The sequence below is a fragment of the Aquarana catesbeiana genome, linkage group LG02 (genome assembly GCF_042186555.1).
Source record: "Aquarana catesbeiana isolate 2022-GZ linkage group LG02, ASM4218655v1, whole genome shotgun sequence".
Classification (NCBI taxonomy): Eukaryota; Metazoa; Chordata; class Amphibia; order Anura; family Ranidae; genus Aquarana; species Aquarana catesbeiana.
In genome coordinates, this window is record NC_133325.1 from 706,456,869 (window position 1) to 706,601,047 (window position 144,179).

The 144,179-nt window shown below is 43.3% G+C and overlaps 1 protein-coding gene across 1 annotated transcript; it reads right to left on the minus strand.

Annotated features, from left to right (window-relative positions):
• Positions 1–17,658: 17,658 nt before the first annotated feature.
• On the minus strand, positions 17,659–104,723 carry LNP1 (leukemia NUP98 fusion partner 1). Its single transcript, XM_073616957.1, has 5 exons — positions 104,426–104,723; positions 60,684–60,944; positions 50,454–50,498; positions 24,921–25,013; positions 17,659–17,960 (listed from the first exon to the last, which is right to left on the minus strand). Exons 1-5 carry the CDS (start codon positions 104,582–104,584, stop codon positions 17,853–17,855), a joined length of 666 nt encoding a protein of 221 aa, XP_073473058.1. The 5' UTR covers positions 104,585–104,723; the 3' UTR covers positions 17,659–17,852.
• Between the last annotated feature and the right edge of the window lie 39,456 nt (positions 104,724–144,179).

Consider the following 144,179-nt stretch of genomic DNA (forward strand, 5'->3'; position numbering starts at 1 on the left):
GTGCAGTGCGTCCTGCTCACAGTGTTCAGCTAGATCCGTTCCTGTTATTTACATTTAGTGCAGTGCGTCCTGCTCACAGTGTTCAGCTAGATCCGTTCCTGCTATTTACATTTAGTGCAGTGCGTCCTGCTCACAGTGTTCAGCTAGATCCGTTCCTGCTATTTACATTTAGTGCAGTGCGTCCTGCTCACAGTGTTCAGCTAGATCCGTTCCTGTTATCTTCCTACTGACAGGCAGGCTTGTCTGGTTACAGTATATAAAGCTACCTGAAGAAAATTACAGGTGTTCTATTTGATCCTATTAGTACCACGGTCAGGCAGCTAGACTATTTACATTTAGTACAGTGCGTCCTGCTCACAGTGTTCAGCTAGATCCGTTCCTGTTATCTTCCTACTGACAGGCAGGCTTGTCTGGTTACAGTATATAAAGCTACCTGAAGAAAATTACAGGTGTTCTATTTGATCCTATTAGTACCACGGTCAGGCAGCTAGACTATTTACATTTAGTACAGTGCGTCCTGCTCACAGTGTACAGCTAGATCCGTTCCTGTTATCTTCCTACTGACAGGCAGGCTTGTCTGGTTACAGTATATAAAGCTACCTGAAGAAAATTACAGGTGTTCTATTTGATCCTATTAGTACCACGGTCAGGCAGCTAGACTATTTACATTTAGTACAGTGCGTCCTGCTCACAGTGTTCAGCTAGATCCGTTCCTGTTATCTTCCTACTGACAGGCAGGCTTGTCTGGTTACAGTATATAAAGCTACTTGAAGAAAATTACAGGTGTTCTATCCCAGCTTAGTGCAGCTACAGGCCATTAGTATGTCTGGAAGGCCAAGAAGGAGAGGCAGACAGTCACAAGCCAATAAGAGAGGGCAAGCAGGCTCTGTGTCTAGTGCTGGTCGTGGAGACGGTGCATCCTCATCAGCACGTGGCCATGGGACACGCTTGGCCTTTTTTTCGGCAGCTGGCCGTGTTGAGCCGCAACATGCGGAAGACTTGGTCGAGTGGATGACCAAGCCGTCCTCATCCTCCTCATCCTCTCTCACCCATGCCCAGGGTGCTTTGTCTGGCAAAGCAGCGGCCTCTTCCCTCAGCTCAATGTCATCAGTGACTCCTTCCCTAGCTCCACCATGTCCTCATGAGGATTCCCTCGAACTGTTTGACCACAGTGTTGGGTACATGCTCCAGGAGGATGCCCAGCGTTTGGAAGGCTCTGATGACGATACTGAGCTCGATGAAGGCAGTAACATGAGCACGGACAGAGGGGGTGCCCAAGAAGGACAGCAATCTGGCAGTCATGCTCCCCCTGCTGCAGCATACTGCCAGGTTTGCTCCAGTGATGAGGAGGGAGGGGATGATGAGGTCACTGACTCAACGTGGCTGCCTGATAGGAGAGAGGAGGAGGAGGAGGAGGAGGAGGAGGAGGAGGAGGAGGCGGCGGCACATCACCAACGAGGCAGGATGCCCTCCAGGGGCCAGCCTAAGGGCAGCACATTGACTGCATCACACCCCAAAGCTCCACATGTGCAGGGCGCTGCAGTCTCTGCGCGTTATTCAAAAAGTTCTTTGGTGTGGGCCTTTTTTGAGACGAGTGCATCAGATCGCACCGCTGCTATTTGCAACATATGTCTCAAGCGTATCTCGCGTGGCCAAAACATCTCCCGCTTGGGTACCACATGCTTGACCAGACATATGTTGACCTGCCATGCAGTTCGTTGGCAAGCGTATCTAAAAGACCCACACCAAAGAACAAAGAGGATCTCTCCTTGCTCCTCATCAGCTGAGATTTCCAACCCCACTAGACCTTCAGTCCTCTCTGAGACCTGCAGTGAGAGGAATGAAGGTGTAGAATTAGGTGTGTCACAGCCAAGTACTTGTGGGCAATCTGCTTTTGGTACACCGACGTCAGATTGTACCAGGCAAATTTCCCTGCCCCAGCTGCTGCACCGCCGAAAGAAGTTTGCTCCCAGCCATCCACATGCCCAGCGGTCGAATGCTAGCTTGGCAAAATTGCTAGCACTTCAACTGCTGCCTTTTCAGTTGGTAGACTCTGCCCCCTTCCGTGAGTTTGTGGAATGTGCGGTTCCTCAGTGGCAGGTACCCAAACGCCACTTTTTCTCACGGAAGGCGATTCCGGCTCTCTACCGGCATGTGGAAGGCAATGTCCATGCCTCGCTGGACAGGGCGGTCAGCGGTAAGGTGCATATTACCGCTGACTCATGGTCCAGCAGGCATGGACAGGGACGTTACCTAAGTTTCACGGCGCATTGGGTGACTCTGCTGGCAGCTGGGAAGGATGCAGGACAAGGTGCAGTAGTGTTGGAGGTTGTTCCGCCACCACGCCTCCAAAATGCTGATTGTGACACACCTCTCTCCTCCACCCCCTCCTCTTCTTCTTCCTCTATGGCCTCTTCCTCGGAACCAGCGGTGCTCCGTAGGCGTTCAAGGGGCTACGCAAGTACGCAGGCCAAAAGATGCCATGCGGTGCTTGAGCTGGTGTGCTTGGGGGACAGGAGCCACACTGGGGCAGAGGTTTTGTCAGCTCTGCAGGGGCAGGTTCAGAGGTGGTTGACGCCACGCCAACTTAAGGCAGGAATGGTGGTTTGCGACAATGGCACCAACCTCCTCTCTGCCCTCCGACAGGGACAAATGACCCATGTGCCCTGTTTGGCTCACGTCCTTAACTTGGTGGTGCAGCGGTTCTTGGGCAGGTACCCGGGCTTACAGGATGTCCTGAGGCAGGCCAGGAAAGTCTGTGTGCATTTCCGCCGGTCATATAATGCCAGTGCTCGGCTGACGGACCTCCAAAAGGAGTTTAACCTGCCCAAGAACCGCCTAATCTGTGACATGCCCACCAGGTGGAACTCAACGTTGGCCATGCTGCAGCGGCTGCACACGCAGCAGAGGGCCATCAATGAGTACCTGTGCGACTATGGCACCAGGACAGGGTCAGGGGAGCTTGGTTTTTTTTCCCCACGCCAGTGGGCCATGATCAGGGATGCATGCACTGTCCTGTCACCATTCGAGGAGGCCACGAGGATGGTGAGCAGTGACAGTGCATGCATCAGTGACACTGTCCCCCTTGTCCACCTGTTGGAGCACACGCTGCGTGGAATAATGGACAGGGCACTTGAGGCAGAACAGAGGCAGGAAGAGGAGGACTTCCTTAGCTCTCAAGGCCCCCTTTATCCAGACAGTGTTCCTGCGTGCCCGCCGATCACACAGGAAGAGGACGAGGAGGAAGAGGAGGAGGAGGAAGATTGTGTCAGTATGGAGGTGGAGCCTGGCACTCAGCATCAGCAGCAGTCTTTAAGGGATCAGTCCCAAGAAACACATGGACTTGTACGTGGCTGGGAGGAGGTGGCTGCGGACCATGTCGTTCTTAGTGACCCAGAGGACTCCGGACCGAATGCCTCAGCAAACCTACGCTGCATGGCCTCCCTGATCCTGCAAAGCCTGCGTAAGGATCCTCGTATTCGTGGTATCAAGGAGAAGGACCAATACTGGCTGGCAACCCTCCTTGATCCACGTTACAAGGGTAAGGTTGCGGACCTTATCTTGCCATCGCAGAGGGAGCAGAGGATGAAACATCTTCGGGAGGCCTTGCAGAAAGGTCTGTGCAACGCGTTCCCAGAGACTGGGAGGTTACAAACTCCTGTTTCTGGACAACGTGTTGCTGAGGCTTCGGTCAGTCAAAGAAGGAGCGGTGGAGAAGGTGGCCATCTGACCGATGCGTTCAGACAATTTTTTGGTCCGCAGCCCCAAGGTATGATCGGTTCCAGCAACCATCGCCAGCGTCTGTTTTATATGGTGCAGGAATACCTAGGGGCAAGATCAGACTTGGACACCTTTCCCACCGAAAATCCTCTGGGTTACTGGGTCTTGAGGATGGATCACTGGCCAGAGCTTGCACAGTATGCAATTGAGCTACTGGCCTGTCCTGCATCCAGCGTTCTTTCGGAACGCACATTCAGTGCTGCTGGAGGCGTGGTAACCGATCACAGGGTGCGTCTGTCCACCGACTCGGTCGATCGGCTGACCTTCATAAAAATGAATGAGTCTTGGATCACCACCAGCTACCAAGCACCTGATGCTGATGTAACCGAATAATTTTTTTTGAAATCTCAGATCCCTTCAAAGACTGCCTATGCTGATGCTGAGTGACTATCCCTGAGTAATTATCCTCTTCCTCCTCAATCATCACGCTGATAGCTTGTAAGAACATTTTTGGTTCTGGGCGCCACCACCAGTGCCTAAGGCCCAATTTTTCAGCCCCTGTTTAACAGGGGCGTGTAATTACAATTTTTGATGTAATACTTTGCAGCAGGGCTCGTTCCTGCATTCCAACTAGAGTGTCTGTGAGGGGTTGCAGTGTTGTGGCACCAGCACCAGTGCCTAAGGCCCAATTTTTCTGCCCCTGTCTAACAGGGGCGTGTAATTACAATTTTTGATGCAATACTTTGCAGCAGGGCTCGTTCCTGCGTTCCAACTAGAGTGTCTGTGAGGGGTTGCAGTGTTGTGGCACCAGCACCAGTGCCTAAGGCCCAATTTTTCTGCCCCTGTCTAACAGGGGCGTGTAATTACAATTTTTGAAGCAATACTTTGCAGCAGGGCTCGTTCCTGCGTTCCAACTAGAGTGTCTGTGAGGGGTTGCAGTGTTGTGGCACCAGCACCAGTGCCTAAGGCCCAATTTTTCTGCCCCTGTCTAACAGGGGCGTGTAATTACAATTTTTGAAGCAATACTTTGCAGCAGGGCTCATTCCTGCGTTCCAACTAGAGTGTCTGTGAGGGGTTGCAGTGTTGTGGCACCAGCACCAGTGCCTAAGGCCTAATTTTTCAGCTCCTGTTCAACAGGGGCATGTAATTACAATTCTTGATCTAATATTTCACAGCAGGGCCCTGTGAGGGCTTACAGTGTTGTGGCCACAGCAATACCTAAGGCCCAAATTTCTGCTGAGTATATAGGGCAGGACCCTACTTTCAAACATCTAACTTACAAATGACTCCTACTTGCAAACGGAAGGAGACAACAGGAAGTGAGATGAAATCTACCCCTAGGAAGGGAAATTCTCTCCTGTAAGAGTTAATATGGGAAAACAATTTCTCCTTTCCACTGATGCTTTCCAATCCTTGTTCCACAAAAAAACCCAAATTTTCAAAAAACATTTTTCATTGGGACAAAAAAGTGAGGTGAAATCTTCTGAAGAGGAGGAAAGACAGCAAAACAAATGTCACAGGGGTGATAACCCTTCCCTATGTTTTCCAAAAAGCTTAGAAAAGATTTTTTGGCTGGAGCTAAACACGTTAAAAATGTTCAAAATTACAAACAGATTCTACTTAACAACAAACCTACAGTCCCTGTCTTGTTTGCACTGCTGTTCAGAGTATATAGGGCCTGGTGGCCCCACACCTTTCCTTATTTTAATTTGGGTGCGGGGTTCCCCTTAATATCCATACAAGACCCAAAGGGCCTGGTAATGGACTGGGGGGTACCCATGCCGTTTGTCTCACTGATTTTCATCCATATTGCCATGACCCGACATGACATTAAACCCGCAAGCAGTTTTAAATGAGATTTTTTCCTTTAAAAATGACATTTGGTGCAGGGACTGTTCTAAACATGGGAAACACGCGTCACTTTACAGGCATACTATAGACACCCCCCAGGTACGATATTTAAAGGAATATTTCACTTTTTTTTTTTACTTTAAGCATCATTAAAATCACTGCTCCCGAAAAAACGGCCGTTTTTAAAAGTTTTTTTTGCATTGATACATGTCCCCTGGGGTAGGACCCGGGTCCCCAAACCCTTTTTAGGACAATACCATGCAAATTAGCCTTTAAAATGAGCACTTTTGATTTCGAACGTTCGAGTCCCATAGACGTCAATGGGGTTCTAACGTTCGTGCGAACTTTCGGTCCGTTCGCGGGTTCTGGTGCGAACCGAACCGGGGGGTGTTCGGCTCATCCCTACTAACAATTACAAATACATTAGCCAGTGGGATGGGTTTGGAGAAACCTTTAGTTTCCAGCATGGCTTCATAGTTAGGTCCTCCCTAGTTTCAGGTTACAGGTGTAGAGACATTTGGTCCTTCCATTGTTTGTGGTGTCATACAAAATTGGTATCTGTTTGCTGTTATTGCCATTTTGTTTATTATTTTGTTGGGTGTGTTGCGCAAATATATATTCACTCTAAAGAGAAAGGTTTTCCAACTTGTCTGTTCAGCAGAAGTCGATCTAACAATCAACTTCTGTTGAACAGGGACAGCCAAACTGAACTGGCAGAATTTTGCTCCATCTATGGCCAGCTTTCGCATGTCAGTCTGTTAATGGTTAACAGTAGTTCTGTTTGCTTTTATAGGTTAGCGTTTATTCATCATTAAAATTTCTGTAAGCATGTTACATGATAATGTGTGAATGTTTGTGAAAATATTTACATGCATAAATGCACTCTAATGGAGCTGCCTGCATCCTAGCAACAGGATCATACTAGCAACAGATCATTTATGCTTAAACACTGTCTACATGTAAATGTTGTTCAAGCATTACATGTGCACAATGTACAGGCACTTTTGCACACAGAATCTTGCTGCCGGTTCTTACCAGCAAGATCTTGCATGATAGTTGATGTATTTTCATGCAGCCATGTGCCAGTACGATAAACTATCTGCCTCTAAAAATATTTTAGCACATAAAAGTCAATTAGTTGAGTGGAATTACAGTGGAGATCAGTGCTTAGTATCCTTATTAAGAACATTTAGGATGAAAATTGTCCTGCTCCAGTGCCTGAATCTCCCATCTATGCCTTTACTGTATATGTTGTCTATGTCTGTATTTTGTCTTGTTAAACATTAGATTTTCCCAGCATACACATCTTAAAACACTCTACTGGTTTCTATCAGTTAAATAATATAAGTAAAAGTATTCTCCAAGATGGAAAATGATAAAAGAAGAATTCCAATAAAAAAGATCATGCAGTGCTTATAAAACCTACCTGTTAAATCTGTTCATTTCCTGTGAAGCCGCTTCTTCATTCTGTAGTTGTTTAACCCTGAATAGTAACACCCAGGGCTTTTTTCTCAAACAATAGGTGCTGGAACTCAACCACAATCCCCCAAAACCCCTCCCCCCACACACACCCTCCAAATCACATCAAATAGTGGGTTCCCCCTGAAAAAAAGCCCTGGTAACACCGTGTTTTATAAATCTATAGTATTTTTTCTGGTTCCTATCTTATCCCTAACACAGAATCTATTGCAGGCACTCCCACCCAATACTGATGTAGCAAGGTCTCTGGCCTTGTCCAGTCTAATGAGGACCTCCAAGGCCAAAGATAGCTGACATCCTTCAATATGTAGTGGGTTGTAAGGCATAGTGGGTGCAAAGATGGTGAAAGTCATTGGGTGCCAGACACTTCTTGGATGTAAAAGAGGTTTTATTTCTTTTGACAGTCCTTTTTGTATTTTAGGGGGAAAGAGGGTTATGGCCAGGACACTCTTAAGTAGTTATAGATTCAATTGGCAGACTCCGAGACTTTAATAGGAGGACAGCCGTGCAGGAATGTTGTCTTCTATGGCAACAGTCCTTTAACAGTTCCTAACTCAAACGTAACAGTTCTTTCAGCTCCACTACAACTGCCTATTGTAGTTCTTCAACACTGAGCTCCCGGTCTCTCACTAGACCCACTGATTAACTGACTCTGAATCCCTTGAGCTCCTCCAAGGTTGGCGGTGGTATCTCCCTTAAGCGTCACCCACGCTTCCCTGCTAGGTCCATAGCTTGGCACTCCAGATACTTCTCAAGCTTCACCCCTGCTAACCGGCGAGGTCCTTGGCTTGACTCACAAGGCAGCCCTGCAAGCGTCTCCTCTGCGTGTTGGGTCCCTGACTTGATCACACCAAGTTTCCCGACTCACCGAACGTGTAGGGTGGAGAAAATATGGTTCCAGTACTTTCTTCAGTTACTCACTCTGGTCCCTGGTAAAGGTGGTTGGTCCCTTCCTGGCCAAAGCTTCCCTTCTACCTCTGACCCCTGACAGGTTCTCCGACCGACAGAACCGTCACTTTTGGTTGGACTGCAAGCTGCAGTCCCAACCTTGTGCTGCCCTCTTACTTCTGGATAGGCCCTCACACAGCCTGGCAGCCAGATGCCCCCCGGGATAGGTCCAATCTCTGGCCTAGCAGCCCGGGGGGTACAACACACATCCACCCAGACAGTAAGTGGCACAGAACATAGATCACCTGACCTCACCCGAATATATAGGTTCTCCCAGCAGGCCAAGGGATTCAAGAAAACCCCTGCCCATTGGCTGAGATACCCATATACCCAGAACCTGACCTTGGGTTGCCCTTCTCATCTCTAGTACCACCAAGCACACGGCCACCTAGTGTTAGAAGAGAAAAGTGCAGCAAGGCCAAACTTAGGGAGAAATTAATAGATAGCTATAAATCGACCAAGATGACTACTCTTGGCAAGTAAATTTGTGAGGAGCTCCCTAATTAAACCCCAGGGTGCTACATCGATATTGCAGTCCAAGATGAAGATTGATGGGCAAAATAAACTGATGACATCTTGAATTTGTTGTGGACCGCATAGGAGAGCTCCTCTGGAAATAAATCCAAGTTCTGTTCCCAAACACAGTGTATTAGACCATTGGGGCCCCTTTACAGGTGTGGATATGTAGTATTTTTTACTAAAATTCAATTTGTATTTTTGAGAATCATGTAGCAAGCAGTGCGCTATAATTCTGCCAGATTGTACCTCAACGGGAGTGTTTGTTTATACTGTGACATACCCAACCGGGACAGGGGTTTTTGGAGGGGACTGTAGGGTAGCTTGCCTACTATGGGCCCTGGCTTTTGAGGGGGCCCTATTCTTTGGGAGGTGTGTGCCTGGGGGACCTTTTGGAGTGGTTTTGCTTCAGATTTGGGTCCATGTTTCCCTGAAAACACGCACACTCTGGAAACTTAAGACCTCGATACAGATTTGGGCTTCTCTGTGCCCACCCCCCCCCCCCCCCAACTCAGCTTTTAACAACCTGATGCTTATGTCTCATGCTGTTATGTGTAATCTGTTAATTAAGATGCCTTTCTCTCATTTTATAATGAGAGAAAGGCATCTCTCATTAACAATTAAAATATAATTCCCTATTGTGTGTCCCCTAGGTGTGAATCCCCAGAGTTAATTGAGTCACCTCTGTCTGCTAGTATTGTGTCCACTGCACCTCGTTACCTAACTATTGTGGGATGTTTATGTGTTTTTGTATGGTATATATTCTGTGTGAGTTTTCAATAAAGAGTTCCAGTTTGCACCTAAGTTAGTGTTGTCTAGTTCTTGGGTGCAATATTGAGCTATAATACCTGGTTCCTGGGTGCATAGTGGAGGAAGCTGTATCTTGATGGAGGCACCCAAGCTGGGTGCCAGGTGGTCCATCACATATACATACAGTGTATTTTTTCTGCCACATGTTTTTTAATCTTGCTCCAGCTGGGTGTGCTAGAGAGAGATGATTCTATGTTATGGATGTTGGATATCTTGGCCAATAGGTAGACCTGGGGAACCTGCTGAGACATGCTGTGAAAAATATTAAATATCTAAGCCACTTTTTGTTCTGTTTCTACTCTTCTGCCCTGTGAGCATGCCAGCCTAAAGTGAGTAGACCTTTACTCTCCCCACCACTTTTAGTCATTCCATGCCTCTCCACCCTCCTCTCTAACAATTGGATATTTTTTAAGTACTTTTTTTTGGACCTTTTCCTGCACATCCTGGATCCTCACCTAGGCCAGAATAACATGTCCATTGCCTAAAGTTTCCTGTGATGCTCATATCAGGCATTCCAGGAGACCTCAGAGTACTCATATGTGCATCATCAAGGTGATAGCTGTCTCTTCCTGGCTCTTGTCAGAGAAGAAAATGGCAGCATAGAACTGGGTGTGCTGTGGTAGATCCCTACAGAACACTGCTGAATTGCTGGGTGTGAGAGTATGTTATTGTACATAACCCAGTAAAAAGGGGGGGGGAGCTGAAATTCTTCTTTAAGACATCAGCCTCTCTTAGGCCTTTAACATGGAAATATGCAGGGAGGCATATAGGCACATGGAAGTGCGTATGCTAAAGGTGTTGGCTGCTGAAAAAAAAAGAGCATATGGTCTTGAGTAAACAAGCTGCTTCTGTCCCCCACATATGGAACTATGCTAAGTGAAAAGTTATACACAGGAACTGTCAGGGCCTGAATCTGAACCCAGGACCTCTGCTGTGTCTGGCAGTAACTCTTTGTACTAAGCTACCTGAGATGCTGGGCAGCTTCCTCTCTGATCCCTTAGACAATTTTGCCTTGTACTTTGTTTCTTGTGAACCTTAAACTCTTTGCTCCTCCCATGAACTTCCTATTTACGCCATGCTTTTGCAATTCCTGTTTGCCAGATAATTTTGCTCTCTCCGGCCGATATCTTACTTCTTTGTGTATCTGCAGCTGTCCCTATCTTCACTACCATATGTTACCAACCTTTGGCTTGTTCCTTGACTATACTTCCGCTTGAACCCAGCCTGCAACCAGGTTACCAACCTTTGACTTGTTTGACTTGTGGACTTATCCTGCTGGCCATTGGGAGCCCCTCTACTACTACAGCTACTGCTCTCAAAGCTTGACCCCTGACCATGACAAGAACCTTGTTATGTTTTCCTGCAGAACTGAATTACCAGTTGATCCTCAATTACCAAGGAGCCCGAGCTCTGAATGGGGACCTCCCCTCACAGTCTTTTTTTTTTTTTTTTTTTTTAATCATATCCTTTTTATTGATTTTTCAAGTTATACATTGTTCATCGTAACCGGTGTAACGAACAAAAAACACATATTACAATATATGTTTCCCCATATCACCATCAATCACAAAAATATCTTACCCTTCCTTTTTTCCATTAGTCCCTCCCCCCTCCCCTGTTCCCCTATTCACCCTCCCTCCTCCCCACCAGTTGCTTATATTAAAATAGTCGTATCCTAAGCTTGGCAAGACTTAATACCCCAATAAGAATACTGTGCACACTACTTATTCCCTAATATCTGTTCCCTCGTGCAAATCTTCCTTTCCTCATTATATATCATTTTATATTTCCCTATTCTCTCCCTGACACCACATACCCCAGATCCCTATGAACTTCCCATAGCTTCCCCTTCTAGTATAAATTGTGCTTTCTGTTCCCACTAGTGCGTTCATTGTACTAACCCATTCTTCCGGGGTAGGGGGCGTTGTTGATAACCATGCTTTTGCGATCAGTTTCCTGGCCTGGTATAAGCATCGTACGATTGCTATTCCTGTGTGGCCTTCCCCCATATCCTCTTTAATTAGCCCCAGGACACAAACCTTAGCCTCGAGCTCCAGCCTTATCCCAAGCCTAGCCTCTATGATGTTTATGATCTCGGTCCAGTACCTAACTAGCTTCGGGCATCTCCACATAATGTGTATAAGATCGCCCGTATCTAAGCATCTGGGGCATTTGTCGTCTGGTCTACGACCAATTCTATGCAGCCTCTTGGGGGTGTAATAGGCTCTGTGCACAAGCAAAAGGTGTGACGCCCACTGTGACGGAGAGAGGGACACCAGTGGACCAAGCTCCAATATTCTCCTCCACTGATCATCGCTCAACTCCCCCACATCGGCCTCCCATCCCTCTCTTGCGCGCGAGAGTGGGGCTAGACTAGTTGCCCTGGTCGTTAGTTGGTCATAAATTCCCGATATTAGCCCCTTAAAGCTATGTACCCTTACCACCTTTTAAGAAGTGATGCACTACACCATTCCAGTGCGTTAGTCTTAAATTGCTTGTCTAATGCGTGCCTGATCTGGAGATAAAAGTAAAATGATTCCTTGGGGATTCCAAACTCCCGTCTCAGGTCCGCAAAGGATTTTAGTATATTGCCAACGTATATTTGTGCCAGCCTAGTTATTCCCGCCCTTTCCCATATCCTGTTTACTCCTATCACCTGCATTTCTTGTAGCTGCCTATTCTGCCATATAGGTGCGAACTCCGTAACCCCCTTATATCCCATTTCGATCTTTACTGACCGCCAGACTTTTATAACCAGTTTGTTTGTTGGAGATGAGCATCCTAATGATCCAGCTTCCAATGCCCCTACCAAGGATTTATGCGGGTTCCCCGACAACATGATTTTTACACTGGAATCCACCTCCCCCCCACGTTCGCACCCACCCAGGTGTTGCAGCTGGGCCGCCAAGAAGTACCTGTATGGGTGGGGCACCGCCAATCCCCCCTCCCTGTTGGGGCGTTGCAAGGTCTGGAGACTAATCCTGGCCTGGCCCTTTCTCCATATTAACTCACGAAAGATAGAGTTTATTTTTAAAAACCAGTCCCTCCCTATCCATATCGGTGAGTTATGTAATATGTACATTAGTTGAGGCATCCAAATCATCTTAATCAGATTTATGCGCCCCGCCATAGATAGGGGAAGCCGAGACCAGATGTCTTTCTTCCTTCTAAACTTTTCTAACAGCGGAGCTAGATTATCTTTAATATACTGCGTTGGGTTATTGGTCACCACTATACCCAAATATTTAAACTTCTCCACCACCCTGAGACAAGGTACCACCTGAGGGAGAGAGCCGTTGGTCGAGTCAAGCGGGAGGAGTGAAGATTTCTCCCAATTGACTATTAGCTCCGATACTCTCCCAAACCCTTCCACCAGCTGCATTGCCTTTACTAACGATGGCCCCATGTCCCCCAGGAATAACAGTACGTCGTCGGTATATAACGCTATTCTATCCTCACCCCCTTTCCTTTTATAACCCTGTAAACCTGGTGATTTTCTGATTACCTCCGCGAAAGGCTCTATTGCCAGGGCGAATAGCAGGGGCGACAAGGGGCACCCCTGCCTAGTCCCCCTCTCAAGAGAGATCCCTTCCGAGTATGTATTGTTTATTTTCAATCTAGCACTGGGGTGTCGATATAAAATCTTAAGCCACTTAATAAATAGGGGACCAAACCCAAATTTTCCCAGTACCCACCATAAATATTCCCATTCCAGGGTGTCAAATGCCTTGGCAATGTCCAAGGACAAAACCACCCTGGAGCCTGCATTCTCTACCGGGGTCTGGAGGTTCAAGTAAGTCCTTCTTATATTTTTACTGGTAGACCTGTTCTGCATAAACCCTGACTGGTCCGGGTGAACCAAAGTAGATATACATCTATTCAGCCTGGCAGCCAGGATCTTTGCCAGAATCTTGACGTCTGTGCCCAGCAATGAAATTGGTCTGTATGACGAGGTATCTAGTTGACTATTCTCCTCTTTCTGAATCAATACGATAATAGCTTCAGACATTGATAAAGGCAAGCTATCAACTGCAGCTGACCAGTTCAGTGTCTTCCAAAGTTCCGGAGCCAGCACCTCCCCATATTGTTTGTAAACCTCAGATGGCAATCCATCAGGGCCTGGGGACTTTTGGTTCGGCATGTTCTTTATTGCTTGCCCGATCTCTTCCAGTGTTATCGGTGCTTCCAGACTATTCTTATCTACGTCTGACAACACCGGTAAATCAATACCTTCCAAAAATTTCTCCATCTCTGCTTGTTCAGGGCTATGACGCGTCTTATATAGATCCCTATAGAATTCTACAAATGTTTTATTAATTACCCTAGGATCTGAAGAAATATCCCCTTCCTTTGTTTTGATCATGGGAATTGTTGAAGACGGCGAATTAGTTTTGGCCAACAGGGCCAACGTCCGACCTACTCTTTCCCCCTCTTCAAAATTCCTCTGCCTCTGAAAAACCTTCCTGTTCTCTGCTCTTCTAATTTCTTCCTTTTTGTATTTTTGTTGTTTCAGTACCCAATTTTCCCGATTTTCGTTTGTTGGGTCTAATACATACTTTCTTTCTGACTCCCGAACCTCTTCCCTAATAAGCTCTCCCCTTGCCCTTGTTTGTTTCTTTATTTTGGATATCTGTTGGATCAAGAGCCCTCTGAGGTATGCTTTCAAGGAGTCCCAAATCACACCCTCCGAGGCAGTACCGGTGTTAAATTCAATAAATTCTCTCAATCTTAAATTAATTTCATCTCTATTCCCCACTAGGTCCAACCATATTGGGTTTACTGACCACAATCTCCGACCACCATCATCCTGCATGGTTATTGTCACTATCAATGGCGAGTGATCGGACACCCCCCTTGGGCGATATTCAATACTACTTATTAAAGGTTGGGCTTCCTGGTTACCAATGGCCATATCAATACGGGATAAAGTATGGTGGGTCCCTGAAAAGCAAGAATATTCCTGACTATTGGGGTTACGCGCCCTCCACATATCACACCACCCAACCTCCTCTGCTCCTCCCATGAACTTCCTATTTACGCCATGCTTTTGCAATTCCTGTTTGCCAGATAATTTTGCTCTCTCCGGCCGATATCTTACTTCTTTGTGTATCTGCAGCTGTCCCTATCTTCACTACCATATGTTACCAACCTTTGGCTTGTTCCTTGACTATACTTCCGCTTGAACCCAGCCTGCAACCAGGTTACCAACCTTTGACTTGTTTGACTTGTGGACTTATCCTGCTGGTCATTGGGAGCCCCTCTACTACTACAGCTACTGCTCTCAAAGCTTGACCCCTGACCATGACAAGAACCTTGTTATGTTTTCCTGCAGAACTGAATTACCAGTTAATCCTCAATTACCAAGGAGCCCGAGCTCTGAATGGGGACCTCCCCTCACAGTCTTTGATTAGGAAGAAAATCAGAAAATGAGAGACCTTGAGAAGGATCTAGAATACATTAGAGCAGAACTCCAGGAATGATCTTTTCTGCAAGCTTATCCTGGTTCAGCTTGGCTTGATGTACAGTTCCTTGAAAAAGTATTGATACCCCTTGAAATTTTCCACATTTTGTCATGTTACAACCAAACCTGTTTGTTCACTACGGTTCTCTAACAAACCTCTCAGGACTTCACAGAACAGCTGTATTTATACTGAGATTAAAGTACAGTGGATCCTTGGATTGCGAGTAATGCGGTTAACGAGCGCTTCGCAATACGAGCACTGTATTTTTAAAAATCGTAACTCGGTTTGCAAGTGTTGTCTCACAAAACGAGCACAATTCAGGCCAAAGCGGTGTGCAGTACTGCTTTTGGCCTGAGGTGGGGGGGGGCACCGGAGCCGAGCAGAGCGAACAGCGCCATTCAGAAATGCATGGAAAGGCCCAAGGACAGCACGGCTGACCTTGGCAAATCTCGGGTAGGAGGTTTTTCTGAGGTTTGCCAGGGTCAAGCCGAAGTGTCCTCGGGCCTTTTTGTCCGTTTCCGAGGCTCTCCGGCGCCCCCCGCCTCTGGCCGCATGCGGTATTTCATCCCATTCAAGTCAATGCAGAACAAATTATTTTTGTTTCCATTGACTTCAATGGGAAAACTCGCTTTTGATATGCGAATACTTTGGATTACGAGCATACTCCTGGAACGGACTATGCTCGTAATCCGAGGTTCCACTGTACACACAGGTGGACTCTGTTTACTAATTAGGTGACTTCTGAAGGCAATTGGTTGCACTAGATTTTAGTTAAGGGTATCAGAATAAAGGCGGCTGAATACAAATGCACGCCACACTTTTCAGATATTTAGTTGTAAAACATTTTGAAAACCATTTATAATTTTCCTTCCACTTCACAATTATGTGCCACTTTGTGTTGGTCTATCACAAAAAATCCGAATAAAATATATTTATGTTTTTGGTTGTCACATGACAAAATGTGGAACATTTCAAGGAGTATAAATACTTTTTCAAGGCACTGTAAGTATCCATAACTGAATTCCAGAGGGCCGCTGGGGATGCTGAAAATGACTGTAGTACCGTGTTTCCCAGAAAATAAGACCTACCCCGAAAATAAGACCTAGCGTTATTTTCCAGGAGGGCTGCAATATAAGCGCTACCTGAAAATAAGCCCTAGTTTAAAATGCTAGTACAATCCTATAATCCTCTCTATTACAGTAGTATATATTGTACAATGTGTGTGTTTCTGTAATATAATTGCGGGGAAGAGAGCTCCGGTGGGTCACGGAAGCGCAGAGCGGCACTATAACGAAGGTATTTGGCACAATTCTATTACAGAAACACACACATTGTACATTATTTACTACTGTAAGAGAGTGGATTATAGGATTTTACAAGCATTTTAACTCAGTTTACACTGGGGATTCCTGACAGGCAGGGAGAAAGAGGAGAGAAGACAGTGCATTACATGGTAAGACCTACCCCGAAAATAAGCCCTACTGTGTCTTTTATTGCCAAAATTAATATAAGATCCGGGCTTATATTCGGGGAAACATGGTAGTACGTGCTACATATAGTGAAAACCACAATCTTCCAGCTGCTGCTCCAGTGGCTTCCCCTTTGACACTGAACACATGCGATTACTCGCTCAGCACTGCCACTATTCAAAAGACACCTTGTTCTGACATGGAGAGGAGAATGGATAACGTCACAATTTCCACATTGTACAGTCATAGGACATCTTGTATTAATTGAAAAAGATACACTGCATTCTCTGAATGGGCAAACAAGTGACCCCCAATATTCAGTGTACAGGGGGGAAGCCTATGAAGCTATCAGAAAATCACAGTTATCAATATATGAAGCGTAGACTACTACAGTGATTTTCAACTTCCCCAGTGGCCCTCTGGATATTGGATATGGATACTTACATCAAGTCAATGTAATTTGGCCCAATGTAATTTAGCAAAAGAGATACTTGAGATAAAAGTGATGGGCAACATATTTGCACACATATCTGGTTTTCTGTCAGTCTACACAAATTTTTACTTTTGTAAGTAAGGTCCTACCTAAGAGCAGGCACAACAGGGCTCTGTCAATACCTTTGTTAAAGTGTTTGTTAACCCAACATTTCAAATTCCTAATATGTGCCTGCTGTACCATGTGCCTGTATGAGAAAGTATCCTGTTCTCTTTGTATTGCTTCCTTTATGTGAAATCCCTGGTGTTCCTGCCAGTCCCTCTGCTTTCCTATTAAAACTGACCACACTAAGCAGGAGAACACACTGTGGCCAGTTCTCCAGCTGTGCTGGGAACTCAGCCTGCTCTCCTCCAATGATCACACTTGTCCTGACATGCCTCCCCTGCACAGCCTTTCACTGAGAAGCTCAGTGTGCTGTTGCTTCTCCTCCCCCTAGCTCTTATGCAGCTGAGTACTGTACAGAGGGAACCAAGATAATATGATCACTTAAAAAGGGGGGGGGGAGTTATTTAGAATGTTTTATTATATGTATACACAAATGTTTGGCCTTTCATTTCTATTTTAAACGTAATGGATTGTTTTATTTGGTGATCGTTTACAATCACTTGGGGAACTGCTGAATTTCGATCCATGTTTGAGCAGGCTGGTTGTACACAAGTCTGTTGACTGACTTGTGTACACCCAGCCTTTCGGGTTTTTGCCAAACAATCAGTGCCACCAGCTATAGCCAGCAACACTAAATCATTGTATTATGATGGCGAGGAAGTGTCCATGCTGTTATAAAAAAAATAGCTCCACGGGAAGCATTCCTCCATCCACTTCGAACGTGTGGATGGGGGAATCAGATCTTAACTGTCAAGTGTTTTCACTCAGAACAACGAATGACAAGACCCAATGTGTATCAAATAAGTGACTTTATTTACAGTGAAATTGCTTAATAAAAACCCAAATTGCTCATTCTAGGACATTAAGTACCACAAAATATTATTTTGCTGAAAAAACAAGATTGTGTCTTACATAAAAAAGAGACAAATGTGCAGCCTAGCTGGCTGGTAACAAAGAGTGCTGGCCTTGTAAGCTTTGCGTCTGAACAGATGTCTTGCTTCATGGTACTTTCATTCGAGCAGAAGACAAGAAGAAGGACTTGGATGTGATGACCTGGACACGGCACGTTGGACACGTCAACTTCTTGCACAGCCACTTCTCTATGCACTGCAGAGCAAGACAGAAGAAATAATGGTTTCCATTACATAACTAATGAGCCCATTTATAAAATAGTATTATAGCCTTACCGAGGATATAAAAAACTGCACATTTATAAGACACGCAGTGGTTTGCTTTACAAATGTGTTTAGCCCTTTGTTTGCTTCAGGACTCCACAGCAAGCAAGATTTATCCATTTCAATAAATGTTTCAAAATGTAGGACATAAGGAGGACAGTCCAGTCACAAGCCCTGTCAAAGTCATGTAACCAGTCTTTCCTTTCACATCGTTATGCGGAGAACATTCTGTAGGACACTACAGGCTCCACACTGCTCCCAGCATTTTATAAATGACTCATAAAACACAGGCACAGTGTGGAATGAACAATGGGGTGTTCTACAAAAAAGTGGATATTTGCTCTCCAATGTAAATAGGCTATATAAAAAAATATGAATGAAATCTATACTAAGGCCCCTTTCACACTGGGGCAGGGGTGGCGTCGGCGGTAAAGTGCCGCTATTTTTAGCTGCGCTTTACCGTTGTATTTGCGGAGGTATTCGGCCGCTAGTGGGGGCACTTTTAACCCCCGCTAGCAGCCGAAAAAGGGTTAAAACCACCCGCAAAGCGCTGCTGCAGTAGCACATTGCCGGCGGTATAGCCGCGCTGCCCATTGATTTCAATGGGCAGGAGCGGTGGAGGAGTGGTATACACACCGCTCCTTCACCGCTCCAAAGATGCTGCTAGCAGGACTTTTTTTACCGCCAGCGCACCACTCCAGTGTGAAAGCCCTTGGGGCTTTCACACTGAAGAGAAAAGAGCGGCTCTTTCAGGGTGCTTTGCAGGCACTATTTTTAGCGCTGTAGCGTCTGCAAAGCGCCCCAGTGTGAAAGGGGTCTAAGAGAAATTCTGGGACTGTCATTGTTGACCTCCTAAGAATAGCAGGTACCTTAAACTGTGGATGATTGACCTCCCATTTGATGGTGCCAGCATAATTCTGGGGCCAAAGCCACTTGGCAGAGCCAGTGGAATTGCACCAATAATCTTTTTAGTTGTCTGTAAGGGTGGTATTCTCACCACCCTGTAAAGGCAATCCTTCCCACTAACCCCTGATGGATTCATTTTAGCAGGGGTTGCCTGAGACCTGGAAATTATTTTTAAGGGGTTCCTCTGCAGTAAAAAGATTGAGAGATTCCAAATGAAGTCACAATCCTAATCTGTACACTTGGCCCAGGCCAATGTACAAAGAACTGAAGCCACTGGGTCAACATGACAGCCAGGCAACTAGCATTGTCAGAAAGAGTGGCCAGCCACTAAATCTAAAATATAAATGAGCAGATAACAGTGGCTAAGTGGTTAAAACTTCTGCCTGGCAGCACTTGGGTTGTCAGTTTGAATCCCAACCACGACACTACCTGCCTAGAGTTTGCATGTTCTCTGCGTGGGTTTCCTCCCACACTCCAAAGACATGCTGGTAGGTTATTTGGCTCCTGACTAAATTGCTCTCAGTATTTGTATGTGAGTTAGGGACCTTAGATTGTAAGCTGATGTGAATGTATAATATATACTGCATGTAAAGTGATGTGTAAATTGACAGCGCTATATAAGTACCTTTAGTAAATATATAAACCCTTCCAGTGCAAGGGCAACTCCTATACTACAGCAGTATATATACACAGTAATATACACTCTGTAGAATGGCCCCTGCTGTAAATGTTATGCCGGTGTTCTGCCGAGAAAGTTCCGCTCGGCGTATAAGTTCCCCCCTCTACTGCGCCTGCGCAGTAGGTATCGGCGGAAATAGCCGAAGCAGAACAGCTGAAAATCAGCTGTACACGGCGCCTGTAAGAGGGCCGCTCACCACGCTTCGGGCATGGCCTCGCTGCGCTTGGCACTTTTAGATTCCCCCTCTAGGTCCACTTGGATGGTGGGGAAGGAACCTGGACCCAGAGCGCAGGCGCCGTGTACAGCTGATTGAAGCATTTGAGCTTCGGCTATCTCCGGCGGCTGAGAGTAGTATGTACTGCGCAGGCGCTGCGCCTGCGCAGTACAGGGGGGAACTTATCCGCCGAGGGAACGTTCTCGGCAAGACACCGGCAGAAATTAAAGCGTTAAAAGAAATTATGGGAGAAATAGAGAGCCTGGCATTTTTGACATAATAGCTAGTTTCCTCTCTGTCCCTGGCTTCAATACTTTGAGGCAGAACACATCTGCAGCAAGTCAAAGTAAATTTAGAAATCTATATCTGAACAATTGCTCCAGACTAGTGACTCAAAATATTGATTAGACCAGGCAACTAATATTTACAGAAGGAAAGGTCAGCAATGGATGCCTACAAGTGAGCATGAGCTAATACATATTAATATTTTGTGTTTTTTTCAGCCAGCAGGAGGAGCCTTTCACATATTTTCTTCCATTTTTTGTTAAAAGTCTGTTTACAGAGCTCAATGGCTCAAGCTGAAGTTTACATATACAAGATAATGAGTCAGAGCACTGCCAGCTGTGTAAGAAAAAATAATTCCAAAATTATTATAGTATCCCTTTTAAGTGGTTTTAAACCCACTACAAAAAAAAAAAAACCTGCATGACAAAGGCATAATGAGCTAGTATGCATAGCATGCTAGCTCATTATGAAATACTCACCTTAGATCAAAGCCTCCACTGCGGTCCCCGCATACTGCTCTGGCTGGCGACATTGCTCCTGTAGTTATTTCTGGGTATCGCAGGCTCCGGCACTGTGATTGGCCCGGAGCTACGATGACGTGCGGGAGCTACCGGTAACAGCACGTCAGCTGAAGCAATGACACGAACGAGCCGTTTCTTCAGTGTGCATGTGCCGATGACCTCGGCAGATGCTGATACAGGGGATATCTCCCAAACCGTGCAGGTTTAGGAGATATCCAGGGTAGATACAGGTAAGTCTTATAGGCTTAAGTGTAGTAAAAAGTGGATTGTAAGGGTTTACAACAACTCTCAGTGTTGAGATTAAATACAGCTGCACTTTACTCAGCCTTCATGCACTATTCCACATGAAAACCCCCACTCCATCTGCTTACCTACCTCCATAGCACTGCTAAGGCCTGCTCCAATAAGTCTAACGCCCTGTACACACGGTCGGATTTTCCGACGGAAAACGTGTGATAGGACCTTGTTGTCAGAAATTCTGACCGTGTGTGGGCTCCATCTGACATTTTCCATCGGATTTTCCAACACACAAAGTTTGAGAGCTTGCTATAAAATTTTCCGGCAACAAAATCCGTTGTCGGAAATTCCGATCGTGTGTACACAAATCCGACGCACAAAGTGCCACGCATGCTCAGAATAAATTAAGAGATGAAAGCTATTGGCTATTGCCCCGTTTATAGTCCCAACGTATGTGTTTTACGTCACCGCGTTCAGAACGATCGGATTTTCCGACAACTTTGTGTGACCGTGTGTATGCAAGACAAGTTTGAGCCAACATCCGTCGGAAAAAATCCATGGATTTTGTTGTCGGAATGTCCGATCAATGTCCGATCGTGTGTACAGGGCATAAGGGTCAAGTTAACTCATTAAAGAGGAAGGTTTTGTTCTTCCCCATATGATCCTGTCATTTAGCATGCTGGCCAAATGACTAGATCTTAGATCTCAGATTTGACCAAATATATACATGGCCAAAAAATCTCTTAAAGAATAGGTTGCCCGAGATAAAACCGTCTTTATGTGTATGGCCAGTGCCCACCACTCCTTCTAAATAGTCTATAAGAACTTGTGGAAAAATCTCCTGAAAATATAGAAAAACAAGAGAGAGCGCACACCAGCCCTAGTGTGTTATCGTTTAATAGATGAAAATGAGTGTATAAAAAACGAGGGTTGCACTCACAAATATCCAGCGTTAAATGGCATAAACAGCTCCATAATAGCCTCCTCTCCTGGTCTGTAGGGATCAGTTAGCTCACAGCAACTAGCAGCGTGGTAAAGTATTCCAGTAAGCACAGACCGCCTACTTGCTTGTAACACACACCGCCCAAAGCACTCGCACGGACCAGCCGGCGCTGCCTGACGTCACTCATGGCCAGGGAGGGGATGCACAGTGATGCAGCTGACTCCTCTCGTAAGCTTCATGCAATTGCTAGGACAACATGTTTTGGAGGCGTGGCCTCATTTAACGCTGGATGTTTGTGAGTGCACCCCTCGTTTTTTATACACTTATCTTCATCTATTAAACGATAAGACACTAGGGCTGGCGTGCGCTTTCTCTTGTTTTTATATATTTTCAGGAGATTTTTCCACAAGTTCTTATAGACTATTTAGCAGGAGAGGTGGGCACTGGCCATACACACGCCACGACTCCGAAACATGTTGTCCTAGCAATTGCATGAAGCTTACGAGAGGAGTCAGCTGCATTTTTATTTTTTCACTTTAATTAATTTAATTGACAAATATCTAAAAAATGATTTAATAGAAAAAAAAGAGAAGAATCCTATTCGATCTACCAAGGAAACAACTATCAAGGAACAACGTGCACCTGTATTAGGCCCCTTTCACACATGCGGACCGTATGTCCGTATTTCATCCATCCGTTTTCGGATGAAATACGGACATACATGCATCCCTATGGGATAGCGGGTGTCAGCGGATGTACATCCGCTAACACCCGATGTTGTCCGGCTCCGCTCTCGTCCGATTCTGCGGACGTAAGAAAATCCTATTTTTCTATCCGTCTGCAGAGCGGATCGGATGAACACGGACAGACGGTCCGTGTTCCTCCGATCCCCCATAGGGGAGAGCGGAGATCTGACAGGGCGGTCCCTGCACAGTGTGCGGGTCCCGCCCTGTCATCTGCCTGCTCAGCTGGGGAAAATGGAGCGATCCCCGCTGAGCAGCGGATAAACACGGGGCGGATCAACACGGATCCGTCCCGTGTGAAAGGGGCCTAAAGATGCAATTTACCCAAAAGCAAGAAATGTGGGCAAAAAGGTACGTCAACCCTTTCTTTCTTCCCTCTAGACCTGCTTCATCTGAAAAAAAAAATGCCGTAATATCTGCTATTTATATATTATCTATGACTTTGGAGGCAGCTATTGTGGGCTCATACTCCATGCATAGCAACTTGGTTTTTAGGGGTCCTAAAGCTCATCCAGAGATCACCACATTGATGAGAACAACTGTCTTCATTTGGAATAGGGCCCGATCTAAATACCATACCCCGGAGTCCTTCTCTCCCCATCTTCCCCTGTGCGGTAATCCCTCTCTCCCCCACCTGCATAGCATTCCTGATCCTAGTGTATGGGCTACAAGAGGAGTGGTGGGTCTGAAACATATAGTGGTAGAGGGTCACCTGCGTCTGTTCCCTGAGCTTAAAGCTGCTTTTTATTACCTAATTGGATGCTCTTTAGGTATCTCCAAGTTTGACATGCATTCAATCAACAGTTCCCATCACGGCTTACCTTAGAATCGGACCCAGTTGAGAGGTTGTTGACCTCCAGAGTATTAAATAAACCCCTCTCCTCTCTCTATTTTTATCTCTCGCAGGCCATCACCACTAAGACAGATATAACAGAAATGGTTGGTTGACATCCCCGGCTTGGAGGTGGGTGAGTGGGAAGACTGCTTAGGCTCATATGTAACTACTATGATTTCATCCAGGGACAGTTTTTTTTTTCAACTTAAAGCGTATCTTACCCTAAAAAAAAAAATGAATTCTGTTCCTTTAAAGCATGAATAACAGCACAGTGCTTGTGCTGTGTAATTTGGCCCCCTGTATCAACCTGAAATTTCTAGCTGATCCTACCTGGTTCTGCCATCCCCCTGTAAACTGACCACGGTTTATCATGGCTGCTGATCCCTGACACCATGGTCGGTTTACGTGCCTCCATCATCTGCAGCTCTCTTGTCCTCCTCTGTGCTCCTTTCCCCCCTCCCTCTCTTCCTGTCAGCTCGTGACAGTGCCCGCCCCTCCGCTCCTTCTGCTGAAATAACTTTTAATTTTTTATACAAACCGAGTGCAGCTTGGTGCTCACGGGACCGGCCGCCTCTCTCCTCCCCTCCTCCCTACTGATATCAGCAGGGGATTCTTGGCCCCTCCCCCTGCAGCTGTCAGATCAAGAGAGGGAAGAGGCGGCCAGTAATGTGAGCATCGAGCGGCGCTCTGAAATCAGAAGAGTGGCTTAACAACCACTTTAAAGAGTAACTCCACTTTTTTTGAGAAAAAAACATTCCTCTCTGGGTGATCTATGTACATTGCAAGGATTATAACAAACTTTGTTGCAGATTCCTACATTTTGTTATTCTGAAGAAATCCCTCTGTGCCTCTGTGCTGAGTAGGTCTAATGGGAGTGGTTTCATAATTATCAGTTAGCTGTGGCAGCTGCAGGGCACTAATGAGGAAATCTGCTGGGCCTGCATCCCTTTAGACGTATTGCTATTGGAAGTATCTCGCCAAAAATTACATTTTTGTTGCAGGGGATGCCTGAAATCTGACTTGTATCTTAGGCAGAAATTATGTTTCTGGGATGTGTCCACTACACATTCTGTGTACAGAACAACTCCATGTAGCCATATTGCAATGAATTTTCAGAAAATTACAGTGGCTGCAGATAGAAAGGTAACTTTTAATAACATTCAATGACAATATGATTTGTGTCGCAATTATATGCGCTATATTATTTTTTTCTTTATTTGCTATTTTTTTCCCCAAGAAAGTGGAGTTACCCTTCAAGTTTTTGCATAGGGTGTACTATACCTCTCATCTCCTTGCAACCATCTACCCTTCTGCCTCTTCAGCTTGCTCCCGTAGTCAGGCTCCCGAGGCATCCTTTTTTCATATGGTCTTGATATGCCCCCAAATTCAATTGGTTTGGAACCAGGTTCTCCCTGACATCAATTCTGCTAGCGGTTTGACTCTCGGGTTGGACACTGCAGTTGTTGAACTATTTATAGTACAGTATTTATTGTGTTTACAAGTGTTGTATGTGTACATACATACTGTACCTCTTTATGGAATCTGTGCATACAATGCAATTCCCAGATACTACCAGTGTGGAGGTCGTCATGACAAATGACACATGGGTCCTCATCTTCATCCTTCAAAAGAAAAAAATCATTATCAGTATAATTACAATACATATCCAAATGCTTAACAAGGTCACGGACAAATGAAACATGAAACAGAGATGACAATGAATGGCCTAAGGTGACAATGAGCTTGATTGGGCCCTGGATAGGTGCCAGGATGTAAATTGCAGTTGTTGGCATTGAAATCATTAACCATTAAAAACAAGACACAATATCCATTTGAATTGGACAAACATAAACATGCAAAGAATACAATGTTTGTTTTTTACATACGATACTCACAAGAAAAAGAATTAGTAGATTCCAGAAAGCTCTATAAAATGAATTAGATTTGTGATGCCCCACACAATTGTGACACCAATGTAAGTAATTTGAGTTTTATTAGTAATAGACAGATAGGGTTGAACATGGGGTTAGATGCAAAAATTAACTGCCAAGCAAAATAAGCTACACTATTCCATCACTTTCCTTTTTATTGGAAAAGAATAAATGCGCTAGTCTTGCTGCACAATTGCCATACATAAAGTCATACAAGCTTGAAACAGTAGCGATGTAGGGCAGTACTCAGTTATACACATATCTATGTTTGAAAGAACCCCCAAAGCATCCCATCCCACAAAATCCCATGGACCTCAATACTTTATAACCTCTGCCTCTGTAAAATCCAACCAAAACTCCTTTTTTTAAGTTTTGGCTAGAGTGCGGAAGTTTTAGTGTCCTGGTACCCAACCTGTGGCCTTTAGAGCCCCTCCAGACAACAATCTGTGTTTTCTTTACTAGAAGCTTACATACGCCAGTGAAGGAAAATATTCTAGCTTCCAGTAGTTAAATGGTTTGGTTTATTTTTTCACACTATCCTATTTTGTGTGCTGCCCATCCCTTTTCTCTTTTTATGTTTTTTTTCCAAGGATCTTGCAGCTTGGTAAAAGAAATATCAAGTGCATCACTGGTATCTTTTAAAGGTGGCTGTAGGGAGTACAAATGTGGAAATATTGATTTATAAAGGGGCTGTGAACACAGCAATCTCTAGCAGTCAAATGTAACATGTCTTCAGTCTATGACTTTCTCCTAAAGCATGACACCAGTCTCTAACAACTCTTGTGCCACGTACACACGAGTGGAATTTCCGTCAAAAAAATCTTGGATGGTTTTTCCGACGGAATTCCGCTCAAGCTTGGCTTGCATACACACGGTCACACAAAAGTTCGCTGAACTACAGCATGTTTGCGGCCATAGTGCATCTCCTATGGCCAGGGTCTCCAAACTGAAAAAAGGGGCAGTTTACTGTTCTTCACTTCAGACTTTAGTGGGGCCAGACTGTGTCCAGTAGGAGTAAATCATGCACGATCTTTGATATTAGGGGGAGAAGCAGTTGGTGCCACTGGGAGGAATAGTGCCCCATTTTTGTTGTCAGTGGAAGGAATTATGCCCCATTGTTGGTGTCAGTGGCAAGAATAATGCCTCAAGAGCTGGATGAAGGCAAGCAGAGGGCTGCATCTGGTCCCAGGACTGCAGTTCGGAGACCACTGTTCTATAGCATACCCATAGTCTCTGACCATCTCCTGTTTCATGTCTGCAGTCTCATACCATCTCCTGTTGCATGTCTGTAGTCCCTATCTCTTTTTGGATGTCTGCAGTCTCTGACCGTCTCCTGTAGTATGTCTGCAGTCTCTGACCATCCCATGTAGTAAATTGGCAGTCTCTGACCATCTCCTGTAGCATGTCTGCGGTCTCTGGTCATCTCGTTTTGCGTGTCTCCAGTCTCTGACCGTCATTATTCCCATCACATATGTTCCTGGAATAGGCTCTAAGATGTTGGGTGCTGCAGCAACCCCCAGCTGGAAACTGGATCATACATGACACAGTGAAGATATTTGGCAGCACACCACGGATCTTCAGGTTGAGTCCAAATGTTTTTTTTTTGAAGAATGATCACATCACAAGCAAGAGAGTCCAATGTTTCGGAGTCACGCAGAACCCCTTTCGCCAGGCATCACATGACCTGAAGGTCCGTGGTGTGCTGCCAAATATGTTCACTGTGTCCACTCCAGTCTCTCGTGTTGCATGTCTATAGTCTCTGAAAGCTTTCTGTAGCATTGCATTCACGGAATATTATAAGTATAGTTATACCATTGTACAGTAGATGTTGTCTTGGACTGAAAAGCAGCCCTGGCACATAATTCTTGGCCACACTTTGGACCAAATCAATATTTTGCAATTGTCCCATCAACTGGGAAAATGCAAACCCCAGGCAATTCAGACAAGTAGTATTTTTATATGAGGGTAAAGAATGGGAGACCCATATTTTTCTCAGTACAGATTTCCTTATTATGTATTAGATGATTGCACATTTTACAAAAGGGCTTATATCTGCATAGCAGATCCATCAGGAAATTGTAGCCCTTGTTTGTGGAAGGAAATGTACTTTTGTGTTACTAAGAAGCTGTATGCAGAGGTCATATGTGCTCAGACTTATGAAGCAGTGGTGTGAGAACTCCTAACAAGCCTACATAGTCAATCACTGTTGTGTGAACACCTGGGAAACCCAACCATGTCTGCAGCAGCCTATGGATAATAAGGAGCTGTGTGTGTGATCAGGAGACGTGATCCCAGACAATTTTGTCACCTTCTCCTTCTCAAGTCATCAGCTCTGTTTATCATCACTGGTGTGAATAAACACTCGCTGAATAGACTATAGACACAGTTATAAGTTAGGGTGAACAAACAGTTGTTCATTTCTTTTCTGTCTCATTCCACTCCCCCTACTACCATAAAATGCAACTACAGTAAAACCTTGGTTTGAGAGTAACTTGGTTTGAGAGAGTTTTGCAAGACAAGCAACATTTTGTTACAAAACTTGACTTGATATATAAGCGATGTCTTGATATACAAGTAGCGTCATGTCACAACTGAGTATAAACGAAAAGAAAGGCGCCTCTAAGTGTAGCAATGCGGTTACATTTAATGAAGGTACAACATTTATAAACTCACATGGTTATGATTACAACTGGCACATCTAAGTATGCAGGCATCCAGGGTAAAGCTGTCCACATAGACCATCCTCCGCACCACCATCGTCGTCATCCCTTCCACACTGCGCCCCGCGAGCCATTCAAGCCTCGCTTTCAGATTGCTCTACTTCAGGGTAGTCTTCTCGGTCACAATTATAGACTGACAGCGGTGAGAGCTGGCGGTGCAGAGGACCGTCTATGTGGACAGCTTTACCCCGGATGCTTTCATACTTAGATGTGTCTGTTTTTATCATCAACCATGTGAATTGCTAAATGTTGTACCTTCATTAAATGTAACCATATTGCTACACTTAGAGGCGCCTCTCTTCTCTTATACTATGTAGCTCCTGCTGGATTTTTCTTCTAATCCCCGTGTGGATGGACATTTTATGGTTACACAACCCATCACATTGCTATAATCTTTTTATATGGACTTTTGACTGAAAGACCTATGAATAAATGGTTGTGGAATGAATCATCTGATTTTCCATTATTTCTTATGGGGAAATTCGCTTTGATATTCAAGTGCTTTGGATTATAGGCATGTTTCCGGAACGAATTATGCTCGCAATCCAAGGTTTTACTGTACTTTTTTCTGAGCATGCAATTATTTCTCTGGCCATCTTACTTAGAAAGAGACTGCAAAAAGCAAAAGGGATGTACAATAACACATAATACGTTTTTTTAGTCTGATCAATAAATAATGATTTTCGGTTAGCTGATAAGGGTTACTGCACATATTTATAAAAACACTGCATACTGAAACATGGTTGAAGAGTGTCTCTCTGGGACTCATATAGAATGTCATAGACACTCATTACAAATCTGCCTCTAGTCTGCACGAAACATCTGACAGATTCATAGAACGTGCTATACAATTTACCCAGCATGGAGGTCTTATTTGTCTCTACTTTTCTTAACACCAAGGGGAAGAAAAAGAGGCACTACTGGAGGTACTACCAAAAGTTGGACTTTATAGGCCAGGAAACAATGGAGAAGGAAACAAGCCTGAAATCACTTATCGACGAGCAAGATCTGTCAGTGATTGTTTAGTGCGGAGCCATTATTGCAAAACTAATAACATAACACATGGTCCACCAGGCTTATTTCAATGTGGTATGTGTGATTTTTGCGATCTATTATTGGTGGGACCTTCTTTTCCTCTCCCAAATGGCCGTATTCATGCTTTACGACATCACATCACTTTTCAAACTCAAGGAGTCATTTATATTATTCTTTGCCAATGTGGAGCCTTCTACGTTGGCAAAACTATCAGGTCATTGTGGAGAAGGATCAAAGATCATGTATACTATGCCACTAGTGGTCTTATGGGCTATCATATAGCCTTTAAACACAAATATAATCCCATGGTTCTTAAATTTGCTGCTCTTGATGTCATTCACGTAGACCCGTGGAGGTAATTTTGATAAAAGAGTACTCCAACGAGAAACTCAATGGAGACATAAATTACGGGCCACCGTGTATCCAGGCTTGAACGACATAATGAGCTTTAGACCCTTTCTGTAAAATGACCATTTAGGTTAACTTGGTACTTTGCATTTGCATATATCCTGCTTCCCCCCTCCCTTTTGTCTTCCCTCGGTTCTGCTCCATGATATTATTTGTCTCCTGATATAGCTTTTTTGTCTATAATTATTTTACATATTTGTATTTAAAATCTATGTCATTCGCAGTGCATATTTAGTCAATGGAATATGGGCCCCATAAATGGGTCAATGGGACACCACAGGGTATACAGTTGGTATGATTATCTAGGAATTTGTATTTTTCTTTATATTCGAACGTTACTCATTGGTGACCACACAAAATATTGACACTTTGGGCCCAATTTGGATATTTTCACTTAGGGGTGTACTTACTTTTGTGTCCAGCAGTTTAGACATTAATGGCTGTGTGTTGAGTTATTTTGAGGGGACAGCAAATTTACACTGTCATACAAGCTGTACACTCACTACTTTACATTGTAGCAAAGTGTCATTTCTTCAATGTTGTCACATGAAAAGATATAATATATAATAAAATAATAAAATATTTACAAAAATGTGAGGGGTGTACTAACTTTTGTGAGATACTGTAGATATATATATATATATATATATATATATATATATATATATATATATATAAACATGTGGCAGACTCAGTGGATCACTTGGTCTTTTTCTACCATATACATTATGTAGTTAATTGCAACTGTAACTATCATTTTTGATAGACAGCTTGGTCTGTTGCAAGAAGTGGCAAAAACAATGGATCTACTAGTGGCATCAACAGCTAACAACAAAAACTACTGTGTTGATGCTTAAACACTGCATCATATATGTGATTTTTTCATTTTGGATGGCGTAGGATGCTAGATAAACTTAGTTGTTGGCTCCTTCTGTAATCAAGGGAGCAGTGATTGTTCGCCCTGGTCTGTTCAGGGTTTCACAGACATGGAGTTTGATTGCTGCCCCCTGCCTTTGTAAGAAGCTTCCAGAGCTTGGGGGGGAGATGCAGATGACCAGCCAGGGTGTCCAGAAGGGAGATGGAAAGATGATAAATAGTCTGAAGCACTGGAGAGCTGGGCTCTCTCTCTATCTCCGGGAGGGTTCCAAGCCCAGGGGGCTGCTGCCATTAGGCAGCCCATGGACTGTGAAGTTGTTCTTGAGACTTCAGGGGAATCAGGGCTGAGGACCTGGAGGGATCCTGCTAAAGCTAATTACAGGACCTCACCACAGGGGATATGGTCTGAGGACTGTTTCACTCACTTGACCTTGTCCGGAGGAAGCTGGAAGGTGGCAGCTGTTCTGGGGACTTGTGAGTACAGACCCTAAACTGATTGCTGTGACTGTGTAGTGCTCTGGAGATTGCACTGGGTACGAGCAGTTGTACATTGGTGCAAGGTAACCAGATGCCAAGGTGACTTGCCTCTTAAGGAGAAGATTGTCCTCTAATTGCAAAGTACTAATTATTTAGGAGTATCCCATGCCCTAACATCTCTCCTGTTTAAAGTTTCTACAAGCAATACATCTTAAAAAGACATTCCCTGGAGAGTGTTTTTGAAGTCAGTGTGAAAGGACTTGTGCTTGTGATTGTGGGGCAGCCTCTGTAATTTCAGGGAAGAATAAGTTAATACCAGAGGCCCCTTCTAGGGATAGCGGTATATGTCTTAGTTACACTAACATCTGGATTTCTTCTTTAAGAACTGACTATGGTTTTTAAAGTGAAGTTTTTCCTTGTGCTTACAAAGCAACGTCAGGCTTAAACCTTTGTTCTAGATTTAAATGCATCATGAGAATTTATTGTTTCTGTATTGCCAGTCCTTTAAACTGCATATAACAAGCTGACGTTGATATGCTAATCTCTGAGGGATTTATGGTTATGGATTACACAGTCTTATATCATGTTAAGATGATGTTGTCCTAGCATTTGCTCATGTTATATAAATAAGCTCTTCATTGGATGTCCCCCGAAACTGTAAGATCCCATAACTGTGTCATTACATCTTCTCCTGAGATATAGGATCATTAAACAAAAAAGGGAAAAAGATTTCACTTTTCCTTTTGCTAATTTTTAGGGTCACCTTAACTTATAAGATTGGCCAAGGAATATTGAGTTGACACCAGGGCTGGACTGGGACAAAAATTTGGCCCTGGACTTCACCCAGACTGGCCCACTTTGACAGGTCTCTCCCATGCCGGCTTGCCACCCAAGCCCCCCCCCCCCCCACTAGCTATTAGCCGTTCTACATTATTTTTCTTATAGGCAGTACCAGTGGGGAAGCTAGACATTATTTCACCTGGGGCAAAGAATCAGTTTGGCGCCCACCCCCCCAATGGAACAAGATTAGGCAGGAAAGTGAGGCCGCCCTCCTTCCAGATCGTATGATGAGCTTCTAAGTGTTGACTCCTGAGCATCATGTCTGTATTCAGGCGCGCTGCATAACTAGCCAGGGAGAGGAGGTGAGCACTGCGGGGGGGACAGAGGACTGGAGGGAGGCAGCGGTCCACTGTCACTGAAATCGGCCCACTGAGCCATCGGCCCACCGGGAAACTCCCTGTAGTCCTAATGGCCAGTACATGCCTGGTTGACACTTCTAAGTGTCAGTTACAAAATTTGAATGATTGCCTTATCTACAAAGCATCACAAAAGCCTGGGCACTGTAGTATGCAAATACACTATATATTATAACTTCTGTGGTCAATCTTCCACCCTCTTCTTTTCTACTGCCTCACAACTTGTGAATTCCAATGGACAGCCTCATTGTCCAAAGGATGGCATTGGAGAGATAGAGTACTGAAGTTGTAGTTGATATTTAAATAATATAGCACTCAGCACTATAGCAAGTTTTGGGGTAATAAGGTGCTGGCAAGCAGCAGGAACCTGGAGATACCTACTCTATTTTCACGGTGCCACGATACTAGGTAAGATGGTCCCAGTAGCACATACTTAGCTTTCCTTTACTCTACCACCAGTCTGTTCAACAGCTGATTGCAGGAGATGCCACTCACAGTGAGCTACAGGTCACTCAAGTTGAAGTATAGACAGGACAATAGACTCTCCCCAAGTCTAAGCCTTAGGGGTTGGTGTGAGTCACACACAGCTTTATTTAAAAAGCTTTGTGATGCATTGTGTTAATGCTGCACATTCATTTGGAATGGACTGATAGTATACCTTAAAGGTGAAGTTTGGGGTCTTAAAAAAATATATACATACATATTCTGCAGGAGGGTGGCTCGTTCAGTATGGGCTTCCAATGCATGATTCCCCCACGCCAGCTCTAAGACTGGATCTAAGCTGACTGATCATGTGATTACTAATCAGACAGTTTTCAATGACACCTCCACTAGGATTTCCCCTACCCTTTTCGATGGCTCCAGTGCTGACTGAAGTGACAGGGTAGGACAGTGATGGCGAACCTTGGCACCCCAGATGTTTTGGAACTACATTTCCCATGATGCTCATGCACTCTGCAGTGTAGTGGAGCATCATGGGAAATGTAGTTCTAAATCATCTGGAGTGCCAAGGTTCGCCATCCCTGGAGTAGGAGGTGGGTACTGCTGTCCCAGCCACACGCTGAGAGGCAGAGCCAGCTTTTAATCAGACAGCCGGGTGGATGCTGACAATATTATCAGGATCCTTTCTGACTGAGGCTCAGCTCTACCCATCAGCCGCTATCAGGCAATAACCCACTATCAACTGACTTTAGGACACATATATAAAATACAAAATACACATATTATAAAATGTACTCCTGTGATCAAAAAAAGAAGGAAAAATGTGGCTTTACTTCTCTTTTAGCACACTAAAAATCAGACACCTTTTTTTTAACACAACGTACAACAACGTATGCCATATGCATTGTGGTGCACTTTGGTGCATGGACCATAGTGTATAGTGCATCAGGGTGCAATTTAAAATGAATGGCACCGTGTGGTCCTGTCCCCGCCTCATAGGGATGTGTTCAAGGGTGTTTGGTATCCTACATTTTTTATTCCAACTTCCACTGTTGAAGTCCATACCCTATTCGGATTATATGTATTACCCTAGTCCTATTCGGATTATATGTGCCTGCATACCTTATTTATATAATGTTATTTGGTATGTTAATGTACATTGCTGTTTACATGTGATTCTGCATGTTGTTACAGTGCCATTCCCCAATGCACAAGTACAGTATCCTGAAATGCACCCACGTTTTAATTTTGTACATTTGTTTTTGCTTGATCCAGGCCTTTTCTTTGATCTGTCTGTAACACATAAACGGTTTAGAACGTTATTTTGTATATGGAATAAAGATAAGTAATTGGACTGTGTTGAATGTTAAACTGCGTCTACAGTCTAAACTTTTTTTTGACCTTAATGCATTTCCTGCATTAAGGTAAAAAACATTCCATTAGTTCTTATGTCTCCCCCATCCCTAAAAACTTACCTGACTCTTCCACTAATTCAGCGATGTCCCGTTTGATGCAGCACTGCTCTCTCTTCCTGGTCTAATAGGTGACTCTTATGCCCCGTATACACGGTCGGACTTTGTTCCAACAATTCAGACAACAAAATCCAAGGATTTTTTCCGACGGATGTTGGCTCAAACTTGTCTTGTATACACACGGTCACACAAAGTTGTCGGAAAATCTGATCGTTCTGAACGCGGTGACGTAAAACACGTACGTCGGGACTATAAACGGGGCAGTGGCCAATAGCTTTCATCTCTTTATTTATTCTGAGCATGCATGGCACTTTGGCCGTCGGATTTGTGTACACACGATCGGAATTTCCGACAACGGATTTTGTTCTCGGAAAATTCTATAACCTGCTCTCAAACTTTGTGTGTCGAAAAATCCGATGGAAAATGTCTGATGGAGCCCACACACGGTTGAAATTTCCGACAACACGCTCCGATCGGACATTTTCCATTGGAAAATCCGGCCGTGTGTATGGGGCATAAGAGCATTGGTAGCCATAGGCTCCTGCTGCTGTCAGTCTAAACCTGTGAGGAGGGAGCTGGTGTGTGTCTATGGATGCACACAGCCTGGCTCAGTAGCGCGCCTGGATGGCTGCCCCTTTAGCACACAGCTTGCTGAGAGGGCACTCAGCAGAAGGAGTGGACAGCACAGAGCAAGTAAGCATAACATCTTTTTTGTATTTTATTCACTAGGCGTCCACGCTATAGCCGAAAGACGGCTACAGTGCGGCGCCCAATTGCCGGGAGGGCGTCCCTGGACGTCATCCTGTTTACTTCCCCGATGTACGCCGCCGCGGGCGTGCATCAGGGAAATTCTGTGTTGGCCGTGTCCCTTGGACACAGCCAATCACTAATCGTGCTAAATGGCCAAACACAGCGGCCATTTAGCACACAATCTGAGTGTCCAATGAGAGATGATCTACAATACCTATCAGTGCCATCTGTCCCCAGTGCCACCTGTCCCCAGTGCCACCTGTAAGTGCCATCTGTCCCCAGTGCCAACTGTCAGTGCCATCTGTCCCCAGTGCCACATATAAGTGCCATCTGTCATCAGTGCCACATCAGTGTCACGTGTCATCAGTGCCACATATTAGTGCCATCTGTCATCAGTGTCACGTGTCATCAGTGCCACGTATTAGTGCCATCTGTCATCAGTGCCACGTATTAGTGCCATCTGTCATCAGTGCCACGTATTAGTGTCACCTGTCATTAGTGCCACATGTCATAAGTGCCACATATTAGTGTCATCTATCATCAGTGTCACGTGTCATCAGTGCCACGTTTTAGTGCCACCTGTCATCAGTGCCACAGCAGTGTCACGTGCCATCAGTGCCACGTATCAGTGCCATCTGTCATCAGTGCCACATCAGTGTCACGTGTCATTGTCCTGGTGCTCCAGGGCCTTCAAAAGTGTAATAGGTAGTCAACAAGTTAGATGTGTAATATATGCTCCTAGAACATGTGATGGTGCTCCCTGCATGTTGGGCCTCTCTAAGTGACCAGGCTGTGAAAAAGTCACACACATGTGGTATCGTAATACTCAGGAGGAGTAGCAGAATGTATTTTGGGGTGTCATTTGTGGTATACACATGCCATGTGAGAGAAATAACAATGACAATTTTGTGGAAAAAAAATCTTCATTTTGCAAAGAATTGTGGGAAAAAAACAACAACATCAAAAACCTCACCATGCATCTTACTAAATACCTTGGAATGTCTACTTTCAAAAAGGGGGTCATTTGGGGGGTATTTGTACTGTCCTGGCTTGTTACGGTCGCAAGAAATGAGATAGGCCACCAGTACTTCAGGTGTGATCAATTTTTTATGATTTGCACCACAGCTTATAGACTGTCTAAAGCCTCATACACACGATAGGACTTTGTACAAACTTTCCTGTGGATTTTTGTACAAAGGGCGTTGGCCGTAAACTAATTAAGCATACACACGGCAGGACCTTTTCATTCAACTTTCACCAAATCACGTGGTTTTTCAGCTCTTTACCGCCACCCTTTGGTCAACTTCTGTATTGTTGTCTGATCTTTTGCATTGGTTCTGAGCATGCATGTTTATACAGTAGGTGACCGCGATATTGTGTCAATCTCGCCACTGTTATCAACGAGATTTGACACCTGCGAGCCCCGTCATGGGAGCCAGCTCGCTCATCGTGAAAGGAAAAATGTGTTTTTTCCTTTTGCGATGAGCGACAAGCATTGCCAACAAGTGTTTGGTATGAATCATGAGGGGGAACTCCACGCCAAATTAAAATAAAAAAACGGCATGGGTTCCCCTCCAAGAGCATAACAGGCCCTCAGGTCTAGTATGGACTTTAAGGGGAACCCCCTACGCCAAAAAAACGGCGTGGGGGTCCCCCCAAAATCCATACCAGACCCTTATCCGAGCATGCAGCCTGGCCGGTCAGGAAAGGGGGTGGGGATGAGCGAGCGCCTTCCCCTCATGAACCGTACCAGGCCGCATGCCCTCAACATGGAGTGTGGGCGCTTTGGGGCAGGGGGGCGCCCTGCGGCCCCCCCAACCCCAAAGCACCTTGTCCCCATGTTGATGAGGACAAGGGCCTCTTCACGACAACCCTGGCTGTTGGTTGTCTGGGTCTACGGGCGAAGGGCTTATCGGAATCCGGGAGCACTGTTTAATAAGGGGCCCCCCAGATCCCGGCCCCCCGCCCTATGTGAATGAGTATGGGGTACATTGTAGCCCTACTCATTCACCTGGGGAAAAAAAGTGTCAATAAAAAAACACTAGACAGGTTTTTAAAGTAATTTATTAGGCAGCTCCGGGGGTCTTCTTCCAACTTTGGGGGTCTCTTCTGACTTCTCCACTCTCTCCGGCCTCTTCTCCAGGTCTCCGATTCTTCTCCCACTCTCCGGTTCTTCTGCTGGGTTCCTCCGCTATCTTCTGCTCTTTTGCTGCTCTTATGCTAGAGGTGGCACGGTCTTCTCTGTCATCTTGTTCCCTCTTCTCTTCGTCCGTTGTTGACACGAAGCTCTCTCACGCTGTAATGCGCGAGGTGCGCAACGACTTATATAGGCATGGGGCGTTGTCATCGGGTGATGTCGCCCAGTGACCCCGCCCCTTTTGATGTGACAGCCCCGGGGCATGATGGGACTGTGACCTCATAAGGGGCGGAGCCCCGGGTGACATCACCCGGTGACCACGCCCCATGCCTATATAAGTCGTTGCGCACCTCGCACACGGCATTACAGCGGGAGAGAGCATCGTGTCAACATCAGACAAAGAAAAGAGGGAACAAGACGACGGAGAAGACCGGGCCACCTGGAGGTCGGAGAGCGGGAGAAGAGGCCGGAGAGCGGGAGAAGAACCGGACACCTGGAGAAGAGGCCGGAGAGAGCGGAGAAGTCAGAAGAGACCCCCAAAGTCAGAAGAAGACCCTCGGAGCTGCCTAATAAATTACTTTAAAAACCTGTCTAGTGTTTTTTTATTGACACATTTTCCCCAGGTGAATGAGTAGGGGTATGATGTACCCCATACTCATTCACATAGGGTGAGGAGCCAGGATCTGGGGGCCCCCTTATTAAAGGGGCTCCCGGATTCCGATAAGCCCTCCGCCTGCAAACCCCAACAACCAACGGCCAGGGTTGTCGGGAAGAGGCCCTTGTCCTCATCAACATGGGGACAAGGTGCTTTGGGGTGGGGGGGCCGCAGGGGAATTCACTCTCGTGCTCTCTGCAATAGGAAAATGGGATCACACTGGAAACATTCTCACGGGCAGGTACTGTAGTTTGTACAAAAGTCCGATGGTTTTGTGTACACACGATCGGACTTTGCTCCATCGGACTTTTGTTGCAGGAAAGTCTGTCCGTTCACACAGCCAACAAAAGTCCGATGAAAACTGAAAAAGTTTGTCCGATGGAGCGTACACACGGTCGGATGTTGCCTTAAAACAGCTAATTTGCATGTTTGTTGTCAAAAAATCCGATCATGTGTACGGGCCTTAACTTTCGCACAGACCAAATAATATTCACTAATTTGGGTTATTTTTACCAAAGATATGTAGCAGTATAAATTGTGGCCAAAATTTATGAAAAAAAAATAATTTGCAAAATTTTATCACAGAAATTAAGAAAAATTAGTTTTTTTCAACATTTACGGTCTTTTTTCATTTATAGCACAAAATATAAAAAACCCACAGGTGATCAAATACCACCAAAAGAAAGCTCTATTTGTATGAAAAAAGGACAAAAAATTCATTTGGGTACAGTATTACATGACTGAGTAATAGTCATTCACAGTGTGAGAGCGCTGAAAGCTGAAAATTGGTCGGGGCAAGAGGGAGGTTTAAGTGCCCAGTAGGCAAGTGGTTAATTAAAAATGCCTTTACAGCCACTTTAAGGCTGATTTAAATCAATACTTTGTGGGAACACGCATGTTATCGCAACGTTTGTTACAAGTGTTGACATGTTGCGGTGCCATTCATTTTGAATAGAACCCCAATGCACGAGGGCAATGCGCTTGCATTGAAACTCACTGCAATGCATTGCAAAGCACCATAGTGTGTTGCAGCAATAATTTTGTGACATGTCAGATTTTTAGTACGTTGGAAGCCTATTGATTTCAATGGCCTGCCCTAATGCCACCCACATTAAGACATGATAAAACACGCATTAACACACCACACAAATGTAATTGGACCCTTAACATTTCCTGAGCACTGCTTGTTGCCTTCTATCAGTGGTTCATGCAGTACTTGTACTTTCTCTAGACTATGCATCGTACCAGCTCACTTCTGTTCACATGTAGGGCACTGACATTTTAAAAAGCATGAAAATACATTCAAATCCATGTTTTTTTCATGTGTATGTATTTTCTATGCATTTAACATGCAAATTATGTGTTTCAAATTACAAAACACAGTTTGGCAATTGAACTGTCTGCAATGATCTTGTCAACAGTCTCATGAATACATTTGTAAGTTCTCTCCGATCCTGGTACTTGGTGGGACATTGTATTAAGCACAACTTCCCCCACCGAATGTGCATTCATCATTGTCATGTGTGCACAGAATCAGAGCTGTTTACCGCTATTAAAAACAATGTAATCTTAGATATTAGTTTGACAAGGCATGCAAATATTGGTACTGCATGCTGAAATGTTACATAGGACTAAGGCAGCATGCAAATCATATGAAACAGTGATTCATGCAGACATTACAGTGGGTAATACAGTCAGATAAAGATCATCCTGTCCACAGAGGCTTACAATCTGGATAAGTACATGCAAGGAGAACAAAAGGTGCACACTGATTCATAGCAACTAAGAGCTTCTACCGGAGCCCTGGGGGCTGAATGTGTAACAGTTGTGACAGGTGTGCCATAGCGATTCTCAAGAGAGCAGTGAACACAACAGGATGCTCATATCCATTTTATAATTGATATTCTTACTAATTAACCTTTGTGTTTGGTGATAGTGATGGAAATAAAGATAACTGAAACTTCTATTTACTGTAACAATATCTTTTTACCATACCATTATTTGAGAAAGGCAGGCTGTGCCCCACCAAAACACTGACACTGATTAAACTATGTTGGAAAATTCCTGCTGTTGTAAGTCCTGTTGAGTGCACCTGCTACCTGCTTCATATTCTACATACTTTTTTCATGGATTCCACCTGGGCTGCTGAGTGCATCTACTGCCTACTATATAGTCTATGTACTTGTTTTATGGATTCCACCTAAGCCAATATCCCTACAAGCGTGTGCAGTAGCCCACCTCTACACTACCTATAACATTATTTAACAGTATTTCATCTAAGGTTAAAGGTATTTGAACCTTTACAGTGACAATTCCTAGGCAGGGAAAAGCAACAAGTTTGCTTTTATGCCCCTGCCCAGTAGCATATAGTTACCCTTTAATGACTCCCTTGCAAGCCCATTTAGCCATTGGGAATAAGGCTAGCCATCCATGCCTCGGTTTCTATTGTTTAGCCTATGGGCCAAACAAGAGAAAACCACTTGATTCCCCAACCATGCTAAAAAAAAACATTGATGGTGGAATGTCTACTGCCAGCTATTATATCTAGGTAGACATTCACACCTATGACTGCATTAACCCCCAAAAAGTGACTGCATCTGATAGGATCTGATCAGATGTTGACAATTTTCCACCTAGCTTTTTTAAATTTTTACATTTTTTTTTGAAGGATGTAAATTGTCAAAGCCACCAATGACTTGAAATTTGATCAGTTTAGCAGGAACTGGCTGAAATGTGAGCCATGCATGACTAGCATTAGGAAAGAAATGCCTGGACAAGCCATATATCACTCTACTTAGAGCCCACACAGGGCTAAGGACTGTCCCTGCTCCTACATGACAACCCTGGCCAAATAACAAGCACCAAGGCTGTCACATTGAGTGAATAAAATGCTCACCCATACCTAGAAGTACTGGGAATATCCTTCACGTGCAACAGCTGAATGAAGAATTGAGGGAGTGATGGAAGGTAAGCGCTGCTGCGAAGGGAGTATTAATGCAAACCTCATGGGCTGCATGGCCAATGAATAGGTCTTCATTAAAGCGTTTGTATACCTGCACATGGAAAAAAAAAAACACACAAAAAAACAAACCCTGTAAGGCAAAGGCATAATGAGCTAGTATGCATTGCATACTAGCTCATTATGAAATACTCACCTTAGAACGAGGTCCCCGTATTGCATCCCGGTCTGCGCCGAGGGAGCTGACATTTTGTCCTCTGCGGTTCTTCCCGGTTCGCAGTTCTGGCGCTGTGAGTGACCGGAGCCACAATGATGTCACTCCCACACTTGCGGGCGGGAGTATTCTTTCCGGCAAGCTGGGCCTTCACAGCGTGGGACTATTCTTTCCTCTTCAGCCGGGCCTTCACAGCGCATGTGCCGCTGACGTCAGTGGCTGCATGCAAAGTGAATATCTCCTAAACCATACAGGTTTAGGAGATATTCATTTTACCTACAGGTAAGGCTTATTAGAGGCGGCTTACCTGTAGGTAAAAAAAAAGGGTATACAACCGCTTTAAGAAAGATCTGTACAAAGAAATATCTGGTGGCTACTTTGGCTGGCCCTATTCTGAACGTGCTACTTGCACTAGCTTTGTTTAGCCTAGCTTTGTACTTCAAGAGCCTGTGTCGATGGGCTTTGAACTTTTGTCATTAGAATCAGTTTTAGACACTTCTACGATCACTCAGAATTAATTGATAGGCACATTTAAACTGCAGTTAACCTCCTTCAGACCTGCATTAGACCTGCTTCAAGCTTGTATTGCATTCCTATTGACTTGTATGGTAATGCAATACCAGTTTGAAGCAAACAGGCTTTATGTCATTGACCAAAAAAAGAACCCAGCAGGTAAAAACTGAGTGAAGTGAGAATTAATCATTTGTGTATTTGTCAATAATTCAGAATAATTCTGGGTCAATAAACAGCCAGAAATTTAGACTTCAGGAGATGAGGTTAGTAATTGACAATGGCAGCCAACATACTTTCCCCAGTACAGGTGACAGTTTCCATGCAGATTCATGAAGAACTTGCCATGGAACAGTGAAAAGACACAAGCCGGAACCTTAAACTGGCTTTACAGGTGGCAATTTGATAGAGCAATTTAATTTTTAATAATTTATTTTTTCTTGAAATCATAAAGTTATCAAGGACATAATTGACCTAATTATTTGTTACAAAAAATCCAACTTCTTTAAAAAAAATGAATTTCATTTTTTTTTCAACAAACTTGCCATTTTTCCTGTTTTGATTCCATGAAATTTTGATCTTTCAAAAGACTGTATCGATGGAGTCAATGTATTGCCCCGTTTTGAATATCGACTGTATTCTGGTGGTCAATCGAACTTGTGGATGTTAAATTGCTTAGTTCCTGCTGATTACCGTACTTACTATTGTGTATGTGATTCTCGTTGCTTTGAATGTGGTTGAAATTGAATGAAAATTGCCAATTGTTAGCCTTATTGTACAATCTTTTTTAGATCACTTTCAACTATTAGTTTAAGACTGGCCATAGATTATGTAATATTCTTTTCTTTCCACCATGGGTGGAAGGAAAGAAAATCGCTTGATTCCCCATTCAGCACAGTCAGTGTTGATGGGGGAATCTCTCCCGCATTGCTATTGTGTTCTACCATCTAGTCCCTGCTGAACCGGCCAAACTTAGATCCATGTATTACCAGCTTAAGTGCCTTCCTAAGCCATCAATTTAATCTATAGCTACTAGTCAGGTTGGCCCTTCCCCCCTCCATAGCTGTCGGTAAATCTAAATGATATTGTACATTCAGATCTTACCATGTCGGACAACGCTATAGACTCATGTATGAAAAGTGTGTTACAGGAACTTTATTTCGGTTGCCCATAGCAAATAAAACAACTACTTCTTCACAGTTCATGTTTGAAAATGAAATAAGGATGCCAAGTAGTTGCTGAACCTTTAGGGAATCTTTCCTGTAGCATATGTTTCATATATCAGCCTCAACTGGAGGAATTTTAAAGTGCAAATATGTGGTCTTAAGGAATTTATTTGAGATGTTGTCTCTCTGTTGCTCAAGAATAATAATTAATATAAAAAATATTAAAGATTTAAATCTCTAGCAAATGATAAGTCATGAGTACTGCGTAGTGTTTAGCACTTTTGCTTTGCAGCACTGGGTCCCTGGTTCAAATTCTGGACAGGACACTATCTGCATGGAGTTTGCACTTTCTCCTTGTGCTTGCATGGGTTTAATCCCACACTTCAAAGACATACTGGTAGGTTCATTGGCTCAGACTGGAAGATCCTTGTGGGCAGGGACTGATGTGAATGTAAAGTGCTGTGTAAATTGTTGGCGCTCTATAAATGACTTTAATTAAAAAAAAAAACATTTATAAATTAATGGTTCTCTGTTTTCTATCCCTAGAAGAATAGGGTTCGCTCAAATAAAACAGACAAAATGAATTTTGTTTGAACAGTTTATTGGCTTTATATTGTACAGTGAAAAATACAAATGTGAGGCACAGGCGATACATGAACTATCTGAACAGCAACATTAGGTAAAGTGAGTAAAGGATCATCAAAATTCATAGAAAAGGATTATAGCAGATACATGAGAGTTCCAGAATGTGACATACAGGATCGTTGCAACACATGAGATGGAAATTGTTTGAACGTTCAGGTGCGAAGTCAATGAAGTAACAACTCCATTATTAATTTAAAAAAACATTTTTTTCTTCTAAAAATGTTCTATTTCCTTTTTTAATAGTTCACTGCCTATGTGTTTGTGTAGCATATATATAGTTATTTATACATTTTACTAGGAATATTGAAAAGCCTCTCAAATCTTTTGAATGTTTTTTCTATGGGGCTGATTTATTTAAGGAGAAAATACTATTTACAAAGCAAAATGAAGCTGTGATCCCATCAGTTAACAAGCTGCAAATTTTCTAAAATGGACATGTTCTACTCCTTTAGTACATCCATACCTCCCATAAAGTAGGTACGCCCCAAGGATACAATCCTGCCACCCCACAAAACATGAACCATGAAGATTTAATGCACAAAAATGACTGGTTAAACCCCCTATTTTTATACCATTTTCTTTATACTGGCTTTTCAAAATAACAAATGCAATAATATAGAGGCGGGATGAAAAGTTTAACACTTTTGGTAGTTAAAGCGGAGTTCCTAGAATTACTACTAATGAAATTCAAAAACAAGCATACAATTAACATCATCGATTTATCAAAAATAAAATATCAATTTCTTACTGTAATATTTTATGCCTCCGTTTGTGGTCTTTTCCATCATGATTGTGGGCATATGAAGCCCAATCGAGATCGCTTCCTGGAATAAATTTGGAGCATGCACCTCGCAATCTCACACAAGTGCGCTTCACCGGCGGCTGTAGCACCGATTGTTGCTAAAGTTGCCATAACAACGGGCGGCGACGGAGGAAGGTCCCGCCCCACTGTTATGGCAACATAGATAAACACATCTCGGCACTGTGATCCGCCCTAAATCGCTTGATTTCCTCTCAGGAAATAACACGATTTTTGATCACAGTACTGCCCACAGACTCCTGGGAAATGATCACAGGCAAGGGAGGAAGTCACGAGGAGCTCCGCGGACCAGGAAGTGGCAGATTACGAGGACTACATAGCAACAGGGCGTTTCTGGTAAGTATAAAAAAAAAAAATGTCCTCCAAATGTTTGTTTATAGGTTAAAAGGAGTCTTTTAAAGATAAAAAATTTTTTAGGGTGGAACTCCGCTTTAAACAGTCATTTTGGATATAGAGGTCTATACATATATTCAATCTTTTAATACAGGTATTTATATAGCGCCAACAATTTAAACAGCCCTTTTTACATATTTTACATTCACATCAATCCTGGAGCTTACAATCTAAGGTTCCTAACTCACATGCTACATACGCATAGGTTAGCTCTAAAAGAGGAATTAGGTTCTATAAGGGTTAGTTTATACATGCATCACTTTGTGAAGAGCAATCTGTGTTATGTCCCCCTCTAACTGCCTGTTTTGTAACCCTTAAAACCCCACACCACAACCTTGGACATTGCACGCTGTTGCAAGGCAGTTGTAGTGTGGCACCATTCAATTGAATGGGTCATATTCGGCAGGAATTACTGTCTGTTGAATGTAACAGGGGAATCATTTTTGCTGCATCACAATGCAAAGCATCGAGGACGCAGCATGCGCACACCCCCATCCACTGTTTTTGCAGCCTAAGGGGTTGGAGGGCTCAACTTTGTGTTTTTACTTTCTCCCAACCACAAGTGAAAACCTAGCCTGAGAAAGACAGTCCTTTGAATGAGGGACAGTTGGGAGCTAGAATTAATTCTGATGCAGTTTTACTTTCTCTTACAGGTCTCCTTCCCACCCCCATTCTGTGACTAGACAATAAAAGGAGAAACAGCACACTGATGAGCTCTCTCCTTCTATCAGCATGCTCCTTTCACTACAGCACATGTGATTGGCTCCTTGTGCAGCTTCTACTACCCCTTCTCTGGGCTCTGCTATACAAATTGTACTGTAGCCTGTAAAAGGCTGATACCAAATTGAATTCAGGTACTTACACTGTTTGCATTTAAAAAATAAATGATTGACACATTCATTTATACAGAGCTCCATTAATTTTTGCCTTTTATATGTTCTTGGAGTTCAGCTTTACCTGCTGTGTGCTTATGTGTGTTTTTTACACATTTGGTATACAGTTTAGCTACAGTGCATGTGTTTGAAATGAGATTTCCCACAATGCATTTTTTTATGTATAATGCAATGCATATTTTACTAAGGTTTTGGATGGGTTGGCAGCATGTTTCCAGTGTGTGTATCCACTGATCCAATCATGTGCTCTGACCTCACAGAATAAAGTCCGGGTACATTTAAAAAAGGTTACAAAAAACGTACAGATGATACAGCAGCTCTTGCTTGTATGTATAAGATATTTATATATATATATATATATACTTTTTTTTTCAAAGCTCAAGTCCAGCCAAAACAATTTACTTTTGGATAAATTATTCAAGGGTTACTAACTCTGTTGTGTTTTTGTAGGCATCTGTTTCCCTACTGAGGGAATTTCACTGACTTCCAGCCATGACCAGAAATGATGTGTAATCTCTCTAATGTGGATACATACAAAAATAAATAGGTGAGGAAGGGCTAAACATCTGACAATGTTTTACTTCTGTCTGTGCCTTGCTGTCTTAGTGACAACTGCACCTCCTGTTTTTTGTACAGAGCCCTTCTTGCTCCTCCGAACATACTTGATCTACCTGCATTGCATAGAGAAGCACAGAGACCTAGTAATGATGTTCCTGGATCTGACATTAGGTATGCAATGAAAACATAAAGGCATTAGTTAATAACTTCATTAATAGGTAGGTATGTAGATGAGGGAGGAAAGGAGGAACCAGGGAAGATAAAATATAAGCATATTAAACCTAAAGTGTTACTAAACCCACAACAGTAAAATCAGTCTGTATATGCAGCATGACATGCTTGTTATACTCACTGTGGAACTTAATCCTCTGCATTGTGTAAAAAAGGCTGTTTTTTCCTGTATGCACAGATCCTCCCCCTCCTGCACTGTCTATTTGGGGAAGGCCAGCTAACACAGGCAGAGTAGCCAACCTGCACATGCTCAGTTGTGTCTTTTATGCTGGAGAGAATATTTACTTGTTCTCAGAGCTAGCCAGGTCACATGATATTTACATCACACACGTGGGCGTGTATACAGGCTGCAGTGGAAATCTCCTCCTTCCTGAACTCTCAGCACTGAAGAAACTCTGCAGTTTCTTTATCATGTAACCGTGGTATACAGATAAGGCAAAAAGCTGTGGGAACTGTTGGTGGGGGGGGGGGGGTGAACTATTTTCATATTACTGGGTTTAGTAACAGTTTAAGCTTTAAGGAAGAACTATTACCAGAAGAAAAATTTGAGCAGTGAAAGTTAATCAAAATAAATCTTTCTTTTATATTATTGCTAGCTGTGGCCCCCCATAATTCTGCAGTGCAATGTCTTCTCATCTCTCCTGTTTAGTATACACTGACTTGCAGCCTGCAATTTAGTATACACAGAAGTCCACACTTGCAGCCTGTCATTAAGGGCACAGAGAGTGGAAACTGTCAGTTTATGTTGTGAATGATTGCAGCTGGAGAAATAGGGCTTTTATTCAGAAAAACACAAGCTGACAACAGCACAAGCCATGTACTACATTAGCCTGAGACAGCCCAGTGCAGTACCTGGCTTGTGCTGTTGTCAGCTTGTGTTTTTGTGAATGAAAGCCCTTTTCTTCAGCTGAAATCATTCACAACACAAGCTGACAGTTTTGACTCCCCTGAATAGCAGGCTGCAGCTCCAGACTCAGTGTAAACTAAGTGGAGACACGAAGAAACAGCACACCACAGCAGAGCAACGTTCTGTCTGGCAATTTAGAAGGAGGCAGAGTGGGGCTGGGTTTGCGCTGTCTATCACACCATGTCTCCTCATGAGCTGTCACTCAGAAATCAGTTTGTAATGATCAGTGTTTTCATGTAGCTAGGTGGGTGGGCAGGACTAGCTATTCGACCAGCTATGTGACAACACAGCTCAGCAACCCCTGCACTGATTTAGATGGGGATGAGTGCCAAGTGCACAGGATACCATGGGGGTTAAAACCAAACACTGATAGGATTATTACATAAACAGATCAAAGTGTGCAAACTGCAATTACCCTGGCAATCAATCAGATTTTAATTGCACACAGTAACCACACTTTTGCAGTGTTCGATTTAGTAGGACTAAATGTGCTTTCATGTATGGCACATACATGAGCTGATCTATCCTTTTCTAACCACACAAATACAGACCACCACCAACACAAATAGTAGAACACTATTCTTATACAATATTTCTAAAGGGTTTTTACTGAGAATTTTGTGGCGCAGTATACATTTCTAGTGCTAAAGCCTAAGTGCAGCCAAAATAGAAAAAGGAAAAATCAGCCCAAGGGACATAATTTACAGTCAGTATAATGTGTCCCTTGTGGTGATATCTCTTCGTTTAGTTGAAATCCTCCTTTATCCAAGACCCCCCTCGCCACCATAATCTTCTGGTGCAGTGGAGATTAATACAGCTAAGGTGGAGGTGGGAAATAAACAGAGGAGGATTTCAACTAAAAGAACAAACACCAGCACAAGGGATACATCCTACTTGCTGTAATTTATGTCATAATTTAATTTATGGCTGTAATTTATGTATGTAATTTATGGCTGTAATTTATGTATGTAATGCATGGCTGTAATTTATGTACTGACTCTTCTGTTTTTTTTTTTTTTTTGTTTTTGTTTTTTTTTGTTTTTTTTTACTGCACTTTGGCTTTAATGCAATATGGTATTTACAAAGAGGAGGCAGGTCTGCATACAGCATTTCATAACTCCTTTACAAGGCTTTTTAAATTTGCATCAGCTCTTAGAATATATCACAGTATTAATAAAGCATTTCTATTAGTATACAAAATTCACTACAGCAGATTGGTAGCATTTAATAGGCTATCTGTTAGAATCAATAATGAAAGGCTAAGGTTACGATTTTTGCACATATGTCATAATCACAGTTTATTATACAAGGCCTCTGTGGTGTACAACATCTTATCACAACAGATTTAGGCAATACAGACTGATAGCCTCTAAAGACCATCAGAGTACCCAAGATGAAAACAAGCATGCCTAGCAGGATACAAAAAATAAAATTGGGTCATGTACACTACGACATCCGCAGTGAGCATACACTGCAAAATGTAATACTAATACGGATATATAAAAAGTAGTAATAATGATTTATAAAGTGTACAAAGCTTAAGAAAATTTATTTTTTTGTGTTGTCAGTCATAACTGACAATCAGTCATGATTGCTGTACACTTTCTAAGGGTTACTGTTCTTTTGAGGGCTCAGCATAGCCTTTTGGCTGTCATAAATACTCTAATAGTGATGCTGAATAAAACCAAACTGTCACTAAAGTAGCTTGAGGGATGACTCAATTAGATACTCTCATTTTGACACTTAAAGTGGAGTTCCACCCAAAAATGGAACTTCTGCTTTAAGGGAAGGTGACCCCTTGACATGCTACATTTGGCATGTAATTTTTTTTGGGGGGGGGGGCGAAAACCCTCTCTTTAGAGGGTTCCAGCTCCCACTTCCTCCCGGGGGACCGCGTTGCCGGAAGGAAGATCACCTCTCTCCCGTCCCTCTCGGCAATCATCTGGGACATGTCACAGGTCCCAGATGATTGCCCGCCCAGTCACATGCGCAGTGCGTGCCCAGCTGTGAAGCCACAGCCGGGCGCCCACAGCAACAGTGCCACAGAGAGGAGGGGGAGATGAGCGGGGCTTCATTCCCCAGCATTGCTGGACCCTGGGACAGGTAAGTGTCTGACTATTAAAAGCCAGCAGCTGCAGTATTTGTAGCTGCTGACTTCTAATTTTTTTTTTTAAGCGGAACTCTGCTTTAAGCCTAGTACACATGGGCCGAATGTCAGGTGGCATCGGCCAGTTCAATAGAAACTGACCAACATTCGGCCCATGTGTACTGCAATCAGGCCAGCTTCTGTCGAAGGGGGATGACTGAAAAAGGTGTGCTAATCGGCTCCCGATCAGCTCTCTCACCAATGGCTGGGACCGCTGACCGGAGTGATCTGGCGGGGGGCCGTCCCCCTGTCAGAACCCAATAGCACAACAGGGGAGATCACTGTACTAACATTGCATAGTTAGTACTGCTGCTCCTCCTGAGCTGTCAGTTTTTTTTTGTGCAGCTCTCCCAGGTTGAACGAAAAAAAACCCCACTAGTGTGTACTAGGCTTTAGGGCTCATTCATACGGATGCAAAGGGCCAAGAGAATTCAGCATATTTCTGCACCTCTGAGTCAAAGGCAGTTGCATATAGCTGTGACCAGCAACATGCAAATCAATGACTGGCTGACAGAAACTGTGGCTATATGGACATCCAAGTGGTTACATATGTACAGGGACAGATGTGCCAGACAGTTTGCATCTGGACTAATCTGTCCCTGTACACGGGTAACTGTTCAGATGTACACACAGCCATGGCACCTGCCAGCCTGTCATTGTTAAAAAAAAGTACAGACTGTGTACTTGACTGATAGCTGTGAAGTCTTATGGCAAACTGCACATTTGGATAGCATGAGCAATCCTCTGATTTAAATACGTATTGATTTCACTTGGTTTTTCAAATAATAAGATGGCATCAGCAAGGTGATAATATGAGGTATGACAACCCTATACAAAGACCATAAGATCCAGTGCAAAGGTAGGATCTGTGTATATTTACAAAGACGTATATACAGCAAACCATTGTGTTACATTTCTGCTGACAAAATTGTTAGACATTGCCTTTGCTCTACTACATAATGTCCAAAATATATGCTACTTCATATATAGTCAGAATTTCTTGCCTTTAACCTATTAATTTTTTAAGATACAATTTCATAAAAAAAAAAAAAATGTCAGCTGCCAAACTTGTATGTTTTTTTATCTACAACAATGATTCAGGCAGGGGTACTTTTGTAGCAATTTGGGCGCAATTAAAGTGTATTAAAAGTAATTTTTATATAGTTTTTTTGGAATATTTTTGGACGGAGCGATGAGGGGTTATAATCTGTCAGATCTGTATTATTTTCTGTGTCCGTTAGGGACACTTTATTCTCTGTATTTGTCCTGATAACAACTGTCATCAAAATTAAAGAAGTGTTTTTATGGCAACATTCATTTTCAATTAAATTATACATTTGGCTAAAATTTATCATCGTAAGAAAAAATAGAACAAGTGCGTTCCTGGCACGTAAAGTGGTACATTATAATACAGTATATTTTAAGTCACAGTGTCATTTTTTTTGTCTTTGAAAAGAAAGCACGATTTTTCTTTACGGGATAGATGGGGGATTCGGAAGTGATGGACAGCATCATCCCCTACCTTCTCTCTGCAGGAAGAGTTCCTCCGCGGTATTGAGTGCTCCCCCTGTCAAAACACAAGAGTCATATTTTAAAATAATAAGCCAAGCAATAAAACATAGTGAACACGAAATAAAGCAGTAGGGTTGTGCAGAACAGTGGAAGATAGCAAGACAAAGCAGTGGGCTGGGATCTATCCCACGCAATCGGTCATCTGTATGTGGTTAATGATTGCTACATTTTTTCATGTCACCCCATACTATCTACCTTACTAAATAAATGCATGTACAGTATATTCTTTTGAAAGAACTAACATACCAATAAGGTCCATTTCTTACATATGCTATGAAGACCAGCTCCACCTAGAAATTCAGCTTCACATTGCTGTATTGTTCATTTATATGTGGTACCTTAAAGACGCCACTTCCCGGTTCTGTAGTTCTGTACATCTACCGTGCACTTTACAAAGCTAAATAATAGATGTACCTCAAAAGATTGTCTATTTTGTAAAAAAAAAAAATAATAATAATTGGGTAGCTCACCTACAGGAGCGTGACGCTTTGTGAAGGGGGGGGAGTCACACCAAGTAGTGGCCGCTTATTAATGTGAGCAGGCAACTGGCAGGTCACATAGCCCACTAGTACAACAAATAAATTAGCAGCGGAGGTGTCCTTTAACAAAACATTACCATGAATTTTCTTTTGTTTTAAGAATGAGATTGTTCGCTAACCATATTAATAACTGAAAATTATTAAAACTGACGATACCAACCTCAAACAAAAAATCATAACAGCCCATTTTTAATCCTAAGCATCATGTGCACTTAGACATCCAGTATACTACAGTGTGTCTGGAGTAATAAAACTTTATGGAAATACAGCTCCATGTTGAATAACACCAGCTCATTCAACATAAGAGATCTACCTAAAGTGTATCCAAAGCCAAAACTTTTTTTATAATTTTGGATAGAGTAGGGGAGGATGAAAACCACTGTCAGATTTGTGCCCTTCGTTTTCATTAGGGAGATTTCTCCTTACATCTTGTCCTGTAGACTGAACAGGAAGCGAGAGGATATCTTTCCAAAGTGAGGGAAATCCCCTCTTAGACAGTTGTCGCAGGCACACGTTACATTGGAAGCTTAACCCTCTATTCCTATTCTACTGGCAACTAGGGATGGGCTGAACGGACCCCTGTTTGGTTCGCACCAGAACTTTCGAACACTACGAAAGTTCAGACCCGAATGACGAACCCCATTAAAGTCAATGGGACCCGAACGTTAAAAAAATCAAAAGTGCCCATTTTGGAGGCTTATATGCAAGTAATTGGGCATACAATGGTTATAGGGATCCAGGTCCTGCCCTAGGGGACATGTATCAGTAAAAAAAAACTTTGTGAAAAACGTCATTTTTAAATGAGCAGTGATTTTTTTATTTTTAAAGTGAAAGCATACAAATGAAAAATTCCTTCCAATAAAGTGCCTGGGGTCCCCTTACTCTACCTGTAAAGTGGCAGATCTGTGCCATGTCTAGAATCTGCTACAGCAATAATTGCATTTATAAAGCCAAAAAAAGTGAAATTTTCCCTGCAAACTGCCTTTATTTTGCTCAGCAACAGCTGGGGAGCCAGTGTTTATGATGATGCCACAATATAGTGCACTGGGAACAAGATTAGAGCATTTTTGGATACATTCTGGTGTCACTTTGACTTTGGATAGAAGTAACGGGTGCATAAAAATTGGTCTTTGGGTGTAGGTGGCGCCTTCCCACCATAAACCTATAGAGGTACTCTTGATGAAAGCAAGAATTGGCCTTGCTGTAAAAAATTGTAATTATATGCACCTGTCAAACAGGTGATGAAAAATTGGTCTTTGGATGTTAATTGTGCCTATGAAACCTATACCAAAAACATTCTTCCAGATTAAATCATTCAACATCCTCAAAGCTAGGCAGCCTCAAAGTCCTGCAGAGATTCCACATCCCAAAAAGACTTAATCAGTGACATCGGCATCAGGGGCTTCATAGTTGGTAATTCAGAACTGATTCATTTTTTCAAAAGGTAAACGGTCCACAGAGTCTGTGGACAGACGCATTCTATGATCAGTAACAAAACCTCCAGCAGCACTGAATGCCCGTTCTGAAAGCACGTTGGATGCAGGGCAGCCCAACAACTCAATAGCATACTGGGCAAGTTCTGGCTAGTGATCTATTCTCATGACCCAGTAAGTCAGTGGATCGTCAGCTGGAAAACTCTCCATCTCTGCTTTGGCCCCAAGGTAATCGTCCACCATGTGATGCAGACGCTGCCGATGTGGAAGCTGACAGCCCTGGGCGACGAGGACTAAAAAAATTCTGAAATGCCTCACTTAGGCGGACGCCTTCTACAACACTCCTCTCTTGACCAACAGAAGACTCACAACTAAGATTTCCACGACACTGTAACCTACTGGAGTCAAGAAAAACGTTCAATAAAATCCTCTTTAACGTGTCCTCAAAAGATTTTATCTTCTGCACTCTCTGTGGGGGCGGGATGAGTTCTGAGACCTTCCCCTTATAACAGTCATCAAGGAGGGTTGCAAACCAGTAATCATCCTTCTCCTTTATGCCACGTATTCTTGGGTCCTTTCGCAGGCTTTGAAGCATGGAGTTGCCCATGCACCTCAAAGGCCTGAGCCTGACATTGTGCAGTACTGGCCTAGGTACTCGTTGAGGGCCCTCTGCTGCATGTATAGCCGCTGCAACATTCCCAAAGTTGAGTTCCACCTGGTGGGCATGTCACAAATCAGGCGGTTTATGGGCAGGTGGAATTCCCACTGAATTTCAGCCAATCGAGCACTGGCTGTGTATGACCACCTGAAATGGCTACAGACTCTTCTGGCCTGCTTTAGTACATCTTGCAACCCTGGGTACGTACTTAGTAAACGCTGCACCACTAAATTGAGGACATGTGCCATTCATGGCACATGTGTCAACTTTCCCTGTCTAAGGGCGGACAGGAGGTTTGAGCCATTATCGGACACCACCATTCCTGGCTCCAGCTGGCGTGGTGTGAACCACCTCTGAGCCTGTTCCTGCAGAGCTGCAAGGATCTCTGCTCTGGTGTGGTTCCTGTCTCCTAAACACACCAGCTGAAGCACTGCATGGCACCTTTTAGCCTGACTCTAGGAATAGCCCTTTGAACGCTTAGGGGGTACCTGATGTTCATAGGGCAATTTTGCAGAGGAGGGCATGGAGGTGGCAGAGGAGGAGGAGGAAGGGTAGAGCTCACAGGTCTGGCATCATCACCACCAGCTGTATGGAGACCTGGGGGCACAACAAGCTGAAGCACCGAGCCCTGTCCTGCATCCTTTCGAGTTGCAAGCAGCGTTACCCAGTGTGCTGTGAATGAAATATATTGTCCCTGACCATGCTTGCTGGACCATGTGTCAGCAGTAAGGTGGATTTTACAGCTGATTGCCTTGCCCAACGATACCAGAACATTCCCTTCCACATGATGGTAGAGAGATGGAACGGCCTTACGTGAAAAGTAGTAGCGACTGGGAACCTGCCATTGTGGTACAGCATATTGTGTGAATTCACGGAAGGGGGCAGAATCCACCAGGCTGAAAGGCAGAAGTTGGAGAGCTGACAGCTTTGACAAGCTTGCATTCAGACGCTGGGCATGTGGGTGACAGGGACTGTATTTTTTTTTTCGCTGCAGCAGATGCGGCTACAGTCTACAGCTGGTGGTGTGCTGCTGGCAGATGTGCTGCTAGGACCTGGGACACCCTGTGCTATACCATCATCCCTGTCAGTGGAGGTTACTGAAGGATAATGACTCGGTATCGCAAGGGCAGACTGAAGTGGGTAAGGAGGAGGAGGAAGAGGGACAGGTTTGTGCCCCTTTTGTGTGGGTTTTAGGTGCTCTTGCCAACGGGCTGAGTGGTTGGACATTAAATGGCTTGTTAAGCATGTGGTACCCAAATGGTTGGTGTTTTTGCCACGTTTGATGTGCCTGAGACACAGTTTGCAGATAGCAACAGTGCGATCTGCTGCAGATGTGCTGAAAAAGGCCCAGACAGCTGAGCTTTGGGGAGTGGGCCGGGAGATAACAGCTCCAGAATGTGATGGAATAGGGTGGCTGCTCACTACTCTTTCTTGATGACGGCCTCCTTGGGGTTGTGCCGCCTCACCTTCAGTTTCCTCCTCTGCTCTATCTGGCACCCAAGTCGCATCAGTAACCTCATCATCATCATCTCCACCTCCTCCCTCTTCATCATTACCACTGGAGACAACTTGGCAATACGCTGCGGCTTGGGGAACATGATTGCCAATTTGTCTACCAGTGTTCCTCCCTCTCTCTAGGCTCATGTTCCTGTCATCCTCAACCACAGAACCAACATCTGAATCCAGTAATGGCTGGGCATCATCAAGGCGCAAGTGGCTGACGCTATGGTCAAATAACTCAGCTGACTCCTCAATGGATGTTGGGGCTATGGCAGGAATAGATGTGGACAAGGAGGCAGGTTTATCCACTTTGCCAACTGCAGGGGACTGCACACTTGTCTCTGCTTGCGTGACAGAGGATGAGGAGGATGAGGAAGGTTTAGTAAGCCAGTCCACCACCTCATCTGCATGCTGTGGCTGGATAGCATGGGAAAACTCACTAAACAGAGGAAATGATGCCCTGCCTGAGGACTGACCACCACATCCACCTTTGCCTGTGAACACATTTGTTGCTGGCCCCCTTACAGTGCAAAGGGAACGTCTGCCTCTCCTTATTGTCCTCCCAGACATTATTGGAAGGGAGGGGGTGGTGCTTTAAAGCAAATGTAAAGAAGAAGTTGAATCTGTACGTGGATGCACTCTAATCAATGTAAAGAGATGTTTGGTGCACTTTAATTTGAGTACTCACACAAAACAGACACACTCCATGGATACACTATAATATACTGCACTATAATGCGCCAAACGTACAGTGACGCACAGAACTATATGGCATTAAACTGGCAGTAACGCACACAGAACAATATGGAGTTAAACTGGCAGTAAAGCACACAGAATTAAATGGCGTTAAACTGCAGTAACGCACAAAACTATATGGTGTTAAACTGGCAGTAAAGCACACAAAACTATATGGCGTTAAAGTGGCAGTAACGCATGCAAAACTATATGGCGTCAAACTGGCAGCAACGTACACAAAACGATATGGCATTAAACTGGCAGTAACGCACGCAAAACTATATGGCGTTAAACTGGCAGTAACACACACAGAACTATATGGCGTTAAACTGGCAGTAATGCACAAAACTATATGGCGTTAAACTGGCAGTAACGCACACAAAATGATAAAACCCAATTTTTTTGTATAATGTGAAAGATGATGTTACGCCAAATAAATAGATACCCAACCTGTCACGTTTTAAAATTGCGTACACTCGTGAAATGGCGCCAAACTTCAGTACTTAAACATTTCCATAGGCGACACTTTAAAAATGTTAACAGATTACATGTTTAGAGTTACAGAGGAGGTCTAATGCTAGAAATATTGCTCTCGCTCTAAGGATCGTGGCATATGTAACCTGTGTGTATCTGGCTCTGATACTAGCCAGTACCTCACCAGCCACTGACCTCACCGCACGTCCCTGGTGTGAACAGGGGCTTAAAGCTTGTAACGTGTGTAATAGTTTAATGTTGCCTTTTCCAGGGTGAATGTAACATTCCTTAGCTTTCAGTCCCAATTGAAAAAAATGTACAAGAACATTTGACTAAGAGACTTAACATTCACCAACTAAGAAATCAACCTAACACTATAGGCTAAGAACATTTGACCAGAAGGGGAAATAATAAGGAGACCGCTGCACATTGTACAGTCTATGGAGAATCTTGTGTGAACAGCCAAACGAGTCATATTGTGTGAACACTGCTATCGATATTATTTATGTAAAAAAGGATGTAAAGTCTATTGGTATATATATATATATATATATATACAGTATATATAAAGAAACATATATATTTACTTATCTGAAATATTCATCAAGACTGGGCAAATTTAAAAACAATTAAAATAAGCTTTGCCACTAATTGGGACTAAACCACCTGTATAATCCAAGATATCTTTAAGGCAATCAATTGCAAAATGTCAAAAGTTATTTATACAATTGTCCAGATAACTGGCTGCATCAGAATCCTCAGAACTAAATAACAAGAGAGTCTCAATATCTACAATATAGATTAAAATACACAATCAAGTTGACCAGTAACAGGTAAAAAAAAATTGCCCAGTGGGCAGGCACCATCAGCATTATTTAAAAAAAATACATTAATTACACAACAATACTATTGCGTATAGCAAAAATTGCCTTTTCCAACTCTGTTGAAATAAAGACTAAATCAATTTGTATGAGGGCATTTAAATAATGGTTTTAGTGGTATCCATACCACGTCAAAGGTTTAGCAACTACAGGCTAAATAGCAGAGGTGGGGGACTTGAGTCACATGACTTGACTCAAGTCAGACTCGAGTCACCTGTTTGAGGACTTGCGACTTGCTTGACAAAATTAAATGAATGACTCGACTTGACTTTGACTTGTCACTAATGACTTGCGACTTGACTTTGACTTGGGCTATTTGACTTGCAATGATTTGGCACCACCAGTGCTGTGTCTTGGCCTAGGCAAAAGCTGCCCCCCCCCAAAAGAAAGCTCCCCCCAAGTCCCGGCTTCGGAGTAGATCAGTATTTTGACTTAATTTGTGACTTGACCAAAATAAATGACTTGACTTGCTTGACTTCTAGCAGGGACTCGACTTGACTTGCTTGCTTTTCGCCACAGTAACTTGGGACTTGCTTGTGACTTGAAGGTTAAGACTTGAGACTTGCTTGTGACTTGCACGTGTGTGACTTACTCCCATCACTGCTAAATAGTACTTTATATATCTACAGTATATAAATCAACATAAGATCATAGTTAATGTGGTGCAAGGTAGGTAAAGGCCTTTTAAAGGCCAAAAGATATTAACGTTAATCAATTTAAATTATATGCAGTTTAGATTTGAAGTGCTATAGTGTACTCCTTCCCAAGCAACAGGAACTTGCATGCCATTATGGAAGAATCAACTCCAAGGGATATAAAAGCTGAAGCTCAAAACTCAAGGTCAACAAAGTGGAGACCTCTCATCACCTACCATAGTCATATAAGGGGTCTTAGTGGATCACATCCTCTCTAGTGGTTGTATATGCAAATGATGAACTGGATATACAGTATGCAGCATATATGTATGTCCGCCTATATGGCCATATGGAGATAGTCAAACCATGCATATTACAAGTGGTGAAATCCTTAACATGATCATATCACCAGTGGCGTCGCTGGGGGGGGGGGGTCCGCACCCCGGTGACACCCGCCAGAGGATGACACCAGGCCCACAGGCTGAGACTGGCACCAGCGCCGTGGCTCTCTCCTTTCCTTACAGATCTCCTCAGTTGCATGCAATGTGCGGGGGGAGGAGGGAGTGAGACAGAGACAGAGATGCCCGGAGTTTGACACTTATTGTCCTACACGCCGCAATCATCTCTCTCCCTGCGCAGCTGCACTCACTGAAAACTGGACTATAGCCACCTCCTCCTCGGCTCTGATGTTTCATGTACACAGACCAGGAGGAAGAGCCGAGGAGGAGGAAGAGGTACAGCGCGGCACAGCACCTGCCAGGGCCCAAGGTATTGCAAAGGAGGGGGACATCTATGCTGCCAGGAGTCATTTTAGGGAAGGGGGGGTTGAAGGTATGTACTAGGGGGTGCTTTGTTTCAGGTTAGAAATGACTTGTGCTAAAAGGAGGGGGGGGATTTGACGTTTAAGCCCCCCAGCACAGCTCCTCTCCCCTCCCAAAGCACCCGTTAGCACATATCCTCTAACCCCCACCCCCCAAAATCAAAGATCCCATCCCAGCTCAAACCATCCCCCCTGATCCCATACCTGATCTATCCACCCCCATCCCATCTCCATCCATCCCCTGATCCCACCCCAACTCCATCCATTCCCCCCATCCCATCCTTGCTCAATCCACCCCCATCCCTTCCCAGCTTCATCCATCCCCCCATCCCATCCCCATCCATCTGCCCCAGTTCCATCCACCCGCCCATCCCATCCCGGCTCCATCAACCCCCCCATCTTATCCCAGCTCCATCCACCCCTCGATCCCATCCCAGCTCCATCGATCCCCCCCGATCCCATCCCAGCCCCATCCCATCCTGGCTCCATCCACCCCCCCCCCCCATTCCATCCCGGCTCCATCCATTCCTCTGATTATATCTCGGCTCCATCCTTTACGGGGGGGGGGGGGGTGACACCATGTTTTGCTGCACCAGGTGACATCCACCTTAGTGACGCCACTGTTATCATCCTTCCAGAAATGCATTTAACTAAGTATTGATTGGCAGAGGTTCCTGAAAGGACCATGCATTAGATAATATACCCAACTTACACTTCTCAGTACACAAACATGAATGCACCACAATGTCAGTCCATCCAGGAAAGAGTCAGCAAATAAGAAAGGTAAAAAGGAAACAATGTTACATCTCCTGTGGCTGTCCCAGTAGTGGCTAGGGAGATGTACCGCAAGGAGTGACGTGCTTTGTCACTAACCAAGTGATAATCGATGCCTGATAAAAGTAAAAACATGACAGTGGTTCTAACTTCTGACAATTTTATCAAAATAAAAAAAAATGACATTAGTTAAATGTTAAGATATAACTAGTACAAGTAATCTCTTTTTTTGTAAGATATTATTATACAGGGCAATAAATATACAGTAAATGTTTCCTTTGAAACCAGACAGATATATTTCGGAATGTGTCAACATTTCTAAAGCAATATTCTTTCTTTCATTGGCACCATCTAGTGTTCAATATAGGAATATCCCCTTAAATCAGAAAATAAATCACCCACACTGATAACTAACAAAAAATATGGAATCAAAGCCTTACAAATGCTTACCTCCCAACATTTTGAGATGGGAATGAGGGACGCCTACTAGCAAACATATGTAGGCATAGGACACGCCCCCTGCCACACCCCCTTAAAGGAGAATTAACCAAAAAAAAGTTAATGAAATCCACAAGGGCTTTTCTTTTACTACTATTATTCCTTTATATTGACTTTTAAAATTTACAAATGCAGCAATTTAGAATTTGGATGAAAGGTTTAGTACAGGGAAACACTTTTTGAAAGATAAAAAGTGCATTTTATATACAACTATATAGATCAGACCAAAATGAGGGACAAATGAGGAGGAAAGAGGGACAGAGGGACATTGCTCCAAATCAGGGACAGTCCCTCCAAATCAGGGACAGTTGGGAGCTATGCAAATGCATAGCTCCCAACATTTTGAGATAGGAAAGAGGGACACCTACTGTATGAGCAAAAAGTATGTAGACAAAGAGCACCTCTGCGACGGCCCTGTTATATGGAGAAGTCATGCACAAAAAAATTGTTAAACCCACAATTATTTTTTGCCGTACTATTCCTATTGTATATACTGGCTTTTGAATACACAAATGCAACGGTTTAGAAATTGGGTAAAAGGTTTAGCAATGTAAAACACTTTTTGATAGACACAAAGTGCATGTTTTTTCTACCTGACTCTGGCTTCATATTAGCTTCCTGTAATGCCCTCCACAGAACTCTAATGCCTAGTACACACTACTAGTTTTTTTTTTTTTTTCGTTTAACCCAGCAGGGCTGAATGAAAAAAATATGACAGCTCAGGAGGAGTCACTGTACTAACCATGCAATGTTAGTACAACGATCTCCCCTGCTGTGTTATTGTGTATTGACAGGGGGGGCGGCCCCAAGCCACAACTTTCTGGTCAGCGCTTTCAGCCATTGGCTGAGAGCGCTGATCGGGAGCCAATCAGCAGACCTTTTCTGTCTTCCATCGGACCGGCTGCAGTACACACGGGCCGAATTAAGGCCGGTTTCTATTGAACCGGCCGATGCCGCCCAACATTCGGCCCATGTGTACTAGACTTAAAAGTACAGTGCTGCCATTCTAACACTGGGAGCTCTCACTACTTTTCCAATCATATTATGTTGCCCATGAATTTGGGGCTCTGGTTAGCCACCTCCCCCATATCCCATATTACATACAATGAGGGAATCTATACTCTGCACCGAGGATCCCACACTGCAAGTATGGGATGCTGGGACCAGAGCGCCAACTAAAAATGATTTCGTGAAGTGTACTATAACTACCAATTCTTCTTCTAATTCACCTACCAGAGATGTGGAGCGTTTTGTCCGAAAGCGCAGCTGCTTATCAAATGATTCTGAGAATTCCTGTATAGAATTGGATCGTTTTTTCTGTCCTTTGCTCTCAGGCACTGGGGTTTCCATTGAGAACAGTTTACTTATCTTGGTGTGGGTGTTGCTTTTGCTGTCCTTGTCCTCTTGAGGTTCTTTGTAGCCCTTCAGGTAGACTGGAGACGGTGCCTTAGAGGCCGAGTGGAATCGAGCCGCATGCATGGCAGTAAGCTGGGCCTGAAAAAGTATTATGAACATTTAGTCATTATGGACAACATTAATCACTATTAATTAAGGATGACAATATAAAAAGTACACCTGTCATGTTGATCCCCAAAGTTTAATACTAAGTCAGTTGAAATTATCTAGGGGGAATTATTCTGTATGTATATGCACTTAAAACAGGTCAATGAAGAAAACAGGGACACAGAGTTATTAACTCACTTAATCATATTCTATGAACATTGGAGAGGATCAACATCTCCCCTGATGAGCCAAGGCACTCCAATCAGCAGGGAGAGTAAGCTCTGCTGATGGAAGAGCTATAGGTCTGACTAAACAGAGAGTGTTTTGGAACTCTGCAGAAAGTCCGCTGCTGCCACACAGAGAGCAAGGGCCTTTTTTCTGCAGCATGATGGCAGAAAACTGGCTTTTTTTTCAGGCCTAGATCTGATTTAAAGTGTTACTACAACAGTAAAATCAGTCTGCATATGCAGCAAAGCATGCTTGTTATTCTCACTGTGGAACCTAAGGGATTAATCCTCTGCATTGTTTTAAAAAGGCTGTTTGATCCTGTATTCTCTGATCCTCCCCTTCTTCCACTGTCCCCAATCTATCTCCTGGTAAGAAAGAGCCTTTAAAGTCACTCTGCACATGCTCAGTTTGGTGTGTATTGCTACAGAGTCTTTTTGGTTTTTTTTGGGAGGATGCATGTGATCGGCTCAAGGCCAATCAGCACTGCCCAGACATGGGTCAGGGGTCATGCAGCCTCAAAGGACAAAAAGTTGGTGTTCAAGTACCGCGCAACAAGACCTGAAAATCCACCACTGCGCTCCTGTGCAAAACCAAAAATTACCTAAAGCTGCCGACTTGTGTAAAATAGTATGTAAATAATATTTCAAATAGAAATAGTGGCGCTATATATCACATCAATGCATTAATAACAAAAGAAATTTAAATGAAAAAGGATAAAAATAAAAATAAAAATGGATGAGATAAATCACCCACTGATGCTCGTAAACTCAAACAATACATAAATATAGTGTCCTTGATAGTTCCAACCAGGTTCCCGCTCCAATGATGAACGGGAAACCATTTAAACTCATAAACATAAATAAATGAAAAAGTGAATAAGTGATAAAACAATATTGAATAATGGTAATAATAATGACAAAAGTCCGTGCAATAATATATGGAAAAATGATGAAAAAAGTCCATGCAAAGTATTGTGTGTTAAAGAGTGAATAAAGCAATCTTCCTCTGCAATAAAACTGTCTTCCACCACACCGACTCCACACTTATGGAGCTGCACTCACCAAAAAATATTGCCTTACATTCTCATGCTCAGCATATAGGCAGTAACATAGCCCCCGAAGCTAATCAAGTTAAAAGGAACTGTAATCAAGGCGAGTGAAGTTCTTCAATTTACAGCAACCCTCATCGTGAGGAGGTGTATCCACATGAAAAGAAACAATGCTTCCAATAGTGTAATACCGTAGAAAACATTTATTAAAATTTGCACACAAGGTCTTCAATCATTGTACTTTCAATAATTTAAGGTATAAAAGAAAGCTTCATGTAACAAGCTGTGGCAGTGTACTATGGTCACGGCGGACCCGGGATGCAGTATTAAGACCTCACCCTTCCCGTCGTTGGATCCTCAGCAGCGCGAGGTGGTCTCGGCCGACCGATACACAGCGTAACAGGTCACACGTCACAAGCAGATGATAGGTTGCCGTACAGCCACGGGTTTTATTGCATAGGAAGATTGCTTTATTCACTCTTAACACACAATGCTTTGCATGGACTTTTTTCATAATTTTTCCATATATTATTGCACTGACTTTTGTTATTATTAATACCATTATTCAATATTGTTTTATCACTTATTCACTTTTTTAAATTTATTTATGTTTATGAGTTTAAATGGTTTCCCGTTCATCATTGGAGGGGGAACCTGGTTGGGACTATCACGGACACTATATTTATGTATTGTTTGAGTTTACAAGCATCAGTGGGTGATTTATCTCATCCATTTTTATTTTTATTCTTTTTCATTTAAATTTCTTTTGTTATTAATGCATTGATGTGATATATAGCCTCAAAGGACAGTCAGAGTTGAATGAAAACTCCTCCTACAAGCTTTAACCAAACATTCATAGAAGCCATAAGGCTTCACTTCCTGTGTCCCTTACTTCAGATGCTTTACCCGAAGCTGATTGAACAATCAGCTCGGGTGAGGACATTACTGGATCCTGGGGCAGGTAAGTGTCCTTATACTAAAAGTCAGCAGCTACAGTATTTGTAACTGCTGATTTTGAATTTTTTGGAGGGAGCCTGGAGCTCAGCTTTAAGGGTTTTGCACTTAAGGGACTACTGAATGGGAAGTCATGAGAAGAAGGGAAAATGTTCTGCATTATGGACTTTTTTCAGTGACTCACTTTATTGTTACTTGAACTGGGGGAGGGTGAACTAGAATTCCATCAGGCAGACATGTTAGTTAGGGATCAGACATTAATGGAGGGTGGAATGGGGATAGATGGGGGAGGGTTATGGCAGGTGACAAGAAAGTTCCCATGTTGCAAACAACCATTGGAAATGATAGTGCCATTTGTACTACTAAAAAAGATATGCAAAACCCCAGAGCAAAATGTAATAATGCATTAAAGTGTTTCTTCACCAATGCCAAGCAAAATAGTGAGTTGGAAGCTCTTGTGCACGAGGAAAGCTAGGAAAGCTATGATGTAATCGGTATTGCTGAAACTTGGCTTCATTCCTCACATAACTGGGCTATTAATATTCCTGGCTATGCACTCTTTTGGAGAGACAGGGTAAAAAGGAAGGGTGACGGGGTCTGTCTCTATGTGAGAAGTGATCTCAAAGCGAGTGTAAATGAGGACCTAATTGATGGAGAGTGTGATGTGGCTGAAGCATTATGGGTGGAAATGCATATAGATATGCATAGTTCAAAGTTAATCATTGGAGTTTGTTATAGACCACCCAATGTTAATGGGGAGGTGGAGACTCAGCTCCTTGCACAGATGGAAAGGGCTGCAAGGGCTGGAATGGTGATAATAAGGGAGGATTTTAACTACCCAGAAATTGACTGGAGTAATGGCACTGCTAGGACAGATAAAGGGCAAAAATGTATAAACCTATTACAGGACAATTTTATGGTCCAGTTTATTGAGGCCCCAACTAGGAATGATGCTCTGTTGAACCTGGAATCTCAAACCATGCAGAGCTTATTACTAATGTTCATATAAAGGAACATCTGATAGCAGTTATCATAACATGATTTCATTTGATGTTAGCTGTAAGCAAAAAACACATACGAGAAAGATAAAAACACTTAACTTTAATAGAGCAAAATTTCCAAGGATGAGGGCTGTTCTCCAGGACACCAGAACAGTAAGAAAATAATAATAATAATAAAAATGTCATAAATCTATCCCCTATTTTGTAGACGCTATAACTTTTGCGCAAACCAATCAATATACGCTTATTGTGATTTTTTTTACCAAAAATATGTAGAAAAATACATATCGGCCTAAACTGAGGAAAAAATGTGTCTTTTTTAGAAAAAATGTGGGATATTTATTATAGCAAAAATTAAAAGATGTTGTGTTTTTTTTTCAAAATTTTCGCTCTTCTTTTGTTTATAGCGCAAAAAATAAAAACCACAGAGGCTATCAAATATGAGGAGGTAAGTAGAACCTTGTACAGAGGGGTGGTTGTGGACGTGGTATACTTGGATTTCGCAAAAAATTCGATACAGTTCCCCACACCCAGCTAATGTGTAAGGTAAAGTCTACAGGCTTGGAAATATCAGTTTGTAAATGGATAGAAAACTGGCTAAAAGACCGAATTCAGAGAGTAGTGGTTAATGATTCTCATTCTGAATGGTCTAAGGTTATCAGTGGTGTAACCCAAGGTTCAATGCTGGGAACCTTACTTTTTATTATCTTTATAAATTATATAAATACACTTTATCCCCTAGGGGTGGGACTTTGAAGGTTCAGAGTGGTGCACGAGGAAAGCTAGGAAAGCTATGATGTAATCGGTATTGCTGAAACTTGGCTTCATTCCTCATATGACTGGGCTATTAATATTCCTGGCTATGCACTCTTTCAGAGAGGCAGGGTAAAAAAGAAGGGTGACGGGGTCTGCCTCTATGTGGGAAGTGATCTCAAAGCGAGTGTAAATAAGGACCTAATTGATGGAGAGTGTGATGTGGCTGAAGCATTATGGGTGGAAATGCATATAGATGTGCATAGTTCAAAGTTAATCATTGGAGTTTGTTATAGACCACCCAATGTTAATGGGGAGGTGGAGACTCAGCTCCTTGCACAGATGGAAAGGGCTGCAAGGGCTGGAATGATGATAATAATGGAGGATTTTAACTACCCAGAAATTGACTGGAGTAATGGCACTGCTAGGACAGTTAAAAGGCAAAAATGTATAAACCTATTACAGGACAATTTTATGGTCCAGTTTATTGAGGCCCCAACTAGGAATGATGCTCTGTTGGACCTGGAATCTCAAACCATGCAGAGCTTATTACTAATGTTCATATAAAGGAACATCTGGGTAGCAGTGACCATAACATGATTTCATTTGATGTTAGCTGTTAGCAAAAAACACATACGAGAAAGATAAAAACACTTAACTTTAAGAGAGCAAATTTTCCAAGGATGAGGGCTGTTCTCCAGGACTCCAGGACAGGAAGAAAATAATAATAATATAAATGTCATAAATCTATCCCCTATTTTGTAGATGCTATAACTTTTGCGCAAACCAATCAATATACGCTTATTGTGATTTTTTTACCAAAAATATGTAGAAAAATACATATCGGCCTAAACTGAGGAAAAAAATGTGTCTTTTTTAGAAAAAATGTGGGATATTTATTATAGCAAAAATTAAAAGATGTTGTGTTTTTTTTCAAAATTGTCACTCTTCTTTTGTTTATAGCGCAAAAAATAAAAACCGCAGAGACGATCAAATATGAGGAGGGAAGTAAAACCTTGTACAGAGGGGTGGTTGTGGACGTGGTATACTTGGATTTTGCAAAGAATTCAATACAGTTCCCCACACCCAGCTAATGTGTAAGGTAAAGTCTACAGGCTTGGAAATATCAGTTTGTAAATGGATAGAAAACTGGCTAAAAGACCGAATTCAGAGAGTAGTGGTTACTGATTCTCATTCTGAATGGTCTAAGGTTATCAGTGGTTTAACCCAAGGTTCAATGCTGGGACCCTTACTTTTTATTATCTTTATTAATTATATAAATACACTTTATCCCCTAGGGGTGGGACTTTGAAGGTTCAGAGTGGTGACAACAATTTATAAAAAAATTGATTTTTAATAATATCAAAAATAGTAGATACATATAGAAATGACAATATACAATTAAAAAAGTAGACATAGACTAGGCTAATAATTGTAGAGAACAACATGTAATGTTACAATATACATAACATCGGCAATATCATATCACAAAATGACGTTGATTGCACATACAGATCCTATGCGTTTCAAAGTAACTGGAACTCCTTCTTCAGGGATAATCTGTTGTGCAATTTTAATAACACTTATAATCTAGAAAGTAAGAAATAATGCACATTATATATCCATCGCATATTGAACGGGAGCAAAAAGAGCAGTAAGGCATATGTCCATATCTAAGATACTTACACTGCCCCTGACTATAGGGCCCCATATACAACATGAAAAGCAAAAAAGAAAGTGTAGAAGTCCCACCCCTAGGGGATAAAGTGTATTCATGCAATGTTGGCCATTTTAAGCAGATAGTATTTACCTCCTATTTTTGATTTTATAAATTATATAGGGTCTGGGATTAAAAGTACCATTTCAGTCTTTGCAGATGACACCAAGCTATGTGGTGGAATAACATCCTTACAGGATGTCTCCAATTTACAAGCCGACCTCAATGCTCAATGTCTAATTGGGCGACTATGTGGCAGATGAGGTTTAATGTTGAGAAATGTAAAGTTATGCACTTGGGGGCTAAGAATATGCATGCATCATACATACTAGGGGGAGTACAACTGGGGGGATCCGTAGTGGAGAAGGATCTGGGGGTAGATCACAAGCTCAATAATACCATGTAATGCCAAGCTGAGGTTTCCAAAGCGAGCAAAGTCCTTTCTTGTATTAAGAGAGCTATTGACTCCAGAGAGAGAGATATAGTTTTGCCCCTGTAGAAATCATTAGTAAGAGCTCATCTGGAATATGCAGTTCAGTTTTGGGCACCAGTTCTCAAAAATATTATAGGGAATCTGGAGAAAGTGCAGAGAAGAAGGGTAACCAAACTGATAAGAGGCATGGAGGAGCTCAGCAGCTATGAGGAAAGATTAGAAGAACTGAATTTATTCTCTCTTGAGAAGAGGAGAGTAAGAGCTGTGAAAATGTGGAATAGACTCCCTCTAGAGCTGGTTCTGGCCAGCTCAGTAGATTGCTTTAAGAAAGGCCTGGATTATTTCCTAAATGTACATAATAACTGCATACTAACATTTATAGGTAAAGTTGATCCAGGGAAAATCCGTTCACCTCTCTGGGATCAAGAAGGAATTTATTCCCCTGCTGTAGCAAATTGGATCATGCTTTGCTGGGGCTTTTTGCGTTCCTCTGGATCAACTGTGGGTATAGGATTGTGTATGTGTGGTTGTATGATATTATTATTTATTTATTTATTTATTTTTATGGTTTAACTAGATGGACTTGTGTCTTTTTCCAACCTGACTAACTATGTAACTAACGTGACTGTGACCTTAAGAGTTGTGTTGGAGTGAAGTTGTGCAGTAAAACATTTCAGATGGAACTGGACTGGACATTCATTTATTCCAACTAACAGACCTTAGGCCAGGAATACAGAAGAGTTGGGCCTCAGGCCAGAAGAAGTGGAACACAATGTGGTGGAGGTAGGTAACTATTCCATCCAAGCAAAAGAGGGGCAGGTCCAGACTCAGAGGGATCCTTATATGCAGATCCTTTCCCTGACTTGTTTCATAATTAAAGACTTTCTCAGGAGTAGGGTGATCTGCCCCAATGTAAAACTATAAGTAATAAGTGGCCTCTGTTTAATCTTCAACTGCTATGATGCTGCACATGTGATCAGCTATGACACCAGATGAAGATGGGTGTGAACAAGCAAGCCCGAAACAGAAATCTCTCTCAGAACGACTCTTGAAATATTTTTGTCTGCAATGACTTTTTTGCTATGTAACCTTTCTTGAAGAATTTGAAAAATAAATGAACGATTTTTAAGCACAGCAACCTCTGAACTTTATTTATATATATATATATATATATATATATATATATATATATATATATATATATATATATTTATTTATATATATATATATATATATATATATATATATATATATATATATATATATATATATATATATATATATATATATATATATATATATATACACACACACTATATACTGTATATATTATATTATACAGTATACATAAAATCTATATACACCTCTCATGCCAGCAAAATTATATAATACTTACAGAATGCACCACATAAAATAAGGATGTTACTCACTGTCCCACAGACATATAGCTAGCATATAGTTAAGGCAAATGGTTCTGCTGTAGAGAGGGCAAAAAAGAAAAAGAGGAGACAAGGATGGTCCACAAAAGAAATGGAAGCCCAAAGGAGCAGTTTCCTCAGGTCCCCTGTTCCCAGTACCCATGACTCTGTAAGAAGCACCACACTCTCAACACACCTGTGACTTAAAATGGGACTTAATGAATAGGCAAAGGCCCTGCAAGGAAGAAAACAAATGGAACAACCAGCAATGATATTACAAGTCAATAGAGCATCTAAAGCAACACATAGTTGCGACAACAGAGACAATATACAAATCTATTGTAAAAAAAAAAAGCAAACCATCTAGGTGAGAGTGACATATCATCCAGTATGCAAGTGTGTTTGTCACACACTTCACACCTGGAGTAATCCAACCAATTTCCAGCAGCAGTGCTGATTAACCCTCCCCCTGATCCCCTGTGGCTTGGGGTGCTGCAGGAGAGGTACAGGGGGATTTAACTGTCCAAATAGAGCCCCCCCCCCCCAGTACTTCTAGCTTTCTTCCCCTCGGCTTTCTAACTTCATTCATCACTGCATTTATATAGATCAGCAGGTATGCCGCTGCTTTTTTTTAGAAATCTGACGGACGGTTTAGATGTTGAATTTTAAAAGTAGCGGCAAACCTGCTGATCTCACAGGTTTGCTAATCTGACAGAACACCGCTGCTTTTATAATTCAACATGTAAATAGTCCAATGGATTTCTAAATATTGTATTTCACCATATATCCTCCGTTTACTGTTAAAAATAAGTGTGAAATGCAAAACTCCGGTGGGTGTAACAAGATGTCCGCTAGCCCCCTTCTCGGTGTATCCTTACTATGGAGGAGTGCGGGGTGTAGCAAGATGGCAGCAACGGAACGTCACTTCCATTACAAATTCTGACAGGTCACCAAATCTGATGAAAGACCTGCACAGGAATGCACAGTACACCCGTGTTCCCCCGTTCGGGAAAAACACTGCTTCGCACAGACGTATGCTTTACTACACCCTAAGTGAAGGAGGCCTTATGCCCCGTACACACGGTCGGACTTTCCGACGGAAAATGTGCGATCGGAGCTTGTATCGGAAATTCCGACCGTGTGTGGGCTCCATCAGACATTTTCCATCGGATTTTCCGACACACAAAGTTTGAGAGCAGGCTATAAAATTTTCCGACAACAAATTCCGTTGTCGGAAATTCCGACAACGGAAATCAGTGAAAAAAAAGTTGTGGGAGGTAGGCAACCCTGTCGGGAAGGTGCTGAGAGGGAGCCAAACAGCCGAACAAGGCAATTAACCCCATCTTTTCTTTACTATATAACCAGCAGGCATTACCTAAAGCCACCGAAAGCTACAGAAAACTGCAATCTTAAGCAGCAACACTGCACAAAACCTGTAGTGGTACAATCCCTGGCAGGCACACGGAGGGAACACAGCATCAGATGAACATAACACAACAGTTTTACTCAGAGCTCACAGCAGCTTTTTTGCGCACAGGTCTTGGCAGCCAGTACAGTTCCCCTCTCTGGGTCCTGTAGCAAAACAGGAGACAGGTCAGGAAGCTGGTCTCCCTGCAGCAGCTTGGTCCACACAGGCAGGTGTGCAGCCTATAGACTTTTGCCTGGGTTCAGTGACCTTCTCTCCAGCAGCAGCCAGCTAGAGATCATCTTCTGCTTTCCTCCTCAGTCTACAGCACACTCCTGCAGCCTGTGTATCCCCACATACGTTTCTCTTTCTTCCTGCAAGGGTTCTCTCTTTCTTTTCCTCTGCCTGCTCTCCCTAGGCTCCATAGGCATTCTTAAATTTTAAGGTTGCTCCTGTCCCTCTGTCTGCAGCAAGTTAGGGAGAAAAAAATGAATAACAGAGACAGTTTCAAGCTGACAGCCCAGTCCCTGCTGCCTGTCCTCTGCTGCCAGTGCTGTGGACTGGGCTACATTACCATCAAGGCAAAACACTGCAGCAAAGCCCTTCATAACCATTTGGCCTACAAAACTATTTACCTCACGAGTAGGAGAGCCCTGCACCTCCATCCTACCTTCTCATTTCAACCCCGGGCGATAACTGCCAACTGAAAGCCTCTATTTCTTTGTGCCAGAGTATGTTGCACTGCAGGCTGGAGAGCATGCATTACACTGGCACACATGCTGATGCCACCATTGGCACCCAAACTCCTTTCATGGCCAAGATCAGGGCAGCGTAGCACTTACAGTTTTAAGTACCCTGGTGAAAAGTCTGCAGATCCCCCCCAGATCCCAGACCTTATTGCATAACCAGTGGGAACCCGTTTCCCCAAAAATAAAAAATAAAATAAATAAAATGAAATAAGCAAAACATATATTGAGAAAAACAAAAATAGAAAAGGGTAAATTCAAAAAGTTACAAAAAAATAAATAAAATAAATGTAGTAATAAAAAAGGAAAAGAGACATGTCACATTCTGAAATATACACACATACAAGAAAATATTTACATCTTACCAGGATTAATAGTTGCTTTTGTTAGGATCTGCTGCTTAATGTCAACAGAGTTGACTGTGTATAACCTTTCCTGTCTCTGGGTTGTTGGGTTGGAAACTCCAGGAGGAAGTGGATGGAGAGAGGGAGAGAGAGAGTCTGAGACCATATACTATGTCCATGGAGGAGCTGTTCATCCAGGCAAGAAGAAGGGATTATTGGAAAAGTATTTACTATTGTTGTCCATAGCTTCTGGGTATATACACAGTACCGTCTTTAAGGCAAGGCAAAAGGGGAAGCTACCCTGGGCCCCATCATTATTGTGGGGCCCAAAGCTGCTGCCTCATACTTGCCAACTATCCTAGTTTAAATTCCATTGACCCTTAAAGTTTTAGTCCTGTGCTGTGTCCCGATATCTGAGTGTGAAGTTCTGTTACTAATGCTGCCCAGCTCTGCCCGATATATATACAGATGACTCACCTGCAGACCCATGTTTACATGTAAACCCCTTTTACATGTAAATAACTGGCATTGATATGTAAATAGCGACATCATTAATATGTAAATAGCCGCAGACCGCTGCATTGATATGTAAATAGAGGCAGCATTCATATGTATTTCATGCCCCCCTGAGGTCATATCCACCATCACTTCTACTGAATGCTGCCCACTGGGGAGGTAAAGGGGCAAGGTTGAAAGTCCTGCCTACATCTGTGCTCATTAAACCTACCATCAGCCTATTCTGCAAAGGTAAGCAAATTGGAGGTGGAACCCTTTTTTAAAAAAACATGGTACCACAGCACTGTGAATTTTGTTGCATGGCAATACGCACATCTCAGCCAATGCGTGAGGGTGTTATTATTAATTAATGGCACTGCTGTGTATCTGCTAAAGGACAACACATTTCTGTGGTGTCAGGAAAGCGATTTTGCATGCATTCCCGACACAAACAAAAGGGAATGCAGGCTAAAGGTCTCAGTTACATTGGTGGTCAGAGTAAATCTTCTCATTACATTGGGGCTTGGTGTACAATCCTTTAATTCACACTAGTGGCCAGTGTCAAGATTCCCCTTGCATTAGTGGTCAGTGTAAATCCTTCCTTACATTAGTGGCCAGTGTGAAGGCCCCCCTTACATTAGTGGTCAGTGTAAATCCTCATTACATTAGTGGTCAGTGTAAATCCTCATTACATAAGTGGTCAGTATAAATCCTCATTACATTAGTGGTCAGTGTAAATCCCCATTACATTAGTGGTCAGTGTAAATCCCCATTACATTAGTGGTCAGTGTAAATCCTCATTACATTAGTGGTCAGTGTAAATCCCCATTACATTGGTGGCCAATGTAGAATCTCCTCTTTATATTGGTAAAAAATCCAAACTTGCATTTGTGGTCAGTTTTGAATGCTCCCTTACATTGGTGGTCCATGAAGTAGCACCCTTTAACCACTTACGGACCGCCCGCCGTCGTTATACGTTGGTACTTTGAAGAGGATTATCGTTGTTATGGCAGCAGCTACCATAACCCCAGTATCCTCTTCTTCAGCGGGTGGTCCACTTTCAGATAAAAGTGGTCTCTGTGACAGATTCACAGCAAGATCACTTTTATCAGCAGCGGGAGAGGGCCCCCCCTCTGCCGCTTACCGGAGTCCTTCATAACCATTTGGCCTACAAAACTATTTACCTCACGAGTAGGAGTAGGCGATCGGGTCCTTTCTCCTGTTAGGTATGGAGACGAGTGAGGGGAAGATGGCCCCCACCCATCTGCATACCATTGCAGGGCAGAAGTGAGGTTTTGACGGGGTTTTTTTTTGGATTTTTTTTAAACGACATTTTTTTTTCTTTTTTGCATTTTAGTATAAATATGAGATCTGAGGTCTTTTTGACTCCAGATCTCATATTCAAGAGGTCCTGTCATGCTTTTCTTCTAATACAAGGGATGTTTACATTCCTTGTAATAGAAATAAAAGTGACACATGTTTTTTTAAAAGAACAGTGTAAAAATAAAAAATAAAAGGTAAAATAAATAAGAAAAAAAAATTTTTTAAACGCTCCCTGTCCCACCGAGCTCGCATGCAGAAGCGAACGCATACGTGAGCAGTGCTCGCATATGTAAACGGTGTTCAACCCACACATGTGAGGTATCACCACGATCGTTAGAGCGAGAATAATAATACTAGCCCTAGACCTCCTCTGTAACACAAAACATGCAACCTGTAGAATTGTTTAAACATTGCCTATGAAGATTTTTAAGGGTAAAAGTTTGTCGCCATTCCACGAGCGGGTACAATTTTGAAGCGTGACATGTTGGGTATCAATTTACTCGCCTAACATTATAAAAAAAATTGGGCTAACTTTACTGTTGTCTTATTTTTTTAATTAAAAAAAGTATATTTTTTGCAAAAAGATGCGCTTGTAAGACCGCTGGGCAAATACGGTGTGACAGAAAGTATTGCAACGACTGCCATTTTATTCTCTAGGGTGTTAGAAAAAAATATATATATAATGTTTGGGGGTTCTAAGTAATTTTCTGTTTTTAACTTGTAAACACCAAATCTCAGAAAGAGGCTCGGTCCTTAAGTGGTTAAAATGGGTGGTGAGTGTAAATACTCCCTTACATTGGTGGTCAGTGTAGAAATCCCCCTTTATTGGTTGTTGATGTAAAATCCCCCAGTACATTGGTTGTCAGTGTAAATCTTCATTACATTGGTGATCATTGTACATTTCCCTTTACATTGGTGGTAAGTGCAGAATTGCCCTTACACTGGTGGTCAGTGTAAATCCCCACTAACATTCGTGATCGGTGTAAAACCATCACCTTACATCGGTGGTCAGCACAAATCTCCCTCGACAATGGTTGTTGGTGTAAATTCCCCCTTACATAGAGGTCATTGTATATTCCCCCTTATGCTGGTGTTGGTGTAAATGCTCCTATTATATTGGTGTCAGTGTAGAAATCCCTTTTTATATCACATAGTTACATAGTAGGCGAGGTTGAAAAAAGACACAAGTCCAACATATGTGTGTGATTTTATGTCAGTATTACATTGTATATCCCTGTATATCCCTGTATGTTGTGGTCGTTCAGGTGCTTGTCTAATAGTTTTTTTAAATTATCGATGCCCCCGCTGAAACCACCACCTGTGGAAGAGAATTCCACATCCTAACCGCAGCTGGACCAGAGTCTTGGTAAGTGGGAGAATTATCGTTTTATCTCTGGAGTTAATCATCTTTTTAATGCATGCCAATATTCTGTTTGCTTTGCTTGCAGCAACTTGGCATTGCATGCCATCGCTGAGCCTGTCATCTACTAGGACCCCCAGGTCCTTTTCCATCCTAGATTCCCCCAGAAGTTCTCCCCCTAGTGAGTACTCCCCATTTAACACTATCCTCTGAACTGTAGCCAGTTTTCAATCCATGTACTCACCCTATGGTCCATGCCAACGGACCTTACTTTGTACAGTAAACATTTATGGGGAACTGTATCAAATGCTTTTGCAAAATCCAGATATACCATGTCTACGGGCCTTCGTTTATCTAGATGGCAGCTCATCTGCTCATAGAAGGTTAATAGATTGGTTTGGCAATAAAAATTCTTCATGAATCCATGCTGATTACTGATAATAATACCGTTATCATTACTAAAATCTTGTATATATCCCCTCCAAGAGCTTGCATATAATTGATGTTAGGCTAGCCGGTCTGTAATTCCCAGGGATATATCTTGGCCCTTTTTTAAATATTGGTGCTACATTGGCTTTTCTCCAATCAGCTGGTACCATTCCAGTCAGTAGACTGTTTGCAAAAATTAGGAACAATGGTCTGGCAATTACTTGACTAAGTTCCTTAAGGATCCTCGGGTGCAAGCCATCTGGTCCCGGTGATTTATTAATGTTAAGTTTTTCAAGTCTATTTCTAATTCTTTCCTCTGTTAGCCACGAGGGTACTTCCTGTGACATGTCATGAGGGTGCTTCCTGTGACATGTCATGAGAATAAACATTGCAGTTTTGGTTACTGAAGCCCCCCGATTCCCTCGTGAAGACTGAGGAGAATCTCTCCATCCTTAGTAACCAGATCCCCTTCATCATTCTTTATGGGACTAATATGATCTGACCTCCCTTTCTTACTACTTATGTATTTAACCGCTTCAGCCCCGGAAGATTTTACCCCTTTCCTGACCAGAGCACTTTTTGCGATTCGGCACTGCGTCACTTTAACTGCCAATTGCGCAACGACGTTGCACCCAAAAAAAATTGACAACTGGCGAGCCTTAGATGAATGCGCAGTTCCTTCCACCCAGTCTACGTCTGGATAATTAAAATCCCCCATTATAATGACACTTCCCATTCTTGCTGCTAATCCAAATTGTGATAGGAGGTCCGCCCCCACTTCCTCCCTCTGGTTAGGGGGCCTATAGTATACACCCAGTATTACTTTTCCCTTAGTTTCCTCCCTTTGTAGCTCTACCCATAAGGATTCCACCTCTTCCCTTGCTCCCTTAGTGATGTAATCTCTCACATTCACTTGTACATCATTTTTGATATACAGGCATACCCCTCCCCCTTTTTTACCCTCACTATACCTGCGATATAGGGAATACCCTTGAATAGTTGCCAGCCAATCATGAGAGCTGTTGAACCAAGTCTCTGTAATTCCTACAAAATCTAAATCCTCCTCGTACAACAGTAGCTCTAGTTCTCCCATCTTGTCCGCCAGACTCCTGGCTTTTGTGAACGTGCCACGTAGTTTGGACCGGTCGCATTCTATCTCCTTATTGGGCGCTCTGGGGTTGCAAATAGGACTTGTTACTATACTTACCTCGGGTTTAGGTGCTTTAGTCAACCTACCACTAATGCCCCCAATACTACCCTCTGGAATATGTTCCACGCTGACTATCTCTACCTCTGGACCATCCTCCCCGTCGCCTAGCTTAAAAGCCCCTCTAACTTTTCGACCATCTTCTTCCACCAATCTTAATGGTGGCGGGTGGTGTAAAATCCCCCTTTACATGGTGGTCAGTGCAAATTCCCCCTCACTTTGATGGTCAGTGCAAATCCCTCCCTCACATTGGTGGTCAGTGTAGAATCCCTCACTACATACTTGCCAAAGATTTCCAGCTTTGCTCTACATGATTTAGAATGTGCCACAGTGTACTGCCTCCTAACTAATTCCATCTCTCCACCACTGCCACTGATCCCATCAACCCCCCAGCATTGCCAGCGATCATACCCCTCCAGTATTGCCATTGATCCCAGGAGTCCTAGGAGTTTTCTGTCTATTGATGGGTCCCCTCACCTCCCCAGCCCATGGTGTGCAGGCAGTGAGAAGATGGTATGCTGTAACCTTTAGCAACCAATCAGTAAGCAGTAATGATGTGCACTAACCTGTTGCAACCAATTAGTGAGTGGTAAGGATGTCCAGTAACCTCTAGCAACCAGTCAGTGAGCAGTATTGATGTACAGTAATCTCTAGCAACCAATTAACAAGCAGAAGCCATGTGCTGTAACCTATAGCAAAAAATCAGTAAGCCATAATGTGTGCTGTAACCTCTAAGGCCCCTTTCAAACTGGGGCAGTTTGCAGGTGTTATTGCGCTAAAAATAGCACCTGCAAACCGCCCCTAAACAGCCTCCACTGTTTGTTCAGTGTGAAAGCCCGAGGGCTTTCACACTGAAGCGGTGCGCTGGCAGGAGAAGAAAAAATCTCCTGCGAGCCGCATCTTTGGAGTGGTGAAGGAGCGGTGTATTCACCGCTCCTAAACCGCTCCTGCCCATTGAAATAAATGGGACAGCGCGGCTATACTGCGGTAATACCGCGGCTATAGCCACGCTATACGAGTGGTTTTAACCCTTTTTCGGCCGCCAGCGGGGGGTTAAAACCGCACCGCTAGCGGCCGAATACCGCGGTAAAACAGCGCTAAAAATAGCGCTGTTTTACCGCCGACGCCCCTTACCGCCCCAGTGTGAAAGGGGCCTAACAGCCAGTCAGTGAGTGGTAATGATACACTAACCTCTGGCAATCAATCGCAATCGCTATCTGATCTGATTCACTAAACTGATTTTGAGTCTAGCTGCCATTTATTGTACAGTATCTCACAAAAGTAAGTACACCCCACACATTTTTGTAAATATTTTATTATATCTTTTAATGTGATAACATTGAAGAAATTACACTTTACTACAATGTAAAGTAGTGAGTGTACAGCTGGCATAACAGTGTAAATTTGCTGTCCCCTCAAAATAACTCAACACACAGCCATTAATGTCTAAACTGCTGCCACTAAAAGTGAGTACACCCCTAAGTGAACATTTCCAAATTGGACCCCATTAGACATTTTCCCTCCCCAATGTCATGTGACTCATCAGTGTTACAAAAGGTCTCAGGTGTGAATGGGGAGCAGGTGTGTTAAATTTGGTGTTATCGCTTTCACTCTCTCATACTGGTCACTGGAAGTTCAACATGGCACCTCATGGCTAAGAACTCTCTGAGGATCTGAAAAAAAAATTGTTGCTCTACATAAAGATGGCCTAGGCCTCGCCATGATCAACCAAAGAAGTTGAGTGCACGTGCTCAGCATCAAATCCTGAGGTTGTCTTTGGGAAATAGACGTATGAGTGCTGCCAGCATTGCTGCAGAGGTTGAAGGGGTGGGGGGGTCAGCCTGTCAGTGTTCAGACCATATGCCACACACTGCATCAAATTGGTATGCATGGTTGTCATCCCAGAAGGAAGCCTCTTCTAAAGATGATGCACAAGAAAGCCCGCAAACAGTTTTCTGAACACAAGCAGACTAAGGACATGGATTACTGGAACCATGTCCTGTGGTCTGATGAGAGAAAGATAAACTTATTTGGTTCAGATGGTGTCAAGCATGTGTGGCAGCAACCAGGTGAGGAGTACAAAGGTGTGTCTTGCCTATAGTCAAGCATGGTGGTGGGATTTTCATGGTCTGGGGCCGCATGAGTGCTGCCGGCACTGGGGAGCTACAGTTCATTGAGGGAACCATGAATGCCAACATATACTGTGACATACTGAAGCAGAGGATGATCACCTCCCTTCGGAGACTGTGCCGCAGGGCAGTATTCCAACATGATAACGACCCCAAACACACCTCCAAGACGACCATTGCCTTGCTAAAGAAGCTGAGGGTAAAGGTGATGGACTGGCCAAGCATGTCTCAAGACCTAAACCCTATTGAGCATCTGTGGGGCATCTTCAAACGGAAGGTGAAGGAGCGCAAAGTCTCGAACATCCACCAGCTTCATGATGTCATCATGGAGGAGTGGAAGAGGACTCCAGTGGCAACCTGTGAGGCTCTGGTGAACTCCATGCCCAAGAGGGTTAAGGCAGTGCTGGAAAATAATGATGGCCACACAAAATATTGACACTTTTGGCAGAATTTGGACATTTTCACTTAGGGGTGTATTCACTTTTGTTACCAGCGGTTTAGACATTAATGGATGTGTATAAATTCAAAAACCAAAAAAAAATACTGCGCTATCCCTAAAAATAATCAATAAACAATAAATATGTGTCTGTGAAAACAAAAGATAGTTGATGCTGCTGCAACCATAAATGTGAGACAACCTCCACTTCAAAATACTGTATATAGAAAGGCTGCGCTGCTACTAATTAGGTGAGTGTGATCATGAACCATTTATATGACCACTACTGGTGCACCCTTATGTGATAAAAAACAATGAAAAAAAACTATGCTGCTTAGACAGGTATTAAAACTTGATTCCCACAGATTAAAACATGTAAGGTTAATCTTTCAATATGGACAATCAAACACCCAGCAAAGTAGGCAAAGTCCATACAAAAACGTTCCTTGCTGAGAATGTCTTTCACAGGAAAAAGGAGAAAACACCACTATTCTAACGATGTGAGGCATGCAATGTTGTCACCCTGAAGAACATGATGCTCGGAAAATTCCTCCACCTCAAAACAATCTACCCCTTACCAGATCATTTGATCTCTTATTACAGAGATCATGTGTGCAAGTGGCTGTGTCCCCCAGCCACTGGGTCTCTACTGGAAATATGGCTCCAAGGGTCACTGCTCAGGGGGTCCACTGGATGGTGTATTAACGCTCAGATCCCAAGGATAAATATAAAAGAAAAAGCTCCATAGCGTAATACTATTAACATTTATTAAAAAGAATGTAAGAAATACACTTACAATGTAGTAGCTTCAAATCGCATGTATACAAAACATATGCCGGCCGGCTCACAGCTGCTGCCCGTAGCTTCCGGGATCAGCGATGGATGGTGGTGACGTCAGCACGTCAAACCTCCCTAAGCCGTTTCGACAGACCCCAGGAAGACGACAGGTTTGCCGAAACGGCTTAGGGAGGAGCGACGTGCTGACATCACCACCATCCATTTTCGGTTTGAACTATATACATTCAACATGAACGACGAAGATTCGACAAAGCATCAAAACATTCGACAGACACCATAAGCCTTCAATGACAGATTCAACCTTAATTAATTTGGATTTTCGGATGAATGCAATTTTTAACGAAAAACGAAATAAATAAAAATGAATTTCGGGAGTAACTAAATAAATTTATTTTTCGGACGAAAACGAAATTCTGAAACGAAATTTTTCAGTGTGCACATGTCTAACACTGTGTTTCTGGCTATCCGGCAGGATCAGTGTTTGTTGAGTAGTAAAATACTGTATTTGCAGTAAGAACAGAGGCAACATTTACAAGTGCCCTTAGGAAGGTGTTTACATGGATCTCCTCTGTTCCCTGTCATATGACTGGGAACTAGCATATTGCGTATAGAGGGGCCCATTTTTATACTGGTGATAGTCATCAACAAAATGTTTAATCAACTTTCAATTTTGCTACTGTTTCTGCACATCCTGTTTGATCTGAACAATTTGATTGTTTAATTGGGAAACAATCTGAACTTTATCCTGTTTAGATTAGTTGCTAACTGGATAAAGTTGTAAATCTGTTGGACTACCTGTGGCGTTGACAATATCCTTATGGGTGTTGGCAATACATAAAATGTAGGATGATATGATAAACAAAAAAACTTCATTTATTTGTGGAATTCAATTGACTTTCCAGAGCTTTATTTACAATGGAAAAAAATGAAAAACTTCACATACTGATTTTTATTCAATACAACAATGCTCCCACATATATTAGAAGGTCTTATTGTTAAATTGATTAGAGATTGACATTGTTGTCAATTCAAATGTTAAGATATATGACCTGATGGCAAAGTTTCTATATCCCTCACAACCAATCTTACAAATAAATATGTTGTAAAATATTCGCATTATATACATCAGTGCTTTCATGATGTTCTATTTGCTCAATGTTACCATTTTCTCATAGTTCTGTAAGACTATTTAATATAGTTTTTCTATTTGTGTTTCTTTGTAATTTATGCTTAATTTCTTGGAACTGGGGGTGATCTACGGTAATTCTGACAGTGTACTGCATACTGTAACTGCTTCACTGCCATGATTTTTGGACATGCGTGGACTGTGATGGATGGGGTCAGCAACGACAGGCATACTTGGGCTGAGGGGATGTTAAAAATAGGAGGTGGGATGGAGGTGCGAGGTTCTCTGACTTGTGTGGTGGCAGGTGATACTGACAATGGTGTTTTGTTTTGTCAGGGTATTTATACTGAAATATCAAATAGTTTTTATATTTTTGGAAATAAGCAAAATCTATCATTTAGGAGATTTCCACGTATTTCCACAAATCAACCCAATGACTCAAATTTGATTATCTGTGCTAAGTTGAAGAAGAAGGAATACAATATTGTGCAAAAAATATATATATATTTTTAATTAAATCAGTGCAAAATAATATCAAAATATAACTGGTGATAAACACAGAATATAAATTCAAATATCAACAATATGGGTGGTACAGGTGATGAAACAAATAACCATAAGCTTTAGTTTTAAAATGCCAATGTCTTAAAACTTGATAACTACTTTGTAAATGGTTAACATTTTCTCAATGACTCCGCAACTTAAGAAAACAAACAAGTGTTGAAATCAACACGTGATCTCTCTCAAACAGATCTTGCAAGCTAAAACTTTAAAAACACACAGACAGAATGTTATACCGTATATCAACTTTGTAATTTACCCAAGACTTATATTTAAGGTAAAAATACATTTAGAATTAATTTGTTTAAGCACATATCATAACAAAACCATTGTACAGACTATGGAATTAGCTTTTGTAGAGATATACAAAGATGTGTATTTATCTTATAATTGGAATATAATTATGTCATACTGCAGGTAGAAATAAAACAATTCCATTCCAATGCTATGCCACAAAGATTAAATGGTTTAGTCATGTACATACCCAAACAATTCAATTACCAATAGGCAGAAGAAAATTGTACTTTATCAGAAATATAAGACTATTTTGTTTGAAAGATATCAGCCATGTATTCCAAGGACACCCTTTTTCCTTCATATACCTTCTCGTCCTTTCTCCCATTCTTCCTCCTGCTATGTGTATATCTTTTTTATCCCACCCAAAAAGTGGGTGTGTATTTGCCTTACACGTAACTAATGACGTCAATTGACGTGTTATTTTTATTTATGGCAACACTGTCTAGGAGGCCATTTTAGACTTTTAACATAATTTTCAACAGGGGGCAGTGTTGTATTAAAAATGATCTCAGAATGTTCCTTAACATGTCAAAAATCTCATCAAATAACCTTTTGACTTAAGCTTTAAGGAACACAATAATGTTTATAAGATATCATTTATATGTCAGGCTTCTTCAGACTTGTCTTCTCATGGGATAAATGGCCCTAGTGAGTCTGAGCAAAGCAGACTCCCTCTACATACCTTGAAACATAGATCATCTGTGACTGGATATATATACAGTAAAACTTTGGATTGCGAGAATAATTCGTTCCGGAAACATGCTTGTAATCCAAAGCACTTGTATATAAAAGCGAATTTCCCCATAAGAAATAATGGAAACTCAGATGATTCCTTCCACAAACATTTATTCATTTATTATACAAGTCCTTTAGTTATAGTCCATATAAAAAAAATATAGCAATGTGATAGGTTGTGTAACCATAACATGTCCATTCACAAATGGCAGCCTCCACAAGGCGATTAGAAGCAAAATCCAGCAGGAGCTACACAGTATAAAAGAGAAGAGAGGCACCTCTAATGCCCTGTACACACGATCGGACATTCCAACAACAAAATCCATCGGATTTTTTCCGACGGATGTTGGCTCAAACTTGTCTTGTATACACACGGTCACACAAAGTTGGTCGGAAATTCCAAACATCAAGAATGCGTACAACACGTACGACGAGCCGAGAAAAATGAAGTTCAATAGCCAGTGCTGCTCTTCTGCTTGAATCCAAGCATGCGTGGCACTTTGTGTGTCAGAATTGTCAACACACGATCGGAATTTACACGAACGGATTTTGTTGTCGGAAAATTTTAGAGCCAGCTCTCAAACTTTGTGTCGGAAATTCCGATGGAAAAAGTCAGATGGAGCCCACACATGGTCGGAATTTCCGACAACAAGCTCCGATCGTAGATTTTCCGTTGGAAAGTCCGATTGTGTGTACAGGGCATTGGTGTAGCAATATGGTTCCATTTAATGAAGGTACAACATTTAGCAACTCACATGGTTGATGATTAAAACAGGCACATCTAAGCATACAGGCATCCAGGGTAAAGCTGTCCACATAGACCGTCCTCCACACCGTCAGCTCTCACTGCTGTCAGTCTTCCATCATGACCAGGAAGACTACCCTTCAGTAGAGCGATTTGAAAGCGAGGCGCACAGCATGGAAGGGATGATGTCGATGGTGGTGTGGGGGATAGTCTATGTGGACAGCTTTACCCCGAATGCCTGCATACTTAGATGTGCCTGTTTTAATCATCAGCCATGTAAGTTGCTAAATGTTCTACCTTCATTAAATGGAACCATATTGCTACACTTAGAGGTGCCTCTGTTCTGTTTTATACTAAGTTGTGACATGACATTACTTGTATATCAAGACATTGCTTGTATATCAAGTCAAAATTTAGTTAAAATGTTGCTTGTCTTGCAAAACGCTCTCAAAGCAAGTTACTCTCAAACCAAGGTTTTACTGCAATAGCCATTATATATGTAATTTCACACATAGAATTTCTATTGATTTACTATTCATCATGTTAAAAATATGCTATCCTTCTCTAATATATTTCAATGGATAACAACAAAAACATAATATAATTCATTATTGTGGTACATTATAAAATATATAAACCCAAATGAGTGAGATTATTTAATTTAGTATGCATAAACTTGCCCTATTATAATGTAATAATAATATAATAGGAATTACTGCTAATATAATTATTTGCAATGAATAATGTAAAGCATTTTGTAAAAACAACTTTAGAATAAGCCTCTTTTCTCATCCATGAAAAGAGGAAGAGAAAAAAAAACTATACGTGTTTTTTCATTGTTCATTTGAAACACAAGACATGTACTCATTAGAATTTAAACATTAGCCCTCTTAGTCTCATTCTTATCTCGTCTGGCTGACAGAAATTCAGAATTTATGATCTAAGAGAACTAAGATAAAGCTCTAAAAATCTTCTTGTAAGAAACCTTGTTTAAAACCATGAACTCCTTAGGAAAAGAAGAAAAAAAATAGCACAACATGGCTACTGAGTTGCTCATGAAATTATTTATATATATAATCATATGCATAAGCCTAAAAAAATTAATTCTTTTTAACCCCAATAGGTCTGACAGTTTTAATGATAAGATTAGTCACCATCATTCAGCGGGGGATCTCTGGGCATTAATTTCTTTTGTGATTGGTTTGTGACCATCATGTTGTCCTCTTTTTCTTTTTTGCCCTCCATGCAGCTGAATATTTCCTACGTGTGGACCATATAACAAAAATGCTTTGCTTTCTTTTTCCTTTGGCGGGCAGAGATTAAACTCTTTTTTTATATATATGTGCAAAGGCCACTGGCTACCAAACATCAGGAAATTACTGCTTACTATAAGATCTGCATAATGCACGAGTTTGTGCAAATTAAAAAAAAAAAAAATTAAAAAAAAATTTACCCACAATACCAGGCGCTTTTACCCCCTTCCTGCCCAGGCCAATTTTCAGCTTTCAGTGCTGTCACACTTTGAATGACAATTGCGAGGTCATGCAACAGTGTACCCAAATGACATTTTTATCATTTTTTTGAGACAGATAGAGCTTTCCTTTGATGGTATTTAATTACCACTGGGTATTTTATTTTTTGCTAAACAGACCAAAAAGACTGAAAATACTGAAAAAAAGCTTTTCTTAGTTTCTACAATTCTGCAATTAAGTATTTTTTTTTCTTCACTGATGTGCGTTAATGAGGCTGCACTGATGGGCACTGATAGGCTGCACTGATGGACATTGATGCGGCTGCACTGATGCTCACTGATGAGGCGGCACGGATGGGCACTGATGAGGTGGAACTGATGAGCACTGATGAGGCTGCACTGATGGGTACTGATGAGGCTGCACTGATGGGTACTGATGAGGCGGCACTGATGGGCACTGATGAGGCTGTACTGATGGGCACTGATGGGTACTCATAAGGCGGCATTGATGGACACTGATAAGCTGCACTGATGAGGAGGTACTGATGAGGCTGCATTGATGAGGCGGCACTGATAGGTGGCACTGATGGGCACTGATGGGCACTGGTTGACACTGATGGGGCTCACTGATAATAATGGCATTGATGATCAGTGCCCTGATTATTAGTGTAAACAATGTGCTGACAGCTTGCCAATTATTGGCTCTCCTTTCCTCACACAGACATAGCGTGCCTCAGCGATTGTCCTTTAACCCTAATCTGTGATCAGATGTGTCCAAAGAACACAGCGGTCACAGAGTGTGCCCGATGCGCGCCCCCCGGAGGGCTGAGTTCTGGGAGGACGTCAATGGACTTTCGGCTATAGCGCGGGACACTGTACGTGCGGCCCCCCCGCTCCGAGCGCCGGCGGAGCAGTGGGGGGGCAGGGGGGGCAACAGGTTGTGGCTCCCGGAGGTGAGAGGAGGGGAGTGCAGCGGGACCCGCCCAAACTGACGAGCGGGAGCCAGAGGAGGGGGACAGGCTTCGGAGCCCAAGCGCAACGCCATGTGACTCCGAGGGTCCTGGAGCGGGCTGGGCGAGAGGAATCCCGGCTCGCGGAGAGATGGGGGGACCTGCCGGGGGGTGCTCCGGCAGCAGGGAGAAGCGGGGGGAGGGCAGGGGCCCATGGCAACCTGATTTCCAGGGGTAGGTGGGGGGGTGATGACATGTAGGAAGGCCTCAAGGGACTGGGGCTGAGGAAGGAGGGAGGACGGGTACGTCTCCTGGCCCAAGCAGCCTGGGGCCCCCAGGAGGAGGTGGAAGGGGGGGGACGTTTCAGGGGTAAGAATAGCAGTCACCATGTCCTTGGAGAGCCAGCTCGTGGACCCTGGCCAGCAGAAATTCAGTGTCCATAGCAGAGGTGCAGGGTCCACAGCAGCTCTTCCAACGACTCTTCCGAAAGACCCAGAATTCCCTGAGGCACACGATTTCCTGAGCTTAGGCACATCCCATTCCACATGTCCCAACCAATCGTTCCGCTTGTCATGCACCTAGCCATGCCCCCATCAGTCAAGGCTCTATTTCCCTAGGGAGGGGCTCAAGAGGCCTTCATGCTGATGTGGTCAGTGACTATTTATGGCACATGAAATGTACCAATCTATAATTTTTTGTATATGGATGTTTGTCTAATTTTTTAACTTAGTAAAACATTTTCATGCACATAAGCTGCAGCACATTATTGTAGGTGTATCTGCATTTACAATTCATCCCCCTGAAAAGTGCTACAAAAACTTGTTGATCCTACTAGTGAAGTTCATCTAATGCAGTAACAATTCTGCACTGCTTCTGGGCTGAGAGCAGAGTTGTCATTCTGATGTAAACTGTGCCTTCTTACAATACAGCGGGATGAAAAAAATGTTGCACTAAATGTGGCTATCAGCATTGTTACCGCTGATTCACAAGCCTCCAACTTGTCAATCAGCACCTGGCCACACCTAGCCCTGCCCACTGTTTTCTGGATTGACAGCGATGCCACCCTCCCACTGTGAGCTGCAATATCTGTGAAAGGGAGCATTTGAGGAACAAAAAAATGGAGGACTTGGCTCAGTCAGGGAGGGTAAAGGAAGTTTTTTGTTTGCTTCAGGAGGCTCGTGCATCACATATTCTTTGGATTTGATCATAGAGGAGCCTTTAGATGTACTTTAACCACCTGGCATCCATAAGCCATATATAAAAGGCATGTACTTCAATTGGTTAAAACAAAACAAGCTCACCACTGCAGCCATGGGCAGAATTTTTTTTCAGCCAGTAAAAGTGATCCAGGCAGCTTTATAGATCACTTTTGTTGTACTAAGAATGTGTTTCCCTGCCCCCATCAACCACCACTCATTGCTGTAATTAGCTGTGGAACGGAGAGCAGAAGGAGTTTGGTGAACATCCATTTCTGATCTCCTTTTTGAATAATTAACCTGGAAGTGACAAACATTTCATCATGTCAAGGTTCAAAGCTGTCATTCCCTGGCTGCTGTGGTCAGGAAAGCAGCTAATAAAGCATGGGCTAGTGGAGGGCAAAGGTGACATTAGGGGTCTAAACATCTAAAAGACTCCTGATGTCTCCATAAAAAGGACCTGTCATCTGCCCATACTTCTTAGCCCCCTTGTGATAGTTATAATATTAAATTTGCTGAGAAAAAAAGCAAAAAAACAAAATGTGAAAATTTTCTTGGACATGAAGTAGGTATGGTGTGAGTATAGCAAAAACTGTTCTTAGTCTTGTGTAAAGAAAGGAAGGGTTAAGTCCTCTGTCAGTTTATTCTTTGCTATCTGTGTCCTTTTGGGGAGATTTCTCTTCAATTTCACTTCACAAGTGAGGGGGGTTCTTCGCCAATTGTCACTGGAACAGGTATCCCCATTAAAAGATTTTCCGTCTATTTCTGTTTTATTGACAAGACTAAAACTTTGGACTTCCCTTGACTGTTTGTCTGACCAGGACAAACAGAGAGGGTGAATCGGCCCAGCATTGGCTCCTGCTATATTAATCACAACCAGTGAGCCAATGAAGACGCATAGAGCGGTGCTCAGGAGCAAGCATGCGCCAGTGCCCCCAGAGCAAGCACCTTGCTATTGGGGGCACTGGCTGAAGAGGAGGAGCGGGGGACCTAAAAAGAGGAGGATTGGGGCTGCTCTGTGCAAAACCACTTCACAGAGCAGGTAATATCATTTTAAGTATGCAAGATGTGCTTCACTAAATAGGAGGGTTCTCTGGTAGTAAACCTGTAAGCTATTTTTCACCCAAACTGGATTGAAGATAGGCCTCATTCTTTAGCTGTCTGTGTTAGTCTACTACCCAAGAAATAAAGCTCAATTAAAATATTTATAATAATCCTTTAATAATCCTTTATATTGTAGATCTTTAATTGCCTATTTGCATTGCTGTCATGAATATGCTTTATGAAAATAAATAAATAAATGTATTTTTACTTTATAAAATGTGTCCTTCAGCTTTCTTTGAAGGATCAGTCTATGCCCCCAATATCATTTACCATTAGCAGAAAAAAAGATTTAATACAATGGAATTGTTATACATAACTCTGACATCTGGTAACTTAAACTTTCACTATAAGGCCTCATGCACACTGGACGTTTTTGGACGTTTTTACAGCAGCTGTTTTTGGCAGTAGATGTTTTTTTCTACAGTCATTAAACTTTCCATCATGTTATCCTATTGCCCTGTACACACGGTCGGATTTTCCGATGGAAAATGTGTGATAGGACCTTGTTGTCGGAAATTCTGACCGTGTGTAGGCTCCATCACACATCTTCCATCGGATTTTCCGACACACAAAGTTTGAGAGCAGGATATAAAATTTTCCGACAACAAAATCCGTTGTTGGAAATTCCGATAGTGTGTACACAAATCCAACGGACAAAGTGCCACGCATGCTCAGAATAAATAAAGAGATGAAAGCTATTGGCCACTGCCCTGTTTATAGTCCCGACTGTTTTACATCTGTTTTACATCACCGCGTTTAGAACGATCGGATTTTCCAACAACTTTGTGTGACCGTGTGTATGCAAGACAAGTTTGAGCCAACATCCATCGGAAAAAATCCTAGGATTTCGTTGTCGGAATGTCTGAACAAAGTCTGACCGTGTGTACGGGGCATAAGTGTCCATGCACACATAGGCTGTTATCAGCAGTTTTGGGCAGTGGCGTTTTTGAGCAGTAAAAAAAAAAAACAAAACTAGTGAGTTCTGAGAGGCATTTTTCAGCTGTAAAAATGCTCTAACGCTGACAAACGCTGATAAACGTTGATAAACATATTATACTTACCTGCTCTGTGCAATGGTTTTGCAGAGCAGCCCCGATCCTCCTCTTCTGGGGTCCTCCCCGGCACTCTGGGCTCCACCCCACCCACCCCTGAGTACCCCCATAAGAGGCTTGTAAGCAGGTGCTTGTGAGGTGCCATGGACACAATGAAAATTACCCCCAAGTGCAGGGTGTGGCCCCGTCCACACACTTGCTATGGGTGCACTTGTGCATTCTTGCTCCTGAACCCTGCTCTATGTGTCCATAAGACACACAGAGTGGGGCTCGGTCCATCTCCTTGTTCACTGGCTCTAAATGACAGCAGCAGGAGCCAATGGCTGAGCCAATGAGGAACAAGAGAGCATTGGCTCTCATGCACATTGCTGGATCGAGATAGGGCTCAGGAATGTATTTAGAGGGGCTGTAGGGGAAGCTGCATGCAGAACGTTTTGTCCCTTCAAAATAGAATACATTAAGATTAAAAAAAAACCTTCTGCCTTTACAACCATTTTAACTGTGCCAGGGAAGCATTTATCTGTAAAGAAAAGACGGAATACTTACATCTCTAGCTATCCCTTCAAAACTTAAAAAATTGGGATTATCAGTGATTAGACTCCAGAGTGTGCCACATCCCTAAATACGAATATAGACATAGAGGTTCCCCGGTTGTGGGACTTTATAGGCACTTCAAACACATAACAGATAAATAAAAACTGATATTTATTATGAATCATCAAACATACATGATGTGAACAACTGAAAATACACCAACTGAAACAGCAAGATGATACAATCTGGTATCCTCCACCCAACATGTTTCAGAGACTATGTGGCTCCTTCATAAGGGGTATAAGAGGTAACCTTGTAGTCGTTCATTGGTGTATCAAAGAACATTCCATGTTTGGTTTAAAAAACAGTCTCAAAACTTTCTGCCTTCCTGCCCCACCTTGGAGGTAGCGTATGTTGTACTGGATAGAAGAGCCAATCATAAAGAGGAGCATCCAAAAGGTGCTACACTCAACCTGGAAACACCAGGGGGCACTGAGGCCTGGCAAACAGGGTCCTGCACCTATGGACTCATTATGGAATGGCAAACCTCACATTGTGTAATAATAAGAGTATGGGCTGGCTTTAGACAGCACAGCTAAAATGATGTGTCCTCCATAAAGGTGTGCATCAAGATAAATAGGATATTATCAAGGTTGAGTGTAGCACCTTTTGGATTGGCTCTTCTATCCAGCACAACATACGTTTTCTCCAAGGTTGAGTGGAAAAGCAGAAAGTTCTGAGGCTTTGTTTTTAACCACATGCCGACCGGGCCATAGCCAAAAGATGGCTGCAGCGTGGTCGGCTGGTTCTGGGTGGACGTCCGTTGGACGTCATCGGGAACTCTTGCTCCCCGAGCGCCCGGTGGGGTGCGTGCACGATAGTGTCTGTTCACGCGACCTGGCGCAACACGGAACGTGGTAAAGGGCCAATGACAGCGGCCATTTACCATGTGATCGCTCCCTCCAATGAGGGAGCGATCATAATGTCAACAAACTGGGGTCATGCAAAGGTCCCAGCTCTCTTCTCTCCTCACACCAATACAGAGTGAGAGGAGAGAAGAGAAATCGAGTGACAAAACCCTTTGCTCACCAGAATGTATTTTAGGGTGTAATTCTTGGTTCATGCTATGTGTTAGAAATATGAAGGGCCTTCAAAAATGTGATAGATTGTAAGGAAATTAGATGTGTAATTTATGCTCCTAGAACGCCTGAATGTGCTACTTCAATATTGGGCCAGGCTGTGTAAAAGTCTCACACATGTGGTATCGCCATACTCAGGAGGAGTAGCAGAATACATTTTGGGGTGTCATTTTTGCTATGTACATGCTATGTGTTGGAAATATCTTAGAAATGGGCAACTTTGTGTAAAAAAAATGCGTTTTCATTTTTTTTCCACATTTTCCAAAAACGTATGGAAAAAAATGAACCGTTCAAAAGACTCATTATGCTTTATAGATTATACGTTGGGGTGTTTGCTTTCCAAAATGGGGTCACTTTGTGGGCGTTTCCATTGTCCTTGTGGTCCAGGGCCTTCAAAAGTGTAATAGGTGGTTGAGAGATTAGATATGCAATTTATGCTCCTAGAACGCCTGAATGTGCTACTTCAATGTTGGGCCTCTGTATGTGGCCGGGCTGTGTAAAAGTCTCACACATGTGGTATCGCCATTCTCAGGAGGAGTAGCAGAATATATTTTGGGGTGTCATTTGTGGAATGTACATGCCATGTGAGAGAAATAACATAATGACAATTTGGTGTGAAAAAAAATAAAAATAAAAAAAATCTTAATTTTGCAAAGAATTGTGGGAAAAAATGACAACTTCAAAAAACTCACCATGTCTCTTACTAAATACCTAGGAATGTCTACTTTCCAAAAAGGGGTCATTTTGTGGGTATTTGTACTTTCCTGGCTTGTAAGGGTCTCAAGAAATGAGATAGGCCTCAGTACATCAGGTGTGATCAGATGTGATCAATTTTCAGTGATTGGCACCATAGCTTGTAGACGCTATAACTTTCACACAGACTAAATAATATCCACTAATTTGGGTTATTTTTACCAAAGATATGTAGCAGTATAAATTTTGGCTCAAATTTATGAAGAAATTGCAAAATTTTATAATACAAATGAAGAAAAATGCATTTTTTTTTTACAAAATTTTCAGTCTTTTTTTATTTATAGCACAGAAAATAAAAAACCCAGAGGTGATCAAATAGAAAGCTCTATTTGTGTGAAAAAAAGGCCGAAAATTTTATATAGGTACAGTGTTGCATGACTGAGTAATTGTCATTCAAAGTGTGAGAGCACCGAAAGCTGAAAATCGGTCTGGTTAGGAAGGGGGTTTAAGTGCCCAGTGGTCAAGTGATTAAACCAAACATGGAATGTTCTTTGATACACCAATGAACAACAAGGCTACCTCTTATAACCCTGATGATGTATCATAATATTGCTGTTTCAGTTGGTGTATTTTCAGTTGTTCATATCATGTATATTTCATGTTTCTTGTCTTTTACTGATGATTCATGAAAAATATCTGTTTTTATTTATTTATCTGTTATGTGTTTGAAGTGCCTATAAAATACCACAAATGGGGAACCTCTTTGTCAATAATGATATAGAGAAATGGTCCCTTGACTTCTGCCAGAAAGCTGAAACTTCTGAGTGTGTCGACTTGCAGCAGTCTAAGGGGGAAGGGGGCACACTAAATAAACGAGCTAGATACTTTCCAGGAACATCAAAATAAAAGGTGTACAAAGTCTTTTCTTTAGACAACATCCAAACAATGTGTATAATACCCTGTCCGCTGCCAGTATGCGGCAGATGAGAATACTTGCAATCTCTAAGAAGCAGTGGTCACCCTGCAGAGGTCCAACATGCACCCCTGCTAAATCACATATATACCCTGTTTCCCCGAAAATAAGACCTAGCGTGACTGTCAGTGATGGCTGCAATTTAAGCCCTACCCCCCAAATAAGCCCTACCCTGTTTCCCAGAAAATAAGCCCTACCCTGGAAATAAGACCTACAAGGACTTTAACTAGGGCTTATTTGGGGGGTAGGGCTTATATTGCAGCCATCACCGACAATCACGCTAGGTCTTATTTTTGGGGAAACAGGGTAGCTCCACAGTCAGGAAAACTCATGCTCTCTTTTGATCAGAGAGCTGACTGCATCCAGGCTTGAACATCCGTCCCAAACCATAGCTAACAGCCCTTTGTGTGGCTACATGCGATCTGCTGCTGATCACATAACCAGGTCATTCAAGCAGCAAGAATCTGCAGATTCTTGCCACAGGAATCCAGCGCCTGCAACAAACCGGCCATGTGAAATGGGTCTAAGGCTTCATGCACACAGACAGTAGCTCTTGTGTGTTGAGGTGAAAATCCCAGCCAATTTCTGGTGCCCGAGGAACCGCAGGTGCCGTATACAGCCGCCGATACAAGTGAAAGCGGTTATGCTCAGGTAAACACAGATGGCTTCTGCATTGGCATTAATACCCATTTTGCATTGCAATGGCGTCCACCCAGAATATGTCAGCATAACCATTCTAAATGCTACATGGGAGAAGCTGTTTTAATCTGGCTGTGTACTTCTATTTTTTGACCCTCTGTAGAACTATGGAACAGCTGAAAGAATGAACTGAGATCTCTCTGGTGTTTTTAAGTGGAACACCACAAGATTTAAAGATTATCCTCTTTACAGATGACACTGAACTATAGACTGATAAAAATGCAGTATGCAATTTTTGTACAGAAGGATTTAAAGCACTGGGAACATGGCATTCTGTCATAATATCTCAGCTACAGTGTATTAAAGCTTAATAGCAGTGACACAGAGAAAGCCTTCCAAAGGAAGATTAGAGAAGTGGTTGTTGATGACACTGTCACATTACAGGAATGTCACAAATGCACATATTGGACTGGGCACTCATGACAGTATCATGACCACTAAGCTCATAAACTGCTCACATTCAAGTTAAGCTGAATTTGAATAATCATATTGGCATCCTTGAATTAATTTTGTTATTCTAGGACAAATGACAACATTTTCATCATGTGACGGATCTAATTTATCAGACCTCTCATTATGGCTATTATGAAGTAATGGGATTGATGGCTGAAACACAGAAAACACTAATATGCTGCAGGAGAGAACGGAGGATACTCTTCTTCAGTATTGTTCTTTTTTCTACCGTATCTCTGATACATTCTGCTCCTTCAACTGTAAGATATCTTACCCCCAATAATTTTACTTTATGTGACTGGACTTTGGTATAGCACAGCCAGGCTCTTAAAGCAGAAATCCAATTAAAATGTGAAATTTCACTGATCCTCCCTCACCTGAACCCCCCTCCGTCTGTTTTGGAAACTTTTTTTTTTTGTTGGAAAGGGTACCTATTTATGACAGGTACCTACTCCGACTTTCGCTATGTTTGCCATGTTTGATATGTTACCCGGCTGTCACACAAGTCCTGCCTCCTAGTTTGTCTCCTTTGATAGACAGCACACTTGTCCAATGCCGGGACATTTGCTGTCTATCATAGGTAGGAGCTGACCCAGGAGGTGGGACTTGTGTGACGGCGGGCACCCGGCAATTCAAGTTAAAGCTGTTACAGCGGGTGAAGCCGGCCCGCGTGATGTTGCTGGCTCACCTCTCTGATCCCCTGCACAGGTGAGGCTGCATTGCTGGGCACAGGTGAGGCTGCATACATGAGCACAGGTGAGGCTGCATACATGCGCACAGGTGAGGCTGCATAGATGGGCACTGGTGAGGTTGCATTGCTGGGCACTGGTGAGGCTGCATTGATGGGCACTGGTGAGGCTGCATTGATGGGCACTGGTGAGGCTGATTTCATTTAAAAAATCTGGCCACCTTAGTGTGAGGAGGAGGAGTCACACTGGTGTGCACAGGCCTCCTCTGGTCCTCCAGAGTGTGAGAGTTCTGTAGAGTGTGGATAGAGTGTCACAGTGATGCTGAGCAACACTGTGTCACTCTCTCACCACCTCCCTGAAATGAGTTTGCCACCTCCCTGAAATGAGTTTTTGCAGGTTGGGAATTGTCTGAGAACGTATATGCTGAAATTCTATGACAAAACTGTATTTAGCTCATGCTGGCATACACAGATAAAGAGCAATGGAATTCCTACATAAAGTGCTGCTTCAAGCTTCATCCAGTGTTGAAAACATGTCTGAAGGCCTAAACACATTGTCATCTTTGTTGAAAGAGAGGATCAGGGTTTATTTTGAAAAATCTTCTACTTTAGCGGTGATCAGGTACCCAGGTAGCAAGCAATTGTGCTGCAAGTTTGAAAATGACTTGCTAAGCTATTTCGAGACTTGCCAGGCTTCACAAGTGTGTTGCACAATTGCAGCAAGTCTGCATTGCATGACTCCAGATCAATCTTCTTTGCAAACATTCTGCAAGTCTGCTGCAAGTTCTGATTCAGTTACAGTATGTTGTGCAATAGTCATTCCACAACAGGGGCCACTGTGGCTGAATCTTCATGCTGTAGACTTGCAGAGCTCTTGCTGTAGACTTGCCACTGCAACTTTGCTCTTGCTAGAGACTTGCCACGCAAAGGTGAAAAATGTCAACTAGAATTTGTGCTTCAAGTGCTCTGGAAGTGTACAACTTGCCAGGCAAAATGTGCAGCAAGTTAACAGACATATAATTCAACACTGCCACAAATTTGTGGCAAGTTATCCTTCCTATCTGGGTAACCAAGAGCCTAGGTGTTTTATTATGTAAGCAGCACTGGAGGTGAGAGATCGGTCTTTCAGGAAAAGTAAGTATTTTAATCTTTCAGTTACTCTTTCATTATTAAATGGAGTTTTGCAGTTAAGTGTCCATTTATGTGTTTTAAAAAGTTCAAGGGCAATTCAGTATATTTATAGGTAATGTAGAAAACTAGTGTAGCGATACCCCCGATGGAGCTGCTTAAGTCTGTTCAGTCTGTTACCCTGCCTCTCAACCCTAATACAGGTAATAGCCTCAGCACCCTCTGGCACACCTAGCAATAGTGTAAGTGCAATGACCAATGAGGAAAACACACGTTATAATAAAACACAGAAATTGTCTTTACTGCAATATTTCTGTGGAAGAATAACAAACAGTGACAGTATATAGTCAAGTAATCAACTAGAGATCAATAACTGAGCAATAGAGCTCTCAATCCTATATTCAAGCTGCATACAGGGGATTCCAAACCTGAGAATGTCCCCAAGAGCAGAGGCACACTTTAAAGGTAAATAAGCACAATATGGTGCTTCAAATTTAGGCCCAACTTTACACACCTATTGAAGTCAGCAAGTAATGGCTTAACTTTTATAGATAAACTGTCCCACACAGCCAATACATATGCAGAGCCCTGAATATGTGTGTGTGGATCCATATGGCCCTAACAGCTTCAGTCCTTTTTGAGGAAAAGATAAGCTTTGGTGTCTTCAGTTAGCCACTTTCGTTGGTGCACTTTAACTCCTGGGTAGCAGGGCAAACAATATAACTGGCCCAGATTATCAAGTGAAACAGACAAGATTTTGTTGAGAGGACAATGATGTCTGTATACAATGTCCCAGAAATGGATAGCCTTATCCTTTATCCCTGTAGTACTACAAGTGTCAGCAAGATGACTACCGGCAATGATGTTTGTATACAATGTTCAAATAAATCTTTCTGTAGTGCAGTGTCTCTGTTCCCTGCAGATGGGCAGAAATGCTCTCTCAAAAAATTCTGCATTTAGGGCCCAAGCAAACGTACTGGAACAGGCAGGCTTTCATGGAGACCCGAGTGACCCCCACACACTGGAACAGTTCATCGTTGGTGGAGATGCACCTCAATATTCACCTGGGATCCCCCTCTCTCAGGCTGGACATCCCAAATGGCGGCGGAGACCTAAATCGTGCAGGGAGATCATCTGAGAGACAGCATTTCTCCCTCAGGTCTGGTCTCTTTACTCATGGCTAACTGAACTTTACCTCAGGGCACAAAATGGACTCTTTTACTTTCCTGTCAGCCAAGCCTGCTGGGATTTGTATTTTTCCCTGTATACCAGTCTATGGGGCCCTTTTGTGTGGGAACTGCATGTCCCAGAATTCATTGCAGCTCTCCCTGCAGTTCAGTACAATCTCTTCCATTGGCTGCTGTAACTGTGCCCTTAATTGGTTTTCCTCTTCCTGCCAATAGGGGCACAAGAGAGGCCACTGAATGCAGAGCTCTGTGTGTGTCAGCTCACATTACATTAACTCAGTCAGTGAAAACAGGAAGAAGGGGGGGTGAAAAATCCCCCTTACAACTGCTAGCAGGCAGCTCTCCCTAACACAAGCTGGAAAGCCTGTGTACATCGTTCCGGCCAGCTAGGCGGGATTGCGGGTTATAGAGTGAGACACCCACTACACACTCCCCCCACCAAAGAACCTTTGGTCCCCAAAGGACGTAACAGTCCTTGACCTGGTACATGCTTTTAGAATACACACGGAGAAAAACAAGTTAATGTACACAGGAAAATAAACAATTCAAATTTGTATAAGAACCTGGCAGAGGAACCTTCCACCAATGAGCATAGGGAAGAAGGTTGTCCTGCCTACAGACCACCTTAATTGGAATGGCCCTACCAGTTGTGCCAAGGGGTGAGTCAGTGTTGCCCTTCACCAAAGCAGCGGTGAACAGGTCAGGCTTGTCAAGAGTACCCTGAGGGGAGAGGACAATTTATTTGGAGCTCTCACCCAACACATCACAGATCGGTCTCTTGAAATGGGAAATGACTCTTCGTTTTCCTCTGCTCCACTGGCTCTGGCACGGTAGGCTCACTGGCCTCTTCCTCCTGTTTAACTGCTTCTGCCTCCAGCAGATCAGTTTCTATTGCTTCTGATGTGGATCCTTCTCCATCCACTATGGAAGATGGAGACACCTCTGGCCTTCCTGCTGGCAGGGAAGGTAAGGGATTACATCTTTGGACAACAGGGGCTAACAGCTGCTTCACCAGATCTGTGTTGGTCCCAACAATCAACGAACTTCCTGTGGACCCTGGCAGCCAAGGGCACGCAATGGCCAGTGTCGCAAATTCTGAGCCTTCCCACCACTCAATGGATCACACGACAACTTGATCTACAGATATCCATCACAAGGGTAATCCTCCGCTTGAATACCCTGGATGTCTATATCTTTCAACTTTTGCAGGGGCATGCATGACAAATACCTCTTGTAAAAGTCTCTGGTCAGCAAGGTAACCTGAGCACCTGAATCAAGAATGGCTCTGGTATAAATCCCTTCAACCAGAACAGGCACTAGGCAAAATCCTAGTGTCTCTGGATTGCTATCTATCATCCGAGATACTTGGTTTAGACGGTGGAACCGTTTAGAAATCCCCATTACAGGTTCAGGCCAAGATATGGCCAGTATGTTCTAAAGGGGGATTTTCGGATCGGTATTTAGGAGCAGTTGAGAATCCCCTTTTGTTTTTCTTCTCTTTTTTTCTTTGACTACAGGCAAAGGGCCTATCAACTGGGCAGGAGGCCTGTTGGAAGCATCTGGAACAGTATGTTGGCGTGACTGGACTCATGCTTCCTTCAGCTTCCGGCATTGGGAATGCTGTTTCTGGTGTCGTTTTGAAAGCTGATAGGCATTCCTCACTGAAACGGCATAAACTGCAGATGTCCTCCATTGTTCTCTTGCAGAATCAGTGAAGGTTCTTCTTGAAGGCCCAGACCTTCTCTTTATCCTTGGGTCACTTCTCTGCAGGCTACTAGACATGGGCGCCGTCAATAAATTAGTTTTGTTTCGTTCCGTTTCGTATTAGCTGTTAATTCGTATTTCATAATTTGTGTCTGAAATTCAATTTGGATTCGTACGAAATACAATTTTTTGTTAGGTTCATTAACAATTACGAACATTCATTATGATGAATTTAAAAAGCAAAAAATACTTTTCTCAATATGGCAGTCGTCAGACTCATTATGCTCATTATGAGGGGCTCCCACCATCCCTGTGCTGTGCTGACTTCCTCCTGGGGCTATACCCCTGCTGTGCTCATTATAAGGGGCTCCCACCATCCCTGTGCTGTGTTGACTTCCTGGGTTTGTAGCCCTGGTGTGCTCATTATGAGGGGGCTCCCACCATCCCTGTGCTGACTTCCTGGGTTTGTACCCCTGCTGTGTTCATTATGAGGGGCTCCCACCATCCCTGTACTGTGCTGACTTCCCAGAGGAAGCCAGCACAGCACAGAGATGGTGGGAGACCTCATAATGAGCACAGCACAGGGATGGTGGGAGCCCCTCATAATGAGCACAGTAGGGGTACAAACCCAGCAAGTTAGCACAGCGCAGGGATGGTGGGAGCCCCTCATAATGAGCACATCAGGGGTACAGCCCCAGGAGGAAGTTAGCACAGCACAGGGATGGTGGGAGCCCATCATAATGAGCACAGGAGGGGTACAGCCCCAGGAAGTCAGCACAGCACAGGGATGGTGGGAGCCCCTCATAATGAGCACAGCATGGGTACAAACTCAGGAAGTCAGCACAGCATAGGGATGGTGGGAGCTCCTCATAATGAGCACAGCAGGGGTACAGCCCCAGGAGGAAGTTCCTCCTGGGGCTGTACCCCTGCTGTGCTCATTATGAGGGGCTCCCAACATCCCTGTGCTGTGCTGACTTCCTTCTGGGGCTGTACTCCTGCTGTGCTCATTATAAGGGGCTCCCACCATCCCTGTGCTGACTTCCTGGGTTTGTACCCCTGCTGTGCCCATTATGAGGGGCTCCCACCATCCCTGTGCCGTGCTGTCTTCCTGGGTTTGTACCCCTGCTGTGCTCATTATGAGGGGGCTCCCACCATCTCTGTGCTGTGCTGACTTCCTAGGTTTGTACCCCTGCTGTGCTCATTATGAGGGGGCTCTCACCATCCAGGGCAGCACAGTGGTGTAGTGGGTAGCACTCTCACCTAGCAGTAAAAAGGGTCACTGGTTCGAATCCCAACCACGACACTACCTGCCTGGAGTTTGCATGTTCTCCCTGTGCCTGCGTGGGTTTCCTCCGGGTACTCCGGTTTCCTCCCACGCTCCAAAGACATGCTGGTAGGTTAATTGGATCCTATCTAAATTGTCCCTAGTATGCATGAATGTGAGTTAGGGACCTTAGATTGTAAGCTCCTTGAGGGTAGGGACTGATGTGAATGTACAATGTATATGTAAAGCGCTGCGTAAATTGACGGCGCTATATAAGTACCTGAAATCAATAAATAATAAATCCCTGTACTGTGATGACTTCCTGGGTTTGTACCCCTGCTGTGCTCATTATGAGGGGCTCCCACCATCCTCTATGCTGTCCTGACTTCCTGGGTTTGTACCCCTGCTGTGCTCATTATGAGGGGCTCCCTCCATCCCTGTGCTGTGCTGACTTCCTCCTGGGGCTGTACCCCTGCTGTGCTCATTATGAGGGGCTCACACCATCCCGGTACTGTGCTGAATTCCTTTTTAACTTCATCATAACGAATAATCGTAATTATTATGACAATAATAGAAACAATATTAACAAACATTCTTATTTTGTCCGATTCTGAATCTCCCATTGACTACCAGTACCAGTCTCCTACTTCCATATTAAGAAAGGTAATTTTCCCAACCCTCACTCAGCAGCAGAAGAAAACCTCTGATTGGTCAACAAAACACCAGTCATGTTTCCGTTGTAAGGGCATTTGGATCCAAAATTCGTCAACGAAATTTTGTATTTCGTATACAATTCGGAAGCATAGAAATTTGTATTTCGGATGCTTCCAAATGAATGAATTTTTGGAAATTTGTACGAATTTTCGATTTGTACGAAACGAACTGCACATGTCTACAGGCTACGCCAGTCTTCTGTCCGGCGGACTAGGACAGTCTCGATAGTAATGACCTACACCTCCACAATTTAGACACAAGTCTGGATTCCTCAACCCCTTGCCAGGTGCTGTGGACGAAGCCGGATGCACATTAGGCCCTTCAACCTCCTCTCCAGACAACTCTGTAAGTTTTGTGGCCAACATGTTCATCATTTTCGTCATCTGGGATATCTGCATCTTCTGTATCTTGACGTCCAATGATCTGTTCATCATCTCCATTAGCTGTGAGATCTGAGTTTTCAGAACCCCAAACTCTGGATCACTGACAGCTGTGCTGGCCACTCTGAGTGCGACAGCAGATTGCAACTTCTGGCCCTTGTGTTTGTTCTTCAGCACAGCTTCTTCCTCTCTCACTAATTTAATGAGCTTACGATACTTCATGGACAAGGCATCGGCTGAAGTCTGTAGCCGAATCCAAACTGGATCAGAGCATGAAGCACCCCTCAGGATCTGTTGGATTCTAGCTTGATCTACAGTGGAGGGCTGCATCTCCTTCTTTAATATGATCTGATGCAACATCCTATTCAAGCGTCTGATATATTCGTTCAGGCGTTCACCTTGGTGTTGGAGGGTATGCTCAAACTGATAAATTAAGTCTGCCGCTGCCTCCATCGGCCCAAACTCCTCCTGTAGAATGTTCAGGTAGTCTTGAGTGATGCAATCTTTCTTACTAAACTTCAGATTGCAGATAGCTGCTGAGGCAGGGCCCCTTAGAATCTCTGTAATTATTTGCGTCTTAAGAGTCTCAGGAATGCCCCATTCATCCAAGGCTTGTGTGGCCTGGTCCAGCCACTATTCAAAGTTGTCCTCCCCTGTAGGCACTCATTGTCTTCAGGAAAAGGGCCTGAGTTTCTGGTACTCAATTCCAGAGTACGTCAGAGTGTCCCTTGGCAATTTTGACACAAAGACTGCCATAGCAGCGAAGAACTCCGGTCCAATCATGACCGAAGATGGCAGAGAAGGGATCTCTTCCCTCGTGGCCTTAACTCGACTGGTACTTGCAGGATACCTGTCTGGTGTATGTGACTGCATTCGACAAAGCTAAACCTGGTCGGGGAACTGCACACTGGATCCTCGAAAACGGTCAGGAATCCCTTGCTTCCATTCCAGTAGCACATGTGTGCAGAAGGGCCTCATGATCAGGTCTAACATCGATCACCTATGTTTTCTTGTCTAAGGACAATGCCTGTACTACCTGACCGATCTGCTCATCAGTCCTGGCCTCCCCAGAGAAATCAATCACTACGCTTGATTCTGAGCTGGTGCCTTCTTTGGGAAACCACTGTGTCGTAGCAACAGGATCCATCTTGGCACTTTTAGGGGTGTTGTCTTGAACAGTTGATTGCAGAGTAGCGGTATTATCCTGGACGAGCCCCCACCCATGTAGCGATAATCCCGAAGGAGCTGCTTAAGTTTGTCCAATCCATTACTCTGCTTCTCAATCCTAATAATAGCCTCAGCCTCCTCTGCCACACCTGGCAATAGTGTAAGTGCAATGACCAATGAGGAACACACACGTTATAATAAAAAAAAGAAATTTTCTTTACTGCAATATTTCTGTCGAAGAATAACAAACAGTAACAGTATATAGTCAAGTAATCAACTAGAGATCAATAGCTGAAATTTAAGAGCAAAAGAGCTCTCAATCCTATATTCAAGCTGCTTTCAGGGAATTCCAAACCTGAGAATTTCCCCAATAGCAGAGGCACGCTTTAATAGTAAATATGCACAATATGGCGCTTTAAATTTAGATTGGTTACCTCTACTCAGATTGGCTCTATGAGTCCAGGCAGGAGGAGAGCAGAGGAATGACTCCCTTTGTGTCATACCTCTATCTTCTGTCCCCTGACACCACAGGCCCAACTTTAAACACCTATTCAAGTCAGCAAGTAATGGCTTAAATCTTATAGATAAACTGACTCACACATCCAATACCTATGCAGAGCCCTGAATATGTGTATACGGATCCGTATGGCCCTAACAGCTTCAGTCCTTTTTTGAAGAAAAGATAAGCTTTGGTTTCTTCAGCTAGCAATTTTTGTTGGTGCACTTTAACTCCTGGGTAACAGGGCAAACAATATAACAAAATAAAGCTGGAAAGCTTGTGTACATTGTTCCGGCCAGCTTGGCAGGATTGCTGGTTATAGAGTGAGACACCCGCTACACTAGGATTTACAAAATACACCAATCTCCCTACCACTGCTACACTGGAATGGTAAGAAATACAGTATATTACAAATCCACCCAGTTGTTAGAAAGATATGAGGTTACATTTCAAAATCATTACTTTTATTTCTGTATCACACATTTAAAACAACAATATTGTTCCTCTGACAAGTTCAGTTATGAACTGTACCGAGTAGTAACCCTCAAACATATTCTTTGTTTCACCAACTAAAGATATATACACATTCTGGATTCATGCAGAAAGACTAAAGCATGAGACAAAAAAGTAAATGTTTCTGAATATCTGTAAAAATGGCATAAATACACATATACCTAAAATTGTATAACACCACAAATTAATATTAATTATGTTAGGGAATGACATGTGGAAGTCTGGTCATTTTTGTTAAATTAGTCAAACTTTCAGAAAGTTCATTATACAAAAATAATAAATACTTCCAAGCATTCAGACCATTAGTTGTCTTGCGTATCAAGCAAAAAAAGAGTGTTAACCAGGAATAAATACTGTAGGTAGGTCTTTATTGCACATGTAGCCTACTTTTCCATGTAGGTTGTACAAATCAAGGAATCAAGTTTTTACCTGTAGTGCAGAGGTACAGAAGCCATAAAAATGTCAGAAAGTGACATTTTTTGTGGCTAATTAAAAATATTAAAAGCTTCAGGGTTCTGTTTCTTCAAGTATTATAAGAGCATTTTATCTGTCATTATACCTGAAGAAGAAACTTTAGAGCTTGGATTTTTTAATATAAGTCAATATATAGACTCATATTAGTCAATAAAAGGTATCACTTTGACAACATTTTTTTACTTCTGTACCTTTGCACTTACCCACAGGTGAAAACTCAATTACTTGATTGGTAAAGAAAAAAATACTGAAAAGTAGGCTACATTTGCAGTAAAGACTATATGAATAGCTAAATCCGAAGAAAAAAACCTTAAAAGATGCACTTTATGTTAAATTAGATAATTTGTAGACATTGACAGCTAGTGTGGGTCACTGTTTACATTATTAAGGGGTGGAGGAATGGAGGAAGAGCATATAACAAGTAGTGTAAAATAAAATCCCACCAAAAAATCTCACCCACATCTGATCATTATTAGGTTCTCTTTCACATAAACTTATTTTATGTAATTTGGACATTGTGTGATGCCAATTATCCGGGGAACCCCAGGGTGTAAGCACTCTTTATAGGGGGCCATTTATATGAATGAATGACCATTTTAATTGCGGGTTGCGTTGCAGTTTTTTGTAGCGTGTTATAACGCATTGGCGTGTGTTTTACATGCGTTGTATATGGGGTTTTTTGCCTTGCAGTGCATTGCATTTATGCACGTTTGTGCACATCTGCGTGCATTTGAATATGTTGCGATGTGCTACGCTGAAAAAAAAGTAGTTCATGCTGTACTTTTTTTTCAGTGCTGAGCAAACGCAATGCACTGGTGTAAACTGCATTCATAGGGAACCATTATTTTTCGGTTGCCATGCGTTGGTAATGGTGTGAATGCATTGGGAATGTGTGAATGAACCCTAGGTGCAAAGTGCAGTATATATCTTCTTGAGACTTATAGGGGTTGATTTACTAAAGGCAAATCCACTCTGCACTACAAGTGCACTGCAAGTGCACTTGGAAGTGCAATCGCTGTAGATCTGAGGGGAAGATCTGAAATGAGGGGAAGCTCTGCTGATTTTATCATCCAATCATGTGCAAGCAAAAATACTGTTTTCTGTTTTCCTTGCATGTCCTCCTCAGATCTACAGCGAGTGCACTTCCAAGTGCACTTGTAGTGCAAAGTGGATTTCCCTTTAGTAAATAACCCCCATTGTCATTGATAACTGATTAACACTTTGTTAACTACTGGATGCATCTAAAATCCATCAAGCATTACCCATGCAGGAATGAGCAAAGATTTTCTGCATACAACTGATTTCGCCAAAAAAATTATTTTTGGGGGGTAAAAACAGTGAGGTGATCATTAACATTCAGGGACAAGCCCTATACACACTAATGGGCATGTTTAATAAGACAAAGGCAGACAGTGCAGAAACCCACAGCAGTCTCTGATTTTTTTACTTTACATCCATTTAGACTGATCTAGGAAATTAAAGATGATTTTGATTGGTTGTTATGGGTTACAATACTTGTCATGTACCCAACAGAATTTCTATAAATGCAATCAATAAAGATTTTTTATTATAAATACAATGATAAAATTAATTTAATATGCAAATATTTTTTCATATGAATGAAAATGATCCGTACTTAATCAGGGGAAACACTTTTAGTGTTGCAAATGTAACCTATAACAACCAAATATTGATCATTGTTCATTCATTGACTACTCCCTAATGATGGCTTTTCACTGGTTGATATAGAAAAGTACACATCACAGCACTTTTTTTAAAAGAAATTTTAGCGTGTTACCTACCGGACATGGAAGGGATGCTCTCCTTTCCGAAAGAGCCCGTGACTGGCGCTTCCTATGGTTCCTGACATCTTTATCATTATCCTCAATTCCGTTATGACCCCAAAAGCTGCTCATCCACTTTGCAAAGAGGATGTCGTCATCGTCTTCCTCGTATTCCATGTACAAAAGGCCCAAGTCAGGTAAAGTCCCAACCAGTGCAGGCAATGACCGGTAGGACAAGTTGTAGAACGTCGCTGCTCACAACAGTGCAGATCTGCTAGCAAGGGAAAGGGTTAGATCATTTCAAACCAGCCCCCTCTTAAGCTGACTTTAAGGAGGGGGGGGGGAGCAACAAAGCAGCAGTTGTAGCCACGGTCTTTATATAAGCCAATGCCTTGTAATATATTTATCAGAGGAGCACGGATAGGTCTTTTAATCTTTCCATTACATTGATTCCAAAGTCACACAGCCTAAAGGGTGCTAACTGCTACAGTATTGTCAAGCGTCTATGCTGCCCACTGCATCTAACTGTCGATAGCTGTCAGGTCTGGCAGGCGAGAACATGCCTGCAAGCTACTACAGGATTTCAATGAGGCAGCAGCTATGAAAATTGGAATGGACATATTGACAATTTCCAGAGACTGGCATAGTTGTTGTGGAGGTTTAACAGGCACAGATGAATTCCCAACCCCTGTGACAGCTATTACTAGAGCACCAAGTAAAAACTGTACAGGAACTGTGCATTACAAAGACACAAAAGTCTCTTTCCTTCTGATTCTCTCAATTCAAATAACTTTAAGGCTGGGTACATACTAGAACACGCAGCGGCTCACAGCAGGTGTCCGGTGCGTCTCCATTTGCCGTTTCAGGTCCGATTTCAGCCCAAATTTGATAGTAGTTTATCAATGCAAATCAGATCAAGCCAGTAATATTTGCAAATATAACATTTTACTTTTTTCTTTAGTACTGCTGTTTTTTGCAAGTTGTACTTGGACAATCTACTTTATGTTCTATTGTCTAATTATATTTTCTGCAGACAAAGGCCTATCCACATATAGAAATGCCCTATATTACCAAAAGTATTGGGACACCTGCCTTTACACATACATGAACTTTAATGGCATCCCCGTCTTAGTCCGTAGGGTTCAATATTGAGTTGGCCCACCTTTTGCAGCTATAAAAGCTTCAACTCTTCTGGGAAGGCTGTCCACAAGGTTTAGGAGTGTATTGGAATATTTGACCATTCTTCCAGAAGTGCATATGTGAGGTCAGGCACTGATGTGGACGTGAAGGCCTGGCTTGCAGTCTCCACTCTAATATATCCCAAAGGTGTTCTCTCTGGTTGAGATCAGGTCTCTGTGCAGGCCAGTCAAGTTCCTCCACTCCAAATGCACTCATACCCCAAACGCACTCATACATGTCTTTATGGACCTTGTTTGTGCACTGGTGGCACAGTCATGTTGGAACAGGAAGGGGCAATCCCCAAACTGTTACCACAACGTTGGGAGCATGAAATTGTCCAAAATGTTTTGGTATGCTGATGCCTTAAGAGTTCCCTTCACTGGAACTAAGGGGCCAAGCCCAACCCCTGAAAAACAACCCCACACCATAATCAACCCTCCATAAAATGATTTGGACCAGTACACAGAGAAAGGTCCATAAAGACATGGATGAGCGAGTTTGGGGTGGAAGAACTTGACTGGCCAGTACAGAGCCCTGCCCTGAACCTGATAGAACACCTTTGGGATGAATTAGAGCAGAGACTGCGAGCCAGGCCTTCTCGTCCAACATCAGTGCCTGACCTCACAAATGCACTTCTGAAAGAATGGTCAAACATTCACATAGACACACTCCTAAACCTTGTGGATAGCCTTCCCAGAAGAGTTGAAGCTGTTATAGCTGAAAAGGGTGGACCAACGCAATATTGAACCCTACGGACTAAGACTGGGATGCCAATAAAGTTCATGTGCGTGTAAAGGTAGGTGTTCCCATAACTTTTGGTTATACAGTGTATATCATAAAGGTATCCCAGATTCATTTTAGAGGTGCATGTTCTCTAGCTCAGCTCAAAATGACCTAGCATAATTGAGCAATGCTCATGTACACCTAAAGGGGTGCTGGGAAGTAAATTAGCTAGTTTTGTAAAGTAAACTTCTGTAAAGTTGTGAGTAAAGTTACCCACAGTCAAAAGATGAAAAACTCCAAATTGGGTTGTTTTTCAAGTATGTCTTCACTTTAAGAACAGGCTCGGGGCTGAAGTGGAGCTGTACATTTACACTCCAGTTAAAAATTAAGCCTTGAAATTACAGTGGGGACGGAAAGTATTCAGACCCCCTTAAATTTTTCACTCTTTGTTATATTGCAGCCATTTGCTAAAACCATGTGAGTTAATTTTTTTCCTCATTAATGTACACACAGCACCCCATATTGACAGAAAAACACAGAATTGTTGACATTTTTGCAGATTTATTAAAAAAGAAAAACTGAAATATCACATGGTCCTAAGTATTCAGACCCTTTGCTGTTACACTTATATATTTAACTCAGGTGCTGTCCATTTCTTCTGATCATCCTTGAGATGGTTCTACACCTTCATTTGATTCCAGCTGTGTTTGATTATACTGATTGGACTTGATTAGGAAAGCCACACACCTGTCTATATAAAAGACCTTACAGCTCACAGTGCATGTCAGAGCAAATAAGAATCATGAAGTCAAAGGAACTGCCTGAAGAGCTCAGAGACAGAATTGTGACAAGACACAGATCTGGCCAAGGTTACAAAAAAATTCTGCTGCACTTAAGGTTCCTAAGAGCACAGTGGCCTCCATAATCCTTAAATGGATGATGTTTGGGACGACCAGAAACCTTCCTAGAGCTGGTCGTCCGGCCAAACTGAGCTATCGGAGGAGAAGAGACTTGGTGAGAGACGTAAAGAAGAACCCAAAGATCACTGTGGCTGAGCTTCAGACATGCAGTCGGGAGATGGGAGAAAGTTGTAGAAAGTCAACCATCACTGCAGTCAGGGCTTTATGGCAGAGTGGCACGACGGAAGCCTCTCCTCAGGGCAAGACACATGAAAGCCCGCATGGAGTTTGCTAAAAAACACCTGAAGGACTCCAGGATGGTGAGAAATAAGATTCTCTGGTCTGATGAGACCAAGATAAAACTTTTTGGCCTTAATTCTAAGCGGAATGTGTGGAGAAAACCAGGCACTGCTCATCACCTGTCCAATACAGTCCCAACGGTGAAGCGACAATTCTGTGTTTTTCTGTCAATATGGGGTGCTGTGTGTACATTAATGAGGAAAAAAAATGAACTTAAATGATTTTAGCAAATGGCTGCAATATAACAAAGAGTGCTACAGGGCATGAGTCAAATGCAGCTCTTTCACAAATATGTCACCAGAGGCTGTAGTTTTACCAAGCATCATTTTAAAAGCACAACAGACACATAGGTGGGCAGCTCTGTGACACAGCCTGTTAAAAGATCAGACTCAATGTCATTGAGCAGAGTTTCCTGTCCAGCCATTGCACCTATCACACACACGCAGATGCAGTGACCGTCTGCACTTTACTCAGAGATGGTGAACCTACACTTTTAACAAGCTCCCCATGTTACTGAAGAGGCTAGACCGCTGCCACTGCCTGTATGACAGGCCCAGTGGCTAGGCAGGGACCTAGGAGTTCTGAGCCAGAACTAAATTTACCTAATCCTAGCACCTACATAGGAAAGTGCTACACATGTTTGGGGCTTTCAATTCCTCCTATTGCATTCTCCATAATATACAGTATAGTGAGGTTAATTTGCTTCTCAGCAAAACTGATCCTATAGTGTACCTGGATGACTTTTATTAGTATAGTCTGTGTCGTGATCAGGGGCCATGCTTGGAGGCCAGTGGCTATAGCAGTTAAAAGACTCACACAGAAACCAGCAGGATAAATAGACAAGCAGATTCCCCTGGCAGGTGAGGCAGGCTCACCTGAGGCATGGGGTCTAAGCACCAACCGGTCCTTAAAGCGGAGTTCCACCCAAAAGTGGAACTTCCACTCATTTGTCTCCTCTCCCCCTCCGGTGCCACAAGGTGGCACCTTTCGTGGGGGAGGGGAGACAGGATACCTGTCTTCGACAGGTATTCTGTTCCCACTTCCGGGAGTCCGGGCCGCGGCGCGGGTCTCCCACCTCCTCCCTCCTCCTCTTCCTGTCACCGGGCCAGTAGGAGAGAGGAGCGGAGCCTCGCACATGCACAGTAGGGTTCCCGGCGTGAAGCCGTAATGCTACACTGCCGGGTACCCTTACCCGCAATGGTGGTGGCAGCACCCGACAGCTGATGGAAACATCAGCTGCGGTGCCGACATCGCTGGACTCCAGGACAGGTGGGTGTCCTATTGTTTATACTAAAAGGAAAAAATTTGCACTAGGTGTAAATTGATGTGAATAAAAATTATATAAACCTGTGAAGAGATATATTATTGTGCTAAGGTGTACAAATATATAATATAAACCTGTGAAGAGGTATCCTGCAGCTGTACGCTATAACCCTGATAGGGGGCACCACTAAACGTATATATAAAAGGCGCAGCGCTGGATATAAATAAACAGTGAAAATTATTTTGTTATGTGCAAATGAAGACTGTACACATTAATCACTAAAATAATGTCCGTGAATATTTCTAATCAAAGTATAAATAAACGTCCATAAAAACATGTGAAAAAAGCCGCTACAGATGTCTGGCTTCCACCGCTGTAAAACCCGTCACCAGAAAGATAAAAGGCTTACCGGACAGCCTTTAAAAAAAGGCATGAATCAATCTCCACCTCGGATGCTGTCCCTTCTATGGATGGATCCTGCTGTGAAGTGCTGGATGGTTGATCTCAGATCCGTCAGCCATGGAGGAGAGCCGATCACAGCGGTGATGGATATCAGAAAGGAAGAAAAAGATTCTCCGATAGTGTAGTAAAACTATTGGTTCCTTTATTAAAATGCCATACAGGCGTTCAACAGTACAAAAAATCCTTGCAAGGAATAGTAAAACAACTCCGATAGAAAACGAAAGTTCGCGCATGCGCAGTCCATGCGTGCGTGTCTACCCTACGGCCGTTTCGTCAGAAATGACATCATCAGGGGCACGCCCACACGTCCGCGCATGTGCTTTAAGTACCTGAGCGGCGAGGCGAAGACACCCAGCCATTGGTTGCTTAATTACCGGAGTTTAGAAACAGCTGAAGCGTCAACACAAGTGATGTTACTTATATATATGCATAAATCTTATCCAATGCCATCTTGTGGACAATTAGGTTATTGCCTCAAGCTTGAATTAAATCTGGTATTTTAAACCTATTAAAATAAAGAAAAATGGCTGAAGGACAATTCGCATCCCCCTTCAAGTTAGAAACATTTCTTATCAACCAAATTTCAAAAGAGGTAAAAATAATTCCTCTCTATGAATTAAATTAAGATTTAAATTAAAATTTCAATATTACAGAAACGTAATATAACAAAGTAAGAGTTTACATATATTATGCAAAACATTTTACTGGGAGCTGAAACATCATAGAAAAATAAAGAAATCATCTAAATATATGATATAGCCCCTAAATAGGAGAAACTTATTTTAATTAAGGGTTTAATAAAAAACCTAATGGCCAAGTAGCAAAAAACGAGGTCATTCTCTATATAGAAAAATTCTAGACAGAGGATAATATTGACCAATGTGGAGGGGACATTGACCAATATTGACCAATTCGATGTGGAGGGGACATCGAAAAAAAGAGGGGGGGGGGGGGGGGGAGTCAAAAAATTATCAACTATTATTAATAAAGCAATTGATGTCCCACTCCACATTCAAACCTGTAGGAACATGACAGCCCAATTTGTATATCCAGTTAGTCTCACTTCTGGATATACTACGTTTACCGTTGCTCCCTCGCCAGTGAGGTATGTATTTTTCGAGGGCTAGAAACGTAGTCCCTGTGGGATCCCTTCCATGTTTAAGGTCATAATGTTTTGAGACATTATGTTTATCAAAACCCCTTCTGATATTGGCAACATGCTCCCCAAGTCTCACCTGTAGCTTTCTAGTAGTGCGTCCTACATACTCCAACCCACAAGGGCATCTCAAAAGGTACACTACGCACTTTGTAGAACAGGTAATAAAAGATTTGATTGGATATGTAGTACCCGTTCCTGTAGATGTAAATTCAGTTAACCTTCTCCCCTTAAAAGCATTAATGCTACAGATTTGACACTTTTTGCAGGGATAAAAGCCCTTTAAATCACCAAAAAAGGAAAGTCTTACTGGTGGATCTGGAACATTAGGTGCTATGAAGTGCCTAAGATTAGAGGCACCCCTAAAGAGCACACAGGGTTTTTCTGTCAACAGCGGCCCTAAAATCCTGTCGTTCTTAATGACAGGCCAATGTCTTTTTATTATGCGTTTTATAGCCCAGTGCTGGCTGGAATAGGTGGTTAAAAACGCTAAACCAAAGTCATCCCTTTGCTCCATTTGTGGTGGTTTATCAATCAGAAGGGTTTGACGATCCTTAGTCTCCACTTCCGCTATTAATGTATCAAGAGCTTGGCCATCATAGCCCTTATTTAAGAATCTAGCTCTAAGCACCTGTGCCTCCTCTTTGAAATCTTCCAGCTTGGAGCAATTTCTCCTGAGCCGTAAAAATTGTCCTTTTGGAACTGCCGACAGCCAGGAACGGTGATGACAAGAGTCAAGTGGAATATATCCGTTCCTGTCTGTCGTTTTGAAATATGTGGATGTAGTGACCACCCCATTGTCTATAGCTATATTTAAATCCAAAAAATGGATTTGGGTGGAGTTAACCTCATGAGAGAGGACAATGCCTCTATCATTGTTGTTCAAAAAAGACAAAAAGGTTGTGACAGATTCGATGTCACCATCCCATATGAAAAGGACATCGTCGATGAATCTTTTCCAAAAAATAAGCTCGTCGCGCCTATTGTATAATACCACATCCTCCTCCCACTTAGCCATGAACAAGTTGGCCATACTGGGAGCAAATTTTGCTCCCATGGCTACTCCCTTCCTCTGCAGAAAATAGGTTCCATTGTGCCAGAAGTAGTTATGTTTCATCGAAAAATCCAACAGCTCGATCACGAATTTCTTTTGCGTGACCGAGATGTTGGAGTCCCGATATAGAAAGAATTGGACCGCTTCATGACCCAACTGGTGAGAGATGGCCGTATAAAGCGAAGCTACGTCCGCAGTTACCAGTAGGTAAGTTGGTTTCCACTCTATCTCCCCAAGCAAGTTGATAACATGCTTTGTGTCTTTTAAAAAGGAAGGGGTTCCCATCACCAGTGGTTGTAAGTACTTGTCAATGTACTTCCCAACTCTGGAAGTAACAGAGTCAATTCCACTGATGATGGGTCTCCCCGGTGGATTGGTCAAGGTTTTATGTATCTTCGGTAATATGTATATAACCGGCAACCTGGGTGCCAGGGGTACCAGAAATTCTTTACCCATATCGTAACCCTTCTGAACAAGTGTTTTTAAATTCCGTTTAAACACAGATGTAGGATCTGCCGACAGGGGGGAATAAGTGTCGGAGTCAGCAAGAATCCTGGACAACTCATTGGAATAAGCCTCCTTATCTAAGACAACAATGGCCCCCCCCTTATCAGCGGGTCGGACCACTATATCTTTTCTTTTACAAAGTGATTCCATTCCCACATGAATATCCTGCTTAGATCGAACCTTTCTTGTATTTAAATTAGCCAGATATTTGATGACCAAATCCCGAAAAATATTAACATTAGGGGCCACATTCCCCGGTGGATTGAAAAGCGAAGCATTGGCCAAGTTGGAATGAACAATGGTAGAGGTTTCCCTCATTTCTTGTCTGGTGGGATTACTCATGATATACCTTTTGATATTTAATTTTCGCGTAAATTTATGTATATCTATGAAAGTTTGGAACTTATTAAGGTTCCGTGCGGGAGCATATTTTAATCCCTTGCTCAAAGTCAAGAGTTCATCCTTAGATAGTTCCTTATTGCTGAGGTTGATAATACCGCTAGTGTCTAGGTTCTTCTTCTTTTTGGAGTAAAGTTTCCTCCCCCCTCTGCTCCCTCTCTTCCGTCCCCATTTCTTTTTCGGGCTCCCCTGTTGGCCCTTTGAAAATCCCGTTGACCTTGGGATGAATAAGGCCCATTTGAACTCCCCTTTGTTCTTGGGTCAAAACTTCCATTATTATTGGATAATGGGATAAACCTATTTTTCGTGACCACCCCATGTTGACTCTGTGAGTTATTATTTCTCCTGGAGTCGTGTATCATTCCCTGGTTAGGGTGAGTGTATTGTTCCTCCCAGTGTCTCCAGGGTGGTGGTGATTGATGGGAGGGACGGGGAAGAGAGCCTCCACCTCCACCTCTTACTACAGAATGTCCCCGATGTTGCTGCCTACCTAATCTCCCTCTAGGGGGCTTAGGAGAGGCACGATATGCACCATACTCACTGTTTACTACAGGAATGGCAGGAGGGTTTGTTGGGGCAGCTCTGGGTGGTAATTCAGGAGGAGTTATGACCTGCCACTTGAAAACCACATTGTCTCTATAGTCCTTTACATCCCTATTATACTTTCTTTTTTTCTTTATTCTCTGTTCTGCTTCCTCTTTAATCAGAATGCTTTTTAAGGCTTCTGATTTCTGTGTATACTCTGATTCTCCTTTAAAAGGCATTAGCTTACTTTTAATGTTGTTAATCTCTAGATCTAATGTAGTCAATTTATGTTTCTTCTTTGCTATTAAAAATTGCAGGAAATTAACTCCTGCTTCATTAAAATATTTGAACCATTCGGGTCCTATTGTCCTATTGTTAAAAGCCAGCAGCCGCAGTATGTGTAGCTGCTGGCTTTTAATTTTTTTTTGGGCGGAACACCGCTTTAATAGAGCTCTTAATGATGGAAATGGGTTTCACTGTGTGCTAGTGCCAGGTTGCAGTCCTCAGGATCACCCTACCAATGTTTTGAAAATGACAGCTGAAGTCTCAGGTCACAAATGAAAAGGTTGAGGACCTTTAACCTGTTCAATGGATAGGCATGGCATGGATCTGTTTTACATACCCAAGTTTTACAACTTGTAAATACAAGTTTTACAACTTGTATTTACTGTAGTTCCATGACTGAAAATAAATTGTATTTAGGTTAAAAACAATTCTCATTCATTTGGATTTTTAAAGCAGAAGAAACAAAGGATTGAGCGGTGGGCTGAATGACTTCTTATATCTCTGAGAGACCAATAGATGAGGGCATTCAAAGTAGTTTGTATCTCCAAATGGTTATAATGTAACTTTCAATGTCTTGGAGCTGAAGTTTCCAAGTATTTGTTTATTCTATGTTTAGGAAATATGAACCCATCATGTTTATTTGTAATAACAATGGAAGTTTAGCAAAAAAAAGGGAAATTCTAAGACCACCCATACAGTAAGTCAGTTGCATTCATATATTTTAAATCCTCTGCAGCCCTAACTGGATGATATTTAAAGCATTGTGTATTCTGTTTGATCTTTTTTTTATACTTTGTTGCATATTAACAGGGTTAATCTCCAGCATCCTTTTGCAGCCATTTCCTGTCTACATGCATGTGTAGCAACTCATGTCAATACTCAGAGGGAGTTCCCTGATGATGACAAAGGTGAGAGACAGATACATGTCACCCTATAAATGAAAAATCCTGAACAAAGACCTTCATGGCAGGATCACTAGATAATATTTTAATATTAAATGCAGATTTAAAAATACTAAGAATGACTTCTGAAATTAAATTGACATGTTTAAGTTTATATGAGATTTTGTTGAATGGGTTTACATACTGCATACTATAAGTTGGGGATATTGGACGAATAAAGAACTAGCTCAAAGATCCAGAGTTTTCTTACGTTGGATTGAAGAACGTTCTTTACATTTCTAAACAATACACTAACCCAGAGCTCTTTTTAAAGACGGCAACATCTGTAATTAAAATACATAAATCAATAATTCCTACTAAATTTAGATTCACATGTGTGTTTATGGTATTGGCAAGATAAAACTGAATGTCACCATTCTCCCTCTTTACAGCTTAATAATCAGCTGGAATTCTATCACACCCAGAGTGGCACATAACCAGTGATAAAAGATATTCATGTTGGCACTTCTAAAGATGTCCTGGAATGCAGGGGTGAATGTCAGGAGACTTCTGTATGCCTAAGTGCATTAACACAAGTAACACAAACTTTAAAGGGATGCTGTCATTATTTTTGGATACCCGTTACCTACTTTGAGATTTTTTTCTATTTACTTGTTGTTTTGTTCATTTTTCAAATAAGAAATTTTAATGAGGGCAGAAGAATATGGGTAGTTTCCAAGTTTATAAAGTAACAGCAGGTGGGTGCCATGCGGTTTCAGGACTGTGAAATGTTACAATTTCCCCGTGACTGATCTCCATTAAAAGTGAATAACTATATAGCTGTAGCCAAGGCTCAGCATTATCTGAGTGGGATAAAACAAGTCCAGGTTTGGTAGGCCCAGAAATACACTATAATACCAAAAGTATTAAGACACCTGCCTTTACACGCATGAACTTTAATGGCATCCCAGTCTTAGTCCCTGGGGTTCAATATTGAGTTGGCCCACCCTTTGCAGCTATAACAGCTTCAACTCTTCTGGGAAGGCTGTCCACAAGGTTTAAGAGTGTGTTTATGGGAATGGTTGACCATTCTTCCATAAGTGCATTTGTGAGGTCAGGCACTGATGTGGACAAGAAGACCTGGCTTGCAGTCTCCACTCTAATTTATCCCAAAGGTGTTCTATCCCGTTGAGGTCAGGACTCTGTGCAGGCCAGTCAAGTTTCTCCACCCCAAACTCGTTAATCCATGTCTTTATGGACCGTGTTTGTGCCCTGGTGGATGTTGGAACAGGAAGGTGCCCTCACCAAACTGTTCACACAAAGTTAGGAGCATGAAATTGTCCAAAATGTCTTGGTATGCTTACACCTTAAGAGTTACCTTCACTGGAACTAAGGGGCCAAGCTCAACTCCTTAAACCCCACACCATAATCCACCCCCCCACCACCACCACCAAATGATTTGGACCAGCGCACAAAGCAAGGTCCATAAAGACATGGATGAGCAAATTTGGGGTGGATGAACTTGACTGGCCTACGCAGACTCCTGACTCTACCCCGACGGAACACCTTTGGGATGAATTAGAACAGAGATTGCAAGCCAGGCCTTCTCATCCACATCAGTGCCTAACCTCACAAATGCACTTCTGGAAGAATGGTCAAATTTTCCCATAGACACACTCCTAAACCTTGTGAACAGCCTTAAAGCTGTTATAGCTGCAAAGGGTGGGTCAATTCAATATTGAACCCTACGGACTAAGACTGGGATGCCATTAAAGTTCATGTGCGTGTAAAGGCAGGTGTCCCAATTCTTTTGGTAATATAATGTATGTCGTCCTGTTTACAGGTAGTCCTTAATGGTGTTTCTCCCATGAGAAACCACATTAAGGGGTTCTTACAAGGTATAACCCTTTTTTATCCCACTGCAGTATGGTAAGAGAGCTCCCTTTCCTTGATCGAAAGTTGTTTTGCCCCTCATCAAAAAAAAAAAAAGAGTGCCTGTTGGTGTAAGGTCATTCTGTGAAGATAGTAACAGGAGCTGGTCTACTCCATGCCAGAAGAAATTAGACACACAAGGATTGTAACATACACAGAGGTATTAAAGTGGCCTTTACATCTATTTACTTGAATATGCTATGCCTCTTAGAATAAAAGATTTTGCTTGGCAGAATCACTTGTTTATTTATATCTCTTTTTATAAAAAAGTAAAGTTTTTAGGTCTGCTTACCCTATGTGGAGTGATTTCACACTTTTTGTATACAGTGCCATATACTGTATTTGGTTTGCCAGCCATTGTCAGGCAACAATTGAATGGGCAAGTTACAAAAAGCTGCTCAGCAAAAAATACAGGGCTTATAGACACGGGGCTTAAAGTGGTTCTAAAGTCTAAATGGTTTTTATTTTAATGCGTTCCATGCATTAAAAAGTATGTAAAACCCAGCATTTCATATTCCTGATATGTGCCTGCTGTACCATGTATTTTTATGAACAATATCCTGTTCTCTTTGTATTGCTTCCTTTCTGTGAAACCCCTGGTGTTCCTGCCAGTCCCTCTGCTTTCCTATTAAAACCTGACCATACTAAGCAGGAGAGCACAGCGTGATCGGTTCTCTAGCTATGCTGGGAACTCAGTGTGTCCTCCAATAATCAGACTTGTCCTGGCACCCCCCACCCCCACACAGCCTTTCACTGGGAAGATCAGTATGCTGCTGCTTCTCTTATGCAGCTGAGCACAGAGGGAATGTGATCACTTATAAACAGTGGTGGCCCGTCCATACAGGGGGCAGGGGTGCCGCCCCCCTAATCCATGCACCCGGCCACTAATCTACATGCAGAGCACCAGACGAATGGATTCCAATAGGGTTTGTTTTTTCTTTTAGAAGCACATGATTAGAGCTTGAATCTCTGATTGGCTTCAAAAAAGGGTGGGTTCAGGGCGCAGAGCACAGCACCCCGAGCCCACCCAGTTGTGTGACAATAGCAAATTAATATTTGCTATTGTCTTCCAGGTTCTCCTCCCAGCCAATCAGGAAACGGGTCCTGAGACCCGTCACCCAATTGGCCAAGAGGAGAAGCGATCCTATTGACCGCCTAAGAGGAGAAGGGAGGAGACGCAGGGGGGAGCCGCCGTGAAGCCCAGGAGGAGGAGACGCATGGTGAAGACACCACCCAGGGGAAGCGCTGCCCGCAACCGCAGGGCTGGTGACCAACCTACTGATGGGGGTGGGGGGTGGTGCCAGGGTGGATTGTTTACCACCCCCCCCCTAAAAAAGGGAAGAAAGGGTATTTATAATTTTTTATATCTATACACAAATGTTTTGCCTTTCATTTCTGTTTTAAACTGAATAAGTTGTTTTACAAGGTGAGAGTTTACGAACAAAGAAGTGGTAACCCCCTTAGTTGGGACTTTAAATAGACCACCCACTCAGAAGATCCATAAAAATGAAAACTTTAATAATGAAAAAATATAAAATCCACAAATGACAAATATGCACAACATCAATTACATGGAATGTCATAAAAGTGTTATACATAAAGTAGTATAAAATATGAATGCCCAGATGCTTTAGCTTATGAATTAACAGAAGCCTCTGTCTCCTGTTCATACATCTGCAGTGCAGCTGAGGCCACATAGAAAGGAACTGGGGAATGTGTTTCCTCAGTCCCTTTTCCTGTCTCAAAAGTGAGACTTCAGGGGTCCATTTAGACCCCTGATATCTCACCAAAGAAACCAAAAAACATTAAAAAAAATCGTAAAAAAAAATAAAACTGTAAAAAAAAAAATCAGTCCAAAATGTCTAATCAAATTAAAAAGTCATGCCCAAAATGTAGTATAATTTAGCCACACTCACCATCTCCCTAGTTGGGGCCCCAGTGCATTACTTAGCCCATGATGCTATTATGATGGTACTGTACAATGGCGGTAAACCTGAGTAGGAGAGGAAAGTGGAGGATATGACGGCGGGTAGTATGTACATGAGAGGGGTGCAGACTGTATGGCGGTGGGTAGTATGACATGAAAGGGGTGCTGAGTGTATGGCGGTGGGTAGTGTGATATGAGAGGTGTGCAGAGTGTATGGTGGTGGGTAGTATGACATGAGAGGGGTGCGGAATGTATGGCGATGGGTAGTATGACATGAGAGGGGTTGCTGAGTGCATGGCGGTGGATAGTATGACATGAGAGGTGTGTGGAGTGTATGGTGGTGGGTAGTATGACATGAGAGGGGTACAGAGTGTATGGCGGTGGGCAGTTTGAAATGAGAGGGATGCAGAGTGTATGGCGGTGGGCAGTATGACATGAGAGGGGTGCAGAGTGTATGGCGGTGGGTAGTATGACATGAGAGGGGTGCAGAATGTATGGCGGTGGGTAGTATGACATGAGAGAGGTGCAGAGTGTATGGCGGTGGGTAGTATGACATGAGAGGGGTGGAGAGGAGTGTATGGCGGTGAGCAGTATGACATGAGAGGGGTGCAGAGGAGTGTATGGCGGTGGGTAGCATGACATGAGAGGGGTGCAGAGTGTATGCGGTGGGCAGTATGACATGAGAGGGGGTCAGAGTGTATAGTGGTGGGCAGTATGAAATGAGAGGGGTGCAGAGTGTATAGTGGTGGGCAGTATGACATGAGAGGGGTGCAGAGTGTATGGCGGTGGGCAGTATGACATGAGAGGGGTGCAGAGTGTATAGCGGTGGGTAATATGACATGAGAGGGGTGTGGAGTGTATGGCGGTGGGTAGTATGACATGAGAAGGGTGCAGAGGAGTGTATGGCGGTAAGCAGTATGACACGAGAGGGGTGCAGAGGAGTGTATGGCGGTGGGTAGCATGACATGAGAGGGGTGCAGAGTGTATGGCGGTGGGCAGTATGACATGAGAGGGGGGCAGAGTGTATAGTGGTGGGCAGTATGATATGAGAGGGGTGCAGAGTGTATGATGGTGGGCAGTATGACATGAGAGGGGTGCAAAGTGTATGGCGGTGGGCAGTATGACATGCGAGGGGTACGGAGTGTATGGCGGTGGGCAGTATGACATCAGCGGGGTGCAGAGGAGTATATGGCGGTGGGCAGTATGACATGAGAGGGGTGCAGAGTGTATGGCAGTGGGCAGTATCAAATACACCACTGGCCACTGATGCATTAGTGACCAGTGGCCGTTAATTAACCCCTTTCATGCTGCACCATATAGGGGTTAATAAACACTGATACTGGTGCCACTAATGCAGCAAAAAGGAGTTAATTAACTGACATTGGTCACTAATGCATCAGTGGCCAGTGGCAGTACATTAACCCCCTCCATGCTGCATCCTCACTGTGCCCACCATTGCAGCCTCACTGTGCCTACCATTGCAGCTTCACTGTGCCCACCATTACAGCCTCACTGTGCCCATGAATGCAGTCTCACTGTGCCCACAATTGCACCCTCACTGTGCCCATAAATGCAGCATCACTGTGCCAATTGATACGGACTCACCATCGCCTGGTAACACACACACAGCGGGCATCTCCTCCTGTGTATCACGGAGCTGGCTGGGTCTGTATTCAGCGGCCATGCTGTAACAAGTAACAACTGGATTCTGCAACCTGTATATAGCACATGTCCGGATTCTGCAACCTGTACATAGCTCATGTCTGGATTCTGCAACCTGTACATAGCACACGTCTGGATTCTGCAACCTGTACATAGCTCATGTCTGGATTCTGCAACCTGTACATAGCTCATGTGTGGATTCTGCAACCTGTATATACCGCATGTCTGGATTGTGCAACCTGTATACAGCACACACCTGGATTCTGCAACATGTATATAGCACATGTCTGGATTCTGCAACCTGTATATAGCACATGTGTGAATTCTGCAACCTGTATATAGCACATGTCTGGATTCTGCAACCTGTATATAGCACATGTGTGAATTCTGCAACCTGTACATAGCACATGTCTGGATTCTGCAACCTGTATATAGCACACGCCTGGATTCTGTAACCTGTACATAGCACATGTGTGGATTCTGCAACCTGTATATAGCACATGTCTGGATTCTGCAACCTATATATAGCACACGCCTGGATTCTGCAACCTGTACATAGCACATGTGTGGATTCTGCAACCTGTACATAGCACAAGTGTGGATTCTGCAACCTGTATATAGCACACGCCTGGATTTTGCAACCTGTACATAGCACATGTGTGGATTCTGCAACCTGTACATAGCACATGTGTGGATTCTGCAACCTGTATATAGCACACGCCTGGATTCTGCAACCTGTACATAGCACATGTGTGGATTCTGCAACCTGTACATAGCACATGTGTGGATTTTGCAACCTGTACATAGCACATGTATGGATTCTGCAACCTGTACATAGCACATGTCTGGATTCTGCAACCTGTATATAGCACACGCCTGGATTCTGCAACCTGTACATAGCACATGTGTGAATTCTGCAACCTGTACATATCACATGTCTGGATTCTGCAACCTGTATATAGCACATGTCTGGATTCTGCAGCTTCCTATACCTGGGTAGTGGTGGACACAGCAATTACCCACCCCTCCCCTTCTCTGTCAGATCAGCACAGTCAGGGTGGCAGAGCAGACACAAACTCTCCTCCAGCCTCTTCTCACAACCCACACACACCCCCTATCACCAGCTCACCTCAGGCTCTCAGCTTCAGCTGGGGAGGTTCGGACTCTGGAAGACTGTGTGGACACAGTGTGTAACAGCAGCCGCCCCCACGCTGAATGATGACACATTCAGCTCGGCTGCTCAGCAGTGGTGGGTGGAGCTAGCAGGGGAAAACAGTAATCAGACAATACTATTTTGGCCACGGCGCTGGGGGTGTTCCAGCTGACAAAATAAAAATACTAAACAGAGCAGCCAGAGCCAGGGATGCCCTCGGGATTCTGTCAGACAGTGTCACCCGACCTTGGTTCAGAGCGCACCCCCATAGAAATGCCACCTGGCCACTGACACCCCCCAGGGTGTGGCACCCAGGGCAGACCGCCCCCTCCGCTTGGTACGCCCCTGGAGCTGTCAAATCTAAGCACTGATGTCGGGGATGGGCGGGGCCCCGCCTATCCCCAACATCAGTGCTTAGATTTGAAGCTCCACTCTCACTGTGGCCGCCCGCTCCCAGATTGCCCACCAATCACTGTATGTTTACACTCAGGGCTAATGAGAAACACAAGACCCGGGGCTTTTTGGGGACGCTGGGCAGGTGGGGCCCCCCAGGCAAGTGGGGCCCCCGGCAACTGCCCAGTGTGCCCATGCGAAAAGACGGCCCTGACAACAGTGTGTTCGTTCAGTTTCAAAAATTTGCTATCCCGGGGGGCCTTTGCTTTGGCCTTTTATGGAGCCCTCAGGGTGGGTGAGTTAGTTAGTCCGTCCAAGGCTGCCCTAGGGGGGTTGTTGGCGGCAGACGTCCGCTGCAATGGCTCTTCTGTCATGCTTTTTATCCGTCGATCTAAGACGGATCAAGCAGGAAAGGGGGTGCAAGTTAGGTTGCTGCAGATTCCGGGTTCGCCCATCTGCCCTGTTTCCGCAGTGGTGAAGTACTTACAGCTTCGCCCTGTAGTGGCTGGTTCCTTTGCTGTCTATTCTTTTCATTTTTCCACATCGGGGCAGCTACTGAGGCTGCTCGGTAGGGATTGGATAACACAGTTGTACAACCCATGGCAAAAATTATGGAATCACCAGTCCTGAGGATGTTCCTTCAGTTGTTTATTGTTGTAGAAAGAAAGCAGATCACAGACATGGCCAAAAACTAAAGACATTTCAAATGGCAACTTTCTGGCTTTAAGAAACACTAAAAGAAATCAAGAAAAATAATTGTGGTGGCCAGTAACAGTTAGATTTATAGAACAAGCACAGGGAATAAATTATGGAATCACTCAATTCTGAGGAAAAAATTATGGAATCACCCTGTAAATGTTCATTACAAATACTAACACCTGCATCAGATTAAATCTGCTTGTTAGTATGTAGATAAAGAGGGTAAATCATCACGCAGTGTTGCACAAGATGGTGGTTGTTCATGGTCGGCTGTGTCTAAAACATAGACCAAATACAAACAACATGGGAAGGTGGTTAAAGGCAAGCATACTGGTAGACCAAGGAAGACATCAAAGCGTCAAGACAGAGAAAAGTTAAAGCAATATGCCTTGAAAACAGAAAATGTACAACAAAACAAATGAGGAACAAATGGGAGGAAACTGGAGTCAACCATCTGTGACCGAACTGTAAGAAACCGCCTAAAGGAAATGGGATTTACATACAGAAAAGCTAAAAGAAAGCCATCTCTAACACCTAAACACAAAAAAACAAGGTTACAATGGGCTAAGGAAAGGCAATCGTGGACTGTGGATGATTGGATGAAAGTCATATTCAGTGATGAATCTCAAATCTGCATTGGGCAAGGTGATGATGCTGGAACTTTTGTTTGGTGCCGTTCCAATGAGATTTATGCAGACGACTGTCTGAAGAAAATTTCCACAGTCAATTATGATATGGGGCTGCATGTCAGGTAAAGGCACTGGGGAGATGGCTGTCATTAAATCTTCAATAAATGCACAGGTTTACAATGAAATTTTGGACACTTTTCTTATCCCATCTATTGAAGGATGTTTGGGGATGATGAAATCATTTATCAAGATGGTAATGCATCTTGCCATAGAGCAAAAACTGTGAAAAAATTCTTTGAAGAAAGACACATAAGGTCAATGTCATTGCCTGCAAACAGTCCGGATCTCAATCCAATTAAAAATCTGTGGTGGAAGTTAAAGAAAATGGTCCATAACAAGGCTCCAACCTGCAAAGATGATTTGGCAACAGCAATCAGAGAAGGCTGGAGCCAGATTGATGAAGAGTACTGTTTATCACTCATTAAGTCAATGCCTCATCGACTGCAAGCAGTTATAAAAGCCAGAGGTGGTGCAACAAAGTACTAGTGATGTGTTGGAGTGTTATTTTGTTTGTTTGTTTTTCATGATTCCATAATTTTTTCCTCAGAGTTGAGTGATTCCATAATTTATTCCCTGTGCTTGTTCTATAAATCTAACTGTTACTGGCCACCACAATTATTTTTCTTGATTTCTTTTAGTGTTTCTTAAAGCCAGAAAGTTGCCATTTGAAATGCCTTTAGTTTTTGGCCATGTCTGTGATCTGCTTTTTTTCTACAACAATAAACAACTGAAGGAACATCCTCAGGGACTGGTGATTCCATAATTTTTGCCAGGGGTTGTAAAACGTATCGGCAGGTGGGAGTCAGGCAGGTTCAAAATTTATGTTCGTCCACACTTGATTTAATACCTCTGGGTTCACTGGGGCGTCTTGATGTTATTCCTATTGCATGTGTAGTCGTGTTTGTTGTGGTTATGTTCTGTGTTATGTGTTATGTTTTATATATTTCTTTTCGGATCATGCTTGCCTCGTGTGGATTTTGGGACACTCCTTTGTTAATTGGGGGGGGGCCAAGAGGGCTGATGCCAGGCCTAATGGTCATCAGCTAGGCTTCCCCAGATCTGAGGCTAGCATTAGGTGGATAGGCGTTCTGTGGGTTGTTATGGAGCAGGGTGGTCCCGGAAGTAAATAGAGTGGCAAGATGGGATAGACCCCCCTACATTTTGGTCCTGCACACTGGAGGCAATGATCTGGGGGTTCGGTCCAGCCGACACCTCATATGTGACGTCAAGTTTGACCTTTCCTCATACTGTGGTTGTGTGGTCTGACATGGTAGGTCGCACGACCTGGCCTTTTGCCAGGTCAGTGGCAAAATTGAACAGGGCCAGAGTAAAGGTTAACAAGGAGGTTGGGAGGTTTATAGCACGAAACTGTGGTTTTGTAGTATGGCATCAGAAGCTAGAGGTGGATACATGGCGATATCTCCGCAGTGATGGGGTCCATCTGAATGCGGTGGGCATGGATCTGTGGTCCCTGGGTTTGCAAGACGGGGTACAGTGGGCATTGTGTTTTTGGCGGGGCACAATGGTGTGAGGCTTCACACTTTGCACTGTGGCGGTTGGGTCTTTGGAGGCCTTTTTAAATAACCTGCTGTGATTAGATTATTGGGGCCCATCTAATGTATGGGTCCCCGGTGGAATGCCAGTTATGGTTGATTAACTGGTAGTTACAATGGTGTATCTGCAGAATGTGGTTCGTCCCTGAGTCGTTGCAGTGCGGCAGGGACCATGGAAGTAGTTTACACAGATACAAATGTTTGATACGTAGTGCCTCTAAGGATCGGCAACCAAAAGTGTTATGTTTTTATTTGGTAACATTGGTTTACATAATTGGTAAATTTTAATAAAGGGGCCGAAAACTGCCATTTTACTCCAACTTTTCTGTCAGTATATTTTTGGTAATTATAGTTGGGGCAATAAGATGGGAGTACAGTAATTTATGATACAAAGAGTCAGAATACATCTGGGGTACCTTTTTCAAGTACATTCCAGTTACATCAAAACAAAGGTTGTCGTACACTCTGTTTTTTTAGAAGGCAGCCATTGCCTGAATAGAAAAGCCTGTCCCCTGCCAGCAGCCTTATATTGTAACCCTTGCTCTATGGGGGAAAGCAGTGGTCTCTCTGCAGCTTCTGCTCCCTGATGATTGGAAAACCTGTCTCTGACCCAGCAGGGGGTACATTAAACCCCTGTAGAAAGACCACTGCTTCCCCACAGGGAGCAAAGCCCCTCTCTTGCTGACAGTGGAGAGAGTGTTCTACTGGTGTTTTTTTTTTACAAGCAATGCACTGTTCACTATTGTTTTTCTTTTTTTTTAGCTTTATTGAAATGCTATAATATTATGTTTCATTCATTTCTATGTACTTGCATTGTGAAGGACCTGGTGCCACCATGCTTACCATGCGACCCTTTAGAAAATGCTTGTGTCCTGTCTGTAGTATGCTCTTTTCTTCATCACACTAAGCTAATGAAAAATGAATGACGGTCCCTTGAAGCTATGTTACACTTTAGCTAACTTTGTGGCATTTGGCTACGGAGTTACGTATCATGAACACATTATTGAAAACATTGGTGCTATTTGATTTCTGTGACACTGGAGTCTGGGCTTCAGACATGTTCTGTTTATTCTGTCTGACAGCAGTTAAGGACAGTCTATTTTTGTCTGCAACAATTAACTAACATCAGAAAGGCATTTTGTGAATGGGAAAACGCTCTGAAAGTTGTTTTGGCTTTATAGAGTGCGTTATTGATTGATGGGACTTTATTGTATTAGTAATGTAAAAGAATTCCGAATGTGAATATCTAATGAAGGATGGTCAGTAGGGATGGGCCGAACGGACCCCTGTTCAGTTTGCACCAGAACTTGCGAACACTGCGAAAGTTTGGACCCGAATAATGAACCCCGAAAGTCAAAAATCAAAAGTGTCCATTTTGAAGGATTATATGCAAGTAATTGGGCATACAATGGTTATAGGGGTCCGGGTCTTGCCCTGTGGGACATGTATCAATAAAAAAAAAAAAAATTGTGAAAAACATCATTTTTAAATTAACAGTGATTTTTTGATTTTTAATGTGAAAGCATAAAAATGAAAAATTCCTTCCAATATAGTGCCTGGGGGGTCCCTTTAGTCTACCTGTAAAGTGGCAGATCTGTACCATGTCTAGAATCTGCTGCAGCAATAATTGCATTTATAAAGCCCAAAAAAATTACATTTTCCCTGCAAGCTGCCTTTATTTTGCTCAGCAACAGCTTGGGAGCCAGTGTGTATAATGAGGCCACAATGTAGTGCACTGGGAACAAGATTAGAGATTTTTTGGATACATTCTGGTGTAACTTTGACTTTGGATAGAAGTAACGGGTGCGTAAAAATTGGTCTTTGGGTGTCGGTGGTGCCTTTCCACCGTAACCCTATAGATGTACTCTTGATGAAAGCAAGAATTTTCCTTGCTGTAAAAAATTGCAATGATATGCACTTGTCAAACAGGTGCTGAAAAATTGGTCTTTGGGTGTTAATTGTGCCCATGAAACCTATACCAAAAACATTCTTCCAGATGAAATGATTCAACACCCTCAAAGCTAGGCAGCTTTGAAGTCCTGCAGAGATTCCACACACCAAAAATACTTAATCAGTGATGTCGGCATCAGGGGCTTCAAAGCCGGTAATCCAGGACTGATTCATTTTTATAAAAGTCAAACGGTCCACGGAGTCTGTGGACAGACGCGGCCTATGATCAGCAACGAAACCTGCAGCACTGAATGCCGTTCTGCAAGCACGCTGGATGAAGGGCAGCCCAACAACTCAATAGCATACTGGGCAAGTTCTGGCCAGTGGTCTATTCTTATGACCCAGTGGATCGTCAGCTGGAAAGCTCTGCATCTCTGTTTCGGCCCTGAGGTAATCATCCACCATGTGATGCAGACGCTGCTGTTGGGATGTGGAAGCTGACAGCCCTGGGCGTCGAGAACTAAAAAAATTCAGAAAGGCCTCACTTAGGCGGACACCTTCTCCAACGCTCCTCTCTTGACCAACAGAAGACTCAAAATGACATTTTCCACCACACTGTAACCTACTGGAGTCAGGAAAAACGTTTAATAAAATCCTCTTTAACGTGTCCTCAAGAGATTTTATCTTCTGCACTCTCTGTGGGTACGGGATGAGTTCTGAGACCTTCCCCTTATAATGGTGGTCAAGGAGGGTTGCCAACCAGTAATCATCCTTCTCCTTTATGCCACGTATTCTTGGGTCCTTTCACAGGCTTTGAAGCATGAGGTTGCCCATGCACCTCAAATTTGCCAAGGCTGGAGAAGCAGACTCCTCGGGGTCACTCAGGATGACAGCATCTGGAACTTCCTCCTCCCAGCCACCTACTGCTCCCAAGGGTCCTGGGGTTGGAAAGCCATCGCTTACAGATTGACGCATGTCTTCCTCTTCTTCGAAGCCTATGAAAGTCTCAGAATCCTCCTCCTCATCCTTCTCCCCTCTCTCCTCCTGTGTGTTCTGCGACATAGGAATGATGGTGTCTGGATAAAGTGGGCCTTGAGAGGAAAGGAAGTGCTCCTCTTTCTCCTGCTGCTCTGCCTCCTGTGCCCTGTCCATAATGCCACCCAGAGTCTGCTCCAGCAGGAACACAACAGGGATTGTGTCACTGATGCATACACTGTCACTGCTCACCATCCTTGTGGCCTCCTCAAATGGTGACAATACAGTGCATGCATCCTTAATGACCAGCCACTGGCATGGGGAAGAAAAGTTGAGGCGGCCTGAGCCTGTCGTTGTGCTGTACTGGCTGTTTGCCGAACAAAGAAAGTTCCCCCCGAACTTATGCTCGGGCCAAACCGTTCGCCCATCCCTAATGATCAGCAAAACTATTTTTTATCAGCAAAACTTTTTAAAGTTTGGATTGCCCATGGAGGCTTCTTCTCCCATAAGAGATAACCAATATTCAATAAGTATGGATAATCAGAATCTATTGTTGGATGAAAAAGTAAATATAACTGTATTGTTCTTAAAGCGGAGGTTCACACAAAAATTGAACCTCTGCTTTTCGGAACCCTCCTCCCCTCCGGTGTCATATTTGGCACCTTTCAGGGGGGAGGGGGGTGCAGATACCTGTCTAAGACAGGTATTTGCTCCCACTTCTGGGCATAGACTCCCACGGGAGTCTATGCCTCTTCCCGTCCTGCCACGCTGTCTGCTGGGACACACATGGGTCCCAGAGATAGCACGGACCATTCAGATTGCGCTGCGCGACTCGCGCATGTGCAGTAGGGAACTGGGAAGTGAAGCCGCAGGGCTTCATTTCCTGCTTCCCATACCGAAGATGGCGGCGGCAGCATCCGAGGACCAAGGGACGGTTCGACCTCGGGTGCTGACATCGCTGAACCCTGTGACAGGTAAGTGTCCATATTTTAAAAGTCAGCAGCTGCAGTATTTGTAGCTGCTGACTTTAAAAAAAAATTTTGCTGGACTCCCTCTTTAAGCTGAATACTTTGTATATTTTATAGAAATATTTTAAAGAGTAGGTTCACCCAACACTAATATAACAAGCACTGATAGACAGAGCTGGTGCAAGAATTTTTGGCACCCTAGGCGAAACCGCATTTTGCAGCCCCCATTGGCTCTGCCCCTGACTCCACCCCCTTTGCCCTGCTCATGTATACGGTGGAGGTGGCGGGGGATAGAGATCTTTGCCGCGCCACTCCACCTATTTCTTCAACCGTGGTCCGTAGGCCTGCACCTGTGCCAGCAATGGACACAGACTTGATTTGTGCTTTGATACCCTAGACAGAGTGGGGGAGATTTACTAAAACTGAAGCATTCAGAATCTGGTGCAGCTGTGCTTGATAGCCAATCAGCTTCTAACTTCAGCTTGTTCAATCAGTCTTTGGCAATAAAACCTGGAAGCTGACTGGTTTCTATGCAGAGCTACACCAAATTTTGCACGCTCCAGTTTTAGTAAATAACCCATATTGTTTACAAGTGTGGACAAACTGAGACATCTTTTATATGGGGTTATTATTGATTATTGAAATTTTCCTGATCTCAAAAATAAAATACCACAGGAAAAATCCAACTTGCATCTATGTAGGAAGTACAAATCAAGTACATTAGTATTTAATATGAAGGATAATGAAGGATATAGAAAGAGCATTCTTTCCCTTCTGATTATGTGATTTATACAACATACAACTTAAATATTTATACTACGAAGGACAGGCTAAATTTTAGATGTCTCTTACTAGGTATGAGTGACATTAAAATTTAGCATTTTTCCTTAATTTCAAACCAAACTGGCAGATTTCAGAGGAAAGCCTCCCTTTGGGTGAAAGACATGGGGGATTATTTACGAAATGCAAATCTACTTTGCACTACAAGTGCACTGCAAGTGCACTTGAAAGTACACTGAAAGTGCACTTGGAAGTGCAGTTGCTGTAAATCTGAGGGGAAGATCTGAAATGAGGGGAAGCTCTGCCTATTTTATCATCCAATCATATACAAGCTAAAATGCTGTTTTTTATTTTCCTTGCATGTCCCCCTCGGATCTACAGCGACTGCACTTCTAAGTGCACTTTCAAGTGCACTTGTAGTGCAAAGTGGATTTGCCTTTAGTAAATAACCCCCATTGAAGTCACTGGAGATAGCAAAAGGTGTTTTTTAGGACACAAGTGTGCTTTGAATGGGTACTGAAGGTTATGGTAGCTCCTCTAAATATTCCCGAAACATCAGTTTCATACATTTTTTCACAAAAAAGTAAAATTTTAAATAAAAAGTAAATCCCCCCCCCCCTGCACTGACAGCTATGCTGCCATAGTGCTATGTGCTGGGTGTTCAGTGTGCCCCTGTACCTTTAAGGAGGGATGGGCTCCTTCCATTAAAATGCATGTGCTTCCATTGTGGAGACCCAAAAGTTAGGGTTAGGGACTACAGAAAACAGGGCGCCTTGACGGCACCTGTAGCTTACGCATATATTTCCAAATGTGTGCAGACCAAACCCCTGTTCTTAAAGCATATTGTTGGACAGGTCAATTTGGTTGGTCGCTGATTGGTTGGTAATTGGTGGTATTGATAAACAAACTCTCATGAGACAGAGATAGAGCTGTGCATGATGTTATAAGCCTAGACTTTTTACCAGACAAGAAACAGGAAGTGGGCTGTATAAGGTATTTATTGGCAGAAAAAATGTTTTACTATCCAAAGTTAAAACAACAAGGGCAGAGGATTTAATAGATGGAAAGTTGAAAAATGACTGATGATCCACTTTAAGATTACAGGGAGGGTTAGTGTTAGGATTACAAAGAGGGTTTGTGTTAAGGTTATAGGTGGGGGTTAGTCTCATGGAGGGTTAGTGTACGGGTGACCTCGCCCCCCTCTGATGCAATGGGAATCCTGCATTGCATCAATGGGGGACGGGGTCACCCATACACATCACTGGGGGTTCTGGGTGTCCCCTTTGTTAAAGGGGGCTTCCAGATTCTGATAAGCCCCCCGCCCGCAGACCCCCACAACCACCGGGCAAGGGTTGTGGGGATGAGGCCCTTGTCCCCATCAACATGGGGACATCCTCCCCATGTTGAGGGCATGTGGCCTGGTACAGTTCAGGAGGGGGGGCGCTCTCTTGCCCCCCCCTTTTCCTGTGGCCTGCCAGGTTGCGTGCTCGGATAAGGGTCTGGTGTTTATTTTTGGGGGAACCCCACACCATTTTTTTCAGGTCTGTTATGGATTTTGGGGGGAACCCCACGCCATTTTTTTAAATTTTGGCACGGAGTTCCCCTTAATATTCATACCAGACCTGAAGGGCCTGGTAATGGAATTTTGGGGGACCCCCCACGCATTTTTTTTTTATTTTTCAATGACTTTCAATGACTTTTATGTATATTGTCGGTACTAGCGCTAGCACTTTTAAAAGATTCTTTTTTCCTTTAGAAATGTCATTTTGCTCTCGGACTGTTATAAATACGGGAAACATGCGCTACTTTACAGGCATACTATAGACACCCCCCAGGTACAAAATTTAAAGGAATATTTCACTTTTATTGTTTCACTTTAGGCATTATTAAAATCACTGCTACCGAAAAAACGGCCGTTTTTAAAACTTTTTTTTGCATTGATACATGCCCCCTGGGGCAGGACCCAGGTCCCCAAACACTTTTTTTTGACAATCACTTGCATATTAACCTTTACAGTTAACACTTTTGATTTTTCATGTTTGTGTCCCATAGACTTTAATGGTCTTCGCGTGTTCGAACAAATTTTTTGCCTGTTCACATGTTCTGGATGCGAACCGAACAAGGGGGTGTTCGGCCCATCCCTACTCATGTTGCAGCATGATAATGCACGGCCCCATGTTGCAAGGATCTGTACACAATTCCTGGAAGCTGAAAACATCCCAGTTCTTCCATGGCCAGCATATTCACGGGACATGTCACCCATTGAGCATGTCTGGGATGCTCTGGATCAGCAAATACGACAGCTTGTTCCAGTTCCTGCCAATATCGACTTTGCACAGCCATCGAAGAGGAATGGACTAACATTCCACAGGCCACAATCAAAAACCTTATCAGCTCTATGCGAAGGAGATGTGTTGCACTGTGTGAGGCAAATAGTGGTCACACCAGATACTGACTGGTTTTCGGACCCCACCCCCCCCCGACCCCCCAATACAGTAAAACTGCACATTTTAGAGTGGCATTTTATTGTGCCCAGCCTAATATAAGTAGTGGCATAATACCGCGAACCCGGCATTAGAGAGGGAGTCAACATCGGAAGAAGAACAGAGGGAGAAGACAGTGGAGAAGATCCGGCAGAGGCAGAAGACAGCGGACAGAGGGAGAAGAACCAGAGAGAGAGCAGAGAAGACCCAGAGAGGAGAGAAGAACCGGCAGAGGCAGAAGACACCAGCCTCAGAGGCAGAACAACCGGAGAGGGGAGAAGAAGTCAGAAGAGACGTCGGAGCTGCCCTAAATAAATTACTTTAAAAACCTGTGTATTGCATTTTATTTTTGACACTTTTTTTTAGGTGAATGGGTAGGGGTACAATGTACCCCATACTCATTCACATAGGGTGGGGGGCCAGGATCTCGGGGGCCCCTTGTTAAAGGGGGCTTCCAGATTCCGATAAGCCCCGCGCCCATGGACCTCAACAACTAACGGCCAGGGTTGTCGGGAAGAGGCCCTTGTCCTGATCAACATGGGGACAAGGTGCTTTGGGGTGGGTGGGCGCAGGGCCCCCCCTGCCCAAAAGCACCCACCCCCTATGTTGAGGGCATGTGGCCTGGTACGGTTCAGGAGGGGGGGTGCTCGCTCTTCCCCACCCCCTTTCCTGACCTCCCAGGCTGTGTGCTCGGATTAAGGACTTTTTTCGGCATGGGGGGTTCCCCTTAAAATCCATACCAGACCGGAGGGCCTGGTATGCTCTTTGAGGGGGAACCCATGCCTTTTTTTTTATATTTTGCGTGGAGTTCCCCCTAAAGATTCATACCAGACACAGTGCCTGGTATTGTCGGGGATCAAAGTCGGACGCAAGTAGCAGGGCAAAGTCGGATCCAAAGTGATATGACTGTTGTGTCGTCCCTGTGTGAACCTGGCCTCAGACAGATTTGTGAACAATATTTGAGAGAAATAGGCCTTTTGGGTACATAGAAAAAGTCATAGATCTTGGAGTTCAGCTCATGATAAATAGGGGCAAACACAAAAGTGTTGCGTTTATAATTTTGCTCAGTGTATGTTTAAGTTGGTGTCGGTGAGAATAATGTGCACTTGCTCCTTAGCCTCCTGGCATATCCCCAAAGGTTGCAGGAGCAGGGACACACGGCAGCTGGATGACTGCCCTGGCAGTGCCTCATCAGGGGCCAGTTGGAAGAATTCGACAGAGGTGTCATGGGATCCAGCTTGCAGCAGCTGAATGGTGGATCAGAGCAGAATAATGCTGGATTCATTGGGCGTGTATGTATGTTTCTTGAGGATAACTCTGCAAAAAGGTTAGAGGGGATTTAAAAAAAAGTACACCAGAATTCACAGTAGTGAAATGATTACTTCTTAACTGTCACTTATATACTTTAGAAAAAACTGTGGGTTTGATTTACTAAAACCGGAGAGTGCAAAATCTGTTGGAGCTGTGCATGGTAGCCAATCAGCTTCCAACTTGTTCAAGTAAGCTTTGACAAAAAAAAAAACTGGAAACTGATTTGTAAATAAAAATAAAGATTTTGCAATCTCCAGTTTTAGTAAATCAACCCCTGTATATTTGGTTAAAATTAAGGAAATGCCGTAAACAAGAAATTAATGTGATCACAATACTGAACAAAAGGATACATTCTTTTTTTCCTGTAGGGTCACCCAAACAACTCAAAAAAACAGAAGCATGTACAGTGTGATCAACACACTAGGATGTCAGTCACCACTAAAGATACAAAGTTGCCATAACACTGCAACAGTTAACTGGTTATCAATTTTACTCAAAGAATGTCAGACCAGAATACCATCAAATTCACAAATTGTCAGTACATAAGTCAATTCTTCAATTTTTGCAGCAGCTTTGAATGTTTGCAGGGTGGCACACTGATTTAACTACAAGATTTATCAAAAAATGGCAATGAGCTACGGCATTATGTCAACATTTTTAATCCTCTGTTTTAATAAGATCGGTATTGCATGTCAGTTAGGCAACAGGAGTTATTTGAAGTTCATCCCTCTTCCTTGCCACTTGTGGCCATCAGCCCTTGATGGCTAAATGGAGATGATCACAAATTCTACTCTATTCCATTGCACATTGTCTTTTTCTTTGTTATATTACCATGAGACTATCCCCATCTGATTAGACAGAGTTCATATAAAATGGGTCAGAGATAATGCTGAAAGTATTGGTTCACCAAGAGATGAATATACTGATGCATCTCCGATCCAGTTCTGTATGCTACCTAGCAGATGGTATGAGATTTTTCTACAAGAGAAAACAATATCCTATTTGTGGCATAGATACTTGTATAACCAGAGATTTGTGAGCAGATAAGAGAAGATGTAATCCCGGTCGCACACAAAGTCCATAATTTACAGCCTGCTAATATTCATTTACAGAAATATCATTATAAGTTTTTCTAAGGAGACTGAATACAGTTACCACTAGTGATGCAATAAATGTAAGTTATAACAAACAGGCCTCCTAAGGGTTTACGAAAGACCAATAGTATGCATTTTACATTATCAGAAGCTGTTGGACTTATATACAGAGATTTCCCAGCACCCTGGACAATCTTTGCAGGATCTAGCACTAATCATTCAGGAGAATTCAAAATAGTCCTAATGAAAAATTTCTGGCAGTAGTTCCCGTAGCCTCCCTGACGGTTATCCCGAGTGTGGCTCGGGGTTAAATTTCAGCACCATTGGCGGTAACCCCGAGCCACACTCGGGATTACATTGCAGGACCCTGGTGCGGTGTTACTTACCTTGTCCCCAGGATCCTGCAATGTCCCCCGCTGTGTCTGCGAGCTCCATCCTCCTCCGAAGCCTCTCTGTGCCAGGCTCTGTTCCCTGCGAGCGTCGCGACGCACGGGCGGAGCCTGGCGGCAAATTAAAAAGAGAAAGTAAAAATCATAACACATACAGTACTGTAATCTTACAGATTACAGTACTGTATGAAATTATTTCACATCCCTTTTGTCCCAAGTGCTTTGTCCAATGCCCTGCATGCAGTTTTATATTATATATACTGTTCTTTCTGCCTGGAAACATGAGATTGTTCATAGCAACCAAAAAGTGTCCCTTTACATTAAAAGTGGCTTTAGACCAGCTAGAAAACAGCGATAGTAAATTAGAACACTTGCAGAATTGAGCGATAGTGTATCGTGGGGAAATTTATTTAATTATTATTATATTATTGCTTTTTTTTTATTATTTATATTTATTTATTATATTATAATTATATAATTTATATATATATATATATATATATATATATATATATATATATAATTTAAATATATAATTTATGTTTTTGTGTTTCAAACTTCATCATACCCGGGATATCTACTAGACTCTTGGTGGACAGATATAAGTGAGTTATTCCTAAGAATTACAGGCCTACAATATAAAACGCCAAATTTCAATGCAAAATAATTGTACCGCTTTCAGCACCTAAAATCTGAAATAATCATACCGCCAGGGAGGTTAAAGCAGTTGTGTGCTAAAAAAAAAATAAAAATAAAATAAAAAGCCTGTAAGACAAAGGCATAATGAGCTAGTATGCATGATCGGGTGCCCCCATAGCAAGCTGCTTGATTCCCCCATTAACACAGACAGTGTGGGCAGGGGAATCCTTCCCACCAAGCCATTGTATTCTCCTGGCGGGGGGGGGGGGGGGGGCAGGGGAAGCTGTCCCCACCGGGAGAGAAAAAAGTGGGTTGGGACTTTGAGTGAGGCACAAGAACAAAGCCAGGAATGAAGTATAAACCTTTATTTTGACAAATATAAACAAGTATACATTGCATGTCATGTATAGTACTGCTATCATGTGGTAGATCGGCTAGTATATTGGCCATAGACCAATGTAAAACATCTATACGATAAAAACAAGGCATTAATCAGTATTTTTTTCCCCGCCAATGATGGGGAAAAAAAGAGCAAAAGAAGCCGGGGGGGAGATTATCCATCTCCCTACTTACATAGAGGCTCAGGGAATCAACACGCGGTTCTGAATAGGTGAAAGCCATCTTGGGTGTCTATCCCGGGAGATGTGGTGGTAAGGACTCCCAGGATGGAGCAAGCCCATAGGCTCCCCATATAGATGAGAGCGTCCATGCTGCCATTGCTGATGGTGCATAACAGTGCCCCAAAGTGTCTATAAAACAGAAAATTGAATACTTACCTTTCCGTAATTTTCCTTTCCTGGTGCCTACCCATGGCAGCATACCAATGGTTGGTTGTTCCGCCCCCGACCAACCCACAGGACCACTTTAACACTATAAATAAAAGAGTTGTTCCTCCCCGCCGGCATTCTTGTAACTAGATCTCAGAATACTAAGGATTATTGAAGGGAGGGTGTATGCTGCAATGGGTAGGCACCAGGAAAGGAAAATTACGGAAAGGTAAGTATTCAGTTTTCCGTTTTCCTGGTGCCTCCATGGCAGCATACCAATGGTAAATAACTCGCTTACAGGGAGGGTACTGCAATAAGAAATTTAATGAAAAACTACAGCCTTGATATCTGCAAGGTTCTTTCCCCAAATTCCCGGGAAGTAAGAACCGCTGGGTCTACACTATAGTGAGACATGAAAGTGTTGAATGACGACCAACTAGCTGCTCGGCAAATTGTCTCAGGGGAGACCCGCGTCAATACTGCCCAAGAGGAGGCCATTCCCCGAGTGGAATGCGCGTTGATCGCATCTGGAACTGTTAGACCACTAGCCCGATAGGCCCTTTGGATTAATTTTACGATCCAGCTTGCCAAGGTCGTCTTGGATGCTGCCATTCCCTTTCTGGCGCCTTTTGGGATGACAAACAGTCTTTGATCTTTGCGAAATTGTTGTGTTGAATTCAGATAGTGTCTCAGGGATCTGGCTACATCTAACTCGTGTAATCTTGAGGACTCTGGATCTTCTCCAAATGCTGGGAGAACACATTCCTGGTTAAGATGGTAGAGAGAAGGCACTTTAGGAATGAATTGATGGATGGGTTGCAAAACCACCCTGTCCAGGAAGAAGGTGATGTAAGGTTCCCGTGATCCTAGAGCTTGGATTTCTGATACTCTGCGAGCCGAGGTGATGGCAATCAAGAACACTGCTTTCAAGGAAATGTCCTCTAGGGTGCAATCTTCTGTGGGAGCAAAGGGAGGTTTTGATAGGATATCAAGAACAATCGTCAAGTCCCATTTTGGGTATAGTGTTTTCCTGGGAGGTCGCAATCTCAGGACTGCCTTCAAAAAGCGTTCGACCAGAGGGTTCAAAGCCCATCGTGTATCTGTCAGGGCTGAAAGGGCCGAGACCTGGACCTTAAGTGTGTTTAGGCCTAAACCTAGCCATTCTGTAGGAAGAGAAGCACATTCTGGACCCCGGGATCCAGGGGATCGAAATGATTAACCTCTGCCAGTTCTGTAAATTTACTCCATATTTTGTAATAGGTGGAATTAGTGGAAGACTTTCTTGCCTGTAGAAGTCTTTGAATAACATTATGTGAGCATCCTAAATCATCCAACCTCTTCCGCTCAATTTCCAGGCCCTCAAGTGTAGGATTTCCGGATGCGGGTGAGAGAAACCGTTTTGAGACAGAAGGTCGTTCAGGTGTGGAAGAGGAAGCGGTTTGCACAGGGCCAAGTTGACTAGGAGTGTGAACCATGTTCTCTTGGGCCAGTATGGGATTACTGCCAAGACTGTGACTTTCTCCGTCGTCAGGCGCTGGAGAAACCTCAATATCAGGAGGAGTCGGAGGAAAGGCGTATCCTTTGTGAAATTTCCAAGGCTGGGCTAGAGCATCTACTCCCGCTGACCCTGGGGACGGGAATCTTGAGAAGAATAGAGGCGTCTTTGCGTTGAGTGGAGAGGCAAATAGGTCTATTTGGGGGGTTCCCCATTGTTGGCATATCCAACCGAAAACCTTGGAATTCAGGAACCACTCGTTGTTGTTGATGAATGATCTTGACAGATGGTTGGCTAATTGGTTCTCGGACCCTGGGATATATGAGGCCCGCAGGTTGATTAAGTTCCTCTCTGTCCAGGTCAGAATGGGCGTCACTTCGCTAAGTAGAGACCTGCTGTGTGTTCCCCCCTGGTTCTGGACATAGGCCACTGCCGCTTTGTTGTCCATCTGTAGAAGTATGGATTTTCCTCTGAGGTAGGTGGCTAAATGTAGGATTGCCATCCATGCCGCCCTTAGTTCCAGTATGTTCGATACTACCGCCTCCGAATTGAACTGCCATCTCCCTTGGACTAGTTGACCTTGGAAGTGTGCACCCCAGCCCAACTGACTCACGTCTGACTTAAGAATGGTCCACGAGATGGGCCCTAGGGAACAGTGAACCTGCAGGTTGGATGGTCTCATCCACCACCAGAGACTGGATTTCATTATGGATGTAACTAATATCCTCTGATCCAGGCGATTCTTCCTCCACTGTGACAGAAAACCCTGTTGGAATCCCCGTAGATGCCACCTGGCCCACTTCACCATGGGTATACAAGAGGAAAGGGACCCCAGGAGACTCAGACAGTCTGATGCCAACATGGAATGGCTTGCCAATACTTTCTTTACTTTCCTTATCAGGGCAGGAATCTTTTATAGAGGAAGTGAAACTGCTCTCTCTGGAGTGTTGAAAAGTGCTCCTAGATATGTCATCTTTTGTGTAGGTGTGAGCTGGCTTTTTGAGTAATTGATTAACCACCCGAACCTGCTCAGCGTGTCTAGGACCAGCCGTACATGTATTTCTAGGCTCTCTTTGTGCTGGGATAGAATGAGGATGTCGTCTAAGTAGTGAAGCACTCAAATCCCTTTTTCTCGAAGAGGAGCCAGGATTGCCACTAGTACCTTGGTAAAGGTTCTGGGAGCTGTTGAGATCCCGAACGGAAGGCATTGAAACTGTAGATGTAAGTCGCCTACTTTGAATCGTAGGAAAGGCTGAAACTGCTGCAGGATAGGTATATGGAGATATGCATCCTGGAGGTCTATAGAGACCATCCAATCCCCTGGTTGTACTGATAGGATCACTGTATTTAAGGATTCTATTTTGAAATGCTCTATACGGATGTATCTGTTCAACCTCTTCAGGTCCAACACGGGTCTCCAGCCGCCTGATTTTTTGGGGACCAAAAAGACTGAGGAATAAAACCATGAGCATTTTTCCAAGTCCGGAACCGGAACTACTGCTTGCTGCCGGATAAGAATTTGCACATACTGAAGAAGGACCTCTCTCTTTTCTTTGGAGGTTGGAATTTTCGTTGGCTGGAATGAAAAGGGTGGGGGCCGTTTTCTGAATTTCCAGAAATGCCCCTGGATGACAGTGGAGACTGCCCATTGACCTGTACAATTCTCCACCCAAACCTGGGCGAACGCCCTGAGCCGAGCTCCTACTGGAGCGGTTTGGGTGGATAGGGAGTCAAAAAGACTTCTATCCCTCAACCGTGGATGTTGAGGCTTTAGGCTTCCTTGCCTTCAAGAAAGTGGCCTGAGAGCCCTTCCAGCCTCTTCTGTACTCCCTGCCTGGGCGGTACGTTCTGGAATCTCTTGCTCTCTGCTGACCAGCTGGACGTGACGCAAACCTTTTCCTCCTGCTTCTGTCCTGGGGAATTAGACCACTTTTCCCTCCTGTGACTCTGGCAATTACTGCATCCATTTTGTCGCGGAAAAGAGCCTTACCATTGTATGGTATGCGACACCATGATTGCTTTGAAGTTGGGTCGGCTGACCATGGTTTTAGCCACAATGCCCTCCTGGCAGTGATGGAATACAGCATAGCTCTGGAGGAACACTTTAGGACATCAATGGTGGCCTCTGCCATAAAATCTGAGGCCAGCTTCAGCTCATCTAGTGCCTTGATGATTTCATTAGAGCCCACCCCCTGACTGAGGGCTGTCTCAATATTGTCTGACCATACTCTGGTAGCTCGTGAGATCGAAGTCAGGGCTACTGCTGGCTTACATGCCCCTCCTGCTGCTTGATAAGATTTTTTTAGATCTGAATCGATCCTTCGGTCAAGTACATCCCTGAAAGAGACTGCATCCTCTAGAGGCAGTGTTGTATTCCTGGCTAATCTCATAATTGAAGCATCTACCGTCGGAAGCGAATCAAAAAGATGGGCATCTGCTTCAGCAAGTGGGTATAATTTGAGAAAACGATTGTAAGCTAAGGGTCTTTTGTCCACCTTCTGCCATTCATCTGTTACGACTTCCTTTATTTCTTCCATTAAGGGGAAGGTTGATAATTTTTTCTTTAGGTGTGGAAAATATTTCTTTGCTTTAGATGGAGGCTCTGGATCTTCCTCCCATTGGATTGCGTCCTTTACCGCACTGATAAAACTCCACTAGAGCGAAATCAAAGGCTGAAGCATTTTCCTCTCCCACTTCCGACTCGTCCTCAGAAATAACCTCTGTATCCTGTATGTTGAGGATCTTTTTGATGCGGCATTATAGTACTAGGAACAGCTGAAAAAAAGAACAATTGGTATTTAATATATACTTTAAAAGTAGGTAAAAAGGATTTAAAAGAGGAGGGAAAACACATTTTTTTTTTTTTTTTTACACATAGGTATACATACATACGCATATATACACATACATATATACACGCATGTACACACCAAAACACATTACCACTCCTCCCTGGTACCTTGGCTGGGCTCCATAGCACAGGTGAAAAAGATGGAAGAGCTGGAGAGGACACCTCATAGATGTTTTCCCTAAGGCAGCTGCTCTTCTACTGAAAGTAAGCTCTCTTATACACCAGAGAGCGGTCTGGGAGTCCCAAAATGGCCGCCGTCGGCTTCACATCGCTACTGCGCATGCGCCGTGATGTCACACCGAGGCCCCGCCCCCCGCCGGGAAAGTAAAGCCGAACGGCGCGCACGAAGCGCTGCACACTCCCGGCTGAGAGGAGAGATACACAGGCACATGAGGTATGCTGTGAAGGTAAGCAGGAAAACCTCATGGCGTTTGTAAAAAAAGGCACAAGCATTTAAGCATTTAGGCCAGTATGCTGAACAAGGGAACATAGAGGAGAAAATCTGGCTCCTGTTAACCCATAAAGCCCCAAAAAGATCCACAGAAAAACGGGCTCCCATACTTATCTGGCGCCTTTAGCAGCCCAAGCAATGGGACTCCATACTGCAGGAGAGCATGAACCTGCAATGGTCACACCATAAAGCGGTGAGGTAAGGCTGAGCGCTTGATCCTGTAGGAACGAGGCCAGAGAAAAGAATGCCGGCGGGGAGGAACAACTCTTTTATTTATGGAGTTAAAGTGGTCCTGTGGGTTGGTCGGGGGTGGAGCAACCAACCATTGGTATGCTGCCATGGAGGCACCAGGAAAGTAAAATATATATGTGTAGCTATGGTGAAGGTTAAATAACCATAATTAGTGAACCTAGCATGAAAAATGACAGAGATAAGTATGTATAAGTGAGAAGCTGTGAAAACACCCGACCCCAGGATGAAGTAGAAAAACAAAGTGCAGATTGGTGTAAAAATGTATAAAGGAAACTTGCTAAGCAATAAACCCCAATACAAAGAAAATGAGTGATATACAGTGCCTTGCAAAAGTATTTATCCCCCTTGGCTTTTTACCTATTTTGTTACATTACAGCCTTTAGTTCAATGTTTTTTAATCTGAATTATATGTGATGGATCAGAACAGAAATAGTCTAAGTTGGTGAAGTAAAATTCGAAAAATATATACATAAAACGATTTTTCAGAAATAAAAAAATGATAATTGGTATGTGCATATGTATTCACCCTCTTTGTTATGAAGCCCATAAAAAGCTCTGGTGCAACCAATTACCTTCAGAAGTTACATAATTAGTGAAATGATGTCCACCTGTGTGCAATCTAAGTGTCACATGATCTGTCATTACATATACACACCTTTTTGAAAGGCCCCAGAGGCTGCAACACCTAAGCAAGAGGCACCACTAACCAAACACCGCCATGAAGACCAAGGAACTCTCCAAACAAGTAAGGGACAATGTTGTTGAGAAGTACAAGTCAGGTTTAGGTTTAAAAAAATATCCAAATCTTTTATGATCCATAGGAGCACCATCAAATCTATCATAACCAAATGGAAAGAACATGGCACAACAGCAAACCTACCAAGAGACGGCCGCACACCAAAACTCACGGACCGGGCAAGGAGGGCATTAATCAGAGAGGCAGCACAGAGACCTAAGGTAATCCTGGAGGAGCTGCGGAGTTCCACAGCAGAGACTGGAGTATCTGTACATAGGACCACAATGAGCCGTACGCTCCATAGAGTTGGGCTTTATGGCAGAGTGGCCAGAAGAAAGCCATTACTTTCAGCAAAAAACAAAATGGCACGTTTTGAATTTGCGAAAAGGCATGTGGGAGACTCCCAAAATGTATGGCGGAAGATGCTCTGGTCTGATGAGACTAAAATTGAACTTTTTGGCCATCAAAGAAAACGCTATGTCTGGCGCAAACCCAACACATCACATCACCCAAAGAACACCATCCCCACAGTGAAACGTGGTGGCAGCATCATGCTGTGGGGATGTTTTTCAGCAGTCGGGACTGGGAAACTGATTAGGGTTTAGGGAAAGATGGATGGTGCTAAATACAGGGATATTCTTGAGCAAAACCTGTACCACTCTGTGTATGATTTGAGGCTAGGACAGAGGTTCACCTTCCAGCAGGACAATGACCCCAAACACACTGCTAAAGCAACACTTGAGTGGTTTAAGGGGAAACATGTAAATGTGTTGGAATGGCCTAGTCAAAGCCCAGACCTCAATCCAATAGAAAATCTGTGGTCAGACTTAAAGATTGCTGTTCACAAGCGCAAACCATCCAACTTGAAGGAGCTGGAGCAGTTTTTCAAGGAGGAATGGTCATCCCAGTGGTAAGATGTGGCAAGCTCAAAGAGACTTATACAAAGCGACTTGGAGCTATGATAGCCGCAAAAGGTGGCTCTACAAAGTATTGACTTTAGGGGGGTGAATAGTTATGCACATTGACATTTTCTGTTATTTTATCCTATTTGTTGTTTTTTTCACAATAAAAAAAAAACATCTTCAAAGTTATTGGCATGTTCTGTAAATTAAATGATGTAAATCCTCATAAAATCTATGTTAATTTCAGGTTGTGAGGCAACAAAACACGAAAAATGCCAAGGGGGGGTGAATACATTTGCAAGGCACTGTACATCAAGGGAAGTAAAAAAATGCAAAAATATCATTGGGATAAAAGTTGTGCTGCCCCAACAGGGCATAGAATTGATATAGACTGTTTTCCTAACCATTTTCTATGGACGTTTATATTTAATTTACATGCTGCCATCTAGTGACCTTTTGTGGTAATGCACTTGTCTTCTCATGTTCTTTTCCCTTATGTTATGGCACACTTCCTTTGTATGTAATGCTCTACCCTTCTTCCTGTGATTGTACTTCCTGTGTCATTGATGCAGTTAACAAGCCACATGTAGCAGGGCACATGTATTCTGCATTGTAAGCTACAGACAATATCATCTTTTGACCGCATAAATACTACAACCTATTAGGGCTGCTGAAATTAATCGCAGCATCGATGCATCGCGATTCGGGTGTCCCCGATGCGGCATCGATGCATGCGACCCGAAAAATCGATGTCTGGCCCCGCCCCCTCCCGGGAGAGCGCTCCGTGCATAAAGCTGTTTTTAGTGTGTGTATAATCCGGTCATGTGATTCTCAGCCGCGCCTCCCTCCTCTCAGTCTCTCCTGGTGTCAGCTCCGCCCACTGACTGGAGCTATCAGGTCGGAAGAGAGGCGGGCGGGGCTGACATCAGGAGAGACGTGAGAGGAGGGAGGCGCGGCCGAGAGTCACATGACCGGAATATACACACACTAAAAACAGCTTTATGCACGGAGTGCTCTCCCGGGAGAATTCACTGCAGATCCTGAGATGTGACAACCGGCAGAACACCGGCCCCACTGCTCATTACAGGCTGCCAGAGCAGCATGTAAGTAGGGGGGGGGGGAGGGCGCTGTGACTGACCATCTCCTGTGCCATGTCCCCAGTGTCTGACCATCTCCTGTGCCATGTCCCCAGTGTCTGACCATCTCCTGTGCCATGTCCCCAGTGTCTGACCATCTCCTGTGCCATGTCCCCAGTGTCTGACCATCTCCTGTGCCATGTCCCCAGTGTCTGACCATCTCCTGTGCCATGTCCCCAGTGTCTGACCATCTCCTGTGCCATGTCCCCAGTGTCTGACCATCTCCTGTGCCATGTCCTCAGTGTCTGACCATCTCCTGTGCCATGTCCTCAGTGTCTGACCATCTCCTGTGCCATGTCCCCAGTGTCTGACCATCTCCTGTGCCATGTCCCCAGTGTCTGACCATCTCCTGTGCCATGTCCCCAGTGTCTGACCATCTCCTGTGCCATGTCCCCAGTGTCTGACCATCTCCTGTGCCATGTCCTCAGTGTCTGACCATCTCCTGTGCCATGTCCTCAGTGTCTGACCATCTCCTGTGCCATGTCCTCAGTGTCTGACCATCTCCTGTGCCATGTCCTCAGTGTCTGACCATCTCCTGTGCCATGTCCTCAGTGTCTGACCATCTCCTGTGCCATGTCCGCAGTGTCTGACCATCTCCTGTGCCATGTCCCCAGTGTCTGACCATCTCCTGTGCCATGTCCTCAGTGTCTGACCATCTCCTGTGCCATGTCCGCAGTGTCTGACCATCTCCTGTGCCATGTCCCCAGTGTCTGACCATCTCCTGTGCCATGTCCCCAGTGTCTGACCATCTCCTGTAGCATGTCCGCAGTCTGTGACCATCTCCTGTAGCATGTCCGCAGTCTCTGATCATCTCCTGTAGCATGTCCGCAGTCTCTGATCATCTCCTGTAGCATGTCCGCAGTCTCTGATCATCTCCTGTAGCATGTCTGTCTGCAGTCTCTGATCATCTCCTGTAGCATGTCTGTCTGCAGTCTCTGATCATCTCCTGTAGCATGTCTGTCTGCAGTCTCTGATCATCTCCTGTAGCATGTCTGTCTGCAGTCTCTGATC

Coding starts and splice junctions, on each gene's coding strand:
- LNP1 (XM_073616957.1), bottom strand. CDS start 104,584: ATGGAATACGAGGAAGACGATGACGACATCCTCTTTGCAAAGTGGATG. Junction 60,945..104,425: donor GAGCATCCCTTCCATGTCCG/GTAGGTAACACG, acceptor ATACTTTTTCAG/GCCCAGCTTACTGCCATGCA. Junction 25,014..50,453: donor ACTCTTCCTGCAGAGAGAAG/GTAGGGGATGAT, acceptor TTTCTTTTGAAG/GATGAAGATGAGGACCCATG.